The sequence below is a fragment of the Canis aureus genome, chromosome 31 (assembly GCF_053574225.1).
Source record: "Canis aureus isolate CA01 chromosome 31, VMU_Caureus_v.1.0, whole genome shotgun sequence".
NCBI classification, from domain to species: domain Eukaryota; kingdom Metazoa; phylum Chordata; class Mammalia; order Carnivora; family Canidae; genus Canis; species Canis aureus.
In genome coordinates, this window is record NC_135641.1 from 26,929,437 (window position 1) to 27,073,615 (window position 144,179).

The 144,179-nt window shown below is 37.3% G+C and overlaps 2 protein-coding genes and 1 pseudogene across 4 annotated transcripts; 2 read left to right on the forward strand and 1 right to left on the reverse strand.

Annotated features, from left to right (window-relative positions):
* Positions 1-19,108: 19,108 nt before the first annotated feature.
* Positions 19,109-93,008, forward strand: CLDN16 (claudin 16). 3 transcript variants are annotated; one of them, XM_077880079.1, is made up of 6 exons: positions 19,109-19,414; positions 71,383-71,595; positions 83,316-83,418; positions 87,255-87,419; positions 90,108-90,299; positions 91,050-93,008. In XM_077880079.1, exons 2-6 carry the CDS (start codon positions 71,482-71,484, stop codon positions 91,181-91,183), a joined length of 708 nt encoding a protein of 235 aa, XP_077736205.1. In that variant the 5' UTR covers positions 19,109-19,414; positions 71,383-71,481; the 3' UTR covers positions 91,184-93,008. The 3 variants fall into 3 exon arrangements, with proteins under 3 accessions (XP_077736205.1, XP_077736206.1, XP_077736204.1); XM_077880080.1 differs by lacking the exon at positions 19,109-19,414 and having other exon boundaries at positions 71,131-71,595; positions 87,294-87,419; XM_077880078.1 differs by lacking the exon at positions 19,109-19,414 and having other exon boundaries at positions 71,134-71,595.
* Positions 93,009-100,352: 7,344 nt separating this feature from the next.
* Positions 100,353-121,460, reverse strand: TMEM207 (transmembrane protein 207). Its single transcript, XM_077880081.1, has 5 exons — positions 121,279-121,460; positions 119,366-119,403; positions 114,334-114,378; positions 113,339-113,481; positions 100,353-103,909 (listed from the first exon to the last, which is right to left on the reverse strand). The coding sequence occupies exons 1-5, from the start codon at positions 121,351-121,353 to the stop codon at positions 103,773-103,775; spliced, it is 438 nt and encodes a 145-aa protein (XP_077736207.1). The 5' UTR covers positions 121,354-121,460; the 3' UTR covers positions 100,353-103,772.
* An 18,700-nt stretch (positions 121,461-140,160) lies between these two features.
* On the forward strand, positions 140,161-140,506 carry LOC144302231 (large ribosomal subunit protein eL30 pseudogene; annotated as a pseudogene).
* The last annotated feature ends 3,673 nt before the right edge of the window (positions 140,507-144,179 follow it).

Sequence of the window (144,179 nt, forward strand, 5' to 3'; positions counted from 1 at the left end):
AGGGCTAGACCACTACCATGTGGATCATGTAATCTCTTGTTGGTGTTGTTCTAGTCAATTTAGAAGTAAAACTGGTTTTGACATTTTTTTTTCTTTTTTGCTCAGATTGGATTAATGAAAGCAAGATTTGTGTTCAATGAATAGATTCATTCTCAGATCCTTTTAATTTGCTGTAGGACCCATTTCTATCAGCCTACAGTTCTCAGGGAACTCAAAGTATGAATTTTGTGGTCAGAATGGCCCCGTGTTTTTTGTTTTTGTTTTATACCAGGGCTGTGTGAGGCTGATTACCTCATTGCCCACAGCCTTGTTTGTGAGGTTGTGGTGGTTGCTGTTTGCTCCTCTTATGTTCCAGGCCCATCTCTGGCATCCCTAATCCTGTCTAGTTTTCTGTTCTTCTCTCAGTGCAGCTAGTTGAGATCATGGTCTAGCACAAATCCATCGACTTAAAAGGAAAAACAGCTGACGAACATTGGCCTCTAATATATTGAGCATAAACAATGGAGACAGAACTGTGACCAAGAAGTTTCTAGAAACGTTGGCGAAGGGCATGGCAAATGTCCTGGCCTGTTGAGTGGGAAGATCTCCTACGTACCCTTAGACAAACTACTTCCTTTCTCCTCTCAATTTTCCTACCAATAAAAATTAGGAATTGGCTTTCTAAAAGGTCACCCAAGTGTAAAGCTTTATGACTCTAAGTAATAATAGCTGACCCTTGTGGGTAACATACTATTATTACCGGGCATTGAGCTCAGACTTTTATATGCTCCATCCCCTATGTGAAGGTGACAGAGATATAGAAATGTCAGATCACTCACCAGGATCATATTCAGTAAATGGCAGCCCAGGAGCCCAAACTATGCACCTCAGCCTAGAGCACAAGCCATTCCGCACAGTCCTACGGCAGGTCCTTGTGTGAACCAAATCAACTGAGGACCATTGGCCTGTAGATTTAACCATCTTGCTGTGTGTTTCTACCCCAGTGAGGTGCTCCATCCAGGGACTGCTCTCCAGCTCCTTCCTGGCCTTTCTCCATCATTCTTCTGCCCAGGAAGATCCACACACCTGGGGGCTCCAGGTCCTGCAGAGGAGGTGTGGCTGCCAGGGGAGGGAGGAATGGCTGAAAAGAGCAGAGTCTACTGGTCTACCCTGAGTCCGCTTGTGGTTGATGCTTGGGCTCAGCCACCATGCCGAGAACCAGAAATAAAACGCACCTAGAGATGAGAGTAGAGGTGAAACAAAGGGCCATAGAGTCCTGGCAAAGGAGCACACGCCCAAGGGGCAGTGCAGAGCCTCTCAGAAACCAGCGAGGAGAGTAAGAAAGGCATCGGAATGTACAGTTATCCCTTAGTGGAGATGCACGTTAACACCGACTTTTCAGGCTTCTCAGATGGTAAAAGCAGAAGGGAAGGACACATTTCTAACTAAATGATCTGTTGTGTAATTGCATAGGGCTTGAGAGAGGGCTCAGAGGACAAATGTGAAAATTTAGCACGAATTTTAGTCTTCGAACGTGCAGGTTACCAATACCAAAACCCATGGGTGCATACCTATTGTAGCTGCTTGAAATAGCCCTCTGAATCTCCTTGCAGTGTTTGAGGGGCTAGTGAGGTGTAAATGATTAAAAGGACAAACTTTTGGGGCAGCCCAGGTGGCTTAGCAGTTTAGTGCTGCCTTCAGCCCAGAGTGTGATCCTGGAGACCCGGGATCGAGTCCTGCTTCGGGCTCCCTGCATGGAGCCTGCTTCTCTCTATCTCTCTCTGTGTCTCTCATGAATAAATAAATAAAATCTTAAAAAAAAAAGGACAAACTTTTGCACCCTAGTTCTATCCTTTACTAATTGAGTAACCTTGGAACATTTGTACAACACACTTATGTGTTAGATTTTTTTCTCTTTCAAATAACTGAAACTGTACTTCATCATGTTATGACCATTAAGCAAGTTCATAGGCGTGCATTACTTGGAAGGTAGTTAGTCAATAGCAAGCACATGGAATGGGGTTATTCCTTATTATTATTTCAAGCAGAACAGATATATCTAATTTTCTAAAGCTGCCATTTACAAATGATCCTCACATTTGTTCAGAAAGTCCTTCTCTTGCCTGGATTCTATTAAAATCCCACTTAATGTCACAGTTAAATCATGGTGACAGGATATGCGGGGTTTCTAGCAGGCAGATGCAATTTTGTATTTGGAAATGGACAAGGCAGCAAGGAGAGGAATGGGGGCTTTGGATGAGATTTTCAAGCCCCTTCTCCTGGACCTGGACAGCTTTCCCCTCTGTGTAGTTTCCATGGTGTTGACTAAAGACCCAAGGGCTCCTTGGGATAACTAAACACCCAGGTGGGTGAAAAGCAGAGGGAGGATGTTCACATGGTGCCAAAATAAGTCTCTTGCAGATCAGAATGGCTCTTCAGATGGTCAGGGCTCTTCAGATGGCCAGCACGAACAATCCTTGGTTTAAGGTGGTTACTAAGTCTTTGCCTGATCCTGTGGCTACACAGCTCCGCCTTACACCACCCCCCTCAGCTCCCACCCCTCAGCTCCCAGGCTGGCTGCTCTGTCTCTTCAGAAAAGGGAGGAAAAGCAGAATTTCTGCCATAAAATCTACTCTTGGAATTATAACGATTCACTTTGAAGCAAGTTGGTGAAGGACTATTCCCTTATTTTACCCCTCTGCTTGCATCCTGTTTGGGGAAAAGTTTCCTTGTAATCATTAGGGACGCTAGAAACACTCCACTAAGTTCATCTTCGAGAACTAAGGCCGAATTATGAATGATATTTTACTTTTAATCCCCGTAATGTAATTCCAACTATACAGTCAGGGCTCTCACAGAAACAGAATAAGAGCTATGTATGCATCTGCATCTACACCTCTCTCTCTCTCTCTCTTATCTCCCTATGTATACATCTCTGCACCTGACAAGATTTTAGGCATGATGTTAGACAGAGGCAGAGAAAGGGAGATACAGAATGAGACAAAAAGCTAGATTAATTTTAAGGAATTAGCTCACACAATTGTGGGAGCTGCCAAGTCTGAAACTGGTAGGGCAGCCAGCAGGCTGGACACTCAGGAGGAGTTGATATTGTAGTCTTGAGTTTGAAATCTTCCAGTCTTGAGAAAATCAATTTTTTTTAATTTTTATTTATTTATGATAGTCAGAGAGAGAGAGAGAGAGAGAGGCAGAGACACAGGCAGAGGGAGAATCAGGCTCCATGCACCGGGAGCCCGATGTGGGATTCGATCCCGGGTCTCCAGGATCGCGCCCTGGGCCAAAGGCAGGCGCCAAACCGCTGCGCCACCCAGGGATCCCTCCAGTCTTGAGAAAAATTCCTTTTTCCTTCAGAAACTTTAGTCTTAGTTCTTAAAGCCTTCAACTGATAGGATGTAGCCCACCTACCTGTTGGAGGGTAATTTGCTTTACTCAAAGCCTAGTGATTTAAATGTTAATCATATTTAAAAAAATATCTTTGCAGCAACATCTAGACAGGTGCTTGACTAAAAAACAGGCCACTAGGGCCTGGTCATGTGAAGATATAAAGTTAATCATCACACTAACTAGTGCCTTCTGATTATTTAGATTCTAAGGGCTTTATTTCCATGGCGTCACTTAGTAATCAGAAAGCCAGGGGGCTAGGTAACAATTACTATAGATGTGGAGACTGAGGCCTAGGTAAGGAAAGGAGTTTACCCAAGTAACACAGATGGAAGAGTTGACATCCAAACTCAGTAGGTCTGGCTCCCCGGGCAAACAGCTTATGTGGTGTCCTGTGCTAACCTGCACTGCATGCTTCCCTTCCACTTCTTCACAACTCTCAAAACCACCCAGAAAGTGGGTGGCCACAAGTTGATTCCACAACACGTCCCCAAATCAGAGTCATATCAGAGTGAAGGGTAGATGTGCAGTAAGGGTAGTAATTAGGTGAACAGGTGAACAGAGGGTCCAATCTTGGTGATTAGGCATCTGAGGCTCCACAAAACAAACTGTAAGCAAAAGCAGTTTTGACACTGACAGAGATCCTGGCTCCTGTGGTGGCGGTGGTGGGGACACCAAGCCAAAATAAATGGCAATGTGATCAAGATCATAGTTCTGAATACCTTGGCCTTTAGGTTAAGACAGAATTGAGGATAAGTTACTGCTTTCTTCCAGAAGTAGACATGATGCTACGCAAGGCTGTTAATCTCTCTGGGTCTCTTTTTTCCCCATCGGTAACTAAAATAAATATACGTAACTCACAGTGTCATAAAAAATTAACAGAGTTGAATGACATAATGCCTGTGGAGTGCTGAGCCCTGTACCCAGAACATGGGAAGTATATGATAAGTGGTAGCTGTACTGCAAGACCCTGGGTGATCGTCCCATGGTCAGAGATAGGCAAGCTGTGATTTCATCATGTTGAACTAAATATTTGAACTAAACTCCCAAGAGAAAGCATTTTAGGCAGAGGAAAGAATTTGAACTGAAATGCAAAGCAAAGGTACAAATGTACAAGCTGCATCTCAGATTTGGCCTGAATATGCATTTTGTTTGAACTTCCCAGTAATTTTTCAAAAACTAAACTAGCTGTAGCTTTGAAAAATTGGAAGATTTATCCTAAAAAATATCTAGAGCCTGGTCAAAAAGAGATGGAAATATCATGCAGCTCTGCATGGGCTCTGTGGTTTCCCAATTCTCCACAGTGTTTGCTTTTCCTATATTACTTCTTTGGACCTTGTAGGCTTTGAGGGCCAATGTACACACAGGAAGTGCATGTATAAGTAGTTGAATTGACAAGGCTTGCATGCATTGCCATGGAGTGTGGGATTTATCATCCATTAGGCAGTAAGTGATCACAGACTTATTTTTTTGAAGATTTTATTCTTTTATTCTTGAGAGACAAAGAACAAGGCAGAGACGTAGGCAGAGGGAGAAGCAGGCTCCTTGTGGGGAGCCTGATGTGGCACTTGCTCCCAGGACCCCAGGATCATTCCCTCAGCCGAAGGCAGACACTCAACCACTGAGCCACCCAGGTGTCCTGTGATCACAGACTTTTAACCGAGGACTTGAATGAATGAATTTGTGTTTTATATTATTCTGGGCTGCAGGAGGCAGAGAGAGAAATCAGCTAATCCAAAGGCTGTCTTCATAGGGTAAGAACAGGTTGGTGAGAGTGTTTGAACCAAGTCAAAGTCAGCAGCATTGGAGGCAGAGAGAGAGAGAGAGAGGACCTGCCAGAGATGGGTGGAGATGAAACTTGCACACCTTTGTGTGATTTTACATATTTATAATTTATGATAATTATTTTTGAAAATGCTGGATGGTTTTGTCCACCAGCATAAGGCAGAGACACATGTGTCCTTGAAGGAGAATTTTAGATGGCAAATAGGACTCTCCCTCTCTCTGTTCTGACCATTTCAAAGATAGAAGGGAAGCTGGACTTTTTGGTTTTACACAGGATATATGTCTTTAATGTGGCTCCTTCCTATGAGATATTCAAAGACAATTATATTATGCATGATCATTGTCTGTAAAATGCAACACACTCTATTGTGTGGAAGAATAATAAGCCTTAAGACAAGGAGGATTGGTGAGGAAGAATAGGTATTAGAGATTATTTCCAACTAATATGTAGATGTGAAGGATGATTTCCACCTGGGGATATTTGGATTTTTTTCTTGAGGGCGATAGGAAGGCACGAAAAAGTTTTAGGACTAATGAGGTTTATGTGATAATGTTTTTAATAACATTTCTCAGGAGAGGGAAGAATGGATTACGGAGAGAGATTGTGGATTCAGACAACAGTGAACTCCAGTTAGAAGGGTGTGACTATAAACTTGGGGTCGGGGGTGCCCTGGAGGCCAGGATCTGGGGTCCAAATTGGGAGAAAAAATGGGAATAATTGCTTAAAACAGTAGGATGGGATTAGGTCATTGGTATGCTGGAGATTAGTTAACTTCCTGATCAAGGGACTATTAAAATATTGTAGGAAAAACATCTCAACTTTACCCCCTCAATCATATATTGTCAGAAAGCAAGATTGTATGTAATTCCAGGTGCTTCGGCTATAAATATTTCCCAATTCAAGAATATAACACCTAATATTTATTAAGTCCTGATTGTATGCTCACTGTTCTAGGTCCTCTGCCTGAAGCTTTTAGAAAACACCAATTTAAATTCCCTCTTTTCTGAAAAACTATACTCTCATTGACAAATTTAGTTGTAAGGAATAAACTACTTATTAATTTATTATACCAACTACACTATTTTATAGTACTAACAAATAAGTTATCATTCATCTTCTAACTGATACTCACTGGCTGTGTGTCATAATCAAGTTGTTGAAGGCAATGTGGCAAAAATGACAAAAATCAGGGATTTTATCTCCAGATTTCCTGCATTCCAACTCTGGCTTTGCTGGTTGCTAGCTGTGTAACATTAGGCAAGTTGCTCACCGTCTTTTGGATCGTTTCTTCACCTGAAAAATAAGGATACTAGGGATCCCTGGGTGGCGCAGCGGTTTGGCGCCTGCCTTTGGCCCGGGGCGCGACCCTGCATGGAGCCTGCTCCTCCCTCTACCTGTGTTTCTGCCTCTCTGTCTCTCTCTGTGTGACTATCATGAATAAATAAATAAAATCTTAAAAAAAAAATAAGGATACTAGTATTATTGTCATCACCAGGTGGTGGTAAGGAGAGCGATGTTACATGAAATATGTTTAGAAAATAGGCTGGCCGTATTAACTTTCAGTAAGTCTTATCTCTTATAATAAAGATGTGGGAGGAATATGATGAGGATTTGAACCAGCACCTAAGAGTGAGGATGGAGAATGGGGTGGAGGTGAGAGATTTTTGCAATGGGAGAAGCTGCCTTATTGTGCCATAAAATGAACTACACATAAACAATTAAGATCCCAGAACCCATATAAAAAATCAAAACTAACTGAAATTAATTTCCAAAAGCACATGGATATGTATATACTTTTACCTTCAAATTAGAAACAAAACTCTGAAAATAAAATCTGCCATTGTTTCAGCTCTCACTCCCATCCTACTTTCCCCCCGAGTCTGAGAAAACCTTCAAAAAGATTACTTATTTTATGAAAGTTGCACAAGGTAGAGGTTAAACCGGGTGGAAGCAGAATCAGCGAGTAAACATGAGAAAATGGAAAAGGACAAAGAATGTGGCATTGCAAAAGTCCCCCAGTTAGGAGCAAATTTGAAACTGATTTTCTGTAACTTTGACCTTTGCAGTAACACACATTTTGGGGGTCAGGGTCGCTAGGTGTGAACAGTTTCCTGGTTGGATAACCCTGGCCTTACTGCTGGCTGCAGAGGTCTGGCCAGTTGGAATTTGTCTCCAAAAAGTTGGTATCTTTCTCTGAATAACTGTCTTCTCCACCTACTTAATGTTGACGGTGGTGGCCACACGTTCCCACAAGCTCTGTTAAATATTTACTGAGCACATTGTTTACTAAACAGGGCTCCATCCAGTAGTTGGAACTTGCAAAGGCTTGTTTCTGATTTGTTCCATTATTATTCTGTGAGAATATAGGGGAGCATTTAATTATAATTCAGAGAATAATTGTGCTCTCCAGTTTCAGAGCCACGAGCCACATGTGTCTAGTTGGATTTTAACTAATTAAAATTGAAATTAAGAATTCATTGTCTCCGTTGTACTTGCCATATCCAAGCACTCAGTATAGTGAACAGCCCATACACAGGACAATTGCAGATGTAGAACATTCCATCATCTCAGATTTTGCTATTGTTGATCACTGTACTAGAGTGTGCTGGTCCCGGTTCTGCAACCCATCTGACAAAAAACATGGGCTCTGTGCTTTTAAAAATGTTCTTTTTTATATCCCTCTAAAAATGAATTATTTTTCTATGGATATTGTAACAAATTACCTCTGAGTTAGTGGCTTAAAACAATGAATTTATTATCTCCCAGTTCTGTAGTTCAGAAGACTGAACTGGGTCTCACTGGGCTAAAATTAGGTCGTCAGCAGGGCTTTGTACCTTTCCGGAGGTGGTGGTCCTTTTCTTTGCAGATTCTGGAGGCTACCCGCATCCCTTGGCTCTTGACTCTCTTTCTCCATATTCAGAGTCAACAACTTTGAACTAAATATTTTTCTCACTACCAGCTCTCTACTCCCCTCTCTTTTGCTTCCCTCTGCCACGTATAAGCATCCTAGTGATAATGTGGTCCACTGGGATAATGACAGTTAATCTCTACATCTCCAAGTCACTTCATAGCAACCTTAATTTCCCTGTTGCCAAGTAATGTGGCCTACTCCCAGGTTTGGGGAATTAAGGCACAGACATCTTTGGAAGAGGCCGTTATTCTACATGTCTTGATGAGTAAATGTTTTGAAAAGTACAGTGATCTCCCTTTAAGAGAGAGTTACATAAATAAATTATAGATAATTATTTATATGTGTCTGATTTAACAAAAAATATGATTATACCCAATGAAATAATTTAATGAGACAATATTTAGTTACAAGAAAAATACGTTATTAATAGATGCTGTGGGCACCAGACATCCAGGTCCAAGATTCTAAGAGCTTACATGTATGGACTCATGAATGGATGAGTGAGTCAAGGCATTAATAGCGCCTTAAGAGTAGGGTGGGATAAATGAGGGAAACTTGGTGAATATCAATCAGGAAACTTGGGGTTCTCTCCCTAGCATAGCCACCTTACTCACCTGTGCAATTTCTCTGGATTTAAGTTTTTCATGTGGAAAAAAGAGACCAGATAAAACTCTCTCTAAGGTGCCTTCCAACCCTTAAAATTTTCCTTTATGAATTAAGGTGGAAGGGAAGATAAAACTCTAAGACGGTACAACATTAAGCAATGCAGGATTGCTTCATATTCAAAATAAAGCACAACAGTCGGTACAAATTAAACAGAGGTGATTTAATCAGAGATAGCAGAGCGTGTCTTCATTTTTGTTACTGATAAGATGCATTAAGACTGAGGAAGTAGGGAAATTGGGTAAAAATAGTCAACCAGAGTCTGGGAACTGTGATTGCATCAGCTCTGCTTTATTAAGAACCAAGATTAGAAGGAGCAATGGCAAAGGAACGAACAGTTGTATTTCCAGTTGGGCTAGACTGACATTAATTATTAGTCTGAAACATCTGTAAACATCTTTTCATTTTTTTGCTTTATTTTAAGCAGGTGTTTTGAAAAGCAGATGGATATTGTTGCCATGAGGAGAGTTATAATTCTGTCAAAGGCTATCAGATGTTACCCAAACACACTTTTGTACTCATCAAAGTTCATAAATAACTGAGACTCTCTATGCTAGAGGCATTAACATGTATGTTACATGTTATGCAAGTGCTCACTGAAAAATCATCCTAAGGAATGAGGTAAAGGCATTTTTTTCCATAAAATTCTACAAGGAGAAGCTTTTTGACTGAAATACATCCTGGGTTTGAGAACTCTGAAGATCCACAAATTTCAGATCAAGGTATTTTAATCATTTTGTCTAAAGGGATGTTTATTCTAAAGATCAATCAGATTATTAGAATTCATTGAGCCAATGATGGTCTAAATTTATTAAATTAACAGTGTTGAGTACCTTAAAACACTCTAACTGAAGTGTATCCTTACTCAAAGACTATAGATAAAATTACACATACTATCAACTGGAAAATTTCCCTTATAAGGATTGAAAACTAATTAGATAAAGCTATTATATAATAATCACCTGTATCCACACTTCTTTCTTTATGTATAATCTATCATCTGTCTGTGAAGTTCTGTGACATACTGTGCATCCCATTGAACATGCCACACTTCTTAAAATCCCATTATAATTTGCAATTCTTCCTCTTATTCTAAAAAAGAAAAAGAAGCTCCCTCTCCTGGAGCTGATATGGTTTCTCATTGTCTATTACAGTCACTCAACCATTTATTCATCTTTCATATTTTTCAAGGACCTGTTATTTCCCAGGCACTAGAAATATAATGATGAAAGGCTCCTATCCCAGTGTGGATGACAGGCACTTGGCCATACCATTATAATGTGATATGGTAAATTCTATGAAAAATGTAGGTAAAAGGTTATGGAAACGGAGTGGAGGGGCATCTAAAACCTGATACAGGAGGAAGAAGAAAGAATTGGCATTAAAAAGATGGTACTTAAAACTGAATATTGATGGATATGAATAAATCATTCATTCTTTCTTGCATTCATTCACTTATTGCAGCTCTGTCTCAAACAGTGAAAAAAAAAAAGCCACCCTTGTCCTCAAGCAATTCAAAATCGACCCATGAAATAGATTTATAAGAACTACAGTATAACATGACTGCTGTTAGGATAAAGTTACATGTGTGAGTTTGGCACAGTAGGGGTAGGGCAAGAGGTGTACTGAGATTGGGAAGCAGAACATCAGGAAAGAATAAAACTGTTTCAGAAATAGAAGTCAGGTGGTGTCTGGGTGGTGGCTCAGGCAGTTGAGCATCTGCCTTTAGCTCCAGTTATGATCCCAGGGTTCTCGGATCAAGCCAAGTGGGGCTCCCTACTCTGCCAGGAGCCTGTTTCTCCCTCTTCCTAGCCTCTTCCCCCTGCTTATGCTCTCTCTGTCAAATAAATAGATAAAAATCTTTAAAAAAGAGAAATTTCCTTCTTTAATAAAGAAGAAAGAAGAAGGAAAGAAAAGAAAGAAAGAAAGAAAGAAAGAAAGAAAGAAAGAAAGAAAGAAGAAAGAAAGAAAGAAAGAAAGAAAGAAAGAAAGAAAGAAGAAAGAAAGAAAGAAAAAAGAAAGAAAGAAAGAAAGAAAGAAAGAAAGAAAGAAAGAAAGAAAGAAAGAAAGACAAGGAAAAGAGAAAAAAATACAAGTCAAGGCATATGCTATATTAGATAGGGAGGCAGGAAATAGCTTCAAGGCAGGCGAGAAAGAGACCCTGTGAAGATCCCACCATGCTGAGGATTTAGGGCTTTATCTGTTAGGTTACGTGGAAATCCTGAATGATTTTATGTATAAGCACCTTTTCTGTGGGCTACTATACATCCACTCTGTAATCATCTCCACTTTGCTCTGTGTCCCAGGAGGTCAATCCTTATAGTTGCATCAGTGGACTTTCTTGGCCTCCGGCTTTGACCAGCAGCTTTAGGAAATCAGAGAGATGGAGGGGAGTGGCAGCAGTGTGGCAGCTGCTATTAATGCCCTGCCCCATCTTCTTGATCCGGATGGTACACTCATCCCCCAGATGCTGCAGGTGTTGGCTGCCAGCATTATATTTTAGCAGCAATGAGGAGAGGCCTTGGATAGTGAGGGCTGTTTTATTAAGAGATGCCTAGGAAGTTATGCAACCCTCTACTTCAGCAGTGGCTGGTAACCAGTGGTTGGCTGAAGCAAGGATCTTGACAGCCCAACATCCTTGGATCTGGGTAGCGCAACCTCTGTAAACAACCAAGACTGCAGAGCCCTTAGTGGATTCAGGCTGAGGTTGAATCTCTCCTCAAACTACACCCTTGTCTAGTTTCTGCCTTTGCCTTAACCTGTTTCCCTTGCCCCTTTAAAGGTTTTTCCTGAGAGCACTTCCTAAATAAATCATTTGCATAAGATTCTGGGCCTCAGACTCTGCTTCCAGGGAGCATAAATTAAGATAATTGGTACCAGAAACTGTCTTGTAGAGCAAACTCTAGAATTTTAATTTTGGAGTTGGATCATACGCTAGCCGGGTGGCGGTAAAGACTCTGTCCCTTGTGATAAGTGAAGTGTTGATAGTTCCTTGGATGTTGTGGCAGTACAATTACTGAGATGATGGAGATACATTAGCTTTTATAATGGCTCTGGCATTTGAGAGATACAGGAAAAGAATATAATTAAAAATGTGGAATTGAGTGGCAATTGATGGGTGCCCACTGCACATTCAGAAGAAAAAATAAGTAGTCATCGATTTAAAACTAACTGTGAAGGCCAGAGGTCCTCTTTGGCAGATTCTTTTTTTAAAAAAAATTAACTAATTAATTAATTTATTTATTTATGATAGACATAGAGAGAGAGAGGCAAAGACACAGGAGGAGGGAGAAGCAGGCTCCATGCCGGGAGCCCAACGTGGGACTCGATCCCGGGACCCTCAGGATCGCGCCCTGGGCCACAGGCAGGCGCTAAACCGCTGAGCCACCCAGGGATCCCCTCTTTGGCAGATTCTTATCACTATACCTGGAGGGCATACTGAGCTGGTGAACAGACACAGGACCTAATGTGACGATGGGAGAACTTCATAGAAGCTGAGTTCACAGCCTAGGTAAGACTCTGGATGCCATGATAGGACAAGTGTGCTTCAGAGAGTGGGAGAGATAAACCATTCAAAAATTAAGTGACTTGTCACATCTGTGACACTTTTAGGGGACAACTCCTCCAAGGTAAAAATTATTGCAACTTATCCATCCTACCACTTAAAAAGAAGCAAAGTGCAGCATATGCCACGCTTGGGAATATATCATTGAATGATGTAATAAGTGATGTGGAAAGCTGCCAGTTTTCAGTGGAAGCCCTAGGCAAGAAAGGGCACACCCAGTCCTATTACTTGGTCTATGATCCAGAAGATCCTATAATAGTGTAAGAGTTGTCGGTAGGAGATAAAGATGTATGTGGAGTCACTGGCAAGACCCAACAGAAGAGTTTCAAAGCCAGTAAGTGAGATTCTAGAACAAGATTATGCCATCCGCAGTAGAGAACAGCATTCAAAATGCAGCTGTTGAGCATGGCATATCAGTCAGGGTTCTTCAGGGAAACAGAACCAATAATACATAAAACCCATTTATGAGAAGGCACCTGGGTGGCTCAGGCAGTTGGGCATCTGCCTTCCACTCAGGTCGTGATCTCAGTCTCCTGGGATTGAGCCCCAAGTAGGGCTCCCTGCTCAGTGGGGAGTCTGCTTCTCCCTCCTCCTGCACTTGTTCTCTCTCTCTCTCAAGTAAATAAAATCTTTTAAAAAAGTTATTTATTAGTAAAATATATGAATTTTATTTATATTTATAAAGGGAATTGGCTCATACAATTATGGAGGGAGAGAAATCCTATGATCTGCCAACTATAAGCTGGAGACCCAGAAAATCTGGTGGTATAACTCATTCCAAGTCCAGTGGCTAGAGAACCAGGAGCACCAATGTCCTAGGTGCATTGAACAAATTCACCCTTCCTTTGCGTTTTTGTTCTATGTAGGCCCTTAATGTTTTGGATGATGCCCACATCCATTGGTGAGAGAGATCTCCTTTCCTCAGTTTACTGATCAAATGCTAATTTCTTCCAGAGGCACCCTCACAGACATACCCATAAATAATATTTTACCAGCTATCTGGGCATCCCTTAAATTAGTCAAATTGACATATAAAATTATTCATCACAGGTCTACCTCTTGTCAACTTGGCATTTGTATGCATGTTCTTGAAGTATATTTAATCTCCAAATAAAAACATTAAGAAGGTCATAATTCCACCTTACATGATATAACTATTCTGTATATAACTGAAAATGCCCAATCCCTTCTCCAGAAGAGATGGTGAAGTCCTTGAGTGATGTATACTCTTCTCCTCACATCCCATAACTGAAATATTATAAAATAAAATTAACAATACTTAAATACTGATGTAAAGTCAATAAATTCTATGTTATATAACAGGGAAATATGAGACGAAAGAAAACAAGGATATTTGCTTAATATGTGTATATATACAGAGAAACTTATTCATAAAAAAATTAGGAGGATACTCTCATGATAGTTCTATGCCTTATTTCTGATGCTGAGCATGTGGTCATAACTGGTATTTATAACACCCTTCTTCTACCACCCATTCTGTATTCCCTTTGCCTTCAATGAACACCTCAGGTGGTCATGGTTCTTTACCTGGCAGGGTGACCCAAACCTTCATTCCTGAAGAGTCTGGGCTGTTAATAGTCCTACCTGGAATGACTTGTAATTTTCTATTGACCTTAATCACAAGGCATGGTAATGATAAGAGATGCCCTACAGAATCTCCTGTATTCCAGGCATACTCTTCCTTACTTCCATTGTGGAGTAGTGGTCCAATTTCTCCTTGGTAGTAGGGATCACAGGGATATTAAATATTGGCCAAAGGACATCAAGTAACCATGACACCAGGGCTGCTCATTGTGAACTGGTAGCTGTCTGGCTGACCAACACATACATTTTAGCAGCTCTAAAAAATTATTCTTAAAATGGAAGGATTGCACCTTGGATAAGCCTTAAGCAGATCCAAAGGGCATAAGTAAGCTGGACAAACAAGTGCCCCACACTTTCATGTCACCTAACACAGTCTCAACAGATACCAGTCATACAGCTCACAAATGTGACCTGTTGGGTGAATTCTCACTAGAAGAAGAACACATCCTTAGATGATTCTGCTTTGTATTTTAATGTGGGCCCCAAATCCACTGCTGTTACAATATAACCTTACTCATGGACAGCTGTGAAAGATAGTAGTAATAAGGAAAAAGTAGGTGGAGTTTTGTTCAGTATTATCCAATTTTGTTGAGCAACACATGTCTCAAAGTAAACATAACATAGATTTATGGACAGTGGTGAATGCCTTGGCTCATTTGCTGGAGATATGTAGGGAGAAAAACTGGCATATTCAGGACATGGAGGTACAGGGAAGAAGAATGCAAATAGACATATGGGAATAGGCACAAAGTGGGAGGAATTTACCAGCATATGTTAACACAGTTCAGAGAGCATCCACTATTGAAGAGACATAAAACCACAAGGTACAGAGGATGACTGGTCTGATAGATTATAAATCAACCTCTGTGCTTACTCAAAGGACTCATGAATGGAGTAGTCATGGTGACAGTGATGGGGATTATCTATAGACCCAATAGCATGGACTCCATTTTCTCATGGAAGCTGATCCAGCTCGTGCCATAGCTAAACATTGAACCTATCCAGAAACAAATTCTGATTCTGAGTCCTTGATATGATACCATCCTTTGAGGGAATCGAGTGGACACTTGAAGGCAAGCTTATAATACTGGACCCTTCTCACCCCATCAAGGGTAGTAACTTGTGAACAAAGTGACACCTAGTCTGAGTATGTATTTACCTTATCTGTCAGCAATATCCCAGTCAGAACCACACGCAAGAGCTCACGGAGTGGTCTACTGGATCGGATTCCACATAATATCACCTCAGACCAAGACATCCTCTTTATTGCAAAGGGGGTGTGGTAGTGGGAACATGGCAAAAGAATCCTCCTGGTACTTCCATATAGTCAATGATTTAGAGGCTGCTGACTTGACAGAGGATGGAGATGCCCATTTTAAGGTATAGCTTTCAGGACCAGCTTAGAGATGATACCCTGTATTAAGGCCACTAGTCCTCAGAAAGGACTACATTTGTCCTAAACCAAGGCCATTACATGGTACTGTGTCCCAAAGAGATAGAATACATGAGTTCAGAAATGAAGAGATGGAGGAAGGCATGACCCCAATTAGCCATCATTCCAGGGCTTACCTGAAAGAATTTGTATTTCCTGTCTCTTCTACTTTAGATCCTATAGATCTAGAGATTCTTTTTCTAAGAGAAGGGGTTCTTCTACTCAGAGACATGCCAGGAGTGCCACTCAACTTAGTTATGGTTGATATCTAATCACTTCAAGCTCTTCAAATAGACCAACAAGCAAAACAAGGAGTTAGTATACTCACACAATTGTATACACTGGGGTATTTGAATACACACTGGGGTATCTTAACCCGATTATCCTAAGGAGGTAGGGTTGCTGCTACTTAACAAGAGGAATATGTTGGGTGCTAAGGTGAACTACAGGATATCTCTTGGTACTTCCAGGATGAACTTTAATTATAAAGGAAAGTGCACCAATCACGGTAAAGGAATGGTAGCCAGGGTATCAACGCTCAGGGGTGAGAGTCTGAGTCATCTCACCAAACAAGGTACCTTAGGCCATCTGATGTTCTAGGTGGGAATAAGAGGAATTTAGAAGGGGAGGAGAAGGAAATGATGAGTATCACTTACAAACTTGAAACTAATACCGGCAAAGGAGGCAGTAATTCATCCTGCTAATGCTCCTCTTCCAAGTTTCCCTAGAACTTGAGACCAACCCAAACTATGAAGAGGCTGAGAAGAGATGGGAAATGCTAATTGTGAGAAGCACATGTATCTGAGAAGTACAAGTGATGGGCTGTAGCAAAAGCTATGGGACCTCTCCCGATGCCCTTTTGCTGAGCCAGTGCACTCACACCCCAGTGGCTGCAGGTTTTAGCTGAACTGCTCAAACTGGCCTGTTACTCTGGGGAATTGCCCCAGGAAGCTGCCACACCCAGCGATTTCTGAGAAGTTAAATGGTCTCCTCCCCCTTGGGTCAACCAATAGCTAATGTCTGACTAATGCACACATCAATGCAGCCCTCCTCTTTTGGGCAGGAACACCTCTGGCTACAATCTGTTCTACGTACAGCCTCCTGTGGGATTAGAGTGAGCCTAACTCGTCCTGAAATCGGATTTTTGACAAGCTCTGCCTTTAGCCTTCTCTCCCTCTTCTTACTCCCTCCCAGATTTCAACTGAGTACTCCCTCATAAATCACTTGCGCGGACTCTGTCTTACCTCTACTTCTAGGCTACCAGATTTGATGGCTGTGCTGATGGCTCGTCCCTCTACTAAGGACCACAGTTTCCTCTGGCTGTCATTTCCCGTAGCTGCAGCCTCTTGCTGGAGTTTAATAAAAGGCTTTTTCCCCTTTTCCAGTAGGATATGCCTCATGCTGGTGGCTTTTTTCCTGTTGATAGTCCTGGGGTCTTTCCCATTCCCTCAGTCTTGTTCACCTCTTTGCAAACAGTCCCTTCATTTAATTCTTCTCAATTCCCCCATTTCTGTGACATTAATTTCTTGTCGCAATCCTGACAAATAAGATGGGGACAAGCAGGGAGTCATCTGATCAGGTTTATGTTGGAAAGGTCCATCTGGCAGCAGTATGGAGGAGAGATTGTTAAAAAAAAAAAAAAAAGCAGTTTATAGGTTATTGTAATAATCCAGAATGTAATTGAAAGTGTTCAAACTTCAGTATTCATGGAGATAGCATTTTGAGGGTATGTTTGAGAGACAGCAAGGCAGTAAAATTGGTTTAGAGATGAAAATGTCCTAACACTGAGAGAACTAAAACCACATATGTTGTCTTATGAATTCGGTAAATAATAACTGTGTTCTTACAGATAAATTTACTCTTATCCTCTAGGAGCTTGTGGTCTTAATGGAATATCATGCCTGTTCTGATAGTTATTATACAAGGCAAAACAAAATGAATATTATACTAGAGTTCTAGGCAAGAGACTGTGAAAGCGCATAAAAAGGGATAGCCATCGTTCTAAGGTTATAAAGTACAAAATTGCCTAACTTCTATAGCTAAACACATCTTCAAAGAAATTGTTACATTACCCAAACAAATCTGAGTAACTCCTTAAAATTACCTCAAAAGCCGTACGTGGATATTTAGCATTCATCTCCCAGAGGCTGTTTAATTATCTTAATCACCATCACTACTGGTGTTAAAAGAATTACAAAGAACTTGCTATTAAATATTATTTGAACAGTCGTTGGCATTTGATGAGTTTAATGTGTATATAATTGCTAACTCTAAATTTTTATATAAGTATAGTGGAGTAATGAATATAGGCTATGTATGTAGACTTCATAATTACACATGCCATATATTTTATTACATATTATGTATTCTGTATATGTGAAAATATAAAATATATTAAAATTATATGTTGAAATTGCATATGAATATGTCATCTTAGCCCAAGTATTTATTTTGGCAAAATAAAGAATTAAATGACTAGGTTATCTTTTGCTCCTCTAGAAATGAGTAATAAGCAAAAATATGAAAATGTAAACAAATACCTGAAGATTTCAGAAAACAGGGTGGCTCTAAGGTATGGTGGGTATGAGGATAAATGTCTAAAGAGAGGGTTGTAGGATAGCTAACTAAGCTATGAAAGCCTTATTGTCTATGCTAGAAATGTCATTGGAACTTAGTGGCTGATTGAATATAGCAGAGAATCTAGGTTTCTGTGAGTTTTCCAGTTTGGTTGACTGATTGGATATAATTCAACTTACCCAGAATTGTAAGTAGAGTAAATAGGAAGAGGAAGATTGGCTTTTGCTGAGAAAAGAATATAGGAAAAATAGGCAGAATTGTAGGTCACAGGAAAAGTTAACCCAATGCCAGTGTCGACCCTGGAATTTGTGGATTTATTTGGTGGGTAAAGGAATCTAAGGACATCCCTCCTTGCCCAGGCACACACACCTGCTGTTATCCAGGTGAAACCGCACTGTCAGTTCCAGTCTCTTGTTCTCCTACCCACTCTGCAGGCACCCAGGGTGGATACTACTAGAAAACAGGTCCTTTGCAAATTCTCTGTTCCTTCTGTGGTGTATCTCAATTTAGGAAATTTCTCTTCTTCTCTTCTTCCTGAGATTACATACTCATTGCACTGCAGGAATTTAATTTCTCCTCCCTTAGTTACACATTCTCTCACTGCACTTAAGGAATTCCAGTTACTTCCTATCATTTTTTAATCACCCTATTTGGCAAATCTTTTGAACATACTCTCATCTCATCACTATTCCTGTCCTCTGAAAACAAATCTAGCATTCTCCCCAAGTCCATTCCCTCAGTTCTGTTCTCTCTCATTCATTTATTTTTTAAATGTCCTGTCCCTGTCTCTCTTTAATGAAAGCAGCAGAATGCCTTGGAAGAACTCTTTGGAAGGGAAAAAGAATTCTGGTTCTGGTTTTGCCAATGGTGGCTGTTCAGCTTTGGGCAAATATTTTATCTCTCTGGGCTTCTGGTTACTCATTTGTGAACTATAGGAAGAGGCTGAAATAAATGCACATTAGCAACTTTCCTATCTGTAAAGTTCTAGGACACTTAGTTCACCCTAGGTGTTCTGATAGTGGATCCATCTATTCATCCTTTATGGATCATGATTTTATGTTTGTTATTATATTTGTGGCACTGTATTTAAATAACCTCATTCATTTATTTAGGTAATACATATTTATTAAGATAGTGCTGACTATATGCCAGGTACTGGCTCAGCTCAAAGAGCAGGACAATCGTGGCCAGTCCTTTTAGAGCTTACTGTATAACTAGGACTACAAATGAACATTCACAAGTGTGATGAAGGTAGCAGAAGATACAAGTAGAGGGTACTCAGGGATGCAAGACAGAGGAGTGTCTCCTCATCAGGGAAGCCTTCCTTAAAGAACTTTAGACAGAGTCCCAAAGGAGAGGATCCTGGGAAGGGAAACGAAGAATACTCCAGACAAGGAATAACATCTTAGAATGCCTGGAGACGAGAGAGAATAAGGATTTGAAAGAAAGTCTGGATAGCTGGAGAAGAAAGAATATAGAAGCAAGAAGGAAATAGAGGTAGGTACGTGGTTAGATTTTGTTCAGGGCATTCTGAATGACCTTAAAGTTTTGGACTCTATCCTGTGAGCAACAAAGAGCCTTTGCAAAGTTTTAAGTAGAGAGAGTCCCTGCTTATATCTACATTTTTAAGAGTTTCAATGTAGATTCATAATGATAATATAAATAAAATAATTTTTACTGCATGCTTACTATAGGCACAGCTGTAAATTATCTAACTTAATTCTCAAAATGACCATATTAGTTTCCTAGGGCTGCTGCAATGAATTGTCACAAAATGAATGGTTTAGAATAACAGAAATTTATTCTTTCACAGTTCCAGAGGCTAGAAGTCTGAGAACAGGATATTGACAAAGTCATGCTCTGTTTGCAGAATCTAGGGGAGAACCCTTCTTTGCTTCTTCCTAGCTTTCGGTGGTGGCTGACAATTCTTGGTATTCCTTCACTTGTAGATTCACTAATCTCTGCCTTCATCTTCACATGGCCCTCTCTCATGTGTCTCACATCTTCTTCCCTCTGTCCCTTTGCGTCTAAATTTCACTCTTTGTTGGGACACCTGGGTGTCTCAGTCTGTTAAACCTCTGACTCTTGGTTTCAGCTCAGGTCGTGGTCTCAAGGTCAAGGAATAGAGTCTTGAGCCAGGCATCAGGCTCAGTGGGGTAGTTTGCTTCTCCCCCACCCATTTGCCTCTCCCCTCACTTTTTGTCTCTCTCTCTCTCTCTCTCTCAAATAAATAAATAAATATTTTATAAATAAACAAATTTCCCTCGTTATCAGATGCACACTAATCTAGTGTGACCTGATCTTGATTACATCTGCCAAAACTATTTCCAAATGATCCCATTCTGCAATTCTGAATCCATATGAATTTATTTTTATCTAAGCTACCACAGCAACTGTGAAAGGTTAACCCAATTTGGGACACCAGGAAACCGAGGCACTGTGAAGTTAAGAAATATGTATAAGGTCACAAAGTCAATATGTGACCAAGGTGGGTGGGCAAGGAGATCCCAGTAAGGAAACTATTGCAAAGTGTTGGGGGTGATAGTAGTGAGACTGGAAATGTGGATCATTCTGATAAATATTTTTATTAGATTTATTTAACTATTTGAGAGAGAGTGAGAAAAAAAGCCTGAGCAGGTTGGTGGGTGGGGGGGAGAGGAGGAGGTGGAGAGCTTAATTTAGGACTAGATCCCATGACCCTGAGATCATGACCTAAGCCAAAGTCAAGGGTTGGTTGCTTAACCAATGGAGCCACTCAGGCACATCATGATAATTATTTTTAAATTAGAATGAATAATATATGTTAAAGGTTTGATGTGAGGAGTAAATAAGAGGAAGGAGTAAAGAAAAACTACAAGTTGCTGACATGAGCAACTGAATGGAATTTCTATCATTTACAAACCAGAGAGAGCACCGGCCAAAGGGTAGGTTTGGAGAGAAAAACGGATAGATTCAGGGTTGTCAATGTTGAGTGTGGTACCCATGGGGCATCTGATTGTAGATGGATATAACCATCTAGAGTCCAAGAGAAAGATTTGGGCTAGATCATCAAAAAAATAGAATCATTCCTTCATCACTTATCAAATATTTATGAGTATCTAACAAGTGTAGTCACCATTATAGACAGCAAGGACACAGCTAGGACAAAAGACAAAGTTCCTGCTCTCATGGAAATGTCATTCTTAATGGGGGAGACAGACAATAAACAGCAAAAGTAAATAAGACAATTTCAAATAGAAATCAGTGAAGTGTAGACAATAAAAACAAGTAATACAAAGATTTATGATTGGTACAGTTTACTTTCTTCAATTTAAATGATTAAAGTTGGTTTCTCGGGCAGCACTGGTGGCTCAGTGGTTTAGCACCACCTTCAGCCCAGGGCCTGATCCTGGAGACCCGGGATCGAGTCCCATGTTGGGCTCCCTGCATGGAGCCTGCTTCTCCCTCTGCCTGTGTCTCTGCCTCTATCTCTCTCTCTCTCTCTCTCTGTGTGTGTCTCATGAATGAATAAATAAAATCTTTAAAAAAAGTAGGTTTCTCTGAGGAGGTAATGTACAGGAGCTGACTTCATGGGCCTAAGTGTACAAAAACCCAGAAGCAAAAATGTTTTTGTAGTTTGTGAGGAACAGAAAGAAAGTCAGCATGGTTGAAGCATAGGGTATCAAAGGAGTGAGGGAGGATAATGGAGATGAGGCCAATACATCAAGGTCTGTAGGAATTCTTAAAATTGTGTGTGTGTATGTGTGCCCGTGTGTGTGTGTGTGTGTGTGTATGTGTGTATCTTTGGGAATAACATAAAGCCATGAGAATGGGGACACTAACAGAGAGAGGGGAGAGAAAGCAGACTGAGGCCAAAGAAAGGCTTACCATTATATGTCTCATGAAGAAGAGGCAGTCAGACCATAAAATAGGAAATAATATACCTTCATGTCTACTTCCCCTATTAAATTGAAAGTGCCCACAAAGTGCCAAAAAGTGTCTTGTACAAAATTATATCTATAAATATTCAACATATTAATTTCAGATAGATGAAAGATAATAGTAGAACAAAGACAAGATAGGACCCCCATTTGTGGTATTTTTCATCAATAGTATAAAGTTCTTCTTTTTTTTTCCTGAGTTTACATCCTTGGCTATGTGACTTTACTGGTTTTTGCATGAAAGTAATATAGTACGAATTCCCAACCCTTGAATTTCATAGGGTTTGTTTAACTGTGTGGCTAGCATTGGCCAGTGGCATGAGGTAAACTAAGAGTGTGCCAGTTCTGAGTGTGAATGTGAATGTGTGTCTCTTCTTAGACTCTTCCATATCTGCCATCATCTGAGAAAGACATGTCCCAGCTAGACCCAGGAAGAAGGAAAAAGAAATACATAGAGCACAGCTGCTCTATTATGATGCCCCATCAAGCCCATCCCAGAGCAAAGGACCCTGGCTAAGCTGCAGGTATACAAATGAGTCCAGCCCTGTCAACTCACAGGCATAGTAGTTAGAAAACAAAGGTTTGGTGTTAAAACTGTTCAGTTGTAGGATGGTTTGATACACTGCAATAGCTACTGATTCACCAGTATTTGAAGTGGTGACCTGGTTGGACAAGCTATAGGATAATGAGGTACTGATCGGTGAGTCAGGGAAGGGCATGGAAAAAGCAGTTAGTCATCTCCAACATCCACAATATTTCATAGAAGTCCTAAGAGTCCAGTAGAAATATCTGCAGAGTTGGTTTAGAAAGGAACATACTTTTGAGAAATGATTCATCTTATTCCCTGTATGAAGCCTGCTAAATTAACCCAAGGTCTAGGGTAAAATGATTAAGCTTTTCTACATGAGGGCAGTGCTTGGTGTTTACGAATCATCATTTATGATGACAAATAAACTGAATTATAGATGTTGGATTACATTATTAAATTACTTACCTTCTTAAAGATATTGGAAACAATTTACTCAATGTTAAAAAAGAAAAATGGCAAAGCCTATTTCTAAAAGCAACCCAGAATTGTTAATTCCAATTTTAAATGTTGAAAAAAGTAGTAGAAAATTGAGAGACCCATTCAATGGTCATGAAAAATATAATAAGCCTAATAGTAAAGGAGATGGTGTCTGGAGTCAGAGATATACCAGATTGAATTTCAGCTTCTCTGCTTACTTAGCTGTGGCCACCATGAGAACACACCTCCTGAAATTACAGGGAGCATAGCTTACTAATGGCTCTGGCTACTGGATTGAAATCCTTTCTCATGTTTGGGTTGAAGCCATGCCTTCCATGGGCTGCTCAGGCCAATGACTGAGAATGGCAAACATACTTGGCTAACCCTTTCTCTTTTGTCAATCACTTTGGCTCAAGGGCTCTCAACAATTTTGCCAAAACTTCCTTAAACTTCAGGCAAGCTAGGATGAACCCCTAGTCAACCCCTACTCACCCAACCCCTACTCCCACCTCATCACCTCCTTCATTCTGAGTCTAACTTGTATTATGGTCTGCCTCCTTCATCTCCCTCAGTATTTTCTTCCACACAAACATTTTCTCTAGTAAATATTTTGCACATTTAATAGCATCTTGGCAGCCACTTCTTAAAGACCCCAGAATAACGCTCTGGCCTCCCTGAGTCTCAATCTCCTCACTTGTAAAAGAGAACCTATTCCATAGTATTATAATAAGGTTTAAAGGAACCAATAAGTTTAAAACAAAATTGTACACTGATAGGCTTTTATAAAGGTTGAATTAACTAATGCAACCTTTCATTATTCATGTTATTATTATTATTACTCCTTAAGGGGTGGTTATTATTTCTTGAGTCAGAAACATGAAACACATTAGCACATCTTGGGCTGAGGACTACTAGGAAGAAATAGATATAAAATAAATGAAAAATGGAAACAAGCTATATGTACAATCAACACAAATATAAAAGTTAAAAAAAATCATCAAGGCCTCAGGCTATTTTATCTAATGGCCATCTAAAGTGAAAGATGGTATTCGATCCCAGGGCGAAGTAACCTGGCTTTGGTGTTACAGAGCCACTGGAGATTCAATGCTCTTTGATTATGGAAAAATTCAAGAGCACTCAGGTTAAACCGGGCTATCTTCTCCCAAATATAAATCAGCGTGTCAGGGAGAGGTCTCGCAAATGCAGCAAAATATTTTTCTTGGCTTGAATTATCCCGATAATTACCTACATTCTGTATTTTGCTTAGGTTGAGAGCACACAGGTAATTAATGATCTTCATTTGACAGTGATTACAATTTGGGATCATGATTTACTTAACATTATTTGTCTGAAACTGAAAATGGAGGGCAACTGAAGGAGTGAGGTTTTTTTCCTCAAAGAAAATAACTTAATAAAACTTAATAAAAAAGTTCAGGATCACTTCTTTCTATGTCAAACGTAATTAAATATGTTTAAAGAATAAGAAAGGATTACCAAGGGAGTTTAGTTTTTCTTTTTTTAGACATCGTGCCTAGTACATTAATTCTCAATAAATATGTTGCATTTAATTATGTTGGAATATTTCATATATAGAGTACAGGATTGGGATAATCTTTATGCAGATCCGCCCTACAAATCTAGGTGGAAGGATGAAAGCAGAATGATGAACAAGTTGAACATTCAAGGTCATTCCCAGCTTTAGGAATATTTATGACACTATTTTGGAATGTTTAATCCAACCGTAAATTCCATTTTATGTAGCAAAGTGCTGTTTAAATTACTTATCCCAGAAAGAGCTAATCAGGTTAGCTTCTAATCATATAATTAGAAATCAAATTAGCTATGGTTGAGAAAAGTTGCACAAAAAACTGCTATATTTGAATGTGATGGCTTGGTTGCTTTCTCTTTCTTTCTTTTTTCTTTCTTTCTTTCTTTCTTTCTTTCTTTCTTTCTTTCTTTCTTTCTTTCTTTCTCTTTCTTTCTTTCTTTCTTTCTTTTTCTTTCTTTCTTTCTTTCTTTCTTCTTTCTTTCTTTCTTTCTTTCTTTTTCTTTCTTTCTTTCTTTCTTTCTTTCTTTCTTTCTTTCTTTCTTTCTTTCTTTTTTCTTTCTTCTTTCTTTCTTTCTTTCTTTCTTTCTTTCTTTCTTTCTTTCTTTCTTTCTTTCTTTCTTTCTTTCTTTCTTTCTTTCTTTCTTTCTTCGTTTTTAGTGGCTCATTGGTATAAGTGAAGGCTATAATTCCAGGACATCTAAAAGACCTTGAAATGCTGCTATTGCTTTCAGAATAGTTTGGGACCTCCAGTGAGCATCTTTTAAGAGTTCATCAGGACTTTGTTGTTTTTCTCATAACAACTGCCTCCAGACAATAGGTAGATCATTGGTTTTAAAGTTATGGTAATGCTGTTATTTCATGATCTGCTTTCCTCTTTCTTCTGCCCTTGTCTCTGTCCTTCAAAAATAGTTGTCAGACAGACCTGAGTGTGGTCCCGGCTCAGCATATAGAAGTTATGTGGCCTAAGAAGGGTCCTTGACCCCAACTTCATCTAGATTTCCTCCTCAATCCTTAATAAAGTACTAAGCCCATAGTAAATGCTCAATAATATTTGTTGAGTAAATGATTTTATAAAATGAAATCAACACAGCAGCTACCCCAAAGAATTAACACAAGGAATCATACAAAGGCACACAGATTGCCCCATATTTGGCAATACTATAAGTTGCTTATTATTATGTTATTAGTGATATTAAACATAAGATGTGTTACCTTGATCCTTAACTCATAACACCCGTAACTGGGTCACGTAGTGGAAGTCTCCCTGCTTTTAATCTTCAACCCCTACTTTCCACAGTACTGCCATGTTACTTTTCTATTTATCATGACAAGCCTGTGACCTCCATGAATGTCTCATCTTTTATGGATATGGCCTTCAAACACCTAACAGTAAAAAGATAAAATAAAATAAAAATCAAAAAAATTAAATATGTACCTCAAAAATATGTATAATTACTTATTTATAATATCCATGGACCACTAAGATGTCATACTACTTACATTACAAACACCTAAAAATAAACCTTAAAAAAATCTGATCAAGATGAAATGTATGCTAGTTTAAAAGGTTTTGCTAAACATAGTGGGTCTGTTGTAATATTCATGCCAAGATGTGTGCATAGAATAAAGCCCATTCAATATTTGAAGTCAAGTAGTCCTCTTGATATGTCTTTTTTTTTTACTTTTTTTGGTTTGACTCTACCAGACCTGCTTGCATTTTAATTTACAAAGTTGCTGATAAAGAGCCAGTTCTCATATTAAAGGTGACAGCCCTGCTGTGTTGGTCTCCTATGGCTGCTGCAACAAACTACCCCAAACTTGGTGGCTTAAAAGGATAGGAATTTATTTTCTCACAATTCTGGAGGCCAGATGTCTGAAAATATTTTCACTGGGCTGAAATCAAGGTGTTGGCAAGGGCTGCAACTCCCTCTGGAAGCATGCTCTGGAGGACAGTCCTTTCCTCGCCTCTTCTAGCTTCTGCTGGCTGCTGGCAATACTTGGTTCATGATCACAAATTCTCTGCTTTTATGATGACATTGCCTTCTCTTCTGTCTGTATCAAATTTTCCTCCAACCCGCTTTTATTACGATACATGTGATTGCATTTAGGGCCCACCCTGATGATTCCAGATAATTTACTTATCTCAAAATCCTTAACCACAAAAAAAAAAAAAAAAAAAGAAAGAAAGAAAAGAAAAGAAAAGAAAGAAAGAAAAAAAAAATCCTTAACCACAGCCGCAAAGTCCTTTATTCCTCCCACCCCCATATAAGGTAACAGTCACAGGTTTCAGAGATTGGGACATAGGTATCTTGGGGGTAGAGAGGGAGCACATTATTCAGCCTACCCCAGTTTCTTTGCGGATATGTTTAACAAGCCTGGATAGGCAAGAATTCTGAAATGGCTCCTAAAATTCCCATTCCCTGGTACACATGCCTTGTGTAAATCCTTCCCCTTAAGTATAGATGGAACTATAATTTGGACTTCATTCCCGTAATTCTATTTTCTTACATGGCAAATGGATTTTGAAGCTGCTCATTAAGGTCCCAAATCTGATTATTTTGAGTTAATCAAAAGGAGGACTATCTGGATAGCCCCGACTTAACCAGGCAGCAGCTCTTAAAGAGGAAGCACTCTGAAGCTTGAGAGAGATTTTCTCTTGCTGGTCTTGAAGAAGATGGAAGCTGCCATGAGTTCTACAACTAAAAGCAATTGAATCCTGCCATCAACTTGAAAGAGTTTGGAAGAAAACAGTAAGACTCCCAAAGGAGGGAAGCCCCAGTCTCCACTTTGATTGTAGCCATCTGGTGTAGACACCAGAGCAAAAGATCCATCTAACCCATACACAGACTCCTGACCCATGAAGACTATGAGATAATAAGCAATAAACAGGTGTTGTTCTAAGCCATCTGCTTGGTGGTACATTGTTAGTTAAACCAAGAACTAGTAGTAGAATAGCAACATAAAGCCTTTTGTGAGAATTAGGATAGCTAAAACTAGACAAAGTTGTTCATTGATATGGATACATGCCAATGGCAATATGTGGCTATATTCTCAATGTAAATAAATGAGAGGCAGTACCACTGTCACCCCCTTGGCCTTGTGGGCCTCCCAATTTATTCATCTTAGGGTACTTTGCTTACTCGTGTTTGACTTCTGGCTAGTTGACCTAAAACTAGTATGTCTGGCAGATCTAGCAGTATCTGAAATCATTACCATGACATTTAAGGACCTCTACAATGTGATTTCAACCTATTTTTGGAACACTCTCCCTATCCATCTCCCATCTTTGTGACCCATTTATTCAAACAATGATGGAACACTCCCTGATATCCAAATGTAGAGTTTTATTCTCCATATTTTCTAAAACTCTAGTTCAACAGCTTCTCTAAGAATGCCCTGTTTCCCTTTACTTGCTAAGTTCCCTCTTATTAATCAAGAACCAGTTCTGACCTCTTTGGGAATCCTTTTCAGCCAACTACCATTTTTAGTATGGCTGAAATTTGTCACATCTCTTTCCAACAGGCCATTGCGTGTTCCTTTGGTATAGCACACTTATCACATTATCATAGTACGTTTTTATTGAATTTAGTACTTGGTTGTGAGGCTGTAAGGCCGCTACATTTTATCATTGTCTCATTCCCCCCTTGTGGTGGGCATCTTCACTTCTGATGATAACACACATTTTTCTTTGGGAAACGATTCTCCATGTGTTTTGTGTTGACCATCAAGGCTTCTTATTCCCATGATGGCAAGACAAGTGGACCAATCATTGTACCCTGATGCCGAGGCCATAGTCTGTGATGGCATGTGACTAAAGCTGAGAAACTAAGAGCTTCGCAGCTCTTAGTTTCCCATTTTTCTACTCGTTAGATAGGATGCTGCCCAATTCATGAAATGCTTAATAAAACCAATGACATCTTCAAAAACAAACAAAATTGGGAAATAAGAGCCCTTTCTACTTTTTAAAAACGATGCCAGTAGAGAGCTATTTTATCTTCTTTAACTGAGATTGTGGAGGACATAAGCCTCAGATTACTTGAAATGGTAAGTCAAGCCTTATGGAGTTTCTGCCATTAAGGAATGAAGCCAATAAATAGGGAGAAACAGAAGAGATGGGAAATTTTCAAGGATTTATTACCCCGGATTTGGATGTCCCCAAAACTAGATCTATCCATGCCCCTTCTGAAACTTTTTCATGTCAGCTCATTAAATCTTCTCTTTGGAGTGGATAATTGGATTTCCATACATTTTGCAGAGTTCTGCTTGAACACATCTGGGGTACTTAACAAAGTAGACTGGTTCACAGAAGGTGTTCATGTAGTTGTTCAATAAATAAGCATTATTCCAAATGTCTTGTATTTGTTGGGGGAAGGTATACTATAATTTTTCCCTGCAGAAAAGAAACTAAAAGAATCTCAAACATATATAAATCATTATGAAATTATTTTTAGAACTCTTTTGTGTTAACCTTACTCTTCCATGCAAAAAACCTCTAGTAATCTGGCTTCACTTTCTCACATCGTCATTACATGTTTAGAGGTAATTACATGTCTATGATAAATAGGGATTGCCATGGCTAGACTTAGACTCACTTGCTTTTGACTTGTTGATGCCTTTCATTTTGTTGTTTTTGTATTTTTTATTTTTACCAGTAAATTGATTTCTGTGATCTTTCTTTACCCCACTTAAGTCAAACACTAAAAGACTTACTGACTTGTTGAAACTATCAAGTCCTAATGCTTTAAACTTTTGATTTAGGGATAGAAGGGCAATGTGCTTATGTGCTTCTGTTTACTCATTAGTTTTTGAAAATTTTCTAATGAAAACTACTTGAAAAATATTTTAAAAAATATTTTATTTATTTATTCATGAGAGACACACAGAGAGGCAGAGAGATAGGCAGAGGGAGAAGCAGGCTCCATGCAGGGAGCCTGATGTGGAACTCGATCCCAGGACCCTGGGATCATTGCCTGAGCCAAAGGCAGACACTCAACCACTGATCCATCCAGGTGTCCCGAGAGTCCCAAGAAATAATTATATAGCAATCTACACCTTTTCTCTGGGACAATTTAAAAATAATAATTTAAAGGAACACATCAGATCTCAGAATATTAGAAAAATGGGTAATTTGTGGGATTTACATATCATTATCCAGGAATTTAATAGTAAATATGTGTACTGTCATAATTTTTAAAAAAGATGTTATTTATTTATGAGAAACAGAGAGAGAGACAGGCAGAGACACAGGGAGAGGGAGAAGCAGGCTCCACGCAGGGAGCCCCACGTGGGGCTTGATCCCGGAACTCCGGGATCATGCCCTGAACCGAAGGCAGACGCTCAACCGCTGAGCCACCCGGGCTGCCCTGTTATAATTTTTCTAAAGAAAAAATTCCTTACAATCCCGTGAGAATCAATAGAGACCATTTTAAAATAGTGTTCACATTCATTAATATCCCAGTGGCATGCACATCTTCCATGCCAGGAGATCACTCATATAAAGGGAAAATTGGAATATAATAAATCATTGCTGTAGCTTAGTTATGAAAACAAACAAAAATGAGTAGAGCAATATCCAGGTCCATCATTAGACTTCCAATTTTTTATAATTATATAATATAATATAATGCTCCCTGCATGGAGCCTGCTTCTCCCTTTGCATATGTGTGTATATATATATATATATATATATATATATATATATATATATATATATAATCTCAGGCCTTATGGAGTTTCTGCCATTAAAAAGTGAAGCCAACAGATAGGGAGAAACAGAGACAAGTAATAGTATATAGTAAATGTAAATAGTAAATGTATATATATACATTTCCAGGACTCTTTTCATCTTGCAAAACTGCAACTATACCCACTAAACTATATATATATTCGAGGGACATCTGGAGTTCCTCAATTTTTACCTTTTAGGATCTTTCACATGAAGACCTTCAGTTTTGTAAACTGACCCTAAAGAAATCGAAGGGAAAATCAATATGATTTTTGCAGAAAATAATAGCAAAAACCATCTTGGTGCGCTGGGCATTTGAAATCATTTTTCTGTACAAGTTCTTGTAACAAACAAGTGCAAAAAATTAATAATTACATCTTTAGGCTATCATTATAAGGGCAGTTTATGAAATTAGCAAACAACAAGCTTGAATATGTTTCTTCCTTTTTAAAATTTCTCTCCTTTGATTGTTGATAAAATACTGTTAAAGTAAATATACTGTGATCTTGAAGGTATACTAACTTTCAAATTTAGATGATTATATTTGTAACAAAATGTTTGTATACAGGGAGCATTAGCTACATCATGTCTGTGAATATGTACATTTTCAGACTAATGTACATCTTGATGGAAATTTTTAACTGCCATGCACAAATAACACTGTAGTAAATTACCTATCTGTGGTAAACCAAAAGCGTGTTTATCCAAAATAATTAGATAACCCTTTCCTAGTCTCACTAAAAGCCAATGTTATTCATACTTACACATATAAAATAATTTATTTTGTTACAGAGCTGGCATTTAAAAGCAGTAGGGATATGATATTCTATAAGTGGTATGGAGATGGCTCTTTGATTTGAAGAACATAGTTATAGCTTTCCTTTACACCAAAGTCTTGCTGAAATATTCAGTGCTACAAAAGAAAACAATAATTATCATTACAACTATGAATCATTTATATAATTTTAAATTTTAATGATTGCAGATAATATTCATCACTAAGGTTGAAAATATTTTATCATTCAATCATGCAGCATGTTATACAATATTGCATCCAAATTGAGAATTTATCTTCTGTGGATTAATATAGAAGGCTATTAGTGTAGCTAGGATCGGATTCTCTATGCTATATTATACATAGTCTTGGATCTTATTTTCTCAAAGATAAAATTAATGTTTCATATTATAAAAATGCCTACTGATTTATGCAAAGTTATTTTTAATGTATCTACTTTAAAGACATTCAACCTAAACATAACCCTCCCCCTTTTTTTCTAACTTAAAAAGAAATTGCTTCTGTTTTTACAGAAGATGTTCATATGGAGTGAATATCCTTTCATGGGGTATGTCCCGACATCAAATTTTGGCAGAATTCTGGAAATGTACTTCTAAGACATGAAACTTCTCCAAGACTATGCAGCTAGTCAAGAGCAGAGCTGGGATTAGAACCAAGATAACCTTGACTCTACTTAATCATTAAGCCATAATGATTAACTTCCCTGAGAACTCTGAATTGTGTATCTAAACATTTTTTTCACATTCATTGCCTCTTCTTTTTCCTCACAGCCAACACTTTAGTTCAAGTGCTCTTTATCATCAAAAAATATTTTAATTGTGGTAAAATACATGTGACATACAATTTGCCATCCTAACCATTTTTAAGTGTACAGGACAGTAGGATTAAATATAGTCATAATATTGTGCAACCATCACCACAGTACATTTCCAGGACTCTTTTCATCTTGCAAAACTGCAACTATATCCACTAAATAATAACTCTCCGTGTCACCTTTCCCCCCAGCCCCTAGCACCCATTGTTCTACTTTCTGTCTCTGATTTTAATTACTCTAAGTACCTCACATAACTGAAGTCATGTTGTTCTAAGGTTCTAAAACCCATTTGCAATGTGGCAGTGAGGGTGGGATGGGGGTCCCTGCACATCCACCAAGCAATTCTCTGTGACCCCCATGGGGGGGTGTCCTACAGTTTAACTCATTTTGAGAATACCTACCTAGAGATGGCATCAGATTTCACAGGTCAAGGGTGCAGCCCCAGAGCACTCATTACCTCACCCCCCTAAACATATACTTCAGATACCTGTGCTTATCAACTGTGCTTCTGACCAACCAGAAAGATTGGAGGTTCCAGTGACCCCCTTCTTAGGTTTAATTAATTTTCTAGAGCACCTTACAGAACTAAGGGAAACATATGTACCAGTTTATTAAAAGTGATGATGAAGGTTACTGATGAACAGCCAGATGAAGTGTCACAGAGGGTAAGGTTTAGGAGGGTCCCCAGTGCTGGGGCTTCTGTCAGCATTGCTGTGGTGTTCATCACATGGAGGTGATGAACATGGTTGATGTCTTTGGCCACCTGGAAGCCCTCTGAACCCTGTACTATTGAGATTTTATGGAGGCTTTCTCATGTAGATGTGATCAATTATTAATTCCAATTTCAGCCCCTCTTCTTGTCTCTGGAGCATGGAGGATAGGGCCGAAAATTCCAAGCTTCCAATCATGGCGCTGCATTTGTGATGATCAGTGCCATTCAGGAGCCATCCAGTGGAGCACCTAGAGTCAACTCATTAAAACAAAAGATGCTGCTAGATGCTCTTATCACTTAAGAATTTACAAGGCTCTTAAGAGTCCTGTGTCAGGGATGGAATGAAAGACGAATATTAGCACAAGAGATACTTTTAATGCTCTTATCACTTAGGAATTTACAATGGTTTTCAGAGCCCTGTATCAGGAACAGCAAAGACCAATATGCATTTACTTGATTATCTCACATTCAGTATCTGTCTTTTTGAGACTCGCTTGCTACCTTTACCATAATGTCCTCAAGTTTCATTTATGTTGTAGCATGTGTCAATTTTTTTTCTTTCTTCAGGCTGAATAATATGTCATTGTATATATAAACTACATTTTGCTTATCCATTCATTCCTTGTTGGGCATTGGGATTGTTTCCATGTTTCAGCTATTGTGAGTAATGCTGCTATGAACATGGGTGAACAAATATTCTTCGAGACCCTACTTTCAATTTTTGGGGGGATATACCCAGTAGTGAAATTGCTGTATCATATAGTGATCCTACTTTTAGTAGGTAATCCTACTGTTTTGAGAAACACCATACCGTTTTCCATGGGGGCTGTATAATTTTTCATTCCCACCAATAGTACGTGAGGGCTTCAGTTTTTCTACATCCTTGCTAATACTTGTTTTCTATTGTTTTAATGGTAGCCATTTAATGAGTATGAGGTGGTATCTCATTGTAGTTTTGATTTGCATTTCCATGATGATTAAGACATCTACCATCTTTTCATGTGCTTGTTGGCCATTTGCATATCTTTTTGGAGAAATGTATATTCAAGTCATTTGCCCATTTTTGAATTGGGATGTTTGTTTTATTTGTCTTTATTTGCAGGAGTTCTTTATAAAGTCTGGATATTAGTCTCTTATCTGATATGTGGTTTACAAATATTTTCTCCCATTCTGATGTCTGCCTTTTTACTCTGATAGTGTCTATTGATGCACAAATTTTTAAATATTTATGAGGTCCAATTTGTCTATTTTTTCTTTTGTTACCTATGCCTTTGGTGTCATATCCAAAAAATCATTGCTAAATCCAATGCCGTGAAGATTTAACCTTATGCTTTTTTTTTTTTTCAAAGAACTTTACTGTTAGAGGTCTTAAATTTAGAACTTAGACCCATTCTGAGTTATTTTTTTGTATGTGGTGTTAAGTAAGAATCCAACTTCATTCTTTTGCATGTGCATACCTAGTTTTCCCAGCATCATTTGTTGAAAAGACTGCTTTCTCCCCATTGAATAGTCTCGGCACCCTTGTAAAAAATCATTTGACCATATGTATACGTGAGGGTTTATTTCTGGGCTCTCTCTTCTATTCTATCAATTTATATGTCTGTCTTTATTCCCAGTACCCACTGTTTTGATTACTGTAGCTTTGTGGCAAGTCCTCCAGTTTTGTTCTTTTACAAGACTGTTTTGGCTATTTGGGGTCCATAGAGATTCTATATGAATTTTAGGGTTTTTTCGTCTTCGTACAAAACACATCATTGGGATTTTAATGGGAATTGCATTGAATCTGTAGATCACTTTAGGTAATATTGATATTTAACATTATTAAGTTTTCTATTCTATGAACATAGGATGTGTTTCCATTTATTTATGTCTTCTTTAATTTCTTTTAGCAATGTTTTATCGTTTTCATTATTTAAGTCTTTCACCTTCTTGGTTAATTTCTAAGTATTTTGCTCTTTTTGATGCTATTGTAAATGGAATTGTTTTTGTAATTCCCTTTTTCAGATTGTTCGTTTTGGGCGTAGAGAAATGCACCTCATTTTTATGTGTTGATTTTGTGTCCTGCTGTTTACTGAAATCATTTATTAGTTCTGTGTTTGTGCGTGTGTGCAATCATTAAGGTTTTCTACATATAAGGCCATATCACCTGCAAACAGAGATGATTTTACCTCTTTCCTTCCAATATGATTGCCTTCTATTATATTTTTTCTTGCCTCATTTCTATGGTTAGAACTTCCTGTGCTATGCAATTGCTCTTTATCTTTGCTTACTAAAACAATAAGCCCTTATTTTCCTTGCCCTGTTTTGTTTTTGTTTTCCTTTTCTCATTCCAGTTATTTTTTTTCACACTTTTCTAGAGGGATCTTTTAAAATTCCAAGCATGAACTTCAAGGGCCTCTGATTTCCTAAAGGCTAAAGTCCAATTTCTTCATATTACACTCAAAGTGCTTCACAAACATGAACAAAACTTATTTTCCTTGGTATGTGAATGACATTTTAAATTTTCCTGTTCTGAGGCTTTACTCATGGTTCTCTGTCAGTTTGGATCACAAGTCTCTCTTTCTTACCATTTGCAATTCTTTGACTTTAAAATCCAGTTCAAACATCTCCATCTGCTCCAAGCCATCTTTGAGTCTCCCAGAACTTACGTTTCCTTCTCCATGATCTTACAGCACTTTACACTAGTCTCATGGCCCTTATTAAACTTTAATTCACATCAGCATTACTTTACCTCTCTGATACAAGGCTCACATCTTCTCAAGATCAAGTTTGCATCTTCTCTGAGTCCTAGGAAAAAGTACAGAGACCTGAAAGCTGTAGATTGGGAATCAGATTTTGAACTTTGTTTCCTGGATTCTCTCATCTTTACATTTCTGCTACAAATGATATTGCATATAATTTTCTTTGTGATGAGGGAAAACATTATTTTCTTCCTGCCAAATTCCTGTTTTGTAAGCCTATAGTGTAGCTCTGTGCATTTTATAACATAACAAGGGCCACTGAGAGATGCTATAAAGATAAACCAGAAATAAAGTATGATTTACAAAACATGTTTTCTCTCACACTATAAAAAGGATATTCAACCATTAATGCACTCATTTCTCCTGTTCAGCAGCTTTCAAAGCAGAAATGCCACATAGAACTGAATACATAAGGTAGAATAAAAATCGGGGAACTCCTTCTGATTACAAACAAAAGGGTCAGCCAGGCACAGAACCTCACCCATAAATATCTCTAAGGATAGAAAGTAGGAGCACCTCCAGGAATGGTAGCATTTGTAATATGATTGTAAGTTGTGTGGGGCTTTGAAATGATAGCTAGCTGCTTATTCTCAGGATGTCATAATTAGTACCTACAGTGACTTTTTCCTGGAAAATTCAAACACAAATCCATTGCTCAAGACTTCAGCAAGCGAAGATTGCATTAAAACAAAACAAAATAAAAAACAGATGATGCTCTGACCCATTGTATTGGCCTGCTTATATTGAAATTCAATGGGCATAGTCTTTTAATTAAATCCAATTCTGCTGCAGATCATCTTTTTTTCTTCCAGTTGTCATTCTTGGAGATACTTCAGTAGTTATTGAAATTTATAGTTAATTTAGGAGGTAAATTTGCCTAAATAAGAGACCTTATGGCTTTGAACAATATTCATGATCTAAGGCATTACTGAAAACTAATTTATTACTATTAATTTTTTAAGGATGAAACTTTACAAATTGATGATGGTCTCATTCTGGGCTAACTTTCTAATATTCTATTGTTTTGATGGATATTATTTACTCAAGTTAATTAATATACTTTTGGAACTTTTCTTATAACACAGTAGTATGATGTGTAATCAAGCTCTCAATTTGCTGAATATAATTGTGTACTTGTAAAGTACTAGAATTTGGTAATTCAAGTGTTTTAAGCAGTGCTTTCCATCTTGTTCGTACTGAAATTTGCCTTATCTCTGCAAAAATTTTGCTGAAGATTATCAAAAATTTTGCTCCTGAACAAACAGCTCTAACATTTAAATTAAGTTCAGACTTCACCCACCTTGCATGAAGGACTCCCAAATTTGACCTGCTCCTTCTACCTCTTCAATATTATTAACCATATGTTCTTTGCACGTACTCTTTAGCTCTAACACTTTGTAAGTTCTTAGTAAATTCCAGTTGGATTAAATGAGTAAATCCAGTGCAACTTTATTGTAATCCTATATTTGATTCTAACCAGTGAAAGAGTATAAATCTCCAAACTATTTTTGGATAGGTTTCTCGTTCTAGATTTTAATGAACCATGTGTTCTCTTAAATATATCACTTACTGAAAATCTTTTAAATATCAGCATTAGTACTAAGTGCAAAAGGATGATACAATGATCTTTTCTTATTTGACAATCTTTCTCAGTTTTATTGACAAATAATTGACATGCATCAGTGTATATATTTAAGGTATACAGTATGATGGTTTGATATACATATGTTGTAGAATTATAGCCATAACAGGTTCAGCTAACATCCATCTTCTCATATAGATACAATAAAAAGATAAGAAAGGAAAAAGGAAAAAAATGTTCTCCTTGTGATGAGAATTCTTAGGATTTACTCTCAAAAATTTCCCTATGTAATCATAGGGAAAACCAGCAGCATTAGCTCTGGTTATCATGTTGTATATTATGTCCCTGGTACTTTTTTGTCTTACAGCTGGAAGTTTGTACCTTTTGATGGCCTTCCTCCAACTCCCCCCGCCTCCACCCTCTGCTTCTGATAACCTTAAGTCTGACCTCTTTTTCTATGAGTTTGTTTTGTTAGATTCCACATATAATTGAGATCATACAGTATTTCTCTTTCTCTGACTTATTTCACTTAGTACAATGCATTCAAGGTTCATGCATGTTGTCACAAATGATAGGATTTATTCATTTTTATGGCTGAATAATATTCTATTATATATATATATATCTCACAATTTATATTATTCCATTATGTAAATTGTATATTATATATGATTATATTATACATCTATTATATATCTCACAATGTATAATAATATTCCGTTATATTATGATATATATGACATATATATCTCACAGCTTCTTTATCCATTCATCCATCAATGGACACTTAGGTTGTTTCCATGTCTTAGCTATTATAAGTAATGCTGCTATGAACATGGTGGGGGTAGATACCTTTTCAGTTTAATGTTTTTATTTCCTTTGGATATATTAATGGAAGTGGAATTATTTGATCATTTGGTAGTTCTATTTTTAATTTGAGGATCCTTCATACTATTTTCTGTAGTGGCTATACCAATATGCAGTCCCACCAACACTATACAGGGTTCCCTTTCCTCTATATCCATGCCAGCATTTGTTATCTCTTGTCTTTTTGGTGTTAAGCATTCTAACAGGTATGAGGTGACATCTTGTTTTAATTTGCACTACTCTAATGACTGGTGATGTGGAACATATTTTTGTGTATCTCTTGGCCTTTCATTTATCTCTTTTGGAGAAAAGTCCACTCAGATCCTTTGTTCTTTTTTTTGTTTTGTTTTGTTTTTACTGATCATTTATTCTTTACTATTGAGTTGTATGAGTTCCTTATATATCTTGAATGTTAACTCCTTATCAGATATGTGATTTGCAAGTATTTTTTTCCATTTTGTAGGTTTTTTCACTTTGTTGATGGTTTCTTATGTTGTGCGGAGGCTTTTTGTCTTGAAGTACCCCCAACTGTTTAATTTTTATTATGTTGCTTGTGCTTTAGATGTTATACTTAAAAAATCATTACTATGACCCATTCCTATGTTTTCTTCTAGGAGTTTTATGGTTTCAGATATTATTTTTAAGTTTCTAATTCATTTTGAGTTAATTTTTGTTAGTGGTATAAGATATGGGTCCAGTTTCATTCTCTTGTATGTGAATATCCAGTTATTCCAACACCATTTAATAAAGAGGTTTTCTTTTCTCTATTCAGTATTCATGGCTTCCTTGTCAAATATTAGTTGACCCTATATGGCTGGGTTTATTTCTGGACTCCCAATTCTGTTCCATTAGTCATTTTGTATACTTTTAATCCCAATACCATATCATTTTGATGACTAAAGCTTTATAATATAGCTTGAAATCAGTAATTGTGATACTTCTTGCTTTCTTCTTTTTCACAGTTTCTTTGGCTATTTAGGATCTTTTGTTGTTCCAAATACATTTTGGGAGTGTTTTTCTACTATAAAAAACACCATTGGAATCTTTATAGGGACTCCATTGAATCTATAGATGGCTTCTGATAGTAATGACATTTTAATAATATTAATTCTTCCAATCAATGAACACAGGATATTTTTCCATTTATTTGTAACTTCTTCACTTTTTTTCATCAATGTGTTGAAGTTTTCAGAGTGGAACTCATTCACCTCTTTGGCTAAATCTATTCCAAAATGTTTTATTGTTTTTGATGCCATTTTAAATGAGATGAATTTCTTTATTTGTTTTCCAGAAAATTAATTGTCATAGTATGGAAACTCTACTGATTATTGCATTTTAATTTTGCATCCTGCAACTTTACTGAATTCATTGATTAGTTTTAACAATTTTTAGTTGAATCTTTAAGATTTTCTATATTATAAGATCATGTCATCTGTAAATAAAGAGAATTTTACTGCTTTTTTTTCAAATTCTGATAGTTTTTATATCTTTTCGTTGTCTGATTATTCCAGCTAGAACTTCTAGTACTATCTTGACTAGGAGTGAGTGGTAAAAGTGGGGTCTTTGGCCTGATTTCTGATCTCAAAGTATAAGCTTTCAACTTTTCATTATTGAGTATGATATTAGTTGCAGGCCTGTCATTTATGTGCTTTATTATGTTGAGCTATATTTCTTCTATGCCTGATTTGGTAAGAGTTTTTATCACAAATGGATGTTGAACTTTTCTGCATTTTTTAAGATTACCATAGAAGTCTTTTCTTTCATTCTATTAATGTAGTGTACACATCCATTGGTTTGCATATATTGAACCATCCTTACATTCCATGGATAAATCACACTTGATCATGGTGAATGATCTTTTTACTCTATTGCTGAGTTATTAGTTAATATTTTATCAAGCTTTCATGCATCTATATTTATCAGGGATATTGGCCTGTAGTTTTCTTTCCAGTAATGTTCTTTTTGGGTTTTGTTATCAGAGTAATTCTAGCCTTGTAACAAGAGTTTGGGACTGCTTGTGTGTTGATTTGTAATCATAGAAACTTTGTTAATTGTTTCCTGGATGTTTTGTAGATCTGCTGTTTTTTTTTTTTTTTAGATCTGCTGTTTTTTATTTCTCATCCTGCTATCTTTTTTTGTGTGTTTTGGTGTCTTCTAGTATCAGTATGCTTTTAATTTTTCACTATGTTCTTTTCTGTAATTACTAAAGGATTTTCATTTGAGCTTCTGAGTCATACTGCTTCCAGGAGTTGTCTTGAGCCCTTCTGGTCACATAGCACAAGATTTTCTTCACAGCTGATGACAAAACCATCTGGGAAAAATATTAGTAGATAACAGAACACAGGTTGCATTTGTTAAACTACATGTAGCCCACCATTGATAACTGTGGTAGAATTTTAGGTCTATGTTGTTTAGCATAAATGTACTCCTAAATAGTTAGAGAATCTTTATACAATCACTTAAATATAATAGATTACTATTGATAAGAATCATAAAATGTAATGACCCAATACATTATATTTTATTAACTCACTAATGAAGAATAGAGATATTTTGAAGTTATAGTCTTTGAAGTGGAACAAACCTCCTCACAACCAGACATGCTGGATGTCAAATAACAGAAAATAACATCTAAAGAATATGATTTAATTTCCACCAATCATTAAATGCTACTCTACCCAGAGACCCAAAATAATTTTTGTCTTTCAGAACCCTTACTTGTAAGTCATTGGGGAGTTCAGGACTTTGAGCTCTAGCTTTTCATTATCCTAGGTGGTACCACACCAATAATTAGCCTATTTTTCTTCCTGAAGAAACTCAATGTTAGTTTTTTTTTTTTCCATTGGCTTGCTGCACATTGGATTGATGAATTCTTGTATAATTCAGTTACAGTGGGACTGTCTCTCAGCTTCCTTGCTTAAGTGGAATAGAAAAGGATTGTTATAGGCTGCCCTCAGTTTTCCAAATGGGCTCTCTGTTTAGAAAGTGTCAGGAGCTATCTTCAGCTTTAACTAAGAATCAATTCTCCTACCTGTGCATAGCATGGGAACACTCCATGCCCAGTACTGAGTTTGTTCTGGTGACAACTTTGCCTGCCTGCTTCTTGGCTCAAGCACCACTGGGCCCCATTGTTTCCAGGAGTTGTGGCCAGCCCTTCTGGTCAGATGGAGGTAGAAAACATTCTCCATAGCAGGTGGAGCTATGATTCAACTTCTGCCTTGGTGTGGACAAGCAAATCAGACCCTACAGCTAGCAGAATTTCTTGTTTGAGGATCCAAATTTGGCAGATCTGCACCCTGCTGAGTTTCTTGGTCAAGTATACTCCTGACTTCGGTCTGCAGATGAACAAAACCATTGACTGGCGTTACTTGGACACGGCATATATGAACTGTCTGCCAAGATCTGTGTGCTGGTTGTTGCAAACCCTACCCACCTGCTCTATTATAGTCAGATTCTCAGTGGTTGAGGTCTACAGATTCCCCTGCAATTCCTATGATGTGAAATCAGAGTAAGGATTCTCACTAAACAACTCTATGCTATATGGGGAGGCTGGTTGTACCTCAGTAAGTTCTTCCTTACTAGGGAAACTAGGGAAACTTATTCTCTGTGCTCTTTAGAGCAGGGAAGCTGCACTGGCATGGGAAAGGGGCACTATGATCAACAGGGCTATTTCTCTTGCCCTTCTAATGCAGTCTGTCTTGGTGGCTGAGATGCAGGGGGATGCTTCAGCCTCAGTCTCATGTTTTAGGATTCTCAGTGTGTTTTGTTTTTAAATACTCTTTAGTTTTCTTCCTGTGAAGGTTATTTCAAACTCATGAATAACCTATGTCACTGTTTCAGTGTGACTACATTCTTACAATGATAAAAGCTTGTTCCTCACAGATAAATAGTTGGAGCAGGCACAGTATTTATAACTCACTGTGATCTGTGCTGGTTCAAAGTAGACTGAGGCCACTGAGGAACAGGAAACAGGCTAGTTCTACTTGGGAAACATTTCTCACAGTCTCTGAGATTTGAGCCAGGTTTTAAAGGATGAGTAAGAGTTCTGAAAGCAGAGAAAATAGGGTATTTCAGAAAGAAAAAGGGAGGGATAAAATAACAAATGATAGAGAAAGGCATGTCTAGGAAATTTCTAAAATTTTGGGGATAGCTGTAACCTATGGCTTAAGAAGGAGCTGTGGGGCTTGATGTGAAGGAAATCTGCAATACTGTGATTTATAAGAAATATATACCTTTGACCATTCAGATGACTGATATATATATATGTGTGTGTGTGCTTTATTCACAGTTCCTGGCTCACAAGCTCAAAATCCCTAGAATTTTTGGAATTATAGGAGCAATTAGGACATTTTTTCTTATAATGTTTGGTCTTTTATCCTCAGTTCCTGATGATACTTGAGGGCCATAAAGTTGAAATAGGTGTCTTTTCTGGGTAACAAGCTCCTTTTCATTACTACTGGGTTTATGTTGACAAATGATTTTTTTAAAGAAGATTTTATTTACTTTTTCATAAGAGACACACAGAGAGAGGCAGAGACATAGGCATAGGGAGAAGCAAGTTCCCTGTGGGGAGCCCGATGTGAGACTTGATTCCAGGACCCCAGGACCATGACCTAAGCCAAAGGCAGACACTCAACCACTGAGCCACCCAGGCATTCCACAAAATGATTTTTGGAAAGCACCTAACTATGGGGTCTAATTGACAGGGGATGCAACATCAAATAGAGGGCTGGAACTTACCATCCTACTACCTGATTTATGGGGAAGGAAGAGGGTCTAGAGGTGGAATCAATCTCCAATGGCCAATGAATTAATCAATTATGCCTACATAATGAAGCATACATAAAAACCCAAAAGGAGTGGGCTTAGAAAGCTTCCCGGTTGGGGAACCAGTACACTTCCATGTGCCACCAAGCTGGGCCCCAAACTCCATGGAACAGAAGTTCCTTTGATCTGGACCTCACTCTATGTATCTCTTCATCTGGCTGTTGATTCATAGCCTTTAACATCCTGTGTGACAAATCCATAATCTAGTGTAAACAGGTTTCTTGAGTTCTGTGAGCTTTTCTAGCGAATTAGTCACACCCAAAGAGAGGATTGTGGGAATCTCTGATTTATAGCCAGTTAGTCAGAAGTACAGGTGATTGGCATCTGAGGTAGAGGGCAGTCTTGTGAGATTCTATTTATTTATTTATTTATTTATTTATTTATTTATTTATTTATTTATTTATGATAGTCACACAGAGAGAGAGAGAGAGGCAGAGACACAGGCAGAGGGAGAAGCAGGCTCCACGCACCGGGAGCCTGATGTGGGATTCGATCCCGGGTCTCCAGGATCGCGCCCTGGGCCAAAGGCAGGCGCTAAACCACTGCGCCACCCAGGGATCCCAGTCTTGTGAGATTCTGATGGTAACTCTCTTACCTGTGGAATCTGCTCATCTATTATCTCTGGCTAGTATCAGAATTGAGTTGAATTGAAACCTGCTGATATCTGAGAATTATTTGTTGATGTGAGGACGACTTCATACACGCATTGGAATTGGGCCCAGGAACCAAAAGACAATTGTACGCTCAAGTTTTGACAGTGCTAAGTGTTTGAATACCCCTTCTGGACAAACCAATGTCTCTAACAAAGGCTGAGATTCTTAACTGGGCTGGGCTGGCCTATGTTGGATTAGGTTGAGCTGGGATTGTGACTTGGCTGAACATTGGCCTGTAAATTGTGGAACAAAGAAGAAACTGACCACAATATTTAGGACAAAGTAAACAAGAAACAAAGAAACCCTGTAAACCAAGTATAGATGCTTAAAGAACCAGAGCCAAGAGTCAGAAATCTAGTCCAAGGGAGAGGGTCTGCAAAATGCCCTAAAATGGTGTACATTATTTCTAGGGAGGTCAATAGGGACATTTCCTTGGATTCCAATAGTCAGCTCCAGGCCCTCTTTTGTAGATAAGAGACCTGGAACCTTACATCTAGGTTGAAAAGGAATGAGTAAGGCAATAATAAGGATTGCATGAGCTGAGTTCTGTGATAAGGCTTCATATGGCAAAGATTTATCTGGTATTGGTGTGACATGTGAGGAAGTTGAAGCAGGAAGATCATTTTAGAAAGCCTTTTCAATCATTAAAATGGAGATAATAAGAAACTGAACTGGTATAATAAGAAAGAGGAAATAGAAAGGTCAGGTAAGGTAAGAACAAAATATAGCTAGAGTTTGAGTCCATTAATATTTAATGGAATTAATGCCTATTGTTGGAATTAAGCCTATTTAATGGAATTAATGCCTATTGTTGGAATTAAGCCTATTGTCTTGTTTTTTTTCCCCATTCTGTGTTTCATTCCTTTGTTCCACCTTTTCTGCTTTTTTTAGATAAACCTATTTTTTCCCTTACAGTTCAATTTAATTTCCTCTATTGCCATGTTGATTATCTCTTCTTTATTATTTATTTATTTTTAGTGGTTATTCTAGGGATTAAAATATGCATCCTTAAATTACCATCATCTAACCTTGAATAATATTATATCACTTCACTTATAAAAGAAGACCTTTACAAAAATATATTTATCCTTTCTGCTCTTTGCACTATTTTCAAATGTGATAAACCATGTGAATCATCAAAATGTGCAATACATTGTCACTTTTCTTGCTTTAAATAATCAAATGCTTTCTAAATAAATCATTTTAAAAAAAAAAATAAGGAATCATGTTTAGTGTGGCTTTTAGGAGGGAAACTAATTCCCTTAATGTCTGTTTATCTGAAAAACCTTTGTTTCACTTTTTTTGAGCACACATCTATTATTATAATTATATAGATATTAAACACTTAAATGTATGAGATTATTTTATTCTTTCATTCAGCCAACATTTAATGAGTGTCCACTACATGCAAGTTACTTAATAGACAATGACAACTCACAGTCTTTGTACTATCTGTGAAATATCCATTGTCAATTGAGCATGTAAGTATGTATTATTTCATTTAATCGTTATTTTAACCTCAGTCTTGAAGGATTCTTTCATTGGATACAGAATTATACATTGACTTTTTGTTTTGATTTGTTTCCTTTTATTTTGAGTTTTTTAATTGTCCTATTGTCTTCAAACTTGCATTGTTTTTCATGAGAAATCAGTCATTCTTGCATTTCTGATTCCCTATTCATTATATGTTGTTTTTTCTTTTTATTTTTTGTTTTCTTTGCCCTTGACTTTTTTCAAAGATTTCCATTTATTTTTGGCTTTCACTGATAAAGTGTCTACATGTGCTTTTATTTGTATTTTTCCTGCCTGGGTTTATTAGAATTGTTGGATTTGTAAATGGATTTTATTGAATCAAATTTTTAAAAAATCAAATTTAAAAAATAGAGCAATAATTTTAAAATGTATATTTGTCTTCCAATTTCTCTTTCTTTTTCTTCTGAGACTCCAGTTACATCCATGTTACATCATTTGATATTAACCCACAGGTCACTAATCCTTACCTCCATCATTTTTTTCTCTCTCTATTTCAGATTAGGTGCTTCATTGACTTATCTTAAAGCTCACTAATATTTTTTCTTTTGCTGTCTCATTTCCTATTGAGCTCATGCAATTAATATTGTAATTTCAGATATTGTTTTTTTCTGTTATAGACTTTCCATTTGGTTCCTTTTAGAATTTGCATTTATCTTTCTCTCATTATATTTATCTTTACCTCTAAAGACTTTGGCATATTTCTAATTGTTACTTTAAAGTCTTTGCTAATTCCACTGATTAGGTCTGTGCCATTTGTGGGAGGTCTTCTGTAAACCATATCTTCTTTAGTTTGTTAGTCATAAGTTTTTACTTCATTGACTGTTTTATATATTTTATTTTATTTTATTTATTTTATTTTATTTTATTTTATTTTATTTTATTATTATTTTATTTTATATTTTTTAATGGAGTTCTATTTGCCATATAGTATAACACCCAGTGCTCATCCTGTCAAGTGCCCCCCTGGGTACCCATCATTCAGTCACCCCAACCCCCCACTCACCTCCCCTTCCACTACCCCTTGTTCGTTTCCCAGAGTTAGGAGTCTCTCATGTTCTGTCACCCTCTCTGATATTTCCCACTCAATTTCTCTCCTGTTTTATATCTTTAAATTATTTTTTACTTATATTTCATATGTTGTGAATGAAAAAGACAATGAAGATCAAAGTATAATCTTTTTGTTTTGTTTCTTTTCCATCTGGCAATTAGGATGCAGTGCTGATGAGTTAGATTTCTCTAAGAATTAAGTTGAACTGGTGCTACATCTACAAATAAATTATACTTACTGGTTGGTTTCAACTCTGATTTCATTGATTAGTGTTTTTTTTAGTAGTGGATACTCTCTGCTGGACATTAACATGTGATCCAAACACCACACTTTGTACCAGCCCCATAGACCCATCTGCATGTCTCTGTCCTAGACCTCCTTTTCCTACATTGAATCTTTCTTCTAGTCTCCTGGTCAAATGTTTGCCACTGTCCTTGAGTTTGTGAATATTCTTACCAAGAGTTATTTCTCTTACCACACCCAGTGAGTGATCAGTTGTCCCACTAGAAGTTCTGACTGGTAGGAGGATTTCTTCTCATTTTAGTGCTGTGCTAAGTGAGGCTGTGGTGTGAAATGGTCCATCTTTAGCTTTTACCACACATTGAGCCAAACTATCTATAAACCAAGTGTGTCTTTTCTTTCTCCTGTTTCATCCAGCCAGATATAAAGAAACCCCCACATGAACATGGTTTTGGCTGAGAGGGACCAGTATGACAGGCAAGTATGACTTAGGAGTCTAGACCAGCTGGCTCTGTTTATACCGTATTAATGTACCTCTTTTATCTAATAATAAATTGCTGTGGACATGCAGGATCTTATGACTTTGTGGTTCTGATAGAATATATTTGATGATGGATAGCTCTGACCAGGTGTTTTTTTGTTGTCCTATGGATAGATACTCTATCTCTACCAGGCCCCAGTAACATGTCAGGGACTATTTTTCAAATGCTGCTAACTTCTCTGCCATAGATGCTATGAATGGCCTTGCATTAGAACTTGCTTCATAAATCTCGGGATTTATATTGTGATTCTTTTGCTGGGACATAATCATACTTTAAGTAATCTTAGAATTTACTTGGTCATATGGCTCAAGTGGCAAGGCTGCCTGCACTATATTAGATTTATCCACAGCAGTGTCCTAGGACCCCTCAAAGTTGGCAGCCTTGTGTGTTGCTTGGTAAGTAAGTAAAAGTATTCTCAAATGTGAAGTATGCCACTTTCAAAGAGGCCCATCCAGTATTTGTTTGTGAGGAGTCTTAGTAAGTTACACACTACAGAATCCCTCAGAACCTCACTGATGTGACAGGTCTCCAAGTATTTTTTTTAAATTTTATTTATTTATTCATCACACAGAGAGAGAGAGAGAGGCAGAGGGAGAAGCAGGCTCCATTCCATGCAGGGAGCCCGACCTAGGACTCCATCCCGGGTCTCCAGGACCACACCCTGAACTGAAGGTGGCGCTAAGCCGCTGAGCCACCCGGGCTGCCCAGGTCTCCAAATATTTTTAGTTTTTTTTTTTTCCCCACTGGGACCTCGGCTCTCATTTTTTTTTTTTTTTCTTTAACCAATGGGTTCAGGCTTTAGAAAATGACTCAGATCTGGAAACTAGAATTTTTACTGGGACAGTTATCCCCACTGGCTCCTGTTTCTCCGTCCTTGGTTTATTTTTATTGTGTCTATTAAGCAACACTCTTTACGGCTGTCCATCTATATCATGCCTGAGAATGCTATGATCTATTAACTATCACCATAAGTATGCACATTTCTCTTGTCCCGTAGCTGCCACCCTGACCTTTACAGTAATCACATCTCCTTCCTTCAGATGATGAATTGTCATCTGGAGCAAGGCTTATGTTCTTCTGGGAACCTCCATTATTCTATAACAGCCTCTTTTGCCATCAGCTTTGGTCTACTGATAATAGCCATGAATGATCTTTTCAACCATACTGATACCCCAGAATTCACCATTGCATTCTTTATTGTATTGGTAAATGGAGCATCTTTTGGGCTCTTCCATAGCAAGTAATTGTCTGGTGGGCTTCCAGTCTTAGGTAGTATAACCATTCAGACATGCTCACTTCTTTGAGCATTTTGGTATCTCCTGTTACCATCCTTCATAAGAGTTCTGGGATTTCCACTTCACCTAATATGGGCTATCTCTCTCTGAGCTACTAAGACCCATTCTAGAAGCCTATTAATACTCTCTACCAGAGTTCTTGGTTGAGTATTAAATCTTGTATTACAGAAGAGTGATCCCATATCAATCAACTCTTCCTTACACAGCTTTGAGTACTGACTACTTTCTTTCATTTAGCACTCTTAAGTCTTAGTCCTCTACGTACTCTCCCAACTCCTGTCTCTCATTGCAAGCCAAAGGATATGACTCCTTTTCAATCAGTGCTTTGACTTTGTTATAGGAGACATGTCAGATAGCAATTCAGGACTTTCTATAGAGCTCTTGAGTCCTGGGACTGGCTCTCCAGCTATGGGAGATAAAGATCTTTATACAGGGATCCCTGGGTGGCGCAGTGGTTTGGCGCCTGCCTTTGGCCCGGGGCGCTATCCTGGAGACCCGGGATCGAATCCCACGTCGGGCTCCCGGTGCATGGAGCCTGCTTCTCCCTCTGCCTGTGTCTCTGCCTCTCTCTCTCTCTGTGTGTGTGACTATCATGAATAAATAAATAAAATCTTTAAAAAAAAACTTTATATGTTGCCACTTTTATCTTAAATTGATTATTTAAATAGGATATTATAACCTTAAGTCTTTTATTCTTTTTCCCCAATATCTGATATATTGAACCATTGGGATATTCCATTCCAATATTATTCCTTTCGAATTATTCACCAGTGAAAATTTTAATACTTTCACTAATATAGCACATCAGTGGCTATGAATACTCCACTGGTAAATAATCTGGCTTCCAACTCCCACTTTAAAATCTATTTCTTAGGATATCAAAGGTCTTAAGTCAAGTTCCCTGGAAAAAAGATTCTGAGATGGAGATTTGGAAACAGATTTATTCCTAAGTGCTCATTGGAACACATCTGTAAGAGGGTGAAGGGACAAGATTGGACACAGAGAGAAGGTGAACTGTGATGCACTTGCAACAAATATTTAGTCAATCCCATGTAGAGTTTTGATTTAAAATGACTCTTCAAAAAAAAATAAAATAAAATAAAATGACTCTTCAGAGTTATCCCATATTGGGAAAGAGAGCCAGGACTTGTTTCTCTACATTCTGAGATATGAGTTATTTCTCAGGAGGGAGTATATGCTTGGGTGGAAAGTTCCCTATAACTGAAAGCAGTACTTGGAAGATGGTCTCAACTGTGATCCACCAGTATCTGACACTCCCAGACTCTTGGGAGAATGAATGACTTATTCTTCAGGAGAATTTGGACAACATACCACAGCTTCCACTATATTTAATGTGATGTAAGCTGAAGCCTCCAAAAATAAGAATGTCTCAGGGTTTCCAAAGCCTTATAATTGCTCCAGAGCAGGATGTGGGAGTGTTCAAGGAACAGGACAAATATAAGCATCCAAAATTATCATTTGAACTCAAAATTTGAAAACGTGGGTTATTTTTAAGTCCTTATCTTTAGTGAAGACTATCTTTCATATCCTGCTTCCTTTTGAGTAGAAAGATTCATTTGTCATTATGAAAGAAAAGGTTTTTTTTTCCTTTTTTCTTTTATGATAGAATAATACTTTCTGCCCTGATAACTACAAAAGTTTATATTTGAAAATGGATATAAAAGTGCATGGTGAAAATGTAGAGTGTGATAGAAAGCAAGATAATATATATCATTATTACTTCCATAAGACAATCTTTCTATCCTGTGACCTTTTGGAAAATTGATGATGCTTAAGACTTGAAATTATAGCATAAAGTATCTTCCCTCAGAAATTTAACCACACACCAGTTGAAACCTATTGAACAAAGAAATTCGCCCAGTGAACCAGAGACTCAAAATCACTACTCCAATGTGAATTTCTCCAGTGAGGACATTTAGTACATGCTTGTTGACTAAGCAAGGAGTCAACATTAGGATTAGAGGAGGATCAAGGTGAAAATTTTCTCCAAATGTCCAAATAATATTTGCCAGAGTATTCTTCAGAAAACAGGACATACAAAATGCTTTGTTCTGAAAGAATTCTATTATCCAAAAAGAAGCTTGTTAGTTTTGTTTTGTTGCCAGAAATTTTCTGGCCACCAAATGCACTTTCGTGTGGAACTTTTTATAATTTGTTAGAATTTATGTTTCATGGGAACACAGTAGAATTTAATTTATGTCAGGTTTTCATGCAATGTTAGGGAAGCTGATACAGCTCATGGCTGCAAAGTTATCAACAGGGCTGTCTGTGGTCGCCAGCCTCCAAAATAATCCTTAAAATTCTTGCTCTTCCTTGTATTCATAATTTGTGTAGTCCCTTGCATTTTACTTGGTCAGTGTGACCAATAGAATTTGGCAGAATTAATAGTATTTTTCATATTAGGTTATAAAAGGATTGCAGCTTTTTTCTTGGGAGTGCACTCTCTGACTCTCTGACCATTCAGTCTGTGGGAAGTCAGCTGCCATGTCATGAGAACAATTGGCAATAATAATACAGGCCCCTAATAATGAGGATCTGAAGTGATCAGCCAATAACCCGTGAGGAACTGGGGCCTGCCAACAACAGTGGAGTGGGAGAACGTCCTCCCCAAGTTGTGCCATCATGAGACTGTGGCTCCGTTCAACAGTTTGACTTCACGAGAGACCCTGAGTCAGAACCACCCAACTAAGCTGACCCTGTGCTCCTGACCCATGGAAACAAACATTTGTTTGTTTGAAGCTACTAAGTTTTGGTATCATTTATTATACAGCAGCAAATACCTACTGCAATAATTTAAGCCAATCAGTGCATTTGATTATTTTTGCCACAGTAATAGGAATAGAGTAGGACATTTGACCTAAGTGAGCCCATTCAGAATAGCTTCCAGGACTTTTAGTGGGGGTTTTAGTACATCGATAGTTTCCTATCTCCTAGATAGTGAAATGTGTGTATGTGAGTGTTGGAGCCAGTCTGTCAGGATGAGGAAAACCAGCTGGAAGACAAAGCTGCCATTCTTGAAGAGAGTAGAACATAAAGAATTGAGGAGAAAAGAGCCAGAAGCTTCTATGCCTTTTCACTTATGCAAGCCAACCGAACCCTTTTGTTGTTTAAACTAGCTTGATTTTTCTGTCACTTGCTAGCAAAAGAACCAAAAACAAACATAAAACCAACAAACCCCAGTGTATCTACAGGCAGAAATTATGCCTTTAAATCTTAACAGTCATCTTTGCTTATATTGTATTCTTACAGAACAAAGAACAATCTTGTAAAATACCCTTGATTCTACGGATCTCAAGCACCTGGTCATAGATCTTGAAAACCTGATTAATTATCCTTTCCCTCTCTCTTGATTATACCATCTTGAGTCTTGACAGATGAACTCCTTTCTTTATAACACTGTTGTTCTCTTCATTTAGATTGCCTCTACTGGGTAGCAAATCCTCCTGCCATATGCTACTCTCTAATTTAGACCCCACCCCCAGAGAATGATTGCCTTAGAGGAGCCAGTCCCAAAGTCAGGCCAATTCTACTGGCTCATTCTACCTGACAGTACCTTTGCCTTTCTTTCTGGTGATGAATACTAAGATCCCAATGCTGGCACATCTTAAAAGTCAGTTAAAACTGAGTCACAAAGATATGATGAGGTTCGGGTGAAATTGTGTATAGGTCTCATTTTTATAGTAGATGCTCAGTAAATGGATGTTGGATCCATACAAGTGATCTTTATTTATTTTTCTTTGGATTTTATTTATTTGAGAGAGAGAGAGAGAGAGAGAGAGAGCAAACATGAATGGGGGAGGGGCAGGTGGAGAAACAGATGTGGAACTTGATCCCAGGATCATGACCTGAGCCTAAGGCAGATGCTCAACCGACTGAGCCACCCAGACCCCTGTAAAAGTCTTCTTTAACTATAGTTCTATGTTTGTAGGGAAATATGAAGTGAAAAATTGCTATAATTTGATCATTCTATCATGTTTGTTATATATATTTATATAAATATAAATATTTATTGTAGAGAAATGAGAAAATCTAGATAAGCAAACCACTTTCTCCATTAAAATAATTTGAAATACATCCATCAGAGGAAATTTGTGACTATTTTTGGCTATAAATTTTGATGTAACTTACTCAAGCCTTTTTCTAATAAAAAGTACATACAAAATGAGTCCCTACTGTTTATTAGTTAGCTTCTTATCTTTTAAAAATGTATCATGAGGGACGCCTTGGTGGCTTAGCGGTTACGCATCTGCCTTTGACTCATGGCATGATCCCGGAGTCCCAGGATCAAGTCCCATGTCTGGCTTCCTGCGGGAAGCCTGCTTCTCCCTCTGCCTGTGTCTCTGCCTCTCTCTTTCTCTCTCTCTCTCTGTCTCTCATGAATGAATAAATAAAAAATCTTTAAAAAATGTATCATGAATATCTCTTCATGTTGATAAAAATAAATATGCTAATTTGTTTATTGAGTTCTATGTCATAATAATCATTCTATCCTTTCTTTCTTTCTGCCTGTCTTTAGGGAAAATGGTGACTCAGGCTTGTTATGATAAACAAAATCTTATGAAAGAATGGTTAGGAAAATGACTAAACCAACTTTGGCTTTGTTGAGACTTGTTTGTTGGAAGGAAAAACTAAATGTTATTTGCCCTTGCTCAAATAAAAGTAGGTGTGGGTAGACGAAACCTGCAAATGTTCTGTTAACTAAGTCAGAATTGGGACAAAGGTTCAAAGCAAATTTAATATTCTGAGAAAACTAGAGGCATACAGAGAATGTTTCACTTCACCCAACACTGCTGATACTCTTCTATATGGAAGCATGACAGTGTGGTAGAGATGGACGGAGCAGTAAATGCGCCTTCCAGGAAACCTGGCTTCCAAACCTAGGACTGTGCTTGTACTTACATAACTTTGGGAGGGTCTGTTTCCCTTTTGAGAAATCTCTTAGAGATATTCTATCTTTGCTATTTTATAAACTTTTCAGATTAAGTAGAAAGATAAGTTTTTAAAAAACAAAACACATAGAGAGTCATGTGGAGATCTTGCTTGTTTGGTTGTATTTATTTTGTCCCAAAGTTCCTCCTTTAAGTAGAAGAAAGAATAACTATGAAATTTTCTGTATGCTGTATCTTAAGCTATTTGCTTTTGAACATGCTAGTTAATTTAAAAGGATTAATTTGACTGATTATTTTGAAACCTAATTTTAATGAATGATTTTAGTGTCAAACACCTTGGTTAACACCACTACCAAGTTAATATCAATCATTGCCTCTCTTGGTAAAAGTTTAGGGCTGCTAGATCTGACTGTTCAAGTTGTGCCCTACTATCTGCAGGGATATAATCACAAAGACTATGATATGAACGCTAAGCAAGGTTTATGTAATGTGCAATCTGCATACACTTCTGTTGTGACCATGAGAATTCTCATACAGGCAATCAGCTAGATATGAATAAGCTATATATGGGAGGGTAACCTTTGCCTATGAGAATTTCCTTAATACAGCCTCTGACACTATTAGCGACTCTTCTATTCTATCCCTCCAAACTAGCCAATTTGCAGGTTCAATACCACTCCAGGCTTTGAGATGAAGTGTTTCTCCATTACAAAGAAAGCTTATAAATCATAAGCTAATAGTTCAGGCAGAGAGAATTGAGTCAGACTCTTTGATGTTCTCCGTTTGCCTGCTAATACCTGTTCTTGAAGCTACGCTCATGCCTTGTTCCTTAATACCTGAATTACTAGCTAGTTTCCTTCTTCTAATAGAAAGTAAATTCTGTGAAGGTAGGCAGTCTTGCCTGCTATTTTCACTGACATAATTCTAGACCAGAGCAAAGCCTCAAATTCAGTAGGTGCAAAAGAAGTAATTATTGATTTGTTGATTACTGAATAGAGCACTCTTCAATTCTGTCCAGTTCAACTGGCAGCAGGGTTTTGCTTACTCCTGAACCCTGGTTTGAGGTCAGGCACCCAGACATCTGCCCTAAACCTTCCGCCATTTTCCTTTGTTGTCTATGTTGCCAACTTCCAGACTCTCTGACCCTGGAGCCCACAGGCCTGCTGCCCTAGGTAGTTGAACATCCCCCTGGCTGGGCTGTTGCCTATGGTCACCATAGTCTTTTGTTTCTGTATGCTACCTCCTGAGCTGTTTGCCCTGACCTCTCAGAGGCTTAGTTTGGCTCTGAGCACCTGCTCTAGTGTGAAATACATCCATCTCATCTCTAGGTCCCAGGCCCTACATCTCAGGCTTCCTCAGTTCCCAGGTAGCCCATAGCCTAACAGTGCTTATTGTACTTGAAGCCTGTTAATGAAAGATTTTGCATTTGGACAGCATTTGGAGATTTTTTTTTCATTTTGAACCCAAAGAATTGAAAAGCTTTATAAAAACAGGCAGGGCTCATTGTCAGCTGAAGGGCTCATCTTCAGATCCTTGCAGGATGGGTATCAAGCTCCTTCATGTTCCCTACACCTGGAGCAACTTACTAACATTCTCTGAATCTGTTTCCTCAAAAGCAAAGTGGAATTAAAGAGCAAGAGTTTGTGGAAGTGCATTTAATATGGCCCTTGGCATGTAACAATTATCTGCAAATTAGCTTTCCTCCATTGCTTTCCTTCAAGGGAAACAGAAAGGCTGGGATTGGCAAAGGTCTGCCTTGGGGATCAAGGTCTACCCAACCTGTACCTGATGGCTTGCCAGGGCCTGCCTCCTGCCCCATCCTGCCAGCTCCTACTTCTGATTATTAGCATTGGCCTTCTTACCACTAGTGCTTCTACCCTCACCTCAGACCTTACTGTGTGTGCTGATATCTGCTGGAATCTCAAAATGTAACCCTTGGTTTGTTCCATCCTCTCATCCCTGACATTATCAGCCCAACTCTTTCTATTTCTTAGTGTTCTCTCCTTGGCATCTGGAGGGATTAGGAAATCCAACTTAAAATAAGATTTTTAAGAAGCTGAGAGATCCCTGATTTTCCTCCCCATGCTTTGAAAATGAAAGTAGTGAAATACTTTTTCCTAAAATAATGATTGTATGTCTGAGTTGGGGCTAACACCTGGGTTTTTGAGAGACTTTATGCATCTTGTTCCTTATTCCTCATCCATAACCTACCTCTATTTCTAGAAGGTCACTGAGCCTATTAGCCGGCAAATTCTCACTTCATAGTTACGATAAAAGAAACATTTTAAGAATTATTCCATTAAGCATATGGGCTTAAGAACGTGTTGTATTTTTAGGAGTGACTTATTTAGGAAAAAGAAATGCAGTCCCCAATTCCTAATCCGCTTGACAAGCTTAAGGAGAGAAATGTTGACCTTATTCTGTTTTTCAGCATAAAGTTCTAAGGAAGACTCTCCTTTTCTGAACTTCCTAAGTGTGGGGAGTAGATAGGCTTCAAATATAGCTGTAATGCCTGGTATTTAACTACTTTACATTGCCCTAAAGCTATTTTGCTCAGAGTGGATTGTGAATCCCTAGAAAACAGATTCTTAGTCACCTTTGATTATTTAATATCTAGTACAGTGCTCAGGCAACATGTTTTCTTTTCTTTTTTTTAATTTTTATTTATTTATGATAGTCACAGAGAGAGAGAGAGAGAGAGGCAGAGACATAGGCAGAGGGAGAAGCAGGCTCCATGCACCGAGAGCCCGACGTGGGATTCGATCCCGGGTCTCCAGGATCGCGCCCTGGGCCAAAGGCAGGCGCCAAACCGCTGCGCCACCCAGGGATCACTTATGAATAAATTCTTCAGCACCAAGAAGCGATATAGAAAATATGTTCCTTGTTCTTCAGAATCAATCCATGACATAGAACATACATGACAATCCATAATGCTCCCATACATTAAAACTATAAGACAGGCATAATATTTCCTCGGTAGTCTGGTACAGGATTTGAGAGATCCTTAAACATTTCTCCAGGAATTAGGAACTTGCTAGGAAACCCCTGACTGCCTCCTTTCTTTTCTTTTTGTAAGAAGAAACTTCTCAGGGGCTGTCTCAGATGCTTATCTTCCCTTATGGATGATAAAAGTTAAGAGGAAGGATTTTAGGCAGCAGAAGTGAATCTTCTTAGGATGTATCTCATAGAATCATGGAACGCAGACATAGGAAGGTTTTAGAGAGATCAAAAAGCAAGTAAAAATCTCCAGATACCAAAACTCTAGTCTGGTCTACCATACGAGGGGTGGGGCCATGAATCACTTGGAGCAGCAAAATTTCTCTATTTTCCCTCCAACATTGAAAATAGCTTTTTCTTCTTCTTCTTTTATTTTTTCTTTCTTTCTTTCTTTCTTTCTTTCTTTCTTTCTTTCTTTCTTTCTTTCTTTTTGTAGTTTCTACTTTGGCAGAGTTAGAGATCTTTAATGTGTACAAGGCCAAATGTGTAAATTATCAATGAGTATTATGAATTGCTTTAGCTCAGATAAAGTTGGCAGCTTATGGAGGATGCCATCTAAAGGAGTGGCAAACCGACTGTTTACTTCCCTCTCTTCCTGACCTTTCTAACACTGTGAAACACTCCATTCTTCATTCACTCTACAGGACTGGACGCGTTTTTGGCCATCTGTTTGGAAAACAATCCTCTTGTGGTTGAACCTAATACGTGCAGCACATGAAGTTCTGCATGTAAGATCTGTGAATTCACTCCCACATTCAGATACTAACTATCTAGCTAGATCCAGGCATATCACTTACTAGACTTAATTTTTCAGTTGATACTCACTTATTTAAAAAACAAACAAAAAATAAATAAAAAACAAAAAGTAATACCAGTTGTTAAACAGAAAAGTCTTTTTTTGTTTAAAGGCAATAGCTAGAAGAACTTTTTTAAAAAATTACATATATGCTGAGTTCTAATACTATATTTGCTTTAATTTTAAGCATCATTACTAGGAATATTAGCAAAGATAAATTAGGTCTATCTTAGCATTTGACATCTTCAAATTGAGTGTAGCAGAGTAGGATATAGTTAAATAAATTTCGAGAGCATTAGATTTATAGGTCTTTGGACTATATATATTTATAAAAGAGGGGCATATGCTTAAAAACCTTCAAAGATATCATATGTCTTATTGTGAAGGACTGTATTTGTTTCTTTCCTTCCTACACTAACCCTTGTCATTTTTATATATTCAGAAAGGATGCTCAAACTCCAGGTAGTGAGATGCATTTTAGGATAAATGATAAGTCCTACCTTTGCCTTCCACATACAGTTCCTGAAGGTCAAATAAGTAGTGTTTGCTTAATAACTTACAGCATTTTTGCAAATGTTAACTGACCAAGGGGATTTAGGCTGTTTCATTTTGTTTTACGGACTTGGCATTTAATTTGCTTCAACTCCTGGGCTCTTGGGAATGTCAGAGCTATGAGCGTAGCCTCATTATAGATCTGAGTTGGGTTCTACTAGAGAAAGCCATTGACCATTGCAAAGCTCAGCTGAAAGACCCACATGGTGGGAGAGAGGGAATGTTTTAGACATAAATGTGACTCATAAAGGAAGAAACTAGGGGTGTGTGTGTGTGTGTGTGTGTGTGTGTGTGTGCTGGAGCCCATTACATTTGAGAGAATTAGATATTTCTGGCCAAAGAAGATGGCAGATGGTTGAAAGAATAAAGAATGATGGCACTACTTAAGATTATAGACATAAATTGATCCAGGTGTTCTTTTGTGCATTTGTTCATTCATCATTTATGTGATGTGTGCAGTGTATACAGTTGATTCCAATTTATTTATTTCAAGAGTCTTTCTTCTACCCAACAAAGTATTTGTGGATTAATTCAAAATGAGTACTCAATAGGTTTTCCATTTCTAGAAGTATTAGCTTTTCTAATTTAATGTTATCTTCCTCTGGTCACCTGCCTTCTCTAATCCTTGTCCATTTCTTCTTCCCTGCTCACCCTCCTCCTCTCCTTCCTCCTCCCTTTATTCCTCCCTTCCTCCTTCCCTCCCTTCCCTCCTCCTCCTCCTCCTTCTTCTTTTTCTTCTCCTTCTCCTTCCTTCTCCTTCTCCTCCTTCTCCTTCTCCTTCTCCTTCTCCTTCTCCTTCTCCTTCTCCTTCTCCTTCTTCTTCTTCTTCTTCTTCTTCTTCTTTCTTCTTCTTCTTCTTCTTCTTCTTCTTCTTCTTCCTGTTAGTTACCTAGCTTTAAATTTCTCTCTGTTATCCCTGCAACTGGATTTCACATCATCACTTTGGGAATAATAATTCCAGTAACCACCTCTTTAATGTTGTTAAGTATCACATCCATTCCCATGCACTGCTTTTTCCTGACAAGTCCCACTGGAAAGAGCTCGGAATTGAAGGGACATTGGAGTTGGGTGATTGAGGCACAATTTACAAACTAACCCCATCACTGACTTCAGAATAAATTTCTCTGAAAGCGATTACAGATTTATTTATGATGAAGATTATGTCTTTGTCCTAATTATGTTGTACTCCCACATTCTCAAAACTCATCTCTCTTCCTGTTGGGTACACACACACACATGCACACACACACACACTAGTATGGTCCTAGATTTTCGCTTGAGAATCAAAAGCTTTTACATATCAGATCAACTCAAGATTATTAGATGTATTTCTGTGGAATGTTATGTGGGCATAAGGATTTTATTCTGGGAACCTCAGTGATAGGAGAGATTAGAAAATTTAAGAAATATACAATTTTGTTTTAATTCAACAAGTACGAATGGGGTGTGTTGGTGATTATTGAAAGAATCACAGAATTGAAAAGGCTAACTCTGACTTCAGAAGCTCAGAGCTTAATGGGAGAGATGCCCAAACACATAAATGTAGGTCAGGCTAAAAAGTGTTGCAAAAGAACAATAAACAAAAACATCTACAGTGATAATATACAGTTAGAAGATATCAACTTTAACCAAGAGGATCTGAAAAGCTTATCAGAAAATAAAAGAATGAATATGCTTATATTGTAGGCAGAGGAAACAATTTGAGAAAAGAGCTGATGATTTACCCACTTCATTTATTTATACAACTTTGATTAATGACCTAATGCTAGGTGGCATTAGAGAAATAGAAGGCTCATCTCTGCCAATAAGGAGCTCCCAGCCATGTTGGGAGGAGACACACAATTACAGTCTGATAACTGATGTCATTGGAAGGGATAGGCTCTGAGGAGTCTAAGGCAGTGATATCCCAGAATCTTCCAAAGATCTTTTAAGAAATTTTGATGCCTGGAAATCACAATCTCTGTAGCTATCTGCCTTTTGATAACAACTCCTCAGGTTGATGGAGACTGTTTGATGATCAAACAGTTTTAAAAGTCCATAACTTATGAAATAATAAAACCTGCATCTAGAAGAAGGAAGAGGAGTCCTTTAAGTGGCAAGGAGAGGGGAAGGGCAGGGATCTTCCAGACAGAGGAAAAGGCCTTGTCTAGATGCCAGAGAATGTTACTTGTTCAAAGGAACTGCATGCATGTTAAGGAGTCATAATAGGTGGATCTAGAGAAGTAGAAAAGGGTCAGATGGGGAAAGTTCTTGCATGCATGCTAAATTCTTTGTATATTCTCTTGATAATAATGGGAGCCTTTAAAAGGGTAGAGGAGTACAATGTGGTAAAGGAGGTACAAAGAAATTCCTGCTAATGCATTTGATCCTCAAGGAAATTTTTTTTTCAGTGTTTCAACTTGGTGGTTGGAACATTTCACTAAAATGGAAGGTCACAGGATTGTCTTCTTCTAATCATAAGAACTTTCACTTCTAGGCCCCACTTTTGGCTTTATCACTTTTAGCTAGTTTCATCCTTGTAAATCTGTTTGGCTTAATAGAATTTGGTTGATCTTTAGTTGATCTCTGACAAAAAATAAAGTCAAACAAACAAACAAAAAAACATTATTCACCAATGTTTTGATCATCTGTTTAAATCTTCTTATATTTGCAAGAACATTACTCAGTAGTTTGCATTTAATGTATGCCATTAACAAACATAACATGCTCTGATATCCCTGTGTGTTCTAATTAGTGATCTTTGATTATAGAAACAAATAAAAAAATCATTTTCAAGCATTTGCTGTAGGAAGCTGTGTGTGCAATGCTGCAGGTGGCAAGAGGATGAAGAAGGTGACCTCTATGCCCTTACAAATCTTACAGACATGGTGGAAAGGGAAAAGTGGAAGAGATTTTGGTCTTGTCTCGTTAACAGTTGTGTCACCTTAGGTAAGATACTTTCCTGGAATCTCCTTTTCTTCAACTGTAAAATGACCTGGCTAAACAAGATCATCTCTAAGGTCTCCTTCTGCTTTTAACCATGGGTTGTCAGTGATCTAGTATGAAAAAGTACGGTTCTAATGCAAAGTGGAAGTCTATATCACATAGTGGTATTAGCACCATGTTCTCTGGAGTTGGTCTGATCTGGGATCACAGGTCCATTATTTAGCAGTTGTAAAAATTGGGATAGGTTAAAATATCATTCTAGTCACCTATTTCTTCATCCATAATGTGTGTTTATAATAGCAATGGCCTCTTCTGATCTCTGGGAGAATGAAAATACATGATATTTGAAAAGCAATGAGCTCAGTCTGTGTCATGTAATAAGCCCTCAATAAATGTTTGTAATGATAATAATAATAATTGTTATTATTACTATCATTATATGTCATATATATTATCATTATAAGCCAAGAGTTAATATTAATTCAAAGGAGAGAGTACACACAAATGGGGACCTCACAGTGTATTCATGAGAAGATAGCATTTGAGAAGTTCCTTAAAGATGAAGATGATTTCAGTGGGTTGGTTTGGGAGAGAGGGAAAAGGCCTGAGTGGCAGGGGAAGGTCTTTCTAAAGGAGGGTGGAACTTTACAATGTTTCTATACAAAGTTTCTACGTATGTATGAAACAGGATACAAAGTACAATAGAACCTTCCACCTTTCATGAGTGATGTCACTCAATTTCCCTGCTACCCTGAGGGCAGATTGGTTGAAACTATTTCACTGATAAATTCAAATGAGTAATGTGACTTGCTTCATAGTTTCAGTAGAGAGCTTATGTAGTACCAAGATGATAATCCAAATATTATGAGTGCCAGACCTGAATTGTACCCTATTCAATATTACATTGATCTAACATCTGAATCCCGCCTTAGGATTTTATGGAGTCAGGATTTTGGATAGATACCAGGTGGAGTAGAAGCATCCCTGAATATTTGCCAGCTGTGAGTAGGCCTTAATCTCCTCGGAAGGACTTCCATTTCCCTGACTCATCTCCGTTGGCTTTCATAGTTTCCATTGGACACTTGCCTGTGTTCCACTTTGATTGTCTGAGATCCAAACTCTGATTCTGCACCTTTCTGGTTCTGTCAGTTTGGTTAAGTCATTTGACACATGGTCCTCGTTTTCCTCACCTGCAAAATGGTGATACAACGCCTTTCTCATTACATCTTAAATACAAAATGAAATAATGTGAGTGAAAATGGTCATGAACTCCAGTTAAATATAACTAAGTTAAGTCGATACAGAGTTCTTTCCATTAATTCTTTAAAAACTGGTATATAGATAAACCTTTTATTAATTTGAAGCATAGGTAAAGAAATTTACTTAATTTTGTTTTGTATCTCAGTTACATAAATTGACTATCTACAATGATCGAATTTACTGGACAATTATTAAAGCTCCTCATTATCATAAAAGGTAAGGAAATCTAAAGTGCAAAGGGACTGAACCAAATATATGGAATTCTAATATCTCCTATTAAAATGACCTGCCTTTTAAATGTAAAATATATTCTAAATAAACTATACTATGACCAGGTCACTGTGGAAGGATCTATTTAGAATGTGCACAGTAAACTTGTATCTTTTTCTGAAAGTTAGTAAATATCTGTTAAGAGTCTAAATGTTAGTGAATATTCTTCCCCCACTGGAATATTTTGTTATATGATGAGTTTCCAACACGATGCCTGCACGTGGAACTCATTTATTACTCTATTCATTCACTCAACATATATTTATTGAACCCTGGAATTCAATAAAAGTAGGTACAATTTATATTTCCAGGAAGCTTATATTCTTGAACAAACAACCCCAACATGTGAGATTGTAGAATACAGTACTCAGCATTGTCATACATTTATTTATTTTTTAATATTTATTTATTTATTTATTTATTTATTTATTTATTTATTTATTTATTTATTTATTATTTGATAGAGAAAGCATGAGCAGGGGAAGGAACAGAGGGAGAAAAACAAGCAGATTCTGCACTGAGTGTGGAGCCCGATGTGGGGCTGAAACTCATGACCCTGAGATCATGATCTGAGCCAAAACCAAGAGTCTGATTCTTAACCAACTGAGCCACCCAGGCACCCTACATTTTGAGCATCTAAAGCATAGGCAAAAACAAACAAACAAACAAACAAAAAAAAATATCTGCCCCATTTGCTTATAGGATGGTTGTCACAAACTCATTCCTCAATAATGTGATGCACCTTTGGGCTTTTGTTCTCTTGATAGTAACACTATTTTTCCATCTTTGAGCTCAGCGAATTCTTGTCGTTTGAGTACTAAATCAACAATGCTCTCTTCCATAAAGAATTAGTAATGATTGCCTAGAGATATTAATCACTCCATCATTCATGCTCGTAAAACATTTTTCAGAAACATATATTTCAACACAAGATCCTGCGATCAATCTATCATCTTCTTCTCTTTATTTTCCCATTTGACTGCAAATTTCTTGAATGATGTTTTATTGATGTTTGGATATCAAGCCTAATCTTATGCCTAACACCCACTATCTACTGGAGAGTTTTGTTCTGTTAAACATCATCTGGAAACATCAAACTTACATATAGAAAACTTGAAACAATGACATGCTATACTATGTGGCTATTGATTACAAGTCCAATGGACAGAGAGGAGAGTGAGCTAACCATATCAAGTCAGGCTTCATGAAGCTAATGATTATTAAAATTATAATAAATGGAAGGAAAAATAAAAAGCATCCCAGCCAGAAGAAAGAGCATAACCATATATTCAGAGACAGAAATAGCCAGAGGTTAAGAAAAAAACTTCTATAATGACTAGACTGGGAGTTGCATTGATAAGAACTGAGCAAGCAAAGTAGGGGTAATATAAATTGTTGTCTTATGAGAAGTATATTAGTAGTCAGGGTTCTATAGAGAAACAGAACTAATAGGATGTGGGAGATATGTGTATATATATATATATATATATATATATATATATATATATATATATATTAAGATGGAGACCCAGAAGAATTGGTCCAAAGTCTGCAAGTCTGAGAACCAATGATACAGTTCTCATCTGAAGGTTGGCAGTCTCCAGACCTAAGAAGAGCAAATGTTTCAGTTTAAGTCTGAGGGGAAGAGAAAAGCGAAGGTCTCAGTTCAGAGGCAGTCTGATGGAAAAATTCTGTCTTTCTGGGAGGAAGTTTAGCTTTGTTCTATTCAGGCCTTCAGAGGATTGAATGAGACCCACCCACATTAAGGAGGACAATCTACTTAGTAAACTGCTTTAAATGTTAACCTCACTCCAAATATCCTCACAGAGGCACCCAGAATAATGTTTTCCTAAACCTCTTGGGCACCTGTGACCCACTCAAGTTGATAACATAAAGTTAACCATCACAAGATGTACAGAGAAAATATTAGGAAAGAAAAGTTTTGTTCCATGTTATTAATAACAGGTTTTCTGAAAAAGGCATCCTGAAGGATACATAGGTTTGGGGTTAGTGGAATGGGGGCTTTAGTGGGGATCATTCCTGGAGACAAAGCAATATGAGCAAAGATACAAGTTAGGAAAGGTCAGGGTACTTGTGGTTCCAGAAATGGTTCACTCACATGAAGCATAGGATATGGAGAGGGAATAGCAAAATGCTCCCACCATACTTCGCTCCTCCGCCCTGCCCCGAGCAATCCTCCAGGGTGCTGGAGGACATTGTGTTATATCTATTTCTAACTAATAAAACATTCCTGTGGCTTGATTGGTTACCAAAACACTTAGGTCTCCATGTTCTCTATGAAAGAGAAAAACTATTACAACTCAGGGTTATTCTAGGGATAGAGGGGTTGAAAAACAAAAATCAAGTCATTTGCATTTCTGTTCTCTGTTCACTTCATACTGTTTCTCCAGCACAAGGCTGACTGTGAAAATAATACTGGACATAAAAAAGTATAGACAAATTATGGAGATTAAAAAAAGAACGAGGGGTCAACCCAGGTGGCTCGACGTTTTAGCGCCGCCTGCAGCCCAGGGCCTGATCCTGGAGACCCTGGATCGAGTCCCACGTTGGGCTCCCTGCATGGAGCCTGCTTCTCCCTCTGCCTGTGTCTCTGCCTCTTTCTCTCTCTCTCTCTCTGTCTCTATGAATTAAAAAAAAAAAATCTAAAAAAAGAACAAGGCTGATGAATTTGTTTCTAAATCAGTAGGGTTTTAAGTCACATGCCAAGGAATCAGAGGGCCAAGCAAGCTTGGAGTTGTTTCTCCTTGGTGGGCAGAAGGAAACTGGTTTACAAATGAACAATACAAGTTGGGGTTCCGGGGACCATAGTTGAGCAGGATGGAGGAGAGATTATTCAGACAGGCCGGGAGGGGGGAGTACAAGCCAGGTCCTAGGGACAACCAAATGTAAAAACTAGGGCATCTGGTCACTTTGCAAGTTCAAGGGATCAGTAGTGGGATTTAAATGACAGATAAAGTCCAAAAGCCATTGGACTGAATCCATTGGACTGAATCCAAAAGCCATTGGAAGACGAAGCACAGGTACTGGGTGATGTAGGGCAAAGAGCAAGGGAAAAAGTGAAGGTAATTTCCTAAAATATAATTAATTGACTAGGCATTGTTTATATATGCTTCCCCAGACCTAGTTGGTGGTCACTGTGGTTTAAAGGCCAAAGGATAGGGCAGATAGGATTTAAGTTTCCAGGTAGCAGTAAAAAGGGATGTTCTCTGATCTCCCTGCTAATTGGTCACTCTTTCTTTCTTGTCTAAAACTTTCATTGACTCAATAAACAGTAAATTAATCCATGCTCCTCAATCTGGAATTGAATATGTTCCACAATGTGACTATAATCTGCCCCTCCAGCTTCATTTTTCTCTCTTGTCCTAAACATATACTGAACTATGAATATAGCAGAGCGCTGGCTATTTCTTCATCTTATACCTTTTCTTCTACCTCTAGACCCTTGATAACATTGTATTATCACTGATGTCATTTAGCACCAGTGTATCGAACGAAATTGAAGTTAGCAATCCACTGTCTTGATAGGAACTTTCTTTATGCAATTGTCCCTCCAGAATGTTGAACAAAGGCTATATTAATTGAGCCCAGTGGATTGTAAATGTGGGCACAAGGGCAGTGATAAGGACACAGCCTGACAGTTTATAAAAGCATCTCCTACAGTTCCCTGACAATGTCAGTGTTTCCTTGCCCAGCACAGGTTAAGGGCACACTGCACAGTCGCCATTCACACAGCCATTGCAATTTAAAAAGAGGAGCTGAGACTGATTCTGTAAGTGAACACTTATATATGTGCTGATAAAGCAAGACGGAAATAAAAAATGGTGAGAAAACATTAGTAATAGCAAATTGAATGTGTTTGAGTGAGTTGAAAAAAAGTTCACCTTGTGAGATTCACATAATATCAATTTGATACTGAACATAAGGATGTATATGGAGGGGTGTGGGCCATTCAAGACAAGAGTTTCATGTTGGGATGGCTTTTGTGAGTGATGTGTTAAGTTCAGAGGGAGTAAAATGCTAACCTTTGACACCAGGTTTATTCCAGCATGGTTCACCCAAAGCACCCTTGGAAGCTGAATTGCACCGTACCACGATGGAAGTCTTGTTTTTCTAGGTGAAATAAGTTACAGAATGAGTAGTGATGTATGCATTGCTGCTGAACTGAGGTGTGAATTTTGATGAATGATTCACTGTGTCACCTCTGAGACTTGGCTTAAGTAAGACTCACATTCTATGTAAGGTAAGAGATAAATCAAGAACATAAAATTTCCAGGACTTCATGCTCTCCCAAGAATTCTCCAAATTGGAAAGTTCAAGTATCCCATCATAAACTGATGCATGAACTCTATACAGTGGTAATCCCTCCTCGATTTGAATATCTCCAATGTCAGGAAACCTACCAGACCAGACCACTTTCCTTCAGTGAGTTTTAATTGTTGTAATTTTTGCCCTCAATCAAATATAATCCTGCCTTTCTATGCAGGATATATATATATATATATATATATATATATATATTTAGTTATGTTCTCTGAAGCCTCCTGGAAAGATCATCATTTCTTTCTCACGTGGAAATCTTCCTATTATTATTTTTTAATATATTTTCAAAAATTTTTTAAGATTTATTTATTTATTCATGATAGATGTAGAGAGAGAAAGAGAGGCACAGGCACAAGAGGAGAGAGAAGCAGGCTCCATGCCGGGAGCCTGACGTGGGACTCGATCCCGGGACTCCAGGATCATGCCCTGGGCCAAAGGCAGGCGCCAAACCGCTGAGCCACCCAGGGATCCCCTCCTCCTATTATTTAAAGCCCACTATCATGTTTGCTGTCTCCTTTATTTAGATTTAAAATGTCCTCTTCACCCTAATGCTCTGCAGGTATACCTACTAGGAGATGCTTACCAACTTCCTCACTAACTTCACTAACTAGAAGCTTCTCCTCTAGAAGAGGGCTCCAGTTTACTTTAAAAGGTGGTATCCAGAAGTAAACACAACAAATCCAAGCATGATCTAGCCAGGATAAATACTAGAAATCAGCCTAATATCACATAAGGCTGTATACTAGCTTTTTCAATTGTAGTCTCAGTTTCAGCTGAGGTCACTAGACAATAAGGACCACATTCCACGATGAGAAGAGAGACCCCAGGCAGAAGTTGCAAAAGAGGTGTCTTAGAACCTGTTTCACGACTCGTAGTGGCCCAGGTATCTCAGCCCTGCCTCCTCACCGCCCCCCACCCCAACTCCCAGCACCATACCCAGTGAATGGCAAGAAGGGAGATAAATTATTAGGAGATATTTTTGGAGACAGCCAGCGGTATGTATTAAGTCCCACTTCCCTGTCACCACGGAGAAGGGTGAGCGTTCCCACACCTCACTCTAAGCCTAGGGAAAGGGCATTCGTCTCATCTACTCTGAAATCATAATTCATTGATTGTTTCTTACTTCCCAGGCACTGTATTAAGACCTTGAAAAATGTTATTTATTCCTCACAGCCATCTTAGGCAGAATTCATAATTCTCATTTTATTGAGCAAGCAATTAAGTAGCTTGCCCAGGAACTCACATGTGTTAAGTAGCTTAGCCTGAACTCGGGTTTGCCTGACTCTGAGGTCTAAGCTTTTAACCACCGACGTCTTTTGCTATTCCTTGTAGTTGTCATGGCCTTTGGCAGCAACAACTGGTCTAGGTTTTTCCAGTGGGTACTGGGCAATTAAAAAGGAATGAGGAAATCATTCATAAGCTGTGGTATAAATCAACTATTCGTCTAAGGACTTGTGTCATTATAAAGAGCATAGCTAGAAGGAACAGTTTGTGACACTAACAGGAACAACAGAGTTAACAGGAAAACACGTTGCTGGCTTTCTCAACCCAACGCAGAGCTGCTTCCACCTACAGGCCAACGGGACAAATGCAGTCTTTCCCTCGGTACAATGAGCTCCTTTCACAGACGGGCTGCCCAGCTGCAAGGCAGGGGAGGCCCTCACCTCACCAGGTGGCTCTAAAGCTTCAACCAGCAGAAGTGTGGGCCCAGGGGGACCCAGACTATGGATGAATGCACCAAAATACCCTAGGGCTCCTGCAAAACTGAGAGCTCCGGAGTTGCAAAAATCATAGCATCGCTCCGGCCAGCCCAGCACTGATCCTGGGGGTCCCTGGATGGTTCACAAAGAGCAAGTCCAACCTTACTTCCTCTTCTGTAAAATGTGGGAGCTGGGAGGAGTCAATTAAATTCAGCTTAGATTTGTTAAGACCTACTGGCTGCCAGACAGGATCTTTATCACTCGGGATGCACTGGTGAACAAAACAAAGCTGTCTTCAGGAAGCTCAGATGAGATAATGTGTTTGAAAATATTTTGTCAACACTGCTGTGGCACATGCGTGGCCAGAATTGTCCTTTGTGCTTATACTACATTGGGAAGCCCTGTGTGTTTCTAGCTCATGTGCTGGGCCCTGATTTTGGAAGTGGAACTGTAACTTAAGGCTGAATTCAGAGTTACCTGATGGACTTGTTCCCTTCCCACCATGAGCCTGGCTCTGGGCCACTCCCTGCAGCTTCTCAAAGTCGGGGACTAGGTCTTCCATCTTCCATCTGTGCTGTGTCCCCAGAACCGAGCACAGAACTGAAGTCAGAGTAGGCTGTCCATGAATGTGTGCTGTGCGGAGCGGAACCGAACTGGGATTGAGTTGATGAAGTTAATTATTGCAGTCCAGAGCAAAAGGGATATGCCTGTACATCACTGCGAGTGATTCGTGCTGCTTCTACACCCTCCATCCTGGCAGCTGCCTGCACAGTTAAACCTTCCTTAGAAATGCACACACATTCCACCATGAAGTCCTTCCGACTCTGTTAATCAATATGGCTCTTCTTTTCTTAGATCCCCATTCATATTATGGCCTCAGCCCCAGAAAAAATATTTAAACCTGATTGTCTTAGGTTATTCTCTAAAGGTGTTAAACTTTTGATTCTGGAATGCTCTTATAGTTGCAGGAATAGTACTTCTAGCTTCAACCATATGCAATGTCCAGTATAACTTGGGGAATTAAATAAATTAAGTTACCGTCTATACCTTTCTTGGGGAAGAGTCTCTGATTTCATAAGAGACAAAACATGTTTGTGTTTGCATGTAAAATCATATGTGTGCTCAGGGTTTTCTCCCTCGTTTCATCCTCTCCAGGAAGTCTTGACAGTTGGGGCCGCCTGGGTGGTTCAGTCAGTTAAGCATCTGCCTTCAGCTCAGGTCATGATTCCAGGGTCCTGGGATTGAGCCCTATGAGCTCCCTGCTCAGCAGGGAGTCTGCTTCTCCCTCTGCTTCTGCCCCTGCTCATGCCCTCTCTCTCTCTCTCTCTCTCTCTCTCTCTCTCACACACACACACACACACACTCTCTCTCTCTCTCTCTTCTTCTCAAATCAATAAATAAAATCTTAAAAAAAAATCCTGTTACTGGGATCTGGGACCTGATATTGGTACTTATTAGGGAAGTGATAGCACCAAAAATACAATTCTGATATTTCTCTTTGTGATCTATAGTATTTGACTCCGAAAAATCATATTCTGGTTTTAATGTTGATTTTTCTTCTGTCCTTCTGAGTCTCTCAAAGCATGGTCATGTGTTTCAGAATCAGAATTTTATACAAGACATTTATAACATGTTAACACCTGGTCCCCATGCCCAGTTTCTTGAACTCAAATCTTTGAGGATGGAACTCCTACTTCTGCACTTATAAGAAATGGCTTTAGAGATTCCAGTGTGCACTGAAGTTTGAGAACCATTGCCCTGGGTGTGCTCCTAGCAGGAATAGTCATTGGGAAAAGTCCCTGGGTGGAAAGCTCACTGCTAAGTCCGGGACTTTTCCTGTAATGGGTTATGTGCTTTTGGAATGGGTTTCCTCTCCCAGATCAATAGAGCGTGAACATTTTAGATTTTAGGGCACAGGGAAAGATTTGTGACTCACCAAAGTAGCATGTGTGCATTGTGGCTGCCTTTCACCATAGATAATTCCATTCTTTCAATGAGCGCTTTAAAAAACAAACATTATTTTTCCCAATTGTCAAGTAAAATAAGTCAATAAAATAAGTAAAATTAAAAGCATCTCTAATGCACCTTACAAATTAATGATAACTACCTTAACAAATATATATAAAACAAATATATATTTAAATTATATTATATAATATATATACAAAACAAATATATATGTGTGTATATATATATATTTATATATATAAAACATATATATCCTAACCTTGTTTATGGTGACAACTAGGTTTATATTCCACATATGGTTTTATATCTTTACGTTTCAGGTCACTTTTAAATTTACACTTTATATATTTGAATACAAATGAGTTAAGATGAGAAAATACAAACTTTAGTCATAAAAGCTTATTATTTTAATATATCCTCCAAGGACATTGTATCAATACTGATTTTAGCCTTTTACCTGAAATAGTATAACCCAATTATTTTTAAGTTGGGAAAAGAAAGTAATCCTTCCTTGAGCTATTCCTAAAATAACTCTCTGCTGATTTTTCCCAAAGTAATGACCTATTTGTAATTCTTCTTCTGTTCCTCACCAACTCCTTCTCTCTCTCTCTCTCTCTCTCTCGGATTAAGAACCATATAAAATAGTTTTCATTATTATCCCTTCAATTTTGGGTGTTAGTTTAGAGGAGTCTGGTGATGATAAAATGGGCACCTGTATGCTTTTGCAAGTATTTATACTCAATAAGACTATGCACTCAGATATAGGTAAAACTCCAGTTGCTGCTGCTGTATCAAAAACTTTTTTTTTTTTAATCCTTTCTCCTAGGGACGCCTGGATGGCTCAGTGGTTGAACATCTGCCTTCAGCTCAGGTCATGATCCTGGGGTCCCGGGATCGAGTCCTGCATGGGGCTCCCTGCATGGAGCCTGCTTCTCCCTCTGCTTATGTCTCTGCCTCACCCTGTGTGTCTCTCATGAATAAGTAAATAAAATCTTTTTAAAAAATATTTTTTTCTAATATAAGCAGGTGGATTTTTTTTGAAATATATTCATTCAGTGGTCCATGGGAGAAAAATAATCCTATAGAGAATTCTTGGTCATGCTAATGTTTACCATTCAGCTACTTTTGTCAACTACTCTTCTAAATGATATACAGACACAATGTCAATTCTCACAAACAGCTCATGAAGATGGCATTAGTACCTCCAGTTTTACAGAGAGCAAAGCGCAGGTGCCCTCAGCCCCTCAGCTTCAGAGCCAGGCTTTCCACGCAGAGGTGAGTGGATGTGAATGCGGGTGGCTTCCCACTCTGCAGTGCCCAAAGGTCAGGAGCTGGGCTCCACCTGGGGCCAGGTACTGGAACCCCTTCAAGGGGCCGTCCTGTCCAGCACTGTGGAATGCAAACTCCCTGGAGCTACCACTTATTTAGCATAGTTGCACCAGTGGCCTGTCTGTCTAAGGTAGTCAACGCATATTAAAATGGTCCTCATAATAAAATAGCACGCAGTCAACCGTGTAGCCTCCTTACCGAGGAGGGAGGAGAATAACTCACTTTCCCTGGAGGGCTTGAGAAAGATCAGTTTACAGGCGTCAGCATGGGGTGTGACCCTTCTTCCTTCTCCCCATCTTGGCATTGCCACGTGCCCCAGGTGACCATCATCTCCCATCAGCCCACAGTCTGGGCAGAACATGTTACTAGGGCTCCTTTTCTCCCCCACCCAGAACACACTCAGCCCTTTCTCTGCCCTGGCTTCTGATTGGAGGCTGGGTGCTTTGGATAATGACCTCCAGGACCCCTCCGAGGGTTACAGCCTGTTCGCATTACTCTCACTACAACTTAAGACGTCTGCAGTGGGGTGGGAGGAAAAGTAAAAGCCTGGTGTTTTCACATCCCCAGGTACCAGCAGCTCAGAAGACGGACAGCGTTCCAGCTACCTGAGGGGGCCCAGGGCTGACAGCTGCCCATGTGTCCCTTCCAGACAGGCTGCTCGCCAACATGAGAGGTCTTCTCCAGTACACCGCCTGCTTCTTTGCCTTTTTCTCTACTGGGTTCTTGGTCGTGGCCACCTGGACAGACTGTTGGATGGTGAATGCTGACGATTCCCTGGAGGTAAGAAGTCAACGCCTTCTTTCTCTGACCCAAGGCTGTGCAAAGTTTCTCTTAGTCCCACTGTCTCAGGAAATTTTATCAGGATTAATGAAAGAAATAATAGCCAACATGGATGGACTTTTCCTTACTACTTACTGAGTCTTACCTTAGCTCATTCCATCATCACAGCTGATCTATGAGGTAGGTGGTGGTGTTATCCCATTTTATAGATGAGGTAACTGAATAATCCCTCTATTTTCGTGAGGATAAGTTCACACAAGGGTAATTACATAACCCCTGCCACTGAGTCCCCCAGAAATTCTTCTCTTCCACTGCTGCGTATACTAAATTGAATAACATTCCCGTGACATCCTTTCTGGCAACCAAACACTTTCTAATCTTGAGGAGAACATTATGAGTAACACGAGAGCCCTCTCTTAAGTGATAATTTAAGAAACTGAGTAATCAAACTCAAGGTATATCAAACTTACCCAATTACTGTGCAAGAGAAAACTATTATTTTTAAGGAGTCTCTGAGTAGGAACAAGTACTCTGAGGGAGGACAACTCTTTGCAGTGTGTCCTGAGGTACAGGGGGCGGATGTGGATTTACAAAACCCTCTCACATATAAGTTGTTCTTGGAAGTCAACTGTTAGGTAAGAAATGAGTGAGTGGTTCACATTTGAAGCATTTTATTTTTCTTACTGCAGAAGCTCAGAAGAAGCAATTTTGAAGTTTACAGTTATTTCTTGTGGCTCTAGGAATCTGAGAGAGGTAGAACTGAGTAAAAACATCCGATCTTCAAAATCAGCTCCTAAAAAAATAAAATAAAATAAAAATAAAAATAAAAATAAATAAAAAAAAATCAGCTCCTATTCATTAATAAGGCTCCAGAAAGTGTAGGTAAGAAAAAGAGACAATGTATCAGGAACTAAAAGACTACAGCAACCCAACTGGCTCTCTCATGTACATCCTGAGGGGAACACTTAGTTCTTACAAATGCTCTACTGTCACCGTTATGACTTAGGAAAGCTACCCAAGTGCTGGTTTATGTATTCTTCTCCTGATTTTATTTATTAGACTCTCAAGTTGGAGGCAGAAATGAAAAGTAATAACCTTTCTATTTTGCTGTGTATTATTTTTGCGTTTATTATTATTATTATTATTTTGGCCTTTAATTTTCCTCCGACTTCTACATGGCATTTCAAAACCAACAGAGTTAGTTATAAATTCTTCTTTAGCACCAGAAAATTATGTTTCTCAAAATTGTGACAGAATTGAAATACTGCAAAGGATATCTGCTATATCTGAGTCCAGTGATGTATTTTATCTGGCTGTGCCTATAAATGGTGAATGAAAAAAGAACGCTCTTTGAACAGCGCTCAGAGAAAAGCACAGATAAAAATGTCTTTTGCCCTTAGCTCACCAGAATCGGGATTACCAGTAGTAGGAGATTAATTTCCAAATGTGCTGGGCTCCAGCAAAGTAGAAATCATTTTTTTTTTACAAATATGTAAAATCTTATCTAAAAGCACTATTAAAATATTTTCTAAAACAATTTGAAAATCTTTCTGCCTAAGCTGACAACATTACTAAGTTCACTCGATAAGAAATGGAAGTTTAGGAAGGGTCAGACCTTGCTGAGAGAGATTGAGAGTCCTGGCATTTAAAGCACCTTCTTGCTTTGATTTCAGCATCCAACCAATTTGCCATCTGCTCTGTGCAAGAACATTGCTAGTTAAAATGAATGGAATGAGCAGCCCCGCTTATTCACCCCAAGTAAATCTTTGCTAACCTTGGACAATAGTTAGTATTTCTTAGCTTCTTTCTTATTTCTCATACTTGAAATGTATTACACAAACATTTCCCAAGAAGCCTCCACATTACAACAAAATCCCTGGGACAAATGAGATCTCTTGTCTCCAACAATCTCTTTATTTATTAATATTTTTAAAAGGACAGAGATCTCTCATAATTTCTCTGTCAGTTGGCCAGTATATAAAGGTGTATAATTATCCATAGATTTGGGGGTTCTGATACTCACTGTCTCAACTCTATTCTTCTTTCTCCTTGCTTCCTTCTTTATGGGTGTATCATCTTTGGTCCATATTAACAGCTCACTTTAAACCACTACTGGACAAGAGTTGATGCAACAAAAGTGCTTTAAAACACTTACCTATGGAGTATTTTTTTTAACCTCTGGAGTATTTAAACACAAAGCAGTATTATGAATTTTTAGCTTCGTTGGCTTTGTGAATCTTATAGGGGGATGTAGGCATCAGAGTTGGAAAATAGATTCTGCAGTTCAATTCAACATAACAAATATGAAATGTATGGATATAAAGAGTACTGTGCTGATCTTACCAGAGGAGGCAAAGATAAAGCTTGAGTGAGTCCTGTCTTCCAGGAGTAGGCATTTAGTGAAGAAAAAAGATACCCACGAAACTATAATGAAAGGCACAGGCCAGTTCATATTTGAGAAAGAAATGAACAATATGCCATCGGAGCAAAGAAGGTAGAATGATTATCTCTTGTTGCAGCAGGCCTCAGGGAGGAAAAGGCATTTGAGCAAAGCCTCCAGAAGACACAAAGGATTTCAAAAGGTAGAGATGGCAGCAGGGGATTTCCAGACCAGAGGACACATGGCAAACGTAGAGAATGAGAGAAGGTCGGGGCTTGTTAGAGGATTAAGGTGAATAAGCGGGGCCAAGAGACAGAAAGAGCTCAAATATTCTTTTGTCTTACTGGAGAATACTCAAAATTGTGTAACATATTATATTGCCTTCCTCATGCCTCCCTTGAAGAGAGAAGTCCTTTGCATGAAGTAAAAATGTTTGGAAAAAAAAGAAATGGCCCACAAATGGCACTGTGCACAACCCCAAACCAGGGACCAGTGGCTCTAAGTCCCCATTCTACTCCATCATCACTGATTTTTCTGTGTCTCTGGGAAAACCCACACGGTGGACAGAACTTGGGCTTTAAGATTAATCCAGGCCATGTTCACATCTTTCCTGTCTTCCTTCGTGCAAGCCCTGGCTCAGCCTTCAGGTCAGCTTCTTCAACTACAAAACAAAGCAAACTGCATTGTTTTAAAGTTGTTGTTGTTTTTTTTTTCCTCAGTCTTCACATTCTTTAACCCCAGGACTCCTTGGCTATGACTGTCACTTCAGGGTCACTGAAGAATCCATGGTGACCACAGCCTCTCCCCTCAAAACTTCCGCTAAGAACCTAGTGCGCACGTTCTCCATTTCTCCGTAACTTCATACACCCTTCCTTTCTTCCATCCTCCTTGTCTCCTTACGAATTTCTTCTTCCTGTCCTTCCCTTCATCTTCTTTTATCCCTTCCCTCCTTCCTTTTTGCCTTTTCCCTTCCCTCTCTCTTCCATCTCTTATGCTTTTCCTCTCATTCCTTTTCTTTCTGCTAGTCTTTCCTTCATCTGTTTCCTTCCCTTTCTCTCTCTTTCCCTTTTCTTTCCTTTTTCTCTCCCTTCATTCCAGAAATACCATTTGATACCTCGGTCTCCCCTGTGCTGTGATGGGTACCAGTTAGGAAAGAAGATGCAAACTGGATCTACCTTAGGTTGCTCCCAGCTTACTGAGGGAGACAGACAAGAGAACTCATAGTTACAGTATGGTATGGCAAGTGCCATCATAACAAATAACTCCAAGCAGCCAGCTTGCCCAATCTTGGCTAACGAGTAAAGGCAACTTGGAAGAAGAAATACCTAAATTGAGACTTGAAGACCAGATGAGGGAGGGAGAAGTAGCGAGTATTCCAAGCACAGGAAAGAGTATGGGCAATGATCCAGGTATGAGAGCAATATCTGTGGCTTTGGGCCATCTCAGCACGGTAAGAATTTCCAATGTAGGGAAGAGAATATAGGAGCTTGGTCATCAAAGGCTTTGTGCTCACGTAAAACAGATCTTACACAGTGGAGAAAGGTCCTTTGCTGTAAAGCATGCATGTGTTTCACATAGATTGGTTATTCTGGCTACTTGTGAGGTATGGTTAGAAAGGGTAAAATGAAGTGTAGGGAGACTAATTGGCAGATCTTTGCCATAGAACAGAAAGGAAGCCACGGTGGTCTGGCCTATCAAGGCAGCAAGCATGGAGAGGCATGTAAAGATATGGGAAGCTCTAAAGAACTCTAATCAATAGGGTTGATGATTGCATGTGGGGAAAGGAGCTGATTCTAGGGAGAAGTCAGGGTGCAAATCCATTTTATTGTTTTTAGGCAATTGGAAGAATGGCAGAGTCACTTACCAAGAGAGTAAATGGAGAAAAACTAGTCTCTATACACAAGATATCAAGCAGCAATATGCCTGGACCACCTCACTATTTGGTCCTCATTTAGATTTTTATATAGCACCTCCAGGCGACTGGGAATACAAGGCTTTATGGTGAGGAAGTTTACAGGTTGGACTTGATGGTAGAGGACCTGAGATTAAATCCCACACTGCCAGGCAATACTTACATATATTTAAATTGCAGACATTTAAATTGCTATAAAGCACATTTCCTCTTCTGTAAAAGAATAATATGCACATCATAAGTGTCTTGTGAGGATTAAATGAGCTTGTGTACCTAAAGCATTTACCACAGTACCAGGCAAATACAAATCAGTCAATAAATGAGAGATACATTATTGTCTATTTGCAGTTTATTGTTTTGTTTTTGTTCTGGAGGAGGAGATGACATTTTGTATAATGTTCACTGAAGGGAGAGATATGAGATTTAAGTTCTATTCCTGTTTTCGCTATTGATTCTCTTGGAGAAATTTTGTTTACTTCGCTGAGCTGTGGTTTGCCCATTTTTTTTTACTTATGACTGCTTCCTTCTTGTTTAACCAGGGAATAAGGCAGACAATAGAGAGAAAATAGCATTAGTTATTCATTAAATACATTTCAAAAAGAAAAAGAAATCATGAATAAATAATATTATTAATATGAACTAAATTGGAAGTTACATAATTCTTCATTAAGGATACTGAAATAAAAAATAGTTTCTTCACAAAGTTACTGGTCTTTCAGTTATCAGAAGGAAAGAATGTTTTCACAAGATTAATCCATTTTTCAGTTAATCTTGTGTTAATTATTTACTGAGAACTTGTTATATACCAAACACTATTATGATTAGAATTTTATTATCTTAAATGAAAGTGTCTTATACTTGGATTTATTTTATCCCCATAATCATGTTCTCTCCTGGGATTTCTAATCACATTAATGATGCTACAGTTGCTTCAGAAATGAAATAAGTATAAAAATTATTATACCTAGCACGTAGTCTGCTTGTTCATATACTAGTGTTACCTTCTAATTCATTGCAGACTCCTTCAGCACACACCTGTGACAACAATATTGTCGCAAATATTCTCTTGTTCATCTCATGATCTCCTACTGCACATAGCACCAACTTCCAAATCATGGGAACTCATGATTCACATGAATTTATTGGGCACTTATTAAGATACTTGGCATATCTATGAAAATAATGAATAAGTGAGTGAATTATAACGTGAGGTGATCTTTGGAAATCACACACTGAGCCATAAGTGAGAAGTATCTCAGTAGGGAGACTACCACCTTTTCCTAGGCAAGATTTCTTATCTTACTACAATTTAAACTTCAAGATATAGGTTTGGTTCCTCTTTTTAATGACATGGGACTAAAAATCTAATTCTCTGGGATGTATAATAAGGTTGGCGAAGAGGGTATTCTGGTCCAGAGAATATAGCTTTTTTGCCTGGTGTTTCACATAAAGGTGAGAATGAAGAAAGGGAGAGAGAAAAAAGTGAATTGATATTTTATTGTCATGCACTCAATGTGTATTGTGATATGTCACAACTGATGTGGCAGTCATTGCAAAGTTGTGGTACTATGCTTTCATAAGCATTCTAAAATGATTAAACATGTGGCTTAAAGAAGTTAAGCAAGAAATGTTAAATCTGAAATCTTTAGTAGTTCAAATATATAAATTAGGTAATATAACCATGAAGGCCACAAAAGTTATTATTCTATCTACTAAGAATGCATTATATCATTCTTGCCATTTATACCTTTAGCCAGTTTTCCACAAGTAAGTAAATAGAGCTAAACCAAATGTATGTTAGCAGATAAATTCATGGCATCTAAATGGAGAAGAACGGAAAGGTAACACCTAATATGTTTACCTTAATTTTGCTTCCTTATCCTTATAAATACCTTTTTTGTATTTTTTTAGCCCAGTATAGTAAACAGAATAATATAAATTATTCAAATAAAACTTCATAATCCTAATCCAAAAAATTCAAATGCATTGCATGTTAAAATCAAAATTGTTTTGTCTTAGTATTAAAACATGCTATTTACTATAGTATTATTACAACTTTTGTATCTTAATACATATACTTAATTAGATACTGAAAACAGGTAAGTTGTATTGTCAGTGTTCAAGTACATTAGCACAAGAATGGTAAGGTGATGTGAAAAGTATAAATTCCTATAATATGTGTATGCAAGGTGGTTTTTAAAACAATACATCTTCATGATTTACTCTTCTTTTGATTTATGAATACTTCCTCCTATATGTATTGTATTTACATATACATCACACTGCATAGGCATTTATAATCTAATGCATATTGACAAAGAAAATCTTATTTGATAGTGGTCAGTCCACAATAAATATTTGCTAAGCGTATTGTGTACGTGTGTGTGTGTGTGTGTGTGTGTGTGTGTGTGTGTATTTTTTCCTCACATGTAGCTGGAGAAAAATAAATGCCAATGAATTCAAGTATTTTTAAGTTTCTCTAATTCTCAAAAGATATATAAAATACTTGGAGGCAAGACAAACACATCCAGAACTAGAGGAAACAAGACAAGGTAGGCAAAATTGTGTGTTGCTGCTTGTAGACATTTCCTGAATGATAAGGAAAGAAAAATTAGCAAAGACTGGAGTAGAGAGGCCTTAATGGAATACTCCTAAAGAGATCAGTGTAAGAAATCCCAGGATTAAGGAAATAAATTAAGATACTATAAATTCAATGGGGAAGAGTCATGGTCAATACAGTTTCCTAAGGCTTTTTCTGAGTGGTATCCTGCTCAGCCTGAGTCCTATGGGAAACACTTCCCAGAGCCACTTGTGTAGATAGGGTCCAGGCTGACACCAAATCAGTATAAACTCTGGAGTCTAAGTCATAGTTCTTTGACTCCCAGATTCAGCTGTTTTGTTTATCTGGTCAAGTTAAAAGTGCATATTAAGCATCAACTATGCATAGAGTGTATCAGTAACCATTATCTATGCCAGAGTTCAAATAAAAGTTAATATGCGTGGATTTGAAAACTTGATCAATTTTTTTTCTCAATAAATATCTATTGAGTATCTACTATGTTTCAAGAAGAAGACTCTGTAAGCTCCTTGAAAGCAAGGTGCCATACCTGTCTTGGTCATTGCTGTATCCCAGAATTTCGCTAGTTTGTTGACTGATACATGACAGGCATTCAATGAATAAACTTTGAGAGATGACAAGAGACAGACTTGGGAGATAGATGTACATAAAGGCACATAAAAATAATAATGCAATATTGTAAATGCTATAGACGATGGACAAATTATGGAATGATCTAAAAAGAAATTAACTCCAGCTGGAGAAACTGTGAGAATGTCATGGAAGAAGGAGTATCTGTGAAGTGAGACTTGAATGATGGGTAGGAATTTTATTATAAACCAGGAGCAGAAAATGTACAGTCTGTACAGTCTGTTAGGAGCACAAAATGAACCCGAAAGTCAACATCCATGAGAGAGGCAGACTGGGTTGGGGGGTGAGGAACCCATCAGCAGAAGCCCCACCTCATGGGAGCAGTCACTCAGCTGGTGCTACTTATTGATACATGGCATTGAGGAGTCTAGGTGGCCAGAATGACCAAGTTTCCAACAGAAGCCAGAAATCTGGACTGTTCTGTAAGATCTCTGTTTTATTATTTCAATTAATTAATATTAGGAGATTTATGCTGGCCTCATGTTTGTGACTTGTACTTTTATTGTTACATCTTGGATAAACTAAGTTCTCCCCATTAAAGAGTTAATCTGCTCTTCACTTCAGGATTAATAGATATTCATTGAAATAATTCCTCTTGTATCATTATCTACATTTATTAGTATATAAATTGCATGTTAAAAGAGTAAGCTTAAATTTGGCATCTTCTATTTTGAATGACCCTGTAAGATAAGAATTATTAGTTAACATTTTGCATTTTTGCCCTTTAAGAAAGGTTAACCATAATATTTTAAGCCTCAGTCTGCTTTTTAAACAGAACTTTGTCTTAAAACTTTTCAGAATTTAGATTTACTTGCCTTTTAGGAAGTTCTTTAATAAGCCGTTGTATAACATAGGGATCAGTAAGTGAAGATTATATGTTAGACAAGGAGGGGCTTTCCAAAATATGACAAATAACATAAAATCTTTTAACCTTGTGTTTTGTGCACAAAGGCACCTTTAAGGGTGTCTCCAGTAAGTGCTATATTAACACAGAAGTTTAGTTAATTACAGCCACTATTCTCACGTACCTTAACCAAGTGTGAATACCAAGCAAACTCATAGTGTGCCCCTGAGCATTAATACCTAATGAAATTGGATTCCTTGTTTCCTCTAATGAGCTCATTGCTTTTCTAAATATGGTCATTGCAGGTAAATGATCAATAGCCTTGAAAATGACACCACTGTTGGATTATTTTGCCAAGAGACTCTTTTTCAGTGTAAAATGAGTATTCTCACATCTATATCTCAGGTTCCTTCCTAAGTAAGCTCATGTGTAACAAGAAATACCACAATGGGCTTGTTTGTTTGTTTTAGTGGCTATTAGCAGGAACTATGGACAATCACTGTCTGATTGTAGAGTGGTGACTTCGAATCCACGCAACCTAGCTCGAGTTGGAACAAATTGGATGCAGTATGTTCCTGTTAATTGAGAGACTGAATGGCAATAAGCTATGAGAAGGTCTGTTTTCTATAATAGTTCGCACCAATAATCTCTACTGTATTTATTTCCTAGGGCTGCCATAACAAATTACCAAAATTTGGTGGCTTAACACCAGAAAAATTTATTCTTTTGAAGTTCTGGAGGCCTGAGGTTTGAAATCAAGGTCTTGACAGGCCACACTCCTTCTGAAGGTTCTATGGGAGAATCCATCCCTTGTGTCTTCCAGCTTCTGGTGGCCATTGGCATTCCTTGATTTATGGCCACATCACTTCAATCTCTGCCTCTGTGGTCACATCACCTTTTGCTCTACGTGTCTTTCACCAAGACACTTGTCTTCAGATTTTGGGCCCACCTTAATAATCCAAGGTCTCCTTAGCTCAAGATCCTTAGCTTTATAACATATGCAAAGTCCCTTTTTCTAAATAAGGTCACATCCATAGGTTCTGGGGCTTAGGACATGGACATCTTTTGAGGGGCCATCATTCAACCCATTATGTCTACCTTTCTTCTGTTATATTACTGTTAGTCCTGTTGAACACAGACACTACTGAGGTTGTTATGATATTCAAGTACTTTACTAAGATCATTTATGAGCAAATCATTTATATCATGTGTTTGTAGTTTTAAATTCTTCTAACTTGGGATCCCTGGGTGGCGCAGCGGTTTAGCGCCTGCCTTTGGCCCAGGGCACGATCCTGGAGACCCGGGATCTAATCCCACGTCGGGCTCCCGGTGCATGGAGCCTGCTTCTCCCTCTGCCTGTGTCTCTGCCTCTCTCTCTCTCTGTGTGACTATCATAAATAAATAACAAATTAAAAAATAAATAAATAAATAAATTCTTCTAACTCTCCTTGCACCATCTCCTTTATACCAATACGATTGAGGCTCAAAAAAGGTAAGATCTTGCCCAAGGATACAACACACCTAATAATAAGTATCAACTTAGATTTAAAGTCTGTACTTTTTTAACGTAGCTTAAATCACATCTAACTTGAGATGTCCACGTCCTTATTTAGAAACTGATAAGAAATTGATAAGTCAGATTTCACAAGGTAGACCTTCTCAGTTAAATTTTTGGTCCCTGTGAGTCCTTAGGCAGATAATATTCCCAAATTCCAAACATCCCTTCATATGTGACCTTAGGAAGAGTAAGCCAAAGTGAGGCTCTGCAGACTAGTAGCCACACGATGATATTAAAGTTAGGGCTGAACACATCCCTCAAAGCTGTCTTCCAATTTCCAATGCTAGCCTGAAATGGATTTAGAATTTTTTTAAGTGGGTTTTAAGTATCCTGCAGTGCCACACAGACTGCTGTATTGGAGTCCTATCTCCTCCACTTACTCAGTATGCTTTCTTGGGTTTATCACTTACCTTTCCCAAGTCTCATTCTCCTTATTTGTAAGATAACTGATAATAATTGATATCTCACAGGATCCTTTAAGAAATAACTGAGAGTATAATATCCTTAAATAGTAACTGCTTCATAGTATAGACTTGATGTAGATTTTTAAAATTATTACCAATTAGGAATATTTTATATGTAAAGTGATAATGGAAGCACAACGTTGAAATTTGTGGTAGAGTGGCAAGTGGTACAGTTGTATTTGGCTCACAACAAAACTTCGAGGCAGAATGTGGGGCAGAGCGTTTCAAAGCACAAATATTCCCAGATATGGTTTGCTTTTGCAGATCAAAGTGTTTTATGTTCCTTCCTTTCTTCTTCACACCAGTTATGATCTCCCAGCTTTTTCATTTCTCTTCCCGCTTTGTTTATTCTTTCTTTAAGGAATAATTTAAGTTTTTATTTTCCAAGATAATTCTTGGTTAAATTTTACTAAACTATTCCCAGAATTCCTAGGTAATGTGAATCTGTAATTGAGTCAAGACAAACAGTCATATTAGCTCTGCTCCATATGCATGAGCTGTGTCAAGAATATTTGAAACTATTTTCTGTTGGCATGTTTACAGTTTTAAGAAATCTATTGTGACTTGCAGCTTATAGAAAAAGTAGGGAAAGGCTCCGCTCACCGGTATCTTTTAACTCTAGGTGGACACTTAGAATCACCTGCACAGAGTTTCTAAGGAAGAATGGTTTACAGCCATCAGGTTGAGTGAAGTTAAGGCTCAGTTTGCTCCTATCCATATCATAGCTTAAATCCTTGTAGTGTGTCAGTGGGGCAAGGAGGAAGATGTTGTGCATCTTTAGATTTCATGTATTGTTTTCCTTAGTTGTAGCTTTCTTTGGCAATTATTGTGAGTTCATGAACCTCTTATATAATAACAGTTTTCTTCATGGAATTCATTGTTTATGATGGGCAAAAATTAATGTACATTCTTAACAGACTCAGGATGTCAACAGTTATCATCCATTGTTACGTGATTTTTTTTATTTTTTTCTCTTTTTTGATGATCAAATATCAGCACAGGAAAGAGAAATGAATTGCCTCCATGCAAAACTATGACTCCATGATGGAACCAGCCATAACCATTTGCATATACATAATTGTGATTTTACCTATGTTAGGTACCACTCCTTCCTACCCCCTGCCCCCCATCAGGAAGTGAATTCATTTCCTGGTGGAGAAAGCCTTCAGTTGTTAGTGCTTAAGGGAAAATACTCTAAAATGCATTGTGTTTGTTGCAAATGAAATTCTGGTCACGCTTACAACCACTGTACTTTACTATCAAAAACACAACAGTCAAAGATTTCCTTTGATCGAGGGGAACTGAAGTGTGTCTGCGTTGAGTTGTTTCACACAGTGTCTTCTCCAACATCTAGGTGAGCACAAAATGCCGAGGCCTCTGGTGGGAGTGTGTCACGAATGCTTTTGATGGGATTCGCACCTGTGATGAGTACGATTCTATACTTGCCGAACACCCCCGTATGTATACCTTAGATAACACCTTGCCAGGGAGGGGCTACCAAGCAACACTGAACTTGGGTTTCCATTGTGTGTTTTTGTTTTGTTTTGTTTTAAGGATTTTACTTATTTGAGAGAGAGAGAGATAGCAAGAGATAGCATGAGCAGAGGGGAGAGGGAGAAGCAGACTCCCCACTGAGCTGGGAGCCCCAGGTGGGCTCGACCTCAGGACCCCAGGATCATGACCTGAGCTGAAGGCAGACAACTGACTGAGCCACCCAGGCACCCCTGTGTGTGTTTTTTTCTACATTACTATTGTCAAGTTGTGTCTAATTTTAAATATGCTTCCATTAGAAATTTATTTTGGAAATGTGAATTGAAACATTTTGAGCTCATTTTATCATGTTCCATGTATTTATACATTCCTTCAGGGTAAAAATATAGTTTATTCATCTCTGCTCCCCCAAAGAGCCTGGAAAAACATCTTACACACCGTAGACTTAAACATTTTTTAAATTGAAATGAATTCTTCAGGGTGCTGTGATTCAAGGATTAGAATAGACAGATTAGACGAAAAGTATTTCAGAGATGTCTTTTAGCTGTGACATAAGTCAAATAGATTTACAGTAATTCAACTGGAGGTTTGCTGAGAAAGAGAGAAGGTGGAAGTAGACGGGCAGAGGCAGACAGAAAAACACATGGAAATAGGTAGGCAAAGACAGACACACGGACAGGGATTAGGGAATGAAGAAAATCTGTGTAGGTGATGACACATGGTTTGCAGGGATGGTAAAGCCAGCTCCTTCATCTTCCTGACCTTTAGGCTTAAATTTTAGAGGTGTTAGCAAGGCCCACGTTTCCATGAATAAAGAGATTTCATAGATTAAAAAAAAGTTATTATTGATTCTCTCAGTTTTTCTCCATAGCATTTATTTATTTATTCAGAACATCCAATCATGCCAAGAAATACCGGTTCTGTTGTTAAAGCTAATTGGTTTTGGTCTCTTTCAAAGCCGATGATGGGGTGCAGTAGGGAACAGCAACTTCTTTTCTCAAGATAGATGAAAAGCAAACCCTCGGAATGTGACTTTTCCCCTGGACAGCTATTTCAGTCCAGGGATAAGCACTTAAAAGGAGCAGTGGTCTAAAACATCCGCTATTCAGGATTTGAGTGTTTTTTTAACTTAATTCCTAAGGCCCATAATTCATTTTTTTAAGGCCTCTTAATTCGTTCTCTTTTTCCCTCCTTATGCTAACCTAATTCTACCTACAAAGAAGCATGATTTGGTCAGTAGGAATGTAAATTTATGTGGACACTAGACTATTCCAGAAATGTAGTATGATGATGAGAGTGGAGGAAAAAAAAGATAAAATACTTCAAACTTCTAAATACTGTTATGTACATTTATGCAAGAATAACAGAAAATCACCCAGAAGCTTACTGCACAGAGAAAATTGCTGTTTATATTTTAATATTTCTTTTTAAATCTTTTGCCTATATGGTCTCACATTTTAAAATCTATTCTTACTTATTAATTTCAAACACTATCCTAAAGATTCATTACTTTTATTTTAAAAATTCTACCCTATGTTTAGGGACAACAGAGATGAAAATGCATTCTTAGAAAATGACATAATTATACCAAGTTAGCATATTACTTATGACATTTTATTTTTAGTCTTTGATATCTTTTATAGAATCACAATTAGATAACCTTTTCCATGGTCCTATAGACCCACAATTAGATAACCTTTTCCATGGTCCTGTAGACCTAGGGTATACAGACTCAGACAATTTTTTTTAGGACTCTTGTTGAATAACCCCTCCCCAAATCAGAATATTTAACATTATTCTAGAAGCCAGATCTCAGATAATTCCCAGTAAGAAATTCCCAGAAAGAAATTCCTGACTGGTTAGCATTAGCCATCTCCCTGCAGAGCTGCCGTCTTGGATCTGGGCTGGACATGGGGCTGATTGGATGACGCCATAGGCTTGACTCCAGGGGTCCTACAGAGCATCAGAAATCATACTCTGGGGGTCCCTGGATGGCTCAGTCAGTAAAAGGTTGGATCCTTGGCGTAGGCTCGGTCTTGATCTCAGTGTGGTGGGACTGAACGTCACATTAAGCTCTGAGCCCAGCGAGGAGTCTGTTCAAGTTTCTCTATCCCTCTTCTTCTGCCTTCCCTCATTCTCTCTCTCTCAAACAAATAAATAAATAAATCTTAAAAAAAAAAAAATCACACTCCATGTGGTAGCGAGGGTTGGAGAGGGGAAAACCAGGGCCATGATATTAAGGCATCCCATTCAGGTGGAAATTCTGGCCTTGTTTGACACAGGTTCCAAAAGGGGACTTAAAAATATTTAAGGAAGGCACTCCAAATTGAGAGACTTCTTGGCTTGGGCAGCTGAGTTGGAGACCCGCTTGAATATGTTACTTGAGTTTCAAGAAGATTGTTGAAATGTGAAAACTGATACCACTTAGTTGCACATTTTTCTCCTTCCTGAATTTTGAGAAAAATGGACGTCAGATTTGGCCTAAATTAGAAAGTTAAGTCTAAGTATTTTGAAATAATGCCACATTTTAAGATCTTAAATAATCACCTATTGATTAGGTAGAATGTGGGGTGCTGTGGTTCAGTCAGGTAAGTGATCAACTCTTGATCTCAACTCAGGTCTTGATCTAGGGTTGTGAGTTCAAGCCCCATGTTGGGCTCTACACTGGGCATGAAGCCTACTTAAAAAAAAAAAATCAGAAGCTGATTTTATGCATTGATTTACTCTCTTAAATGGATTATAGAAGTGCTTTTTTATTTAAATAAATTGGCCACATTTTACAAGCAAACTATTACTAAATAAGCCCTAAATGTATCTCACCATTGAGGAAAAATTATTTAAAATACAAGGAGACCCCAATCACTATGAAAATAAAACAAAGAAAATACTGTATCATTAGGTGGCTAAAATAAAAGTAGCATTGACATCAGATAATTAACCCTCCATTTGAAACAAAATTTTCCTATTTTTAATTTAACATAACTGGAATTCATAGCTCAAGAGGTTTCATAGTTGAGAATGCTTCCACTGCAGAGAGTGATTGTTACTATTCCATTTTGTTTACCTGATATCTTCTTCCTTGGACCTTCTACCATATATTCCCATATGGCTATAGTTTTCAGTTTTGCTCAGTTGACAGTGCAAGGTTAAAGGGTTAATATGGAATGTTGGCCAAGACTCATCACCTAAGCAATGAAAGAGAATATGATCTGGTTTCTGCACATAGTTTTCTACTATATAACAGAAGTTCCTTCTCCTTCTAAAAACCTGCTAATGGCTCCCACCAGCCTGAATTGGCAAGTGACATCTCGAAATATTTTATCCTACTCCTCGATACCAAATTTTAACCAGTTATAATAAATATATTTTTTCAATAGAACTTCAAACAAATGTAGTGATTGTTAAGTTCTTAAATGTTTATTGGGGTGAGTTCTGCAGAATAGATACTCCACTTTCAATTCAATATTCACCTATAATACTTGTGAACAAGATTTATTCCCAAACAGAAAACAGACAAGGAAACAGCTACTTAGTCCTCACTATATGCCAGGCATTTTCCTGGGGGGGGGAGGGGCATCAAGACTAAGTAATAATTCGTGCTTAAACAAATAATCATATCAATAATCTTCTCATGATATTTTTGCATTTTATGAAAACATTCCACATTCACACAAATTTGAAGTCTAATTCTTTCAGTGGGCATATATTAATATATGTGAGTATCTGTTTTGGGGTGTACCTCTGTACCTTAACATGTTTCCTTCCTCTGACCATGATGTAACCACATGCCCTGATCTTCCAGTGAAGCTGGTGGTAACTCGGGCATTGATGATTACTGCAGATATTCTAGCTGGATTTGGATTCATCACCCTGCTTCTTGGTCTCGACTGTGTGAAATTCCTCCCTGATGAGCCATACATCAAAGTCCGCATCTGCTTTGTTGCTGGAACCATGTTACTAATAGCAGGTACTCTCTGCACTAGTGATGGGGGTAGGGATGCTCATCCGTGATCTTGAGATGAAGAGAAGGGTGTTTGTTGTCAAAAAGTTCATTTTAGGAACATATGTGACTTGTTTTTCTAGTTTGAAGGACCAAAGAGCACATCCACCAACCTTACTTTCTTCAGCTGTGGAATCAGATAATTGATTTTTGATAATATCCCAGATCAAAGTTTATTAAGTCCTCAAACTACTTTTTAAAAAATTATGTAATGCTTTAAAATTTTCAAATAATTTATTTTTTTATTATTCACGAAGTCCCAAAGTAAGTCCCAAACCACCACTTCCTTACTTGTACCCACTCCCACCACTTCTTTTTAACAATGAACTAAATAGTGCCAAGTCCTATGTGAGACTTTTCTCATGTGCCAAGCCATTTATTTGATCATAAATGTAACAATAAGCAGATTATCTCCCTACTTAAGAACTAGATGGATAAATGGAGTCCTGAAGGCTAATAAATCAAGCATGACTAATAAACAGTCAAAAAGCACTTTACATGGTGTTTATTGATGAAAGAGCAAAAGTGATATTTCATGCAGGTCTGTCATTAAACTCACTTTAGTCTTCCTCTGTCACAACATGATGTCTTCTTAGGATCTTAATGCAAGTTGGGAAAAAAATACACTGTTGAAGCACTCAAAGTGCAGGAAGATAAAAAACCAATGAGCATACCCCCTCAGAGAAAAAAAAACAACTTTTTTTTTTCTTGATGGTAGCAACCAAAAATTAGCAAAGCAAATGTAACTGGGAACTTCATCAGGCAGTACAAGATGAAGAGATAAAGGTTTTAGATCAAAAGTGCTTGTAGGGGTACCTGGCTGACGCAGTCGGTAGAGCATGTGATCTTGACCTTGGAGTGGTGAGTTGGAGCCCTACCTTGGTGTTAGAATTTACTTAAAAAAATAAAAACAAACACTTGGAGATAAATGTGTGATATGTGAGCTTAGGCCAAGTTACTTAACTGGTCTCCTTTTCTTGATCTGCAAAATAAGGTGAAGCCCTAGTAATAAAATCTACTCAAATGCTGTCATGAAGATCCAGTGTGGGTAGAGTAAGCCCATAGCAGAGAGCCTAACCCATCACGCACTCAAAACTAGGGGATTTCCTGAAGTTTTACACACACACAGAGTCAAGGCCTGATGATCCTTAGGCTGTATTAAAAAGTCACAAGAACTTAGTAAGTTTTCCTTTTTAAGACGTTTATTCCCATGTCCAGCCTAGTGATAACATTTTGTATGTATTACTGTGTCTTATTGAACAAATTTAAACACCATGTAATGCTATACATTTTTGCTCCAGAATACTTTGGAATATCACCAGATTCACCATTTTTGATAAAAAACAACAACAACAAAATAAACTAAATTAAAAACAAAAACCAAGAAACAATGAGTTGCTGGGAAAAAAAATCCCTGCAGGAATGGATTAAGAAATGACAAAAGTAAATTTCCAGAGATGGCCAAAGGCTTGGAACCATCATTTGAAATTAGTATGCCTTATATATTTATATAAAATAATAATTTTATGTATAAAATACTAAAGCCATCTTAAACTTATAGATTACAATATTATAAAAAATATGTAGCAATTTATACCCTGTTACCTGAAGGTTATAGGTTCACGATCTGGCCCTTCTTAAACTTCTTGCATTAAACAATTGGGAAAAGAATGCAATGAAATGCTGAACACCATTTTCACATAATTTGTCCCAGAGTTCCTCACCTTTTTTCCTTGCCTCTAAGCAATGACGTGCAGTTTATATGTTTAAATGTGAAAGGACTCTATTGGTATCATTTCAAGCCAGTCAAATTGACAGATGGACTAAATTTCTTAATTTACTCTTACATGGTATGAGGGTGGTAGATAAGAATTTATTTTTTTATTTTTATTTTTTAAAGATTTTATTTATTTATTCATGAGAGACACAGAGAGAGGCAGAGATACAGGCAGAGGGAGAAACTGGCTCCCTGCAGGGCCTAAGATCATGCCCTGGGCCAAAGGCTCTACTGCTGAGCCACCCAGGAGTCCCAAGAATTTATTTTAAAATAAAGACAGTTTTTACTCCATTTATTTGTTTTTTGACCCAAACACACTAAAGCTATTGACTTCAAAAACATAGTTTCCTTATGGGAGCTGATTATGTAGCTAATACAGCTTTAACTGTGGGTCTAGGTGGGAGGGGGGGGCAAAGCATCAATAGAATATTCTTAAAGATATGTGTTTTTAATTAGAAAATCAGTAGAGAATGAACATATGCTGTGTATTATGTGTCTTCGATTTAGTGTTCTTTCCTTTTTTCTTTTGTTTTTCATATTTTGTTTTATACAGCACTTAAAATTTGGAAAGAGGAAAATTAAAGAAAACCACAGTGATCATTTTATGTTCAAACAAACAGAGAAACACTGCATTGTTTACTCTGTATATAAACTGATACATAGTTTGGAATAAATACACAATAGGAAGCAAAAGGAAGACATAGAAGAGGTATACAAAATCTGAGTTGTCAAAAAAAAAAAAATTGAGTTGTCCTTGAATCCATCGCATCACTATTATCCCTCTAAATTATGCCATGCATTTTGGGTAGCAGCTATATCTCTTTGAATTTAAATTTGAAAAGGCCTGCATTATTTTTAGCAACTTTCCTTTCTTTCAGGTGCCCCGGGAATCATTGGTTCAGTGTGGTATGCGGTTGATGTTTATGTGGAACGTTCTTCTTTGGTTTTGCACAATATATTTCTTGGCATCCAATATAAATTTGGTTGGTCTTGTTGGCTTGGAATGGCTGGGTCTCTGGGTTGCTTTTTGGCTGGTGCTGTCCTGACATGCTGCTTATACCTCTTCAAAGGTAAGAACAAAATAAAATAGCATACTTCCTTGCCTCCTGTAACAATCTGCCCAGCCTTGTGGAAACATCTTACTAGCACAAAATAATGTTGCAATACTTGATCCCTACCTATTAAATAAATGACACATTAAAAATTTCTGTTGTTCAAGAACAACTGATTTGCAATATTTAAGCCTTATTACCTTGTTAGTGTTATATTGGGAGAAAAAAACAAACAAACCCACAGTTATAGCTCTATCCATTCTAAATATATGATGATTTCAATGTGTTCATGATTTCATATATATATATATGATTTATATATATATATCTTCATTCAATCTACTAAATTTGTACCTAGAGTTAAATATATAGACTGAAATCCAAGTCAAATATTTGTTGTTAAAAATGTAATGTGTAATTATTGGGTTTTTAAACATATAACTTAAAAAGCAAGAGAATCCATCTCTTCATTAGAAAGAAAAGAAGAAAAGAAGGAAAGAAAGGAAAAAAGGAACAAAGGGATGAAGGAAAAGAGATACAAAGAAATAAAGAGAGAAAGAATAGGAAATTACCTAAGTTTTCAATCTAAAAATAACTTTCGAGTTGAAAATCTCAGATTTTCTTCTAGGGTTCTTCTTAGAAGATTCCTTCTTAGAATATTTATATTCTTGCCTCTTTATGAGAAGAATGTGTAAAATGACATTTTCTCCCCAAAGTTTGCTGAGTCTTAATTATTTTTATATCACTACATTTATCTCTTTCCAACAGATGTTGGACTTGAGAGGAATTATCCATATTCCATGAGGAAAGCCTATTCAACAGCAGCTGCTTCCATGGCCAAGTCATATGCAGCCCCTCGAACAGAGACCGCCAAAATGTATGCTGTGGACACGAGGGTGTAAAGTGCCACTAGTCACTCTGCATGTATGTTACTGAAATCATCAATCAATGCTCAATATGCTCGGGTTAATCCAGGAACATTTATTTAGACCTCATGTTTGTTCACCTAAATTAATTGCTCAGCTTAATCAAGAAGTTTGATTCTGGTATCACTGCTACTTTTCTGTTATTCTTATATGCCCCCCTCCTTTCTACCCTCCTGTTGCACATGCCCACACACACTTTCCCTGTATTTTCAGATAAGGTTGCTAGGATATACCAATGGTTGTTTGTGATTTCTATACTGCTCTTAGAGATTGTGACATGGTGATATTCAAGTAAAATGACACTTTAAGACTAGAAAGCAACCTTTGAAAGAGGCCGGAGATTCTAATCTTTAAAGGAATTGACAGTCTCTTAGCTCCTTCGCTGGCTTTTTGATTCATTCTTTGTGTTCTCATTCGAGTGAGTTATTTGCTAACTTGGAAAAAGATGATTCTTCCAAATTTAAACTGGTATATCAAACCCTACCATTACTCTGACTCTATTAAAATAGAAAAAAATAAAGTAACAGTTTCATATACCAGCCACTGGTGGAACCTAACGATAAGAAGTTTCTTCCCCTCCACACTTAGAATGTCAAAAGTCACTGCTAAATTAATACCAGAGCAGTGGTGGCTTTCTTTCTCATTAACGACATAAGAGATCTGTGTATTATTTTATCATTGCTGTAAACTTGCCTATATATTGCCAAGTTGTTAGACTTCTGCAGCAATAGCTAAACTAGGAAGTTCATTCAATTCATTTATTGATTGGACATTCAAAAATGTTTCAAGAATGCACCGTATTAGAATTCATTGATTCAGGTGTCCTCACACCACTGGATCCTCAGCACCCAGCAAAATATCTGACAGATGTTAACGTTTGACAAATAGTTTTTGATTGGAAGAAATAAAGGCTCACAACTCTTTACTGAAAATAGGATCAATTTTTCTCATAAAATGTGTACTTTTTAGAAAAAAATAGAACTATATGTTTAATTATACACTTAAAAAATCAGTGAATGATTGCTAATGGAGATTTTAGTCATATTCATAATGTAATCATCTTAAATTTTTAAATGATAGGGTTTTTTAAAAGTTACATAATTTAATCTCGGGTTTTCTGATTTCTTGTAAATCACATGAATAGCATAAATACTCCTGCAGTACCTTAACAGACTATCCACTGAACTAGAAATTAGTTCTTTGGAAAATAGAGATTTAGTTGTGACTTTCCAAAGACCCCCAAAAGAAGTGTTTTAAAATTAGAGTTAAAATCATGTGAAAATGAGATGAGGAAAGCCTAATATGTGTATTTATTTTGTTGAGAATGGTGTTCATGACTTCACATGGTATTTGTCTACCAGTATTCTCAGGAGAAATTCTAATCGGATCTTAGAATTAAAAGTAACTGATTCACTTTTATTTCATGGATATTACTAACCATGTAATTGATATTTAAAAAATTATTTGTAGATCATGTTTACTTGTTATACTGGTATTATTTTATGTAGCTTAAAACCTCTTTTGTATTGTTCTTTTTTCACAACCTTGGTTTTTAACATTTTTATTTCCACTTTTATGATATGTTGTCTGTCATATTTTATATATTCTAATTAGTCTCTTGAAATTATTGGGAAAAGCAGGGTAAAATTAATGAAATAACTCACTAGATTTTAGAGATATAAATTTTCCTTCCTTTAAGACTTCTTTTGTATGAGGAAATATTTCAGAGGATTCTGGTGATAACTGACATCGTGAATGTTTTGAAATTTTTCTCAATAAAAATGTTCCGTATATCCTGGGAGATATGTTAAGTTTTTAAAAAAATTTCTTTGGGAATGTTTATTCCTCATTCACTATTATTTAATGAAGCCTCCCAAAATAAAGCATAACAAAAAATACATTTTGTATAGCAACTAGTGACAACAAAAGGAATATTAGTGAAGAAGTAATAATTGGCATGATGGCAACTCAACATGCCCAGAAAGAAGAATTAAGGTACGCCCAAGGTATACACACAAGATTACTAGGTTGAAATATTGAAATATCTCACTAAATTCTGGATGCCAAAATTTGATCATATCTTGTTACTTGCAACAAGAAAAAATAAAATGTAAAAAACTACAATTTTCTTTGTTTCTCTTCATTAACTCTTACTTTCCAATATCATGTTTTTAATTAAAATTAGACTTTTGTTGCTATAGATGTTTTAAATGTGCATTGTAGAAAGGTGAAGAACAAAAATAGTTAAAAAGTTATCTTCCATATTTTACAGTAAGGCATCATGTTCTCTCTATCAAGAGCATCATTATTCCTAAAACCTCATTCAATATCTGCATATCTGGGATCCCTGGGTGGTGCAGCGGTTTGGCGCCTGCCTTTGGCCCAGGGCGCGATCCTGGAGACCCGGGATCGAATCCCACATCGGGCTCCTGGTGCATGGAGCCTGCTTCTCCCTCTGCCTATGTCTCTGCCTCTCTCTCTCTCTCTGTGACTATCATAAAAAAAAAAATTAAAAAAATATCTGCATATCCTTCTAGATAATCTATATTTATACACATATATGCAAAGACACACATATGCATATATTTCTTTTTAAGAGATAATTTCACGTATGTTGCTTTGTAAGCTACTTTTTTCCCAGTAATATCTCTGCCTTTTTGTAGCAAAAATTTTTCATTTATATCTAATTACCCATATTGAAATTTCCCTAAGTATTTCAAAATGCACTAGACAGCTGGCTGGTCCAAACCAGAATCTGCATTTCTCTAGTTGTTATGCCTCTTAAATCTCTTTAATTCACTGACCATGAAAAAAAAAAATAAAACAAGGGTACAAGTTTTCTTTAATAATATTCTACCTTTTGGATTTAGTTTGGTAATGTTATTTAGCTTGTTTCTCTATGCCTTGTATTTCCAGCAAATTGAAATTGAAATTTAGAGACTTGATGGGCTCAAATTAAAAAGTTTTTAGAACACACTATAGTGATGTGATAGCATATATGAAGACTTAATATCTCGTTGATTCAGCCTCAATTATGCTAAAATTGTTCACTGGATTAGGGTGATGGCAATCTAATCCATCCATTCTTCAGTTATATATATTTGTCCTTTAGTGACAAAAACAAGTGATTTTAGAAACTGTAGGAATATTCCATTCTCCATCAACCATAATAATAATTTTAAAATAACACCTTTAACAATTGAGAATCCTTATCTGAATCAATAATTGGTTAGGGTTTCTAGAAGGATGATTTTCTAATTATATTTTATTTACAACTGCAGTAGAAATTTGTAAAATAAGCCTACCTCTCCTTACTTTAGTCTGTGTAGTTACCATAACCAATCTGCAGAAGAGGAAGATTTTCGACAAAAACAAGTGAGGAAAAAGAATTCTATACAAAGAACAATGTGCACAGAGGATCAAAAAAAGGCCACTGATGTGCTAAAAAAGACAAACAGTTCCATGCTCTTAGAGCATAACTGGGAGGAGGAGGTTTTGATATTCACAAATTATTTTAAAATGAAAAATACAAAAAGATAACATTTCCCCCTCTTTCTAAGATAGGAAAATCGAAGGGAAGATATTTGCTAAAAACTCTCAGTGCCATCATTAGATATACAACCTATATGTAGAAGGTGCTAGTTTTATTTGGCCTGTTTTCCTTAATACAGTCAGCTTCTTTGAGGAATCATCTATGCAGTAAAGTCTTATTAAGACAGTTTTCACCATCACAGGTGTAATTCTGATTCCCAGTTAATCGTCCCATCATATCTTTTCCTTTACACTTTAATCTTCTTTCAAGTCAGTTGTTTACTTTTTTGGTTTTGTTTCTTTGTTTCAACATTCTCATACTGGAAAGAATAGTTCCAATCTTATTTTAAGGAGATAAAATGAGAATTAGGTAGAAAAATAACTCTTGGAGCAAGTTTTGCAGCTTTTGAGCTCAGAAGTAATTGTTCTCAAGTAAATAACATTAGCCCCTGATATGCAGCAATTAATTGAAAGCAATATATTGCACAATTTGATATTGGTTACCCTGTTTCCATTAAAAAGAAACCTAGTCATTTGTCACTTAATGTTTTTATTGAAATAATTTTATTTGTTTAAAATAAAAAAGGATAAGGAAGAAAACAAATAAAAAACACAATTATTCCAACACCTAGAAGAGAGTTGACATAGAGAAAATTATATATACATAAGATTTTTCCAAAATATAATGGTACAGAAATATAAATATTAATGTCCCTCTTACCCACCTCCATGGAACTCCCTTACAACCTCTCTTCTAAGAGGTGCACTTCTCATTATTTATTATATCCTTTCAAACAAGCAAACAAAAAAATTACAATTTATGGTGTGTATAGATCCTTTGAAAATGTATACACCATACTGTTACTCAATATTTTCCCTTTAAAAATAAAATCAATAGTTAAATATATTTATTGGCATTTTCCATATCGCCTCATTAATTTCAGTAGCTGCATAGTTCATTGTACATATGAACCATTATTATCTAATTTATTCCTTTCAACATCTTCATTTTTGCTATTGTTAGCAACGTGGAAATGAATACTCTTTTAAAAATACCTTTGCCTTCCTACAGGATTGTAACTATAGCATTACATTCTATGTCTAAAAGTAGAAATGCTGAATTTATGTGAGTATATTTACATTTTTGTTTCCTATAGCCAAATTGGTCTCCAAAAAATATACAGATTTACACTTTCACCAGCAGTATATAAAAACGCTTGTTTCCCTACAGTGTTGCCAATGCAAGATGTTAGTAATCTTTAATATTGCTACCGATATTATGCGTAAAAAATGAGATCATATTGGTTCCTTGGTTTGCATTTATTTAACAAAATTGATCACAGTTGATCAACTTTTTAAATAATCACCTATTATTGTTTGAATATTTCTGTAAATGGAAATTATAAGCTTTTTGGTTTTTAGTCCCATGTAATGGTGTATACCATATTTCAAAGCATATATTGGTGAGCTTATCAAAGTATATTAAACTTACTAACAAGGGTATTTGAAAAATTTCGGTGGTACATTAAATAGTTTTATTTTATAGCCATCTATTTTTATATGGATTTCAAAAAGCACATCTTCCACTTACAACACAATTTGAAGTTTCCATTAAAAATACATTTAAGTTTGAAACTGAGTTGGTTTAAAATACATTAAATAAAAATATAAGTACAAACACTTTTCAGGTAATCAAAAATGAGAAGGTCCAAATTTAGGGAATGAATTTTGGTATACAATGGTTTAATCAATGTAGTATTCTTAGAATAGAATATACTCTAAGCAAAAGATAAAACAACTTATTAAACATACTTGCTCATGCAAAGTAAAGCCACAAGCTAGGATTAGAGTTAGCAAATGAAGAATGGACATATGCTCTGTTATATAACAAAATTCAACCAAGGAAATTTGAAGATCTAATTGACTTATTGAACAATTCACGGATCAGGAAGCACCAGATCCAGCAAGTAGAGAGGCACTTTGAGGAGTTGTACAAAATGGAAGCGTTTCATAAATGGAAGGGGTGGGCACAAGGAAGTTATTAGCAAAAGGAAAGGATGGGTCTTGAGGAGGCTGTTTGCATGGTGTCATCATGCTAATTACCTCATCTTTCTTTGGGGGCTGGAGAGGACCCAGATGTGATGGAAAAAAATAGCTCATGACTGACCCACTGAGGATGCATTTCAGAGGAGGTTGAAACTGTAATTAGATTGGGCATTAAGCCCCTAGTTTGGAAACCTTTGTGTAAGCCCCAGTTTAGGAACCTCTGTCAACCACCGTATTGGGCCTGCAGTTTTTCAACATATAGGATATTTCCAGAGCCAAAAAATAAGAAAATAATATTTATTATTTTGGCTATTTAAAGCAAATCTCAGCGATCATATTATTCCACTCATAAATAATTCATTATATACGCATAACAGATAAAGACTTTTTAAACAACATAACCACAATACTATTATCATTAGTCAACAACATCAACAATTAACAACTCCTTAGCATCAAATTCTTCAAGATATTTTTTGTTGTGACTGTCTAAAAAATATTTTTTGATTGGGTCCAATTCCAAACCCAAAATTGTTCACAATTTGCTGTTGATATAACTCAAATAAAATACTGTGATTTTAATTTCTGTAATCTCCACTTGTATCAAGGTTTAGGAAACTTTTTTTTAAAGATTTTTAAAATTTATTCATGGGAGAGAGGCAGAGACACAGGCAGAGGGAGAAGCAGGCTCCATGCAGGGAGCCCGATGTGGGACTCAATCCCAGGACTCCAGGATCATGCCCTGGGCCAAAGGCAGGCAGCAAACCGGTGAGCCACCCAGGGATCCCAAGGTTTAGGAGATTTTTGAAAAATGTTAGTACCTTAAGTTTTCCTTTGCAAAAACTTGACTGCTTCCACAAAACTGACAGCTTAAATTTTTGTTGCTAATATTTAGCAGGAGGAAAAAGAAAAACCAGAGTCAAAAAGGAAATTGGAAGTTTGAAAGAAGAATGCTTTTGTGATACAGGCTTTACTTCATATGTATAAAGGGACATGAAGCCAAATAAACCTGGTTCTAGAATTATCTTCCAGAGTTTGCTGGATGTGGAAGAAAAACTGAGGGTTGTTGAAACCTCAAATTGCTCTACTGTTTTTAAAATTACATTATTATATGCAAAACTAAGCCTACATAACCCAGAGAGCTAAGGGGAAGGAGTTGAGATATGTTTTATTTGCAAAACGTAGTTTCTCTCTTACTAAATTACTACAAACACTATACCATGCCTTTCTTTTCTAAAGCTATTGGATGGAAAGTATTGGTTAGAAGAGGAAATCGGAGGTAACTTTATTTTATTAGAGAAGGAAAAGCTTTGAGATTAGTAAATAACAAGGAAACAAGCTAATGTGGTTAATCTAGCAGAAACGGAAGCAGTCAGCAAACCTTGTCAGAAACAAAGATGAGGGGAAACTAAGAAAAAAAATGTGTTATCGGAGAATAAAAATCAGAAGCTAGGAACATAATGGAGGCTTAATCACATGGAATTAATGTTCCATTAATGGCTGTTCTGAGCATATGTCAATTCTTGATCCTTCCTCCATGGAATCCTTTACTTACGCTAATAAAATCAGTGTAAAAGAAAATGTATTTTTAAAGTAAACAAACTCTCTTCTAAAGCCTTACACAGTTTAGTTCTGAACTGAAAAGAACCTGTATACGTCAAGCAGCAAAGCAGAAGCCCTATGGTTCAACTTCACCCTTTTTAGTGACCATCACTAAAAAGTGACCATCTTATCACTTGAGTGTGTCCCATGGGTAGCTGTCTCTTACACTTAGCAGCTTAGCAGAACATTCCCCAGTAATGCTTTGGGATCTTTAAGAGATTGGTATCTCATCCCTTCATCCAATATTCTCATAGCATTGCTCTTTTTTTTTTTTTTTTTTTTTGGTCAATTTACATGTGAACAAATATTCTATTCCCCACGACATCAGATAAGTATACAATTGTTCACTGATTATTTAAAATATATCCTTAGACTTTCTTAAAAAATAAATAAATAAAATAAAATATATCCTTAGACTTTCTTATTTTGTGTCTCTCAATATTCTTCAAGAAAAAACAATAGGTAAATCTAGAAGGCAATTAGTTAGTGGTACCTAAGACTCTTTAACATTAGAAATTTACCCAGATTTAGATACATAAAAGAGAAAATAATCTGAATTTACATTTCAGTTTTCATATGCAATGAGAAAAAGAAAAACTATTTATTAAATATAAAGACAGACATCATTTCATTAGTTGCTAGAGAAAAAAAAAATGTTTCTTTAGTTTTGTTTGTTGCATTCCACAAATAGATTTTTCCAAAAAGGAAGGCTTCTCCAATAAACAAATTAATGAAAATAAGAAACCTGAGTTTATTGAAAATTTAAGTGCTTCTGAGCAATACCATTTTTCATCTTTTTAATATAAAAATCTGCCATCTTGATTGATATGCATTATTTGCTTTATGAGTTAGATAGGCGGAGACTGACATAATTTTGGAGGAAACCAAGAACTATTATCCAAATACACAACTTTAAATTACATTTTGTTTACCACCAAATGATTCCATTTTGTAAAGGGATATTACTTAATTTCATCTTCCTAGTAATACAATTAGTAAAAATAACAAAGCAATTTATATGCTTTTCCAGGATCTGGCTTTAAATGTGAAAGAAAAAACTCACCTGTATAGAGTTATTTTGCACAAAATCACAAAGCAAAATGAATTTAAAAGTAACAGATTCCTTTGAGAGGTATATTATATTTTCTTTTTTGTTGTTGTTCTAATTTAAAAAAAAAATCATTCTCTATCGAAAGCAGGGTCTCATAGCCAGCACATTTTCATTGTTTCATTTTTTTCTTACACGATCCTGACATATTTCACATTTTGCCTTAGATATAATATTCTGCTGGAGTTTCATTTCATTGTCCACATGAATGATATTCAGTTCTATCCCAACTCTATTTCATTTCTGTGAAAGATATTGAATTTTAAAGTTGTCTTTTATAAAAGTTGTGCTCCTAACACAGATGAAACAAATTTGCAACTACAAAACTGAAAATGAAAGGGGAACATGTGGTCAGATATTAAAAAAAATAGGCTGGACCTGTGGGGTCGGTGCTGTAGATGCTACCCACCATGTGAGCATCGTGTACATGCATTAGCCTGCCTTTGTGGGCAACTAAAATTCATAGGTCTCATCCTCAGAAGCTGGAGCATACATCAGATTTTCTAGTCTCTGATGCCAAGTGTCTTGCCTGATGTTCAGCTTCATTTTGAGCAATATGAGCTGAGGTAATAGAATCCTCTTTGCAAATTTGAACATCATTATTATTCCATTCTTTTCAGGTTTGTAAAAAATCTGATATCAGTAGTAACCAGCTTCATGGTTTCATCTAATCATTAAATCAAATCTAGCATTGGGTTAAAAACATAGGTAGGCTTTCATGCCCTCTGCTGGATGCTCAAGGAAAAACCCTTTAGCAGTCAAGAAAAGTCTCATTTAAAAAATGAATGCTCTTTAACATAAGAAGGGAAAAAAAAAAAAAAAACTAGTCCTATTAGAATTAAAATCTAAGACACCAGGTTAAATAGAATTTTTAACAATTTATTGGTGAACTAAGATGTGTAAAGATTTTCAGAGGTGAGATGACAGAAAAAATACAGGTTTATAGTTTTAAATTTCCCTTTTAAATGTTACAATAATCATATAATCCAAGTTAGTTTATTATTTTCAGTAGTTTTCAGTGGACCATAAAGTGCTTTTGCTAGAATTTCTAAATCTTTGAGAGACAGAGAGAGAGAGAGTGAAAGAGAGAGAGAGCCCATGTGAGCATGGAGCTGGGCAAAGACGGAGGAAGAGAATGTCAGAGAAACTCCCTGCTGGGCAAGGAGCCCCACCTGGGGCTGGATCTCACAACCCAGAGATCATGATCTGAGCCAAAATCAAAAGCCCAGCGCTCAACCAACTGAGCCACCTGGGTGCCCCTTGTAGCCACTTTTAGACCATCATTGTGGAAAAATACCTAGAATAGGGATTGAAAGAGCAAAATGCTCAGTCTCTGGTTTTGTCACTCATGCTAATTAGCTCTGCACATTGGGCAAGTCAGTTACCCTTCCAGAATCCAAATTTTCGACTCTGTTAAATGAGGCAGTGATATAGATATATAGATATACAGATGCAGAGAGGGAAAGAATTAAAGTCACATATGCATTTAGTTTTAAGTCAAATAGTACCATAAGCTCATGATAAAAGCCAGCACTTCTCTGCTCTACCCAGTCCCACATAGCATTATCTCTAAGCTTATTTCTTGAGGCAATAATTTTCTTTCTTTTTTTTTTTTAATTTTTTTTCTTTTTTTTATTTATTTATTATTTATGATAGTCACAGAGAGAGAGAGAGAGAGGCAGAGACACAGGCAGAGGGAGAAGCAGGCTCCAAGCACCGGGAGCCCGATGTGGGATTCGATCCCGGGTTTCCAGGATCGCGCCCTGGGGCAAAGGCAGGCGCCAAACCGCTGCGCCACCCAGGGATCCCGGCAATAATTTTCAATTGTTTTAGTATTTTGCTTCAGATACTTATGGCCTAATTTCCAAATTATATACTTTATCATTTTTAAAAATTTTTCTTTTAATTTTAGATATTATTCATTGACTTCCCACAATCTGATAAGGATTTCACTTTCTTATTAAACCCTGCCACCTTTCCTTATAAATACTTCTCTCTTTCTAGCTTGCCAATATGACTAATGCCCAATGTAAAACTCAATACTAATTATTTACGTTATTCATAGCTTAACCATTTCAGGCCGGGAGGAGTTAATCCAACTTCTGTTTTTCATAGATTTGTAATTGCTGTCGTCTTTTCAGTTCCTTCACTTTCCATTTACCAATTGTTAATTTATCATTACATTTTTAATGTAATCCCTCTTATCATCCTACAGCTATTTGCTATCATGTTCTGACTGGAACTGGCTCTTCCACGGGTTACTGTCTTCCTGTAGATCATGTTCATCATCATTTCCAGAGTTCTCTTTGCCTCTCCTACCTCTAATCCTTGGGGATCTCTATATTGCTACACCACGAATTTGCTCGATTATTCTCAGTTTTATCCCTGAAGACACTTAGCAAAATGGAGAAACTTGAAACCTCAGTGAATTATGATATATCCATCTGCATCCATCTCAGATATCTCTCTATGCATTTACGAAAATCTTGTTGATTTTGTCATCTTCTTGCCACTCTCTTTGTTCTTGTAAATTAAAAACATTTTTATTCTTTTACTATAATCTTAGTGGATTTCAGAAAGGAGCAGATATGTTGAATTTACCATTTATAACTTGAAGTTAGGAATAGGTAGTTCACAAAATTGTCATGAGAAAAACATTTGAAAGAAGTTTGTATACCCTAAACCCAGCTTACCTACCTGGGATTATTAGAGTACATTAAATGAGTTTCCCTGGGCTTTTTTCATCAGTGGATACTAATAAGATTATTTTAGAAGCATGAAGCCTTCTGTCCCTGGCTCTTTTTCACATTCACAGTCATAAACCCTTATCCCCATCAAATCTCACCCAGTTATTTTTGGGACTTTCCAGAGCTAGGTAATATTGTTTACAAAATTTGATTGAATATATACTAAGCACCAGAATCCTTTAGACTCTTGGATATAAATTAGTGAATAACACAAAGATCCTTCCCCTATGGATCTTCATTCCAGCAAGGGAAGATGAACACAGTTTGTAAATAGAAGTCAACTATGTAGTAGAGTAGGTGATAAGTTCTGTGGAAAAGATGTACTTGAGGCAAAGAGGTGGGAGTTTCGGAGCTGGGAGAGGTTGCAATTTAAAGTAGAGTAATCAGGGTGGGTTTCATGAAGAAGATGACATTGGGACAGATAATTTAAGGAAGTGAAAGGGTGAAACTGTTGGTATTTGGGGGAAGAGTGTTGCAGGCAAAAGAAATAGCAAGTTCTAGACCCTAAAGGACAGATGCAGGAAGGTTAACACCTGCTAGGTCTGATAACAGTGTTCCTAGAACAAATAAGTAAGGGCAAGAGTCATAGGAAAGGAGACTTGAGCAAAGGTATTGATCCTACAGGGATTGAAATAATTTTCTGTCAACTCAATACCACTGGGCATCTACCATGGATGTCTTTGTCTGCCCCCTTTGCTCATGGCCACTGCAAAAATGCTGCAAATGTCTCGTAGCTCATTATGTAGTCAGAGTTCTCCATAAGAACATTGACATCTATGCCAAAGGTTCTTATTGTGGTTCTCCAAGAAATGCCAAGTCTCCAGGTACCAGAGAGAAAGGCTGTGGGCTCAAGAGTCCACATCTATCCACACAAAACAGGAGCCTCCTTCTCCACACTCTGCTATTACACAAGCCCCACAGCTTAGGGGAGCTCCTTCAGCTTCTATCTACACTTCTCTCTCCTCAGGCTGAAACAGGCAACTTTTTTGACTGGGACTTTTAATCTCTTCATTCACCCTTCACCCTTTAACTCTCAGTACCCCTGGTTTCTACTCTTGCCTTTTTACCCTAATTAAAATATTCTAATCTGGGTTTGGACACATCTGAATCTCCACTTGAGCCATTGTTAAGTTATGATATTTCTTGTTAACTCTATACAAGGGGGATATCAGATTAACACAGAGATAATAAGGCAGAGAAGGCTTCAATGTGTACCTGGAGTGGAATCCTAAACTTACTGGAGACCTTGCCATGTGTTAATGACTGTCCTTTTGAATATTGACGGAGAAACATTGACTTGGTTGTGTAGCACAAAATATAACACAGCAATGGTACATTAAAGGTCTAGTAATTTACTACTAAAACATCTCCCTGACCAAAATTCTATATGTTCACATCCTTTTGTCTATTTGTCCCTTTACAAACTATATTAATCGATTCTGGGAATTCCCACTAAAACAAGACTTGTTCCCAAATTTGATGTTTTAGAATTTGAAAAATATTTCTAATGTTGCCAGTTGATAATCCAGAACTAAAATTGGCTTGATTTCAGAATTTCTTCATATGGAGGTGGGGGGCCTACAGTACCAAAACATGGAGCAGGGTACAGTTCAGGGTTTTGAGTGTGAAGGTGAATTCCAACAGTTGGATTCACAGCCACTTCTGTCCCTGGAAAGAGAAAAATGGGGACTTGTAATCTTTCTAGTCAGCATAAAACGGAAGTATATGAACTGCCTAATAAAATCTGGCATTTCTTGGATCACTGGAGCAACAGAAAATTATTTGTACCCTTGAGAAAAAAATTACAATCATCCTACTCTCTCTGCAGTGATAGTTTAGTCATGATAGCAAGAAAATTTGCTCTCATGAGCAGATTATATCATCACTGACTAACCCATCAAGAAACATTTACAATTTAGCAGCTGAAAGTAGGAGGAATGCCCTTTTTGGTAGATTGGAAAGCAAGATTCCTATAAATACTCATGGTATTTTAGCTAATGTTTCTATCATGGAAAATGGAAATTTTAATAGAAATATTTAAATATAATGTCTGAACTTCATTATTTTATATTTATGCTCTGCAAACCACAACTAAGGTAATTAATTAAATATTTCTTTACGATAAGTAGTAAAAATGTTAACTTGTGAAAAGTTTGCATTTAAAGTACACACACGTGATAAAGAAAAAAATCATCAAATTTAAAAAAATGCTTTGAAATAAAAATTTGACTTCTCAATTAGGCACACCACAAGTCACTAAATATCAAAAACAAGCATTTTTCCCCCCAAACTGATGCTTTGAGAACCTATGTACTTATTCCCACAGCTCTTTTGGAAATCTCTAGTATTTCCTTGAAAGACTGTTACTGTTTTTGAGTTACAACAGGAATCAACAGTAATATTTCATAGCCACAATCCTCTCTCTCCCTCTATATATATATAAATATTTTTTTTCCTACCTTAGTCTTTGGCTGTCTTGAAATGATTTGATTGCTTCGTTTCAAAACAATGGCAGCTATGAGTCCTAGTAACAACTCTAAATTCACCTTTAAAGAGGGGCGCCTGGTGGGTCAGTTGGTTAAGCCTCTGAAGTGACTCTTGGGTTCATCTCAGGTCATGATCTCAGTGACCTGGGATCGAGCCCCTCCAGAGGCTCTACATTCAGACTCTGAGTCTGCTTGAGATTCTCCTTCTCCCTCTGCCCTTCCCCACTCACATACTCTCTGTCTGTCTCTCTTAAATAAATAAATAAATAAATAAATAAATAAATCTTAAAAAAAAATACACCTTTAAAGAAAAAAAAAAAAAATAAGCCCCTGAACTAAATCTAGTTCTCTGACTGTTTTTTTTTTTTTTTTAGATTTTATTTATTTATTAATGAGAGACACACAGAGAGAGAGAGAGAGAGGCAGAGACACAAGCAGAGGGAGAAGCAGGCTCCATGCAGGGAGCCTGAGGTGGGACTCGATCCCAGGTCTCTAGGATCAGGCTCTGGGCTGAAGGCTCCCGGCTGAGCCACCCGGGCTGCCTTCTCTGACTATTTTTGTATATTAAATTTAATTGGGATTCAGCCCTGTTATTTATTTACATATTGTCTTTTTGCACTACTATTGCAGAAAGGAGTAGCCCCCAGAAGGACCAATGGCCTGTAAAACCTATTTCCTAACTGACCTTTTTTTTTTTCTCCTAAAGATTTTATTTATTTATTTATGAGAGACACACACACACACACACACACACAGAAAGAGAGAGTGAGGTAGAGACACAGGCAGAGGGAGAAGCAGGCTCCATGCAGGGAGCTCGAGGACTTGATCCTGGGACTCCAGGATCACACCCTGGGCTGAAGGCAGGTGCTAAACCACTGAGCCACCCAGGGATCCCCCTATCTGACCCTTAATAGAAAAGTTTAGTGACCTCTTATTGAAGGATTAAGATTTGATACCGCCAAAGAGATTCTAAAGAAAATGACACAATTATCAAAACAATTCAAGAAACAGTTAGATGTTAGGCAATGGCCATATCTCTGGAATCCATATGTAGATTACTTAGAATCTTTATGTTGGAATGGACAATGTTTATTTGGAATCATGAATTTTCATACATTTGTATTTGTATTCACTAGTTGGCAGACCTAAGTCTAATAAATCAAATATTAATATAATCTGTGAAGGGTAGAGAATTTTGACTAGAAGACTGGTTCGGCACTTTTCTTAAGGAATTATTTATTTAATTGAATAGTCTACTCCTAGGCTAATATATAACATTTTGTACGTCAATTTTTCACCTATGCAATAAAAGCATAATGATATTACTATGTCTGTAAAAGCAAGGCTAAATGAATGTAGAGTGCTTAAAACAAAACCGGGTACACAGTAATTACCTATTAATAGCTACTTAGCATTATTATTATTATTGTAGTAGTAACAGTGCTATATTTCAAGAACTCCACTCTATGCTAAGAATATGCATGCATTTTCTTTTATTTACAATTTTATTTTCTAATTTGTTTTATATTAATGGTTAAGTAGTTATTTAATCATCATTATCCACATTATAATAGAGATTATTAAACAAAATAGCTTGTGGATTTAGAGCCCTTGGCAGTTAGGAAGTTTAGGATCACATAAGATAAGTCTGAGGCATTTGATAAAACAGCTAACATGGGCATAGTGTATGTGCCCCAGCACTTCCCTCCACTGTGGATACTGGTCCTGGACATTGTCCTAGGTGGCCTACTCTTGGTATATCCAGTACAAAGTCAATGGCAATTTAGTTATCATTCTGCCAGGAGTGGTTGATTAGATTGACTCGACACAAAATTATTAGCTGAAATTTATTTCTGCTGCTATTATCAATATTGTGCTCCTGGCAAGAGGATATTAGCAATTGCTCTCTGTGGTAGAAAAGTTTTATGTTATCACCTTACTACAAATTTGGCCAATTGCTCTTAAGCCTGCTGGGAAAACCACAGCGCATTCATTCGATAAACATAACTAGCCAAATGTGTTCAGAAAGCTTTTGTGAAATCAAACATTTATTTAGTTTTCTTTTTTTTTTTTTCAAAGCAGGTTTACATGCATTACAAGTATCCCCCACTTTTTGAAAGTTCACATTACTTCACTTCGTTTTCATGAAAGACTGACATTAGTACTGGTTTTTGCTAGCCAAAAGAAATTTGAAGAGGATTTTGCTTTTACCAAAAAGGGTGAAAAGTGACGAGTATTCAGTATTTGTTTTGCAGTCAGCCACTATAGAGGCAGCGTGCACCTGCTCTGGAGAGTGGCCCCACTCAGCTCCTACCCTGGCCACTGGATCAGCATCTCAGCATCAAGGCTCCATGGCTTTCAAGTGCATCTGTGAGCATCTATCTGTGCTTTATCTCGACTTACTTTGTACACCAGTAGCAAGATGTGTCCTCAGGAATCCCAAAAGCCGCAGAGAGGTTATTTTTGAGGTCTGGAAACACTCAAAGAATTTTCCGTATAAATTAATAGTAATTAATTCTCCACTTTATGCCATTCTAGGTTATGAAAGGCTTGCTTTTGGATAGAGGGGGAAACCTGTATCGTGTGATTGGTGGCGGTGGTGGGGTGAACAGACATTATTTTTATCTTTTGACAAATTAAGAACATGGAAAAATGCAGTTCAAATGCCTGCAAGAATTCGATGGTTTTGACAGAAATGTTGGCGAAGGTATGAATTTGTTGTTTAATTTTGTGAAACCAATATACTCACTGCCGAGTTTTTATAGCCAGAGTTCAGATTTCCCACATCATTAAGATCAGTCCAGGGATCCCTGGGTGGCGCAGCGGTTTGGCGCCTGCCTTTGGCCCAGGGCGTGATCCTGGAGACCCGGGATCGAATCCCACATCAGGCTCCCGGTGCATGGAGCCTGCTTCTCCCTCTGCCTGTGTCTCTGCCTCTCTCTCTCTCTGTGACTATCATAAATAAATAAAAATTAAAAAAATATTAAAAAAAAAAAAAAAAAAAAAAAAAAAAAAAAAAAAAGATCAGTCCAATAGACCGGCCCTTATTTGAACATGGCCCTTCCGCCTCTTTCTCCTCTTTTCATTTCTTTATCTAATTCCTTCCTCTCTGTGAGAGTGGTTAACAGTGCCTGAATATGACTCACAGTTCTACCATGGGCTAACTGTTTAATTTCTAGGTGCCTTGCTTCCCTCATCTTTGGAGGGTTCAGAATAATAGTGAACCCCTCCTCCCATTGTAGGGAAAAAGAAATGAGACTAGAGATGTCAGGTGTTAGCACAGAGCATGGCATATGGTACATGCTCAATTAATGTTGAGCTGTTACTACTATCATGCCCTGAAAGGAAAGTATGTGAATGAAATGCTCCCTCTTTCCCTACCTAAAATGAGTCACAGACTATTTACATAAAGAACATAAAGTATAGAAAAATAACACTTCAGAAATGATCCTAAAATAAGACAGGATCCTGGAGAGGTGAGGGAGAAAGGAGCTGGCATGTAAAGGCCTGGTTCTTTGTCCCTATCCACACCTCCTTCCCCTTCCCAATTCAGAGCCCTGACATTTCATCATTGCTGAAAGACTAGTATTTCTATTTACCCTGAAGTAAGAAAAAGGGAAGATTATCTCTGAAATTGAAGAAGAAATGGGGTCAGGAAGATTGAATCTCTGAAAGGCAGCATTATCAAGGAGATCAGCCCCCAAGATGAGTAGTGGCCTCAGGAGGGGTATCTCTGGAATTCTCAGGAATGGCATGGAAACTGTTTGCTGCCCTGGTAAGGCTAATAGGATGGAAAATGAGTCAATGTAGATTATATAGTAATTTATTATTTTTATTAAAGAGTATGGACAGATAATTGGGGAGATGTCTCCTCTATGCTCTCAAATTCTTTTCTATGAACACTAGATTGTTTTTTCTGCCTCAAGCCCTTTGTCCTTCTCTCACCTACCAGACCCCAAACTTTTTGCTTTTCGTTATCCTTAAATGCCTTATTTTCTCATAAATAAGTGCTTTTATTCGGCATCATAACCTTATTTTCAATGAAAACCTATTTTCAGTAAATTAACAAAAGACCTTTATTGTTTATAGCGAACTTTACAACTCCTTTGTCATTACTGATTTTTTTCAAATACAGATTTAACACATAAAACCATTAAACTAACAAAATCAAAACTTTTTCTTTTGCTTTTTTTAGGTCACTTGTATTTTCTACTTATTCACCCTGCCTCACAGTCCTGGATCTTATAAAGTGGGGGCATTGAATTCGATTTGGGGTACAGATGAGTATAGAGAGTTTTAACAATGTTCTCTTCTTTCCCACCTTTACTAAAAATTTGCATACATTATTTTAAAAATTCACTTTCTGTGGCCCAGTGTGTGTTCTCTCCATTTATACATTGAGGGAGGAGAGCCCTGCAAATCTCCTGTTTTCTATGGATTTCTCAGATAAAAGGGATCCTAAAAGCATCATTAAAATAGGTAATATAAGTTCTAAGAAAATATCGGAAGAGAAATGTTTGCTCCTAATCCAAGTGTGGAGTTATTCTAGAATTGTTAGGGTCTGATGGCTTGAGAGAAGAGGTAAGAAGCCTCAGAGAGCACTTCACAGAAAACCCCACTCAGGAAGGTGTAGGGCTGGACAGGTCCTTTCTGGGGGACAGCAGGGATGCTAAGGGACAACTGGATCCAGGAGATGAGTCTGGGGTGGGGAAGGCAGACAGGGTGATAATGGAAGAAAGGACTATCTGGGAGGCCGCCCCTGAGGCTGGGCCCAGGAAGAAGTGGGCCCGAGACAGAACAAAGTAACATGACTTTGGGGCTTTTATAAAATAAATAGTTACCAATTTAATTCCTCAAAATACCTCCAGCCTCCAACTGTAGATTCCTTCTCGTCTTGCCCTTCACCCTTCCCCTTTCCCTCCACTTTCCTGTCTTCCTTCCCTTTTTCTCTAGAAGTAACCGTCTTCCTCCTTACCCTCCATGGGGGTATTGAAGGCATTTTTGTTCCCTTTTTGGTGCATGAAGAGCTTCACTGTGACTTCTTATGGACATGGAACTATAGATCCCATGAGAGGGGAAGGAAGCCTGAGAAATCTGAGCACTGGGTCAACAGAGAATTGTGAGAAGGCATGACAACTGGCCCACTAGATGGAACCAGGGTCTGGGTGTTTGCATGAGATTCTCAAGGACGCTTCCCAGATAGAAATCTCATCGTGCGTTAGATGTGCTGGGCTGGCAAGGCCTTCTTTACACACCGTTTATGAGGATCCCAAGCCGTGTGTTCACCTTTCTCTCTTGAATATTTCTAATCAAGATAATTGACAACCTGAGTCATAATAATACTGCCTGGTATTGCTAGTGGAAGAACTTTCCTATTTTATAGACTTTAACAGCAGTAAAGTTTAATCCACCCTGGCTTCCTAAATTCTGTCAAAATTCTCCTCTTGGTTCTTCATGTGAGGGCAGCTTCCATGGGACTGTGAGAGTCAAACCTTGGACCCACAGGTCAGAAGAGCAGAGCTATTTCAACTAATAGATTCGACAAATAGTGGCAATAGTGTGGAATAATTTTTGAAGAAATAAAATAAAGGTCAAGGAAGAACCCCAAGGTTAATAAAGCAAATCCAGTCTCTCCATTAAAATGCTTTAAATGACCCATTTACTACATTCTGTATTCAGGAGGGAATGTCCTATCTTTGTGCTCAAAGGGTGGCAAGGAGTCCAGAAACCATATTTCATATTCTAATGTCACCAGTGTCTTTCAAGCGAGTTCTCATTTACCTCTCCCCTCTGAACTGTGACCATGAGGAAGACTCAGAGGTACAACCCACAACCAGCAGTGTGGGTGTGTGAATCCAGCAGTGACTGGACTCAATTTGAAGCTAAGAGCACATACTTTGTGTGGTACAGTGGAAATTTTGGCTCTTACCTCCCCCGTAGCCATTAAAAAAAAAGATCCTGTAGTGCTTCCCTCACTTCCCTTTTGGAGAAAAGGTCCTTTTACAGAAATATTAGGGAAGAAGAATCACTTGTTGGGAGAAATGAAAGTGTCATGGGGATCCAGTGGGGAAAAGAAATCCAGTTTGGCTCTGGGCTTCAGATTGCCTTAAAATATTGACTCCCCAGAATTTACTTCCAGAAATTGCTAGTCACTAAAGATCACAGAGAATACCACTTCCTAAATTACTCTGTTATATTTTGTTTTGGAGAGGAAAAATGGGAATGTCAGGAAGCACAACTCTGGGAGACACATTCATATCAGAATGCCGTATAGCTCTTCTGAACATCCCTGGGACAGGATGGCAGATGGATGGTGGGGAGGACAGACTAACAGCCAACTAGGCAAGAGAAAGATAGATAGATAGATAGATAGATAGATAGATAGATAGATAGATTGATTAAAAAAATAAATACGGGAAACTGAGGCTTGGCCCTAAGACAGAAAGCAACAAAACTGAGTTTTGTAATACAACTTAAGCTGGGAGAGAGTTTCAATGTTTATTTGAGCAAAATAAGATTCAGAGCATATCAGTGGGATTAGGGAGGAACCAATAGAATGAGAAAAGGAATGAGGATTCTGGAGAGGAATCCCTACCTTTGAGGAACCATCCAATGGAAATGTCTGAGGTTTGAGATACAAAAGTTATACTTAGGGTAGGAGAGGAGGTGACTAAGCCATGAGTACCCTGCCCAAGTTTTCACCTGCTCCTTATCCTCAATTGCAGATGATTTGAAGGCTGTTTGTTGGCTTGCAGCAAAGATCTATGTGGTATATTTATCTAGCACAGTGAGAAAAGTAGATAACATCTTTTGAGAGGAATAGTAGCCAAATTTCCTGGTTGATATTTAGTAACTAGAAATCATATCTGAGAAGCTTCTAATCTAGTGCCTAGCTCTTGGTAGATGGGGAAAAAAATGTGACTATATTTTTTTAAATAATTTCTTCCCAAGTATATTCTTCTCCAGTCCACAGTGACTTCAGTGTAATATAGAGAATGTGATTCTAATGCCGTGCATTTGGGATGATTACACGCAGATTATTGCAGTAATCTATCACGTTTGACATCTTCTCTCCCAGTCATACCTGTTCAGGCTTGTCTGGCACATTCAAAAGCATTTGTATAGATCGCCATGCAGGAAATATAAAAACATTAGATAAATAGGGATATAACTGTGGCACATAGGTTGCCTTAAAAATGGTGACAGTAAAACTTAATAGTTTACTTAAAATTAAGAAGAGAAGTTTTTAAAGATTAGGATAGTTAGTAAAAGAGTCTTCTTCAGAGTACGTAAAGGGCTAAGAAGACTAGAGTGGATTTTCCTCCTTGGAAACTTGAGTCAAGCTGGAGAAATCACAATTACATTTATTTGTTAACTACCTCCAGTTAAATAAAGAAAAATAGACTAATGTGACCATGTGGACCCTTTTGACTAATATAATTTATTAGAATGTCAGTGACCCTATTTCGTCCTATGCTCAATAGAAAGTGTTCGATTTTAGGAGAAAGATTATTTTTTCATTGGAGACTTTAATTATCCTTCCCCAAATAACCATTTCTCAAATTGACATGTGTTTCTTTTGTTAAATAATGACTTTTTAAAAAGCCAATAGTAAATATAATCACTAAATCTTAGAGTACCGAGTTTTGACATTAAAACATTTAAGTTTTTTTTTTCTTTTTTACCCTACTTTTTATTTAGCTGTTGGTTTTCCCAGAGCATGCCTTGCTCCATCTATTGAAAATCTATGCTGACCCAAGTTCCTGAAGGGCAGCTGTTAATCTCTACCAAGCCCTCTTGAGGCCACTATTATGGTGTACAAGACAGCACCTCAGAGGGAAAGTTTCATAACAGATGGTCTGCTTGAGAACAGTGCTTAACACAAAGAAATAATCTATGATCTGTGATCTCCCGGAAATCAGTAAGTGATAATTTTGTTACTTACAGCCGAGGCTGGTAGTTACAAATAACTCTAAAATCTGGATTTCCTCCATTCCTTACTCTCTCATGCAGACTAGAAAATAACAGGATGGGCATGGTTTGGGGTGGGGGTGGGGGTTAGAAGCAGGCAGGATGGGGTTGCTAATCGTGTATCTGAGGAGAAAGGACATGAATTTTGACATCCGCCTGCCCAATTCCAAGTATTTCAGGCATGTGCATTGGTAGCTGACAATCTGGAAAGTGTGGTTCAATGTTATTGCAAATATATGAGGCATAGAGAACTTAGTAAATGAGACTGTGAGCACGGGGGCGGGATATTCTGCTATTAAAGGCCCAGAGAGGTTCTTGCATACCTGACACCCTACCACTCACTTGGAGTGACCGGCCCTGTATAGCTCTTCTCTTTTGCATGTTGACTGAGCAAAATGTTGAGGTTCTATCCCCCTACTCAACTATGGGTCATTTCCCTAAGATATATATTTTTCTTTTGAGGTCTCCTTTCTTCTGAAGTTTTCTCACTTGGTCTCTCTCCCCACTGCATGCCTTTGAGTCTCCAATAAACTATGCCTTGTTCTCAGTTCACAAATCTGCTTTCCAGAGGTTAGTTTTTCAATTCACCACAAACCACAAGGTTCCAAACAGGAAGTCTGGAAGTGTTCAGACAGCTCACCATAAACAGGATCCAAGTCTCCAACAGCAAAAACAGCCATAGTGCGTCTTGGAGAATCCATTCGGGGTCTCCTCAGCCAGCAGTGGAGGCAGAGGAACACTACTCCACAGAGAAGAGCCACCAGGAAAATCAGCAGCAAGAACCTGATGCCAGAAGAAGCAGTAAAGGAGTGAGGTGGAGCATCCAGGGGGGTTCCGAAAGAATTCCTGCTGCTTCCTGGAAAGAGGGCAAAAGCTCCACGAGACAGGATGCAAGAAATCTGTCCGGCCCAACTCCTTAAGCAACCCCCCACCACAATTCATACATTCTCAGTAAACCTGGAATGTTTGCTTTGCTCAGTGTGGGTCAATCTTGCCAGGTGATGATGATCATTTCCTCTGGAACTTGGAGGGTTGTTCTGAGGAGCAGTGTCGTTGTCCCTTAATTCATTCATCTACTATCCCTACTTTTCAGCCAGCCATGTATTCAACCAGTATGTGAGCAACTGAACAGATTTTAGATGTGGGGGTTGGGGGTTGAAAAGTAGACAAGACAGGAGCTAACCACCTAATTGAGAGAACTAATAATGTTTAGTTAAAAAAAATACAGAAGTCATGATGTAGGGAGTGTATAATGACTGTCTTATAATTTCTGAAGGACTAGCTTAAAAAAGGTAGCAGTCTTATTTTGAAGGTTTTTAAGACTTTTGAAATAAGTAGTAGAGACATTTAAGGAGATTTCAAAAGAAAGAACATTTATTTTACTGTTAAATTTCTCTATTTTGGGAGTAAATTATTATCCCTAAAAACAGTTACGGTCCCTGTCACTGGAAGTACATAAGTAAACACTAGCCATAACCAGAAAGTGATGTTTCCACGTATATTGCATGATCCCTATAATTTCCTTAACTGAATGATTTCATATTATTTAGGAAATGAATTATTATTTCAGTTATTTAGGAAATAGAGTGTATATGTACCACCGAAGGTTTTATAACAAATTGAGGATGTCCTTACCAGATATACCAGCCGTTTGTGTATTGATCTTTATAGTTTACACACCTGGTGGTAAAAGAAGAATAGTTAATGCTGGGCCTCTAGATGACCAAAGCCTATTCTCTTGAACCATAATGTTTGTTCTGACCATTCCTGTTTCCCCAAAACGATCATGTATTCACTGCAAACCACCCCCAGCACAATGAAGCAAATGTTTAAGGTATGCCCACTTCATTTAGGACACTGAGAATAGAGGTAAATGTGGGACTGTCAGACAATGTACGTAGATAACTGCACTGTAATAGGTTTGATTCTAGAGTCACAAATGCGGTTGTGTATTGAGAGCCTGGTGACTACCTTTTTAGGACTAATGTGTCATAGATATTAGGCATTAGCGTTCTTTAAAATGCAGATTCACTGGGGAAGGTTTAGGATCCCTGTTAACCTTTGATAACTTGGCAGAGAGTAGCAGGCAGCGGACCTGGTTAGAGGGAAGAGGTCAGGGAAAAGGGGAAAGGAATGAATGTGACCACACGCGCCATTTACCAAAGGAGAGAGAGGATGATTTCTTGCGTCAGGCTGGTCAAATCATTTGTGTGCCTAGCCATGATTCAATCATTCCTGGGATAAGTTTTGAAAAGCATCCTCACATGAAAACAAAATTTGTTGTGTGATTTTCAGGAGGTGTAACTCCCTGGGTGTAGACACTTACGTGCCATTCCCTGCAGAGTCCCTCACTATGTCAGGCACAGGGAATACACATTTTGCTGATAGACTTGTTTCTTACTTCAGTGCATGAGCCATTGTTGAAGCATTCTGGGATTAGACAGTGGAAACCTGTTCACCACAGCCCGATAAGCCTCTGAGTTGGAGCTGTACTTAATCATAACTACTTCAGCCTTTGTTAAAATAACACTCAGTACTTTTCAGCTTGACAGCACTCATAACTGTCAGCTCATTTATTGCTCCAAGTATCTCCAAGGAGGCAGTGTATCATGTTTATCATTAGATAAGTCAGAAGTGACTTTTTAACATATGTGAGGCATCAAAGTAAAAATTTTACCTCAAACATTTAAAAGGAAAGTTAATCCAGAGAACAAGTTTTGTTTTGTTTTGTGTGTATGTGTGTGTGTGTGTGTGTGTGTGTGTGTGTGTGTGGATTCATTTAAAGACACAGGTACAAATGGCTGGGAAAAAAAGTGGCAGTTGAAGTATACCTTTAAAAAGCATCCTAAGACAAGCAATCATCAATAAAGGATTTTAAAAGTAATTAATGGCATGTCCTTATAAAGGAATATTATCCAGTCATCAAAAAGAATGTAGATTCATATTTATAATTAAAAGCTTTGCGAAGGAAAATAATATAAAGGGCTTAGTTTGTATATTTTCTTTTACATAAATGAAATGCTTTCACTAAATAGGCGTTATGTAGTAGTGTACTCATATACACCAAGTTGCAAGAATGCTTACTTCTCTTGGAGGTGGTATCATGAGGCACTTTATCTTTTCCCTATTTCCATATTGTTTGATTGTACAACGCATCACTTTATAGTCATAAAATTTTTAAATAGTATATTAAAATATATAAATCTTAAACAGACAATGTCTTACCTTAAACATGGATGTAGGGAAATTCTCTTGGTGTCCTAGTCCAATAAAAGAGCAGAATGTTCCTATCTGGAATCTTGAAATGTAAGTGCATAATCTGGGGGGTGGGGATTGCTTCATCTCCCTCCATTATAAATCTCTGCTTACCCTCTCTACATTTAAAAATAGACCGTATCCTCATCATAATGTCAATTCTAAAGATTAACTACCTCAATTTGTTTCTCAGTTCTTTAATTTTTAAGACACTCTGTATTTTTTGCCAGTTATATCCAAATTGACTTATTTCACTTTCTCTTTCTGATCCTATGCGCTCACTGGTAGAGTTTCTGATATGCAATAAATAAAATGGCCAAGAAGGAGTTAGCTGGATAAATGCAAAGTGATCATGTAATTTCCAAATTGCAGGCACCTTTGGAATCATTTAGTTCACTCAGGAATACACACACTCTACAACTGAAACCCAGAGTAGGAAAGTTGGTGGGGAAGTCACTAGCTGGTCAAAGAATTTAAACCAGATTACAAGTCTTCTCACTGTAGGCTTCCTCCTCTCCTACCATTATTTCCATGTGTTTCTCCAGGTCAATTTTTAAAGATTCATTTTTTTTTTTCTTTGAAGTAGGCTCCACACCCAACGTGGGGCTTAAACTCATGACCCTGAGATCAGGAGTCACATGCTCTACCAACTGAGCCAGCCAGATGCCCCTTAAACAGTTCTTTAAGTCTAAAAAAAAAAAAACAAAAACAAAAACAAAAAACCAGTATCTGAATGATAATAACATTCTAATTGCTCAGACTTTATTTATAATTTATTTTATTTTATTTTATTTTTTTTAATTGCTCAGATTTTAGATGCAAGATGTTCGGTGTAGGAAAAGTTACTTTTTTAAAAAAATGAAGTTATTCCTCAGAGATTTATATACAATTGGTCAAACTGGGATAATGCCAAAAATGAAAGACATTCAGGAGACCTGAGAACCAACTATGATGCCTAAGGGAGACACATTCCTAATCACCACCAGTTCTCTGGAAGTGGTTACTGCAGGATTTTTGCTATCTTTACTAGAAGACTACTGTCCTACGATTCTTCTTCTACAAGGATTATTAGCCTGGTTGATCTTTATTATTCTTCTCGGTGGTGAGATCCTGTGGATCTAGGATTAATTACAAATTCTTTAACTTGATCAATTCAAGAAGAAAACTGCAGAGTTGCTCCAGTGTCCCCTTTGCTAGAATCACCCAGAACTTCCTGTGCCAGGAACTCTTCTAAACCAGTTATATAACTGCATGGGAATTAACTCACTTTCAAATTCACAATGGTATGAGGTGAGATCACAATATTATAATCCTCATTGTAAAATTGGGAAAATTCAGGCATGAAGTAGCTTGCCCAAGATAACAAAGCTACAAGTGACAGAGTCAGGTTTCACACCCAAATGGTGTGGCTGCAGAGCCTGTGTCTCTTACCACCATGCAGCACCACCACTGGGCACTGGGAACAGTAAAAGCCAGCTCTGGCCTCACATTAGTATGTGGAGTACTACCTGAATGCATTCAATATCTGTATTCTAAAATGCTTTAAAATATTAGAAATACAAAAAATAATGGAAGTGAAAGCATGGAGGAGATCACACAAAGAGAATAAGCCAAGAATGAGATCAGTTTTAAAACTGAATGGAGTAAACCCCATATGCAAAATTTAACCCAACTCGAGATCTGGCTTAGGCCTTCTAGCAGTTAATAAGATGAGAGAGAGATTTGGTTATATAGCATCCTCTAAAATTAACGAAATCATGCAGCATTACTCACCAGATGCACAACTATTCCTGGAGTAGGCACCAGAGAAGAATTCAAACTATGGGGCTTTACGAAGAGGATACTGTTGGCAATAGGGATGATGTTTTTCATATGCTCTTAGAATAAATGCAATAACAAATTTCATGGGTCTTTCTCTTTTTTAAAGCATCCCTTAGGGTAGGCAATAGTGCAATTTAGCTACAATAATCTGGGAGAGAGACGGGTGCTCTATCATATCACCCAGAGATTGGTGCCTTGATCTAATTAATCCGGGGTAAGTTGTATAGTACCTAGAAGAATAGATGAACTATATGTCTGTCAGGTATTTCACCCAGTGTATAATTTTATTTAATACTGGACATACAATATGACTTCATAGTCAAAATTGTAATACATATATAGTAGTGTAGCAGTACATTTAGTACACATATATGTATGGTACATACACATACTTTGTAGTATAAAATTCTGGCCCGGGAAGTCAGTCCTGGTTCCAAATACTTCAAGCTCTGCATTTTTACTTGTTTAATCTTTTTTTTTTTTTTAAAGATTTTATTTATTTATTCATGATAGTCACAGAGAGAGAGAGAGAGGCAGAGACACAGGCAGAGGGAGAAGCAGGCTCCGTGCACCGGGAGCCCGATGTGGGATTCGATCCCGGGTCTTCAGGATCGCGCCCTGGGCCAAAGGCAGGCGCCAAACCGCTGCGCCACCCAGGGATCCCTACTTGTTTAATCTTGAGCAAAACACGTCACTTTCTCAAGCCAGGTAAGACAATAATATATTAGGAATCTATGAATGCAATTAATTTACAGAAGCCTGTGTATGTATGATCATATTTATGATTTATTTGTATGATCCACCAAATCAGGTGAGTGGTTCCAGCACCAAGGAAAGCATTCCACATAGCATGGCCTCTTAATCTGGAGGCAGTGCCCAGGCCTTGAGACCCTGGCCTTGAGGGTAACAGGCAATAATAATTGAAAACAGTCAGGTGGCAGTCAGGGCTGCACCCAGGAGAAGACCACGCTTGGCAGACATGCTTTTCTGACACCTGTACTAAGTCGCAGGGCATTACAGCTCTAATTAATCAGCAGCAGCATTATTAATGACACCTTCTCCCCATCTCCTGAATATAATTCTGGGGACGATTAAGTCTATAGCCCAAAAAGTGAAAAAATTAAGGCATTATTCATATAATTTATATCAAACGCACTTTGAAAGGTACACATAATACAGGTGAGACTCTTGGTCAGTTTGCTTATATTTCAAACTGAATATTCAGAAAACGGTGGCCCACCAACACTGTGATTTATGAGTGTGGACGCAGCCAGAAATGACATTGTGATGCTTTCATGAACCTAAAGAACCCTTGACGCCACTATGGTGGAGAAAGCAGGAACAAAAATACCTAGAAATCAATGAGGCCCCTTATATTTACCAAAGCTAATCATAATGAAAGCATCTTTTTCCTGCTTTTAGAAAAATTGAGCCATTTGCATTTAAAAACAATTTGCTCTTACTTTTCTTGCATGATTATAATCATCATTTGAGACTCATTTGGGGCTTCTCAAATGACTGGAGCCTTTTTTTATTCTTTGAATTTTGAAAATGCTAAATAAAAACATGGAGCCTTTTACTATTTACTTACATTTCATTTTCTTCACATGGTGGGTCCGAGAGCACCAACTGAAACACATATTTAGAACAATAAAATCCAAACATCTCATCAGTCTAATCCTTTAATAAAACAGCGCTGAGAGACAATGTGGGTTTATATCATTTCCTTTTTTTTTTTTAATTAAAAGCTCCGTAGCAGTGTCTATTATTGGTGCACAGAATTTTAATTGAAAAAAAATCTCCTGGTAGATTCTCTACCTCAGCTGTGACAGGAGATATATGTTGTGAGCCAGATTCCTATCCTACACACTCACGTAGATGGATGTGAAAATGTCTTTTGTTCTTTCTATAGGCAGATTTTTCTTGTTCTTGGGACTTTTCTTGCACCTTGTATTTTTTCTTTGTTTTCACATTTTAGCTAAGCGAAGAAAGTTCATTATTTGAGAGTATTATTTTCACAGAAAGAAATCAAGATCCCTATGTGAAAACAGAAGTCTATCCCATTAGCATTAATGGGTGTTAAATACATGCATGAAGGAGTGACTTTAACTTGCACTAAGGCGAAGGTCGATTTAAAATTGCATGACATTCCTGTTGAGATTTACATTTCTCTCTTTATCAAAGAAGAGAGAAAAAAGTAATAATCTTGATTGCTTTGTTTTAAACGACCCAAACCGTAAGCATTTCAATATAATTATCCTAGTAGTCCGAGTGGAGCCTTACAGGTTACAATAACTCACCTCACAGAGGAAAGTATTCCCTCCATTCCAGAGGTTTTGTTGGTAGGTTTGTTTTTCCCTTGAACTGAGACTCTTTTCATATACAACAAGAAAATCTTTACATGTCATTTATATGTAGTCCTAAAACTTGGGTTAATGAGATCAGTGAAGTATTTATTTTCCTGGAGTATACAAATATGAATACAAGTGTGAAATTACAAAATTTAAAATGATAGGCTTGGGAATTTTTGTGAGATATGTCTTTTTCCTCCTTTAATCCCTAATGCATCCTCTTGAGCACCTCATATTTACTCCACCAAGTTTATCTGGGCAAAGAGATTTGTGGAGTTGCAGATGGAGCCATGAATTGGCCATCAGAGAGCATGGTAATGAACAATTTATAAGCACAGAAAATGAGTTGCACTCTCTTTTGCTAGAATGCTGCAAATAGATTTGCATACTAACTGAGAGGAAAATGAACATTCAAATTTTGTCCATAAAGAAAGTTTATTTATGAGTAGATGAAGTCATTTGGGATCCAGCTTAACTGATAAACAAATAAAGCACGCGTTTCACTTTCAAGTCCCCCCTAATCTTACATGCTACCCCCTACCTAGCAAGGAGTCCACAGTCTTCCATTATTCCCACCTCCCTGCCAATGCACTAGCCAACAGACTTCGGGGTTATCATGAAATGGTGAGCAAGACTGAAATCTTTCGGATACACTGCACTCAAGTAACACAGATACAGAGATGCAGGTTATTAGTCTGAATGAGATGCTAAAGCAGAGGAACCAAAATAAACTCTGAGATGGTTCTGTCTCCATCAAAAACAATCTAGCTTCAAGTATGGTGGCAGGCAACAATAAACATGTCTTAAATTAATCTTGCATCATTTTGATATATCAATAGCATTTTTTTATCTTAAAAGAATTACAGCCAAAAGAAAAATTACAGCCTAGTAAAGTTAAGCAAAGATTGAATTGTGTCATATTACTTCAATAGCAATAGAACTAATGAAGAAGACATAAGACTAATGAAGTGGACCATTTCGTCATCTGTATTCCTCACCAATAAATATAATAAGTCATAAGACGCTGGGAGCATTCTCTTAAAGGAAATCTGTTAAATGTGAAAGTAGTTAAGTTACTCAAAGAACAAATCTATGACAAGTCAGGCTCTTAGAGTACCTTCGAAAATCTTTTCCCAGAAAAAGAGTTGGTTACCTGGAATAGCGGCAAACATGAGGTTCCTGTTTTTGAGATCACCGAAGTAAAACTAAAAGGTCTGGATCCCAACATACTTAAGGAACAAGCTGCTCGAAGCTAGTGGTTTGCCCTCTGCGTTGATCTCCTTCTTTCTCTAGAACTTGTTAGCCTCTAAGTTATGCTTCCTACCAGACTGCTCGTTAATGATGCTCCTTGTGATTGGTAATGTGCACGCAGGGGGCAGGCATGTGGGGTGCATGCTCACAGGTACCCAGAGTTCAAGGAATTTCAGTGTAAGGTCAGAACCCTGGCAGTGTTTGTCAAGCCATGAGAAGCAAGGGTTGTACACGCTGACCTGAAAACTAGCTGGCTGCTTAAATAACTCAGGACATTCAAGAGCATGTTTTATTCCAGGGCATTTCTGAGTTTTATATAGAACCTGGTACTCAGAATGTTCATTTAGTTTTCTTCCCTTTTTTGGCCCTTTTAGCTCTTCTTTCCCTATATATCATTTTCAGTCCCCGGCCCAACTCAACCTTGGGCATAAAGCTTTCCTTGTCTCATAATGATTGCGTCCTACTTTTAAACAGTGCATATTTCAAAGTTTAATGAAACAACTCCAACACAGCTGCCAAAAAATAAAAATAAAAGTTTGCAAAAATATCCAGGGACATTCTGAAAAAGAACAATAAAGTGGCACAAAGTTACTTTATATTAAGACTTATTAGAAAAGTATATAAATTTACAATTGGTACAGAGACACATAAAGCAATAAGACAAATATAATAGAACAGAATTCAGAAACAGATTAAAATAAACAAAGATTTCAGCTGCCACTTCAAGCCAGTGAGGAAGGGACATTATTCAGGGAATGATGAAGCACTGAGTGGTTGGGTGGAAAGAATGTAGCAACTTGTTTGTAAGGTGCTTAACCGCACTCATAATTAAAAAAATATAGCTTCCAATTAGAATGGCAAATTGAAAAAAAAAATGATAGTAAAGAGATCTCGATAGCTATGGGGAAGCAAGTCCTCTCTGACATGGTTGGGAATACTGTCCAGCCTCTTTGGAAGACAGTTAGGCAACACATATTAACCTAAAAATTGAATATATCTGTTGGTCAGGAATCTTCTTTCCAGGAATAAATCCTACAGATACTATATAGGTAGCACAAATAATTACCTGCAATGATGTTCACCAAAACAATGTTGATAATAAAATATTTGAGGGGATCCCTGGGTGGCACAGCGGTTTGGCGCCTGCCTTTGGCCCAGGGCGCGATCCTGGAGACCCGGGATCGAATCCCACATCGGGCTCCCGGTGCATGGAGCCTGCTTCTCCCTCTGCCTATGTCTCTGCCCCTCTCTCTCTCTCTCTGTGTGTGACTATCATAAATAAATAAAAAAAAAAATTAAAAAAAAATAAAATAAAATAAAATATTTGAAACAGCAAATGTCCATCAAAATGAGGCTGTTTATTTAAATACAAAAGGATTATATCCGCTCAACAAATACTAAGCAGCTGTTTAAAAAGGTGTGGCAGTGGCATCTGGTTGACTCAATCAACAGAGCACGCAACTCTTGATCACAGGATTGTTGAGTTCAAGCCTCACGTTGGATATAGAGCTTACCTAAATGAAAGGAAGGAAGGAAAGAAAGAAGGAAGGAGGGAAGGGAGAGAGGGAGGAAAGAAGAAAGGGAGGGAGGTAGGGAGGGAGGAGGGGGAAAGAAAGAAGAAAGAAAGAAAGAAGAAAAGAAGAAAGAAAGAAAGAAAGAAAAAGAAAGAAAGAAAGAAAGAAAGAAAGAAAGAAAGAAAGAAAGAAAGAAAGAAAGAAAGAAAGAAAGAGAAAGGTGGGACAGGTTGCAGATGCTGACATGGAAAGGCCTCCAAGAGTTATCATTAAGTAAAAGGAATAAATTGTGGGACACTGTGTACATCCTGCTAGTTTTTCTGTAATAATTAGGGAAATATAGCTGTAGTATTTTCTCTCCATGAAAGATACACACATATACTCATATGTGCATAGAATGTCTCTGCTTAAAACTATCAACAGTGAGTTTTTCAGTATAAGGGGAATGAGAGTCCAAGGAAACAAGAGTAGGAGGGAAATTTACTTTTCAGTTTCTTGTATATTTGATTGTATTCTTAAATCTGTCATTCTAATCATTCTATACATATGTACATCTCTAGGGGTCAATTTTGAAGCCAATCGTCCAGAATGCAAACCAAGCATGTGATCGTTCAAGTCCCTGGATAGTTCACCATATCCAATTCAAAGGATAATACGTGAATTTATTTATGATGGCATACCTAGATTGCAGTAGAAACAAACCAGCAGTGTTAGCTATCTAAACTGCTGTTCTGAACTGGCCATTAAGGTATATGGATTAGTTGAGCTGCATCTGGACAGACTGAGCAGGCTGTGTGGTGGCCTCTGTTTAGCATGCAGCCACAGACACAGCCATGAATTTCAAAGCAGAGGAAGGGCTTGGTGCCAATGCCAACAGGAGATAAGTAAACCAAGCCCACAGTATTATTTGTCCCTAGGACACCCTCCATTTTGAGTGTCTCTGAAGCCTGTAATTAAACAGGAGGAAAAATAGGCTCTTCACTGGTGAACTCATTTATTAGGCGGTCAGAAGCCTGACTTCCGTCAGTGGAGTCAATGATCTTAAGAAATCCTGGGAAGGGAAACGGAAAACCAGAAGACTAGAAAAGAGATGAAGTGGAAATGAGGACAACATGTCTGGTATAGCTTTGGAAACTGGAACTATGACCAGCCAGATACATAGATTAAATCATTCTTGTGAAAAAAAAAAAAAAAAAAAAAAAAACACATGATTTCACAGCAGGTGGCTGACTGGGAGTATGGCAGCTGATTGGAGGTGGAATCTATACTAACAATAATACTGCAAACACCATGACTATATTTGGAGCTAAAATAAAAATTCACATTCATCACCATCTCTCTTTGCCCAGATTGCTATTTATCTGTTGGCTTCTGTGACTTTTTCTACCACTTCCAAAGGCCAGCATGGGAGATTTTGCCTAAGACAGCAGTTCCCCTTGGCCTTCCCTTCTCAGCATTATGACAGTTTGAAGGTCTTAGAAAATGAAGTCTGCCCATGAATGTCCTTTCACCTTTATTAATTTTAAGCTTTTTATTTTGAGGGAATTATAAATTCACATACAGTTTGAAGAGATAAAACAGGAGTCTCAAATACCCTTTACCCAGTTTTCTCTAACAGAAACATGTTGCCTTATATAATACCACAACCAGGAAATTGATACTGATACAATCCACTGCCTGTACGGTTTTTGTAGTTTATGTTTTATTGCCTAAAACTTGTGAATAAACCAGTATTTTTTTTCCAAATGCAAGCATATGTGTGTGGATGTTAGCGAGTTGCTGTCACTAGGAAGTCAAGTTGAAGATGGTTGTCTGCTACTCATAACATGATGTCTTATGTTGTTAAGATTCTATGGACTTATATTTGATATAAGCATGGAAGGGAGGAAAACCCTTGGAAAGAATTGGGAAGAAAGAGTATATAAGATCATACAATATTTATGGAGTACTTGGATGTTGAACTAGATAATCATTATCTTTGTAAGAAGAGAATGGATAGATATATGTTCAATGGTAGAGTGCTGGTCATTTACCCAGCCTTTCTTTGATGCTGGGTAATAGAAGTAAGTAAATCCTGCAGGAAAGGATGGTCATGAGGTGGTATGAAACTATTATCTGGATTTGCAGCCTGGCAGATGTCCAAATTCCCTGATGCTCTAAAGTTCTATCGATATTTGTCCTTAAAGGTCATGGCATGCAGGTGTTCAAAAAAATTGAAGGACCCAAAATCAAGGGATTAAGTAAGAGTAAACAGAAGTTATGAAAAGAAGTGGGCAATGCGTAAAGGAAGGTCCAAAGGAAAAGGAAGGAGGCATCAATCACGTTCTTTATAGGAATTAATGGAGCAAGAGAAACTTCTAGAAGTCAGAAGGCCTGAGCTAAAGTCACTACCTTGCCACTAACCAGAAGTGTAACAATAAAACATTTATCTTCTCTTAAAACTGTTTTTCCTATAAGACAATGATAATAATATTAATTTGTCTCTTTCACATAATTTTTTAAAAGAAATCAACTTGAAAATACCAACATGAAATCATAAAATCAGACCAGGCATAGATATAAGGAATTGGAGAATAATAGAATAAAATAAATTCAAAAATCAGTTCATGGAAACTATGGGATCCAGGGTTATGCAAGGAGGACTTTGAATGAGGCAGCATGTCTGGTTGTCCGATTTCATCATTTGGTTCTTCTCCACACTGAGAAGAAATACTGACCAGATTGCTAAACCAAGGTCAATTTTCAGTCTTTATCTTTCTTGACCTAATTGGCAAGTAACTTGACGGGGCAATCACTTTTTCTTTTAAATGCTTTCTTCACCTGGCTTCCAGAACAGTACATTTCCTGATTTGCTTCCCATTTTATTGACTGCTTCTCTCCATCTCCTTTGCCGATTTTTCCTCGTCTATCCAGACTGGACATGTTGGAGATGCCCTAAGGCTGAGCCTCAGGCCTCTTCCTTTTCTCTTTACATGCACACCTTCAGGAATCTCATTCAGTTTCATAGATCATCCTCCACAAACTGAGGACTCCAGAATTCATCTCTCCAATCCAAGTCTCTTCCCTGAACTTGTAGAACCAACTGCCAACTCCATATCACCATTTTGGATGTCTACTAGGCTTCAGCAAATAAACTTGCCCCAAATCTAGCTTCTGATTTTCCCGACCTCTCCTCTACTCTTTCATTCCCATCCACCTTTCCTATCTATACCAGTACATTACAACTGTTTCCTTTTGGTTGTTCAGGCTAAAAAGACTTGAAAACATTTTTTAGTTCTTTCTTCCATATACCATCTGCAGTCAATCAGCAAATCCCGTAATCTCTGCTTTCAAAGTATATATAGACCCCTATCACTTTCATTAGCTCCTTCAGTGACTTATCACCCAAATTACTATCACGTGTCCCCTGAATTATTTCGATGGCATCTTAGTAGGTCCTTCTGTTCTTACACTTGTCTGCCTACTGTCTACTCTCGTCTGGATATAGCAACCACAGTGATTCTTTTAATTATAAGTTGGATCCTGTCACTCTTCTGCACAAAATTCTTGAGTGGCTTCCTATTACTCTCAAAGTGAAAAAAAACAAATCCTTGCAATAGTTTATAAAAACTTCTCAAAGCCTGTTCTCTCTTCCCTTTCAGGCCAGGTCTCCTCTTGACTCATCTGTTCCCAGCACACTGGACTTCAGGCTGTTCTTTGAACTTCCCAGGCATTCTCCTGCCTCAGGGCAGTTGCATTTGTTCTTCCCTCAGCCTTGAAGGCACCTATCTCATTTACTCCTGTGGTTTATTTCCTCACCTCCTCAAGCTCTTGGCCCAAATGCCACATTTTCATTGACGCTTTCCTCAACCGCTATATTTAATATTATGACAACTTTGTCCCCAGCCAACATTCCCTATCTACTCTTTCTGTAATTTACGTTTTCCAGAGAATTTTTGGAAAGGCCTACTTGTCATGCTATTGTTTCTCTCCCTCCTCTGAAGTGAAACCTTCAAGAGCAAATGTAATGGAACTAACATGAGTTCACTTCTTGGTGAGTTACAGGTAGAGACTACACCAGGTGGAGTTGTCACACAAGGAAACTTGATTTGCAGCAAAAAAAAAAAGGGGGGGGGGGGGATCATAGAGAATACTTCCAGCCATGTATTTCCGAGAGTAGGGGTGAGCGGGTTCCATCTATTCAGGGTTAGGATAAATATTCAGAAAGGAGAGCTTTGTCATCATCTGTAAAGGCTGGCAAAGGTTGTATGGGCTTATTTAAAAAATGTGCCTATAAATGCATCCTATGTTGTGTTAATGAAGCTTGTGCTCCTCCTCAGGCAGACTTTAACATTACAATGAAGCAAAAGTTAACTGAAGGTGTGCCTGTGCTCTGGGAGCCAGTACAAACTGGATGGGGCTCTGGGCTCCTTATTTCTGGTAAGGAATGCAGGGCCTTGCTTGCTTTTCAAGCAACCCTGGAAGTTTTTACCACTGATTTATTGTCTCTGATGTGGTTAGGCTAGAGACCTGTTAGTTTGTGCATTTCCTTTGTTCCTTGAAAATCCTTAACTACTGAAAGTTTTGCATTTCTTTGTAGTTCTGAGGCCTCCTAGGAAGTTCTGCAAGAAGTGTGCTAAGGCAAGGAGAGCTGGTAAAGCCTGGATCACAGAAAATACTTGGGAGTGGGGTGGGGGTGCAAAAATAGCATCTCTTGTGTCAAGAAAGCTGTATCATTTTATTATCTATTATCTATCTATCTATCTATCTATCTATCATCTATCATCTATCATCTATCTATCTATCTATTATCTATCTATCTATCTATCTATCTATCTATCTATCTATCTATCTATCTATCTATCATCTATCTATCTAAAAAGACACACAGAGAGAGCCAGAGACATAGGCGGAGGGAGAAGCAGGCTCCCCTCAGGAGGCCTGATGCAGGACTCCATCCCAGGATGCTGGGATCAGGACCTGAGCCAAAACCACCCAGGTGCCCCTCATGTCTTTCTTTTACTCAAGATCCATAACTCTTTCTGTTTACAGGAAGGAAATTTGCCTATTGCTATTTTGTTCAGTATATCTCTAGTACCTACCGCAGCGCCTTTCACATAGTAAGCACACAATAAATATGCGTTGAATAAGGGAGCTAATCCACTGGTTAAGTGGTGAGTGAATGAGCCAGCTCAGAGAATCAGAAACAGCTGGCTGACAGAAGCTGCTTGTGGGAGAAGGCCAGACTTTCGACAGTGAAGGCACCTTCCTGATCTAATGGGGGTGGGGGGTGGGAAATAAGCACACATCAAAGTCACTTTTGCTGGAATTTAACTGACCAAGCTAGTGTCACATAAATATAAAAAGGTATTAACCAGGAAAAAAATGCAGAGGGGAAAAAGAGAAACAGGATTTCCACAAATGCAGTTATTGGATGAATTTAAGTTCAGCTTGGGGAGATAGTGTCTCTGCTGCTTTTTGAATGGAAAAAAACTTGACATTGGTTTGTTCTACATTCATTATTAGATTGTACCAGCAACTAAGAGGCCATGTCTGAAATGGACCATTAAATATAGTCCTTTGCAGATTTAACACAAATTATATCACTCTGAAAAGTGCTTTGACATAACTTGGAGTTAAACATTTGCTGTAAGTGCCACTGTTTATGGTAATAATTGACAAACCATGCTTAGGTTAGATGTGAGTGAGAGTTGTTTTATTAACCGCTAACATTATTGAATTCTTGAAAATTGCAAATTCTGGTCGTGTTTTAAAAACAATTGAATAAACATTGCAGTTGCTAAATAGCTGGGTTTATTGCTTTGTAAATGTAATGTGACAGATATTAAACTCTACTTAGTTTCATCAACTTCAATGGAATTTTTTTCTTGTCAGATATTAAAAGTTTAGGATTCTAACTTCTGAATTTTATTTTTAAAAAGCATTACTCAAAAACATTGTGAATGCATGAGGGATAGTTTTTGTTTTCCTTTCAAACTAACTGAACCAGGAGTTTACTCCTTTGTGAGTCACAGATACCAGGTGGAGTTGTCACACAAAATAAACTTTATTTGCAGCAAATAAGGAGATCACGAGGAATGGCCTCCACAGCTGTGACTCCCGGAGAGGGTGAATGGGTAACTTTTGCTTAGGGTTTTGAATATTGAGGGAAGCCTTGTCATCTTACCTATAGGCAGGCATAAGGTCACGCACGCGCCTTAAGAAAACATGCCTAAACTACCTTGTACGTTATGTAAATGAGACGGAGGCCCCTCCTTGGGTGGAGATTTTATTTTAATATTATAATGAGGTAAAGGCAATTGCTGGTTTTTCAAGGGGGTCACTTCATGGTCTATGTGCAGACAGAAGTCAGGGGTTTAGCTCAGATGATCTGGGTAGTCTGGACTGGAGGGAGGTCTTGTCAGGGTCTTGTTCTTATGGGAGATTTTGTTATACCTCATGTGAGGTATGGTTTCAGGTTTCATTTCCCTGAGTTAAGAGGTAAGCCAGAAAGAAGAGCTTAAGGAAAAATGTAAGACAAAAGTTGGTGAGTACCAGCAGGTGTGCAGTAAAGTTCAGGTCTTGGGGTCTACCGGTGACAGTATCTCATGTTACTTATACCTTCATTTTGGGGTGCTTGGTTGTCTCTATTTTCATATAAAAATGAGAGTCAATATTTCTATCAAAAGAGTAATTAAAAAGACGTTTGAACTGTTATGTTATTTTAAATACAGAAAAGGTAATGAGAAAATTCAGTTTATCAGTGTTGCTGAATTTGTTGCCATGACAGTTGGTAAAAGGCAAATGTGTCTTGCTAGCCACATTTATCTATATGGAAATTGGCTCAATTTGGTTTATAGAATAGATACATGCTCCAGGTATCTTATTTTATTGCCATACTTTGCACTGACCAAAATAGCCATAACTTTGTGGTCCATGGAGATTACCAACCATTAATTACTAAGTCTCTGTCACTGTGATGAGCAATTTACAAACATTAATTCACTTAAGTATTTTCATGTAAAATCATTCCACTTTATGCATGGAAAAAGTAAAGCTATGAAGCTTATGTAACTTGCCAAAGTTCACACAGCTAGGAAATAACAGATAGGATTAAGAACAGACAACTGTAACCACCAGCAATATGAATATACAAATGTTCTTCTTCTTTTTATTCCGAATTACTGCCTTCTAAACATGGGGTACAGAGTCATCGTTATATTACTGAGGAATACCAGCAATGGTCACTTAAATAAGATTTACTTCCAATGAACTTTGTTGGTACCCAATTGTACCAGATACTGGGATAAAGAGATGAAATCTCTAGTCTCGTTTCTCATCTGTAACACAGGCTGATTGGAATAGGTTTTCTTTGATAACTGTATAAAGAAAATGCTATTGGAATTTATAGACACAGCAATTAATTTCATGTTGAAAAGAACTGAAAACAATGACAGTCTATCCAAAATCTGTGCCTCCCTTCTTATAACACTAGCTTTCTTGAGCTTTTCGTTCTTCTATCCCCATGGATGGCTGGACCATATGCAATATCCATTCATTCACCTTATTAATATTTAGTTTAGGCATGGTATGTGACCCAGCTGTAGACAATGAGATCTGAAAGGCAATGTGCTGTAGAGGACATGAATTATAGGAAATGCTTCTCCACACTTATAAAATATTAATCAGAGAATGATAAAACCTTTCTGACTTTGGATATTTTGTGTTTAAAATGTTATGTCTGTGTCATAGCAGACTTCATGGAGGAGACAATATTGGAGATGGATTTGGAAAAACACATAGTGGTAAATAGTACAAAGGCATCTCAGTGGAAACAACAGAGTGAGCAGAGGTATATAGTCAAGATTGTGTAAGACTCATTTGGGGATTGGCAACCAGAGACTCCAATGTGGCTAGAACCAGTGATGCAGGGCCAGATCGGGGAGGCCTTAAATATTAAAGAGATTGTGCAAATTCTTACCTTCAGGAAATAAAACTGCTTAGAATATTTTTGAGCAGGACAATACTATGATCAGTGTCTCATCTAGAGATGACTCTGACTGGAGAAAATGTCAACTGAAGTGTTTGTGGTTATTAAGATCTAGATCCAGAAAGTGGCTACTTGTACTTCAGGATATTATTAATAATTAATCTTGCATTTAATTAGCTTTTATTCAGAAGTTAGGCATGCTAATCATTAATCAGATTCCTAGCAGGATGAAAATAATTTAGACTATAAATGTGCAAATTGTACCAAAACGTCAAGGAAGCAAAATATTCATTTTCCTATCATGTAATTTTGCCAGAAATTCTCTAGAATGAGGATTGTGAAAGAAAATGAAGGATTGACTACTGCATGCCCTAGGGAACAATTTATGCTCCATGGAGTCTGCATTCCACTGTGGCTGAGGGAAGGAGCACTTTGTCTTTATAATTTAGACTATAATTTGGGTTGTGATAGGGTGACACTAAGTGGCTGAAAAGGGAAAGGCTTAGTCAATAGAAATCAAAATAAGAACAAAAACTTGTACTTGTGGTGACATTTATGACTCCCAAGCAACAACATGAGGAAATTATACTCATAGTAACTTGGAGTCATTAAAAAAAAAATCAACAACTAGCAATTTCTTTCTTTCTGAATAGCTTAAAGATCTTTACAAATACATGATAAAAGCCAATGGAAATTGAATACTATAAGCTGAATTCTTAAATAGTATATTCTCCTTTTAAAAAAATATTAAATTCTGCTATTGAACTTCTTGATTCAGAGGCATATTTATGAGATAACTTTTTTTTCTTTTTTGGTATTATCAAGAACAATAATAATGATAATAAAGTAATAATTTTGCTGTTTGGTCTATAAAATGGACATTCAATGCAATATTTCAGAGCAAATGTACTCAAAATTACTCAAATAAATATATACATAATACTTAATTAAAATATTGCTTTTGGACCCCTTAAAAAATATCTGCATGAAGGTGGAAAGAAACATGTTTCCCTCTGGCACACTCTATAGTCAATTTGTGTTATTTCCAGGAAATACTTAGTGTTTTTAGAACCAAGCATCTGCATTTCTATTCACTGAAAATCAAAAGGACTTCCTAGTCCAATATGCATTCATTCATTCATTCATTCATTCATTCATTCATTCTTTATTCAATCATTTTTTCATCCAGTAAATTCTAAATTGAACCAAATAAAATTATAATTTCTATTGGTTAAAAACAGCTAAACATTAGCAATTACATGTTATTCAACTCATTGTTTAGTAAATACTTCTGGATAATGGTGACAGATATATGGTATCTCTCTACGTGGACCCTGATACTCTAACAGGTGGTTAGTGCTAGGCCCATCAGTCTAACACTAACAACCTCCACTGGGGCAGCTCATTTTACGTTTGGATAATTCTCACAAAATGCAGATTTTCCCCCCCTAAACTGAGCTGAGATCTTTCTTTCTGAACCTCCTACACATTGGGAGTCAGCTTTTGACTCCCCCACCCCCAACCCCCACAGAAAGCTACTCCATTTTATGTATCATTAGTCTGCATATATCAGAGAACCAATTCTGCATTTATTTCTGCTTCTATCTTGTGGTTTTATCTTCTCTGGATGAAATACTTTAGTTGCTTCCCCTGAAATGTGGTGATCCCAAATTGCTATTGGAAAATGGCCACTGTAGCTTCTCGTTGTGTTTCCTATCTGAGCTTCTACAATATCTCTCTCTCTGGCTTTCTTCTTGCCTCTCAGAATCTCCTGACTTTTCTCTGGATTCTTTTTTAAAAATTTTTAATACTAACCCCTTTGATTTCAGTGTTCCCAGGAGCCCATCCTCAGCCCTTTGCTTTGTTCACTAAAGGGGCCCTGTATACAGCATCTTGTTTTTTGGCTTCAACTATCATCTATATGTGAAATGTTTCCAGCTGTAGCTGAAAACTCTGAACTGCAGACCTTTATATTCAATGGCTCCATAGAGGCCTCTACCTAGAACTTCTATCTATACTTCCAGCTACACATATCCACTCCTACCATAGCCACAATACATCATCTTATATCAAGCTGGTATTTATTCTGTATCCTCCCTGTTATTTCTCCATCCATTCCATTACTAGAGGCCGAAACATAGATGTCCTCAGATAGCATAATTCTCATTCCTTGCTTATCTCCTTTTCTCCCCTCTCCCACACAAGAGGCGACAAAGCTATAGTAAAACTGTTCTTACTCTCTTCAATGCGTCTACTCTTGGATTTCTTGCTATACGAGAGCTGGAACCTATCAGCCAGACTCCCATGCTCCCATAAAGGTATTCTCATCTGTGGGTGGCTGGGTGGCTGTTAAAATTGGTATTTCTGTGGGAGTTTGAGGACTGGAATCTCCTATTATGCCAGTTTGCTGATGTCACTCTGTTGTTTGATTTTTGAATGTTAAACCAAACTTTTCTGGGGTAATCTCTAACTGGTCTTAACAATTATCCTTTTCTTTTTTGTAACAGCTTTATGGAGATAAAACTCACATATCATATGTCACCATTTAAAGTGTAAAACTCAATACTTTTTAATATATTAACGGAGCTGTGCAACTATCATCATGACCAATTTCAGGATATTTTTATTACTCCCAAAAGAAACTCTGCACTCTTTAGCTATCATTTCCTAACCCTCCAACTCCTCTATTCTAGGAAACCACAATCTGCTCTCCATCGCCATAGATTTCTCTATTCTGAACATATAATATATATGGAATTGTAGCATATGTAGTCCTTGAGATTGGCTTCTTTGACTTCACATAATGTTTTCAAGGTTTATGAATATGTTAGCAATATTATCACTTCTCTACTTTTTATGGCCACATAATACTCCATTGTAGAGCTATGCCTCTTTGTGTTTATCCAGTCATCAGTTGATGGACATTTGGATGGCTTCCACCTTTTGGCTCTTGCGAATAATGCTGCAGTGAACATTCATATACAGATTCTTTCGTGGACATATGTTTTAATTTCTGTTGGGTATATACATAGGATTGGAATTCTTGGATCAAATGGTAACTTTATATTTAACTTTTTGAGAAAATGTCATACTGTTTTCTAAAGCAGCTGTACTGTTTTACATTCTCATCAGCAGTGAACAAGGGTTCTGACTCTTCCATATACTTGCCAACATTTGTTATTATCTTGGGTTTAAAAAAATTTTTTTTTATCTTGGGTTTTTTATTCTAACTATTCTATTGCGTGTGAGGTAGTATTGTCTTGTGGTTTTGAGAAGTGCTTTCCTAATGACCAATGACTTCTAGCATCTTCTCTTGTGCTTACTGGTCATTTGTGTATCTTCTTGGGAGAAATATCTACTCAAATCCATTGTCTGCCCATTTTAAAAATTTATTTGCCTTTTTACTATATGAGTTTTTATATATTCTAGCTACTTAGTTCCCATATGAGGTATATGATTTGCTAGCATATTCTTCCATTGTGTTGGTTGCCTCTTTTATTTTGTTGATAGTGTTCTTTGAAGTACAAAAAAATTTTATGGGGTGCCTGGCTGGTGCAATTGGAAGAACATGTGACTCTTGATCTCAAAGTTGTGTGAGCCCCACATTGAATGTAGAGATTACTTAAAAATAAAGTTAAAAAAATTAATTACAAAATTTTTTTAACTTTAGTGAATCCCAATTTATCTTTACTCTATGGTTACTTGTGTTTTAGTTTTCATCCCTAAAAAAAATGCATTGCCTAATTCAAAGATACAAAGTTTATACATAGTTTTTTTCTAAGAGTTTTATAGTTTTAACTCCTGCACTTTGTTGCGACTCATTTTAAGTTAATTCATCCATATGGTACCAAGAAATCTGCAGACATTTAAATTGTTATCTTATATGTGATGTATCATTTTTTTCTGTTTCCAAGATATTCTCACTATCTTTGCTTGTTAGGTTGATTATAATTTGTATACTCATGGGTTTCTTTCGGTTTGTCTTGCTTGTCTTGGGAGTTATTGCTCTTCTTGAACCTGTAAATATATATCCTTCATCTAAAATTTTAAGGGATTGGGTCATTTTTTAATCTTCTTTTTTTTTTTCTGTCTTTACTCCTCTTTTCCTTCTGGGCACCAATTATGCATATGTTAAGCCTTTTAAGATTGTCCCAAAGGTCTTTGAGAACTTACTCATTTTTTTCGATCTTATTTTTTCTCCTCAAATTGGTGATTTCTATTGGTCTATGTTCAAGTTCACTAACATTTTCTTCTTTCATTTCCATCCTGCTAAGTCTAAAATTTCTTTGTTTTTTTTCTTTACAGAGATTTCCTATCTTTTTTGATATATTTCTTTTCCCTGTGAAGCACCGTGTAATACTACTTTAACATTCTATTTGATCATTTCAATATCAATATCATTTTAGGTTGTTATCTGTTGATCGCCTTTCTCTTAGAAAACTTCACAATTCCTAATTCCGTGTATGTCCGTTAATTTTAGATCATGTCAGGAAAACTGTGATGCTTAATTTTCATACTGTGGATTCTGCTCTATTTCTTTGGAAAACATTTTTGCTCTCTTTTCATCAATCAATCCAATTATATTTAGATTATAAATTCGATCTCATTTTCTGAGGATGATGACTCAAGTTTCAGATCAGTTTCTTAAAATGTTACTCCCTTGTTTGAGTCAGTTCTGTACTTAGTTGGGCTGGGACTTATGAGAATTTATTCCCAGAATTAACAGTTCTTTCCTTTGCTCTCTGTCATTTGCTCACATCCCCACCCCACCTGTTTTCTTTTTTTCTTTCCTGTGAACAGAAAAAAGTTATTGGAACTTCCACACTGTATAAATCTGAAGTTGTGGTTTACCTTCAAATACTTCTACGGCCACCTGGGTGGCTCAGCATCTGCCTTTGGCTCAGGTAGTGATCCTAGGGATCCTGGGATCGAGTCCTTCCATCAGGCTCCCAACAGGGATCCTGCCTATGTCTCTACCTCTTTCTCTGTGCCTCTCATGAATAAACAAGATCTAAAAAAAAAAAAAAAAAAAAAAAAAAAAAAAAAAAAAAAGTTTACCTTCAAATACATCTAAAAAAAAAAAAAAAAACCTAAAAACTCACCCCCATAGTGTTGCTTCTCCATACCAGGACTCCTTTCTATAGTCTATAGTTGTTTTCCTTTGATTTGCTTGTTTGTTTTGCCTAGATTTTATAGCTTTTATCAACAGTAGGGTTTGGCTATTGGAAGCTCATGTAACCATACCAGACCTGGAATTTACATAATTGTTTTTTTTCAAGTGTTCTGCCCCATTTTTTTTTTTGGTCATATATTCCAGAGGGAATTATAGTTCTGATTATAGAGGAGAAAGGGTGTGACAAAAGAAGCACTATTCAATTATTAATCCTACACTTTAGGTGGGATTACCTCATGGTATAGAGGAAAGAAAGCCTGAATTGTATTCTTATTTGAAATTAATTAGTTGTTTGTGCTTGGGAAACTCATTTTGCTCTTCAGAGCACCAATTTAGCTAGGAATGTATTACCAGACCTCCTTGCAGAAATCCTTTACAAACTCTACATATCTACAGAAAATAAGGGGTTATTATACTCAGAATCCTGACACAGCTTTCTTAATAGATAATTTTGTTTAGCATGTTTGATTATTAAGAAGCATTTTAGCATTTTTCCAAAGTCAAAGAGAAACCTAAGTAGCATGCAGAGACTGGGTTTTGATCTGTGACTTAGTCTACAATGTTGCCGCCCCGTTAGTTGAAGCTGAAATAATCACCGTCTGCTGATCCATCATGTCCTCTGAGCATATTTTTCTTTGCTTAGTTTTCAGGCGGGCTTGGAATTAGGGATCTAAATTAGAAATTATCCTATCTGCTTATTAACTTATAGATCAGCTTCATTTTTTTAGAGAAAGCAATTAAGAATATGATGAGCCTGCAGTAAGAGAGGCTGTCTGAAGGCTCTTTATGGTTCTCATCACTTAGAAGAATAGCTAAGCAATAAAACACATCTGAAATTTATGGATTTAAGACTTAAACCATGGTGACTATAATTTTTGATTTTAATAAGCTTTTTACTCTTCAGTAAATGAATAAGGAGCAATTTTTTAAATTACATTTGCTCCTTCATGCAGTTATTTTATATTTTATTCCTCAAAACATACCCATTTGTTCGTTAGAATTTGCATTCAGATATTACTTGTGACTGGCATAAAGGTAAAAAGCTATGATGAAAATAATTTATTTGGGATTTAAGCTTTAAGTTTCACTTAATCTTAGGAAGGAAAGAATGGGAGAGGAAGCAAATGACTTTTAAAAATATAAAAGTTGTATTTTACCCCATTTTAAAAGTATTGATATAGTTTTTAGGCTGGAATTTGAAATTTCATGATAATACCTGGCACTTTACATGAAGCATTATCTGATCAACTTCTTTGGCAAAGCCATTTAGCAATGAATATTGAAATATATTCTGCTTTAAGATACTTTATTAATTAATTAATGCATGGTATATTTGAAATTTCATGTTTAGGTGGTATATATGAATGAAGCATGATAAATACCAAAAATTATTATTGAGAACCTCAGAATTTCAATGGCTGTGAATAATTTATTTTCCTTTTTATTTTAGATATTCAATAACTCTAGTTTTAGTATAATTTCACCACCTTTATGTTTTACTCATAATTATTTTTTTAGTGGCATTAACATCTCTAGAACCAAAATGCATGATTTGTTATGTTACTATGACTTACATACTCGCCTTTGCTCTTTGAAATAGGAAGTGTCCTAGAAGTGAAGCCAGAAGAACTGTCTGGGTTTCTGTTGTAAGGTTAGCTGAATGGTTTTAATAAACCAAGTAACCTTCTGCTTTCCTATCACTGGAAAACAGAGAAATCTTGTTGCCATTACCATTTACAGAGATTTGAATTAAAAGCTCTTTGAAAATATTATTGTACTTTCCTGTGATGTCTTGTGCACAGTGAGCATTCCACATACAAATTGTAATTGATAGACAGGGCTAGCCCGTCTGATCCTGGTAAAATGGTAGGCTAAAGTAGTATAAAATTCTTCCCACAATGAACAACAAGAGATGTTGGATTTAATACAACAATACACGAAATGTGTGGCTGAACTAACAAGATGGAATACAAATTCCCAGGTGGTAGAAATGAAAAGTGGTAAGTTCATGGATTGAATCTCTGGAAACCATAGGACACAATAAATAAAAGCAATGAGTATCAGACTCAGTGTTTCTAGTTCTTGGATTTTAATGACCAAACTTTAATTCATTTATGTAAGAAGTTGGACAGATGAGTTGATTCATATAGCTGAGGGCCTAAGGGAATTGAAACCTCAGTGAAAAAATAAAGTAGAATAAAATCTGTACACTGACATAGGAAGCAGATAGACAGCAATGAAGCTTCTCCCTGCCTAGATTCTGGATGGAAAAAAAAAAAAGAAAAAGGAGAACTTGGAAACCTGAACCCAAGTCTTTGAATATTAGCGTCTAAATTGCCAATAAATACAATAGAGAGATTCTCATCTCAATAATTAAGATAAAATTTGATTCCAAATCTGTGACTACCTAACAAAGCAAATATAAAAATATTCTAAAGAGACATTCCACCATTGGATAACAAGAACATCTATCAAAATATTGCAAATTAAAATAGTTTGTGGGAGGTTATTAAGAACTGAAGAGTCGATCAGAGCATTGAAAGATAAATTGGAGAAAATGTGGAATGCAGCACAGAGACAATGAGATAGAAACCTGGAAGCCAAGTCAGAAACAGAGAGAATAGACTGAATCAGTGCCCAACACACATTAAATAGGAGTTCCAGGAGCCAACAATATAGAAAGTAACAACATGGTTATTGGAAAACAACATAGTTTAGAATTTTCAGAATTAAAATTGTTCATTTTCGAGAAGCGTAAACTCCATAAAAAATAAATAATTCCACACTTAGACATATTTTATTAAAACTTCAGAACATTAAATCAAAGAGAACATGTAAAATAAAACTGAAATAGAGAAGACATTACATAAAAAGAACTGTAATTAGACTGACTATAGATAGCTCAACAAAAACAATAGGAATCAGGACTATGGAATAATACCTTTACAGTGTGGAAAGGGAATAGCTGTCAACCTATAATTCTCTGTCAGCTAATCTCTCAAGAATGAGGGTCATATGAAGCAAATTTCAGATAAACAAGACTGAGAGAATTTTCTTCTGACAGGCTCCTTTTTCAGGAAGAAAGATTTTAAATCCTAGAAGAAGTGGGATGCAAGAAAATATTAGGAAATATGTGAGTAAATAATTGTATAATTTTTGTATTGTTTGTGCAGAAAGCAAAGCTATTGATTAAACTTTAAAATTTAGAAGTTAAAAGTAACCACAGAAGAATATAAATGACACTGTAAAACTGAAATTAGTAGGGACAAGAACAAGAAATAAGTTATATTACACTAAGATTAATCTAATGGAAGAAGAGAAAAGAGAAAAAGTGTAAAGAAGAAGGCATACTATGGAAAGTACAAAATTACATATGCAAATAAAGCCATTGAGTGCTTATAGAAAAATTAAGCAGCATTGTAAGTGTATTAGACGTGTTTTTACATTTAATTCTTACAATGATGTCAGGCAACAAGCATCATAAGCATGTCATTTTACAGATTATGAAACTGGCATGCAAATGACTTAAATAGTTTGCTTAAACTCCCACAGCTAACTCAAGAGAGTCTGGGTCTGGAGTCCATTCTGTTACCACTATAGTTTTTCTATATACAAAATTAAGATGGTGAAATAAATCTAAAGTCATCACTAAATAACATGTAAATGGTTTAAGATTGACAGTTAAACATAAATGGTATGATATTGCCTATTAAAAGACTTTCAAAATGGATTAAAAACCCACACCACCAAAATATGCTATTTACAGAAGAAAAGCCTTACATGATAAGTAATAAAATAATTAATAATGAAATTATGAAGCTGGGAAAAGATATCAAACAATGTCTAACCAAAGAAATGCTTAGTTTACATTAACAAAAAAATAGGGATTAAGGCAAAAAAGTCTTACTAGGAAATAAGAGGGTCATTATATGATGAAACAGGAATAATTTATCAAGAAAATAGAAAGTACTATTAAATTGCATTTTTAAGATGAAAGCAAAAAACCTGCAAATCTAACGATTTACTTGGAAAATATACATACAAAAAAATCAGCTACTTTCTTTCCTCTCTCCCACCCATTTTGGCAGCTGCTTTTGTTTGGGGCCATCCTGCACCTAGGGCAGGAGGATGGTGGCTGCAAAGAAGACAAGAAAGTCACTGGAGTCAATCAGCTCTAGGATCCAACTCATTATGAAAGTGGAAAGTATGTGCTGGATATAAGCAGACTCTGAAAATGATCAGATATGGCAAGCCAAACTGGTCATCCTTGCCAACAACTGCCAAGCCTCAAGAAAATCTGAAATAGAATACTTTTCCTATGATGGCCCAAACTGGTGTCCGTCATCACAGTGGCAATAATATTGAATTGAGCTCAGTGTGTAGGAAATATTACAGAGTATGTACGTTGGCTATCATTGATTCAGGTGATTCTGATAACATTAGAAACTTGCCAGAACAGACTGGTGAAAAGTAAGTCACACAAAATTTTTCTTTCATTGTATTGGCCAGAGCTTATTTTGAACACACACACATACACACACACACACAGAATCAGATAAAGAATAACATTATCTCCTTGGTATTTATGTATCAGGAAATATTCATAGCCTAATTTTCCTCCAACTTTATAAATACCCTTTGCTAACATTCATACTCAAAATTAACAAATCATACTTATTCAGAGCTCAAGGAATAAACATTTTAGCTAAAATTTCAAACATGCCTTGGACATAATGCTAATAATGTTTCATCTTAAACAATGTATTCATGAAAACCTTCTTGATTTTTCTAACAAGTATGTCTCTCATTTTGATTCTCCAAAGTGCTTACTTTACTGAACATGTCTTACATTAACTTGGTGGTTCTCAGCCAGGGCATCATTCCCCACCAGGGAACATTTGGCAATGCCTGGTGACATCTTTGGCTGTTACAACTCTGGGGGTCATGACTGTGAGGGGGTCTTGTGGTAGGTCAAGGCCAGAAACAATGCTAAGCAGGACACATGGGTGGCTTAGTGTGTGAGCATCTGCCTTTGGCTCAGGTAGTGATCCAGGGGTCCTGGGATGGAGTCCTGAATCGGGCTCACAGCAGAAAGCTTGTTTCTCCTTCTGCCTATATCTCTGCCTCTCTCATTGTGTCTCTCATGAATAAATAAGTAAAATCTTAAAAAAAAAAGAATGCTAAGCATTCTAAAACGCTCAGAGCAGTTTGCAATAAGAAGCTATTTGGCCCAAAATATCAACACTGTTGGGATTGAGAAGGAGACACCCAGTTTTAGTTTGTAGCTTGTTAGTTTTCTTTTTTATCTTCTCTACTTTCAGTGACATTGAAAGTATCATGGACTGGGGCTTACCTGGGATTCTGTATAATATGTAGTGTCATGTCTGCCGCAGGGTCAGTCAACATTTGTGAAACTGCATTTTCATTCAATGTCAATCCTTAGTGTCCATCATGTTTGCAGTGCTCTCTTCAGAATGTGTGTGAAAGAGTCTAAGCAGGAAGTCTTTATTTTCTAGGAATTCCCAGCTTAATAGTGAAAGAGAGGTATAAATAGATACTTCATAATACAATACAATGTACTTGAAAAGAATATAAGAAAAAAGTATCAGTGTGAAGCCAAAGTCAGAACTAAGATTTCATACAGCAAACCAAAACAAAGCAGAACCTATTTGGCCTACAATAATATTGAAAAATTTCTTTGCCTATTTCAGTTAGGTTAAACTAGAATTAGAAAACTAAATGCAAGATATAGAGATGTAACACCAACAAAATCCCTTCCTTCCAAAATAATGTTATTAAGTTTGCATAAAACTGGGAGACTACCTTGAATTCATCTTTCAGCACTATTCTTGAACTGCTGAACTGTGAAGTTATTTTAAAATCCAAGAAATTTTGTACTTATTTGTCCATTTTCCATTGTATTCTGTTTTTGTTTTATTTATGAAATATTTTTTCTAATCTCTCCAAGGCTCTGATTAGTGTTGTTTTTATATGAAGTTTTTTTCGTGAATTATCTGTGTTAGCTTCAGTGATATCTTTTCTCTTTTATGCTTACTTTGTTCTACTCTTCCATTTTGAAAGATTTATTTTATATTTGATCATTGTTTGTGCATTCATATTTGACTGCAGTGTTATAATTCAATGTTTCCGATGCACAAAATTCTTATGTAAAAATAACGATTCCTCTTATATTCAAACAAGATCTATGTGAAGATGAGTTTGAAACTATTGAGCAACTCAAATAAGACTTGAAATAATGAAAAAGAATTCCAGTTTCTTCAAGTGAACTATTATAAAATTTAAATCTATATAAATTAGAATAATAGAGAAATCAATTAACAGCATGAATGGAATTCTAATTTTATTATTAGATTAATGATTTCTAATATTCATGTGGAAAACTAGACAAGAAAATATCCAGGATATTTTTGAAAAAGCAGAGAAATAAGAAGGTAACTAACATCATCATATATAATTTATATTATGGCAATATAATAATCAAAAATGTTAGAATATAAAAATAAAGGTGACCACCTACCTACACATGGCATGTAATTCACAGATTGAAATATGAAAATTAAGCTATAAAAGAACCAAGAAGAAACTCTGAAAGTTAAACACACATATATAAATACACAGCCAGAAATGGAGTAAGGCTGTCCATTTGAGTATAAAAGACAATTAAAAAACCAGGAAAGAAGAGAGTATTGAATTTAGTTATACAAATACATTTTTAAGAATCTACGTGGCAAAGTAATATAAGCATGGGGAAAAGAAGAGGGAAGGCACTTGAAATATATATGGCAGATAATCGGTCTGATTTCTTTAATACAGTGCTCCCACAAATCAATATGCAAAAGATGAACAATGTAACCGAAAAATGCAATAATTATAAACAGAAATGTGAGTACATGTGTATTATTCAACATTCTCCAGAGATATAGAACCAATAGGATAGTAGGTAGGTAGGTAGAAAGAGAGATAGATATATAGATACAGATAAAAGGAGATTTACTATAGGAATTGACTTTCATGATTTTAGAGGCCAAAATGTCCCACAATTTGCCATCTGCAAGCAGGAGAATCAGGAAAGCTGTTGGTGTAATTCAGTCTGAGTCTGAAGGCCAGAGAAGCAGTGGGTCAATGGTTAAGCCCTGGTCCGAGTTTGAAAGCCAGAGAACCAGAAGCGTCAGTGTCTAAGGGCAGAAGATGGATGTCTCAGCTCAAAAGGAGAGGAAATTCACTCCTCTTCCATCTTTTTTTCCACTGAGGTTGTCAGTGGATTGGATAATGCCTACCAGCATTGGTGAGGGAGATCTTCTTTACTAAGTCTACCAATGTTAATGCAAATCACTTCCAGAGACACCCTCACAGACACACCCACTAATGTTTCACCAACTACCTGGGTGTTCCTTAGCTCAGTCAAGTTGACACATAAGAGCAAGGCAAACGCACTGAAATACAATTATTCTCATATCAGAATGGTGAGTATTTTTTATAAAAATTGATAGTACACAATGTTGGTGAGAATTTGTGGAAATAATCTTATGCATTCTTGGTTAGTGAATATTGGATCAACCCTATGTGGAGATATTTGGCAGTATTTATTAACATAAATATTCACATACATTTTTACTCACAATTGTGATTCTAGGAATTTATGCTTTGGTAATTTCCTACATGGCTCAAAGAGAGACAACATACTGTGGAAGTTAACAGAATAGATGCTGGAGTCACACTGTTTGGATTTCAATCCTGGTTTTGTATTTATTAAGTGTGTGGTGTTGGGAAAATTATTTGGTATGCCTTATGTTGGAGTTTTCTAATTTGTTTAATGGGGATAATAGCAAGTATCTCATGGGGTTGCCATGATTATGAAACTTAGTAATATATGTCAAACGCTTGACACATAGTAGGTGCCGTAGAAGTGGAGTGATGATGCATCTCAGTTTGACTGGGATATAGTCCTGGCTTAGACTTGTTTTGTCCCAAAACAATCACAAATATCCCTACCTTTCCAGTCTCAAAGATGTCCTCACAGGATGATATATTATATAGATGTAGGTAAAGTGTAAGAGTAATTGTACGTAAGTATATTAATTGTGGATCTGTTAATAATAGTAAAGATTAGAAATAATGTTCGGCAA

Bases quoted from the DNA above. Each gene is read 5' to 3' on its own strand.
- CLDN16 (XM_077880079.1), top strand. From the start codon at position 71,482: ATGAGAGGTCTTCTCCAGTACACCGCCTGCTTCTTTGCCTTTTTCTCT. The intron at 87,420-90,107 runs GTACTCTCTGCA...CCTTTCTTTCAG, and splicing joins AACCATGTTACTAATAGCAG to GTGCCCCGGGAATCATTGGT. The intron at 90,300-91,049 runs GTAAGAACAAAA...TCTTTCCAACAG, and splicing joins CTGCTTATACCTCTTCAAAG to ATGTTGGACTTGAGAGGAAT.
- TMEM207 (XM_077880081.1), bottom strand. From the start codon at position 121,353: ATGTTGGGATCCAGACCTTTTAGTTTTACTTCGGTGATCTCAAAAACA. The intron at 119,404-121,278 runs GTAACCAACTCT...TATGTGTTTCAG, and splicing joins CATGTTTGCCGCTATTCCAG to TTGGTGCTCTCGGACCCACC. The intron at 103,910-113,338 runs GTGAGCTGTCTG...TTCTCTTTCCAG, and splicing joins AGACTTGGATCCTGTTTATG to GGACAGAAGTGGCTGTGAAT.